General features: G+C 42.2%; 1 protein-coding gene across 2 annotated transcripts; it reads right to left on the bottom strand.

The window, feature by feature from the left end:
* Nucleotides 1-78,689: 78,689 nt before the first annotated feature.
* Nucleotides 78,690-141,250, bottom strand: LOC143964209 (C-type lectin domain family 10 member A-like). 2 transcript variants are annotated; one of them, XM_077473916.1, is made up of 10 exons: nucleotides 141,181-141,250; nucleotides 129,053-129,130; nucleotides 126,518-126,628; nucleotides 104,443-104,481; nucleotides 103,325-103,396; nucleotides 101,166-101,198; nucleotides 97,202-97,276; nucleotides 89,855-90,006; nucleotides 82,163-82,269; nucleotides 78,690-78,972 (listed from the first exon to the last, which is right to left on the bottom strand). In XM_077473916.1, the coding sequence occupies exons 1-10, from the start codon at nucleotides 141,212-141,214 to the stop codon at nucleotides 78,822-78,824; spliced, it is 852 nt and encodes a 283-aa protein (XP_077330042.1). In that variant the 5' UTR covers nucleotides 141,215-141,250; the 3' UTR covers nucleotides 78,690-78,821. The 2 variants fall into 2 exon arrangements, with proteins under 2 accessions (XP_077330042.1, XP_077330043.1); XM_077473917.1 differs by lacking the exon at nucleotides 103,325-103,396.
* Nucleotides 141,251-144,179: the final 2,929 nt, after the last annotated feature.

Genomic DNA, 144,179 nt, shown 5'->3' with positions numbered 1-144,179 from the left:
TGCGGTAAACCTGCAATAATGCACTGTAATATACTGCGGTAAACCTGCAATAATGCACTACAATATACTGCGGTAAACCTGCAATATCTCACTGCAATATACTGCGGTAAACCTGCAATAATGCACTGCAATATACTGCAGTAAACCTGCAATAATGCACTGCAATATACTGCCGTAAACCTGCAATAATGCACTGCAATATACTGCAGTAAACCTGCAATAATGCACTGCAATATACTGCAGTAAACCTGCAATAATGCACTGCAATATACTGCCGTAAACCTGCAATAATGCACTGCAATATACTGCAGTAAACCTGCAATAATGCACTGCAATATACTGCGGTAAACTTGCAAAAATGCACTGTAATATACTGCGGTAAACCTGCAATAATGCACTGCAATATACTGCGGTAAACCTGCAATAATGCACTGCAATATACTGCGGTAAACCTGCAATATCTCACTGCAATATACTGCGGTAAACCTGCAATAATGCACTGCAATATACTGCGGTAAACTTGCAATAATGCACTGTAATATACTGCGGTAAACCTGCAATAATGCACTTCAATATACTGTGGTAAACCTGCAATAATGCACTGCAATAATGCACTGCAATATACTGCGGTAAACCTGCAATAATGCACTGTAATATACTGCGGTAAACCTGCAATAATGCACTACAATATACTGCGGTAAACCTGCAATATCTCACTGCAATATACTGCGGTAAACCTGCAATAATGCACTGCAATATACTGCAGTAAACCTGCAATAATGCACTGCAATATACTGCCGTAAACCTGCAATAATGCACTGCAATATACTGCAGTAAACCTGCAATAATGCACTGCAATATACTGCAGTAAACCTGCAATAATGCACTGCAATATACTGCGGTAAACTTGCAATAATGCACTGTAATATACTGCGGTAAACCTGCAATAATGCACTGTAATATACTGCGGTAAACCTGCAATAATGCACTGCAATATACTGCGGTAAACCTGCAATAATGCACTGCAATATACTGTGGTAAACCTGCAATAATTCACTGCAATAATGCACTGCAATATACTGCGGTAAACCTGCAATAATGCACTGTAATATACTGTGGTAAACCTGCAATAATGCACTGCAATATACTGTGGTAAACCTGCAATAATTCACTGCAATAATGCACTGCAATATACTGCAGTAATCCTGCAATAATGCACTGTAATATACTGCGGTAAACCTGCAATAATACACTGCAATATACTGCGGTAAACCTGCAATATCTCACTGCAATATACTGCGGTAAACCTGCAATAATGCACTGCAATTTACTGCGGTAAACTTGCAATAATGCACTGTAATATACTGCAGTAAACCTGCAATAATGCACTGCTATATACTGTGGTAAACCTGCAATAATGCACTGCAATATACTGCAGTAAACCTGCAATAATGCACTGCAATATACTGCGGTAAACCTGCAATAATGCACTGCAATATACTGCGGTAAACCTGCAATATCTCACTGTAATATACTGCGGTAAACCTGCAATAATGCACTGCAATATACTGCGGTAAACCTGGAATAATGCACTGCAATATACTGCAGTAAACTTGCAATAATGCACTGTAATATACTGTGGTAAACCTGCAATAATTCACTGCAATAATGCACTGCAATATACTGCGGTAAACCTGCAATAATGCACTGTAATATACTGCGGTAAACCTGCAATAATGCACTGCAATATACTGCAGTAAACCTGCAATAATGCACTGCAATATACTGCAGTAAACCTGCAATAATGCACTGCAATATACTGCGGTAAACCTGCAATAATGCACTGCAATATACTGCGGTAAACCTGCAATATCTCACTGTAATATACTGCGGTAAACCTGCAATAATGCACTGCAATATACTGCGGTAAACCTGGAATAATGCACTGCAATATACTGCAGTAAACTTGCAATAATGCACTGTAATATACTGTGGTAAACCTGCAATAATTCACTGCAATAATGCACTGCAATATACTGCGGTAAACCTGCAATAATGCACTGTAATATACTGTGGTAAACCTGCAATAATGCACTGCAATATACTGTGGTAAACCTGCAATAATTCACTGCAATAATGCACTGCAATATACTGCAGTAATCCTGCAATAATGCACTGTAATATACTGCGGTAAACCTGCAATAATGCACTGCAATATACTGCGGTAAACCTGCAATATCTCACTGCAATATACTGCGGTAAATCTGCAATAATGCTCTGAAATATACTGCGGTAAACTTGGAATAATGCACTGTAATATACTGCGGTAAACCTGCAATAATGCACTGCAATATACTGCGGTAAACCTGCAATAATGCACTGCAATATACTGCGGTAAACTTGCAATAATGCACTGTAATATACTGCGGTAAACCTGCAATAATGCACTGCAATATACTGTGGTGAACCTGCAATAATGCACTGCAATAATGCACTGCAATATACTGCGGTAAACCTGCAATAATGCACTGTAATATACTGCGGTAAACCTGCAATAATGCACTGCAATATACTGCGGCAAACCTGCAATATCTCACTGCAATATACTGCGGTAAACCTGCAATAATGCACTGCAATATACTGCAGTAAACTTGCAATAATGCACTGTAATATACTGTGGTAAACCTGCAATAATTCACTGCAATAATGCACTGCAATATACTGCGGTAAACCTGCAATAATGCACTGTAATATACTGTGGTAAACCTGCAATAATGCACTGCAATATACTGTGGTAAACCTGCAATAATTCACTGCAATAATGCACTGCAATATACTGCAGTAATCCTGCAATAATGCACTGTAATATACTGCGGTAAACCTGCAATAATGCACTGCAATATACTGCGGTAAACCTGCAATATCTCACTGCAATATACTGCGGTAAACCTGCAATAATGCACTGCAATTTACTGCGGTAAACTTGCAATAATGCACTGTAATATACTGCGGTAAACCTGCAATAATGCACTGCTATATACTGTGGTAAACCTGCAATAATGCACTGCAATATACTGTGGTAAACCTGCAATAATGCACTACAATATACTGCCGTAAACCTGCAATAATGCACTGCAATATACTGCGGTAAACCTGCAATAATGCACTGCAATATACTGCGGTAAACCTGCAATAATGCACTGCAATATACTGCGGTAAACCTGCAATATCTCACTGCAATATACTGCGGTAAACCTGCAATAATATACTGCAATATACTGTGGTAAACCTGCAATAATGCACTACAATATACTGCGGTAAACCTGCAATAATGCACTGCAATATACTGCCGTAAACCTGCAATAATGCACTGCAATATACTGCCGTAAACCTGCAATAATGCACTGCAATATACTGCCGTAAACCTGCAATAATGCACTGCAATAATGCACTGCAATATACTGCGGTAAACCTGCAATAATGCACTGTAATATACTGCGGTAAACCTGCAATAATGCACTGCAATATACTGCGGTAAACCTGCAATAATGCACTGCAATATACTGTGGTAAACCTGCAATAATGCACTGTAATATACTGCGGTAAACCGGCAATAATGCACTGCAATATACTGCGGTAAACCTGCAATATCTCACAGCAATATACTGCGGTAAACCTGCAATAATGCACTGCAATATACTGTGGTAAACCTGCAATAATGCACTACAATATACTGCCGTAAACCTGCAATAATGCACTGCAATATACTGCCGTAAACCTGCAATAATGCACTGCAATATACTGCCGTAAACCTGCAATAATGCACTGCAATACACTGCAGTAAACCTGCAATAATGCACTGCAATATACTGCCGTAAACCTGCAATAATGCACTGCAATATACTGCGGTAAACTTGCAATAATGCACTGTAATATACTGCGGTAAACCTGCAATAATGCACTTCAATATACTGTGGTAAACCTGCAATAATGCACTGCAATAATGCACTGCAATATACTGCGATAAACCTGCAATAATGCACTGTAATATACTGCGGTAAACCTGCAATAATGCACTGCAATATACTGCGGTAAACCTGCAATATCTCACTGCAATATACTGCGGTAAACCTGCAATAATGCACTGCAATATACTGCAGTAAACCTGCAATAATGCACTGCAATATACTGTGGTAAACCTGCAATAATGCACTGTAATATACTGTGGTAAACCTGCAATAATGCACTGCAATATACTGTGGTAAACCTGCAATAATGCACTGTAATATACTGTGGTAAACCTGCAATAATGCACTGCAATATACTGTGGTAAACCTGCAATAATTCACTGCAATAATGCACTGCAATATACTGCAGTAATCCTGCAATAATGCACTGTAATATACTGCGGTAAACCTGCAATAATGCACTGCAATATACTGCGGTAAACCTGCAATATCTCACTGCAGTATACTGCGGTAAACCTGCAATAATGCACTGCAATATACTGCGGTAAACTTGCAATAATGCACTGTAATATACTGTGGTAAACCTGCAATAATGCACTGTAATATACTGTGGTAAACCTGCAATAATGCACTGCAATATACTGTGGTAAACCTGCAATAATTCACTGCAATAATGCACTGCAATATACTGCAGTAATCCTGCAATAATGCACTGTAATATACTGCGGTAAACCTGCAATAATGCACTGCAATATACTGCGGTAAACCTGCAATATCTCACTGCAGTATACTGCGGTAAACCTGCAATAATGCACTGCAATATACTGCGGTAAACTTGCAATAATGCACTGTAATATACTGCGGTAAACCTGCAATAATGCACTGCAATATACTGTGGTGAACCTGCAATAATGCACTGCAATAATGCACTGCAATATACTGCGGTAAACCTGCAATAATGCACTGTAATATACTGCGGTAAACCTGCAATAATGCACTGCAATATACTGCGGCAAACCTGCAATATCTCACTGCAATATACTGTGGTAAACCTGCAATAATGCACTGCAATAATGCACTGCAATATACTGCGGTAAACCTGCAATAATGCACTGTAATATACTGCGGTAAACCTGCAATAATGCACTACAATATACTGCGGTAAACCTGCAATATCTCACTGCAATATACTGCGGTAAACCTGCAATAATGCACTGCAATATACTGCAGTAAACCTGCAATAATGCACTGCAATATACTGCCGTAAACCTGCAATAATGCACTGCAATATACTGCAGTAAACCTGCAATAATGCACTGCAATATACTGCAGTAAACCTGCAATAATGCACTGCAATATACTGCGGTAAACCTGCAATATCTCACTGCAATATACTGCGGTAAACCTGCAATAATGCACTGCAATATACTGCGGTAAACTTGCAATAATGCACTGTAATATACTGCGGTAAACCTGCAATAATGCACTTCAATATACTGTGGTAAACCTGCAATAATGCACTGCAATAATGCACTGCAATATACTGCGGTAAACCTGCAATAATGCACTGTAATATACTGCGGTAAACCTGCAATAATGCACTACAATATACTGCGGTAAACCTGCAATATCTCACTGCAATATACTGCGGTAAACCTGCAATAATGCACTGCAATATACTGCAGTAAACCTGCAATAATGCACTGCAATATACTGCCGTAAACCTGCAATAATGCACTGCAATATACTGCAGTAAACCTGCAATAATGCACTGCAATATACTGCAGTAAACCTGCAATAATGCACTGCAATATACTGCCGTAAACCTGCAATAATGCACTGCAATATACTGCAGTAAACCTGCAATAATGCACTGCAATATACTGCGGTAAACTTGCAAAAATGCACTGTAATATACTGCGGTAAACCTGCAATAATGCACTGCAATATACTGCGGTAAACCTGCAATAATGCACTGCAATATACTGCGGTAAACCTGCAATATCTCACTGCAATATACTGCGGTAAACCTGCAATAATGCACTGCAATATACTGCGGTAAACTTGCAATAATGCACTGTAATATACTGCGGTAAACCTGCAATAATGCACTTCAATATACTGTGGTAAACCTGCAATAATGCACTGCAATAATGCACTGCAATATACTGCGGTAAACCTGCAATAATGCACTGTAATATACTGCGGTAAACCTGCAATAATGCACTACAATATACTGCGGTAAACCTGCAATATCTCACTGCAATATACTGCGGTAAACCTGCAATAATGCACTGCAATATACTGCAGTAAACCTGCAATAATGCACTGCAATATACTGCCGTAAACCTGCAATAATGCACTGCAATATACTGCAGTAAACCTGCAATAATGCACTGCAATATACTGCAGTAAACCTGCAATAATGCACTGCAATATACTGCGGTAAACTTGCAATAATGCACTGTAATATACTGCGGTAAACCTGCAATAATGCACTGCAATCTACTGCGGTAAACCTGCAATAATGCACTGTAATATACTGCGGTAAACCTGCAATAATGCACTGTAATATACTGCGGTAAACCTGCAATAATGCACTGCAATATACTGCGGTAAACCTGCAATAATGCACTGCAATATACTGTGGTAAACCTGCAATAATTCACTGCAATAATGCACTGCAATATACTGCGGTAAACCTGCAATAATGCACTGTAATATACTGTGGTAAACCTGCAATAATGCACTGCAATATACTGTGGTAAACCTGCAATAATTCACTGCAATAATGCACTGCAATATACTGCAGTAATCCTGCAATAATGCACTGTAATATACTGCGGTAAACCTGCAATAATACACTGCAATATACTGCGGTAAACCTGCAATATCTCACTGCAATATACTGCGGTAAACCTGCAATAATGCACTGCAATTTACTGCGGTAAACTTGCAATAATGCACTGTAATATACTGCAGTAAACCTGCAATAATGCACTGCTATATACTGTGGTAAACCTGCAATAATGCACTGCAATATACTGCAGTAAACCTGCAATAATGCACTGCAATATACTGCGGTAAACCTGCAATAATGCACTGCAATATACTGCGGTAAACCTGCAATATCTCACTGTAATATACTGCGGTAAACCTGCAATAATGCACTGCAATATACTGCGGTAAACCTGGAATAATGCACTGCAATATACTGCAGTAAACTTGCAATAATGCACTGTAATATACTGTGGTAAACCTGCAATAATTCACTGCAATAATGCACTGCAATATACTGCGGTAAACCTGCAATAATGCACTGTAATATACTGCGGTAAACCTGCAATAATGCACTGCAATATACTGCAGTAAACCTGCAATAATGCACTGCAATATACTGCAGTAAACCTGCAATAATGCACTGCAATATACTGCGGTAAACCTGCAATAATGCACTGCAATATACTGCGGTAAACCTGCAATATCTCACTGTAATATACTGCGGTAAACCTGCAATAATGCACTGCAATATACTGCGGTAAACCTGGAATAATGCACTGCAATATACTGCAGTAAACTTGCAATAATGCACTGTAATATACTGTGGTAAACCTGCAATAATTCACTGCAATAATGCACTGCAATATACTGCGGTAAACCTGCAATAATGCACTGTAATATACTGTGGTAAACCTGCAATAATGCACTGCAATATACTGTGGTAAACCTGCAATAATTCACTGCAATAATGCACTGCAATATACTGCAGTAATCCTGCAATAATGCACTGTAATATACTGCGGTAAACCTGCAATAATGCACTGCAATATACTGCGGTAAACCTGCAATATCTCACTGCAATATACTGCGGTAAATCTGCAATAATGCTCTGAAATATACTGCGGTAAACTTGGAATAATGCACTGTAATATACTGCGGTAAACCTGCAATAATGCACTGCAATATACTGCGGTAAACCTGCAATAATGCACTGCAATATACTGCGGTAAACTTGCAATAATGCACTGTAATATACTGCGGTAAACCTGCAATAATGCACTGCAATATACTGTGGTGAACCTGCAATAATGCACTGCAATAATGCACTGCAATATACTGCGGTAAACCTGCAATAATGCACTGTAATATACTGCGGTAAACCTGCAATAATGCACTGCAATATACTGCGGCAAACCTGCAATATCTCACTGCAATATACTGCGGTAAACCTGCAATAATGCACTGCAATATACTGCAGTAAACTTGCAATAATGCACTGTAATATACTGTGGTAAACCTGCAATAATTCACTGCAATAATGCACTGCAATATACTGCGGTAAACCTGCAATAATGCACTGTAATATACTGTGGTAAACCTGCAATAATGCACTGCAATATACTGTGGTAAACCTGCAATAATTCACTGCAATAATGCACTGCAATATACTGCAGTAATCCTGCAATAATGCACTGTAATATACTGCGGTAAACCTGCAATAATGCACTGCAATATACTGCGGTAAACCTGCAATATCTCACTGCAATATACTGCGGTAAACCTGCAATAATGCACTGCAATTTACTGCGGTAAACTTGCAATAATGCACTGTAATATACTGCGGTAAACCTGCAATAATGCACTGCTATATACTGTGGTAAACCTGCAATAATGCACTGCAATATACTGTGGTAAACCTGCAATAATGCACTACAATATACTGCCGTAAACCTGCAATAATGCACTGCAATATACTGCGGTAAACCTGCAATAATGCACTGCAATATACTGCGGTAAACCTGCAATAATGCACTGCAATATACTGCGGTAAACCTGCAATATCTCACTGCAATATACTGCGGTAAACCTGCAATAATATACTGCAATATACTGTGGTAAACCTGCAATAATGCACTACAATATACTGCGGTAAACCTGCAATAATGCACTGCAATATACTGCCGTAAACCTGCAATAATGCACTGCAATATACTGCCGTAAACCTGCAATAATGCACTGCAATATACTGCCGTAAACCTGCAATAATGCACTGCAATAATGCACTGCAATATACTGCGGTAAACCTGCAATAATGCACTGTAATATACTGCGGTAAACCTGCAATAATGCACTGCAATATACTGCGGTAAACCTGCAATAATTCACTGCAATAATGCACTGCAATATACTGCGGTAAACCTGCAATAATGCACTGTAATATACTGTGGTAAACCTGCAATAATGCACTGCAATATACTGTGGTAAACCTGCAATAATTCACTGCAATAATGCACTGCAATATACTGCAGTAATCCTGCAATAATGCACTGTAATATACTGCGGTAAACCTGCAATAATGCACTGCAATATACTGCGGTAAACCTGCAATATCTCACTGCAATATACTGCGGTAAACCTGCAATAATGCACTGCAATTTACTGCGGTAAACTTGCAATAATGCACTGTAATATACTGCGGTAAACCTGCAATAATGCACTGCTATATACTGTGGTAAACCTGCAATAATGCACTGCAATATACTGTGGTAAACCTGCAATAATGCACTACAATATACTGCCGTAAACCTGCAATAATGCACTGCAATATACTGCGGTAAACCTGCAATAATGCACTGCAATATACTGCGGTAAACCTGCAATAATGCACTGCAATATACTGCGGTAAACCTGCAATATCTCACTGCAATATACTGTGGTAAACCTGCAATAATATACTGCAATATACTGTGGTAAACCTGCAATAATGCACTACAATATACTGCGGTAAACCTGCAATAATGCACTGCAATATACTGCCGTAAACCTGCAATAATGCACTGCAATATACTGCCGTAAACCTGCAATAATGCACTGCAATATACTGCCGTAAACCTGCAATAATGCACTGCAATAATGCACTGCAATATACTGCGGTAAACCTGCAATAATGCACTGTAATATACTGCGATAAACCTGCAATAATGCACTGTAATATACTGCGGTAAACCTGCAATAATGCACTGCAATATACTGCGGTAAACCTGCAATATCTCACTGCAATATACTGCGGTAAACCTGCAATAATGCACTGCAATATACTGCAGTAAACCTGCAATAATGCACTGCAATATACTGTGGTAAACCTGCAATAATGCACTGTAATATACTGTGGTAAACCTGCAATAATGCACTGCAATATACTGTGGTAAACCTGCAATAATGCACTGTAATATACTGTGGTAAACCTGCAATAATGCACTGCAATATACTGTGGTAAACCTGCAATAATTCACTGCAATAATGCACTGCAATATACTGCAGTAATCCTGCAATAATGCACTGTAATATACTGCGGTAAACCTGCAATAATGCACTGCAATATACTGCGGTAAACCTGCAATATCTCACTGCAGTATACTGCGGTAAACCTGCAATAATGCACTGCAATATACTGCGGTAAACTTGCAATAATGCACTGTAATATACTGCGGTAAACCTGCAATAATGCACTGCAATATACTGTGGTGAACCTGCAATAATGCACTGCAATAATGCACTGCAATATACTGCGGTAAACCTGCAATAATGCACTGTAATATACTGCGGTAAACCTGCAATAATGCACTGCAATATACTGCGGCAAACCTGCAATATCTCACTGCAATATACTGTGGTAAACCTGCAATAATGCACTGCAATAATGCACTGCAATATACTGCGGTAAACCTGCAATAATGCACTGTAATATACTGCGGTAAACCTGCAATAATGCACTACAATATACTGCAGTAAACCTGCAATATCTCACTGCAATATACTGCGGTAAACCTGCAATAATGCACTGCAATATACTGCAGTAAACCTGCAATAATGCACTGCAATATACTGCCGTAAACCTGCAATAATGCACTGCAATATACTGCAGTAAACCTGCAATAATGCACTGCAATATACTGCAGTAAACCTGCAATAATGCACTGCAATATACTGCGGTAAACCTGCAATATCTCACTGCAATATACTGCGGTAAACCTGCAATAATGCACTGCAATATACTGCGGTAAACTTGCAATAATGCACTGTAATATACTGCGGTAAACCTGCAATAATGCACTTCAATATACTGTGGTAAACCTGCAATAATGCACTGCAATAATGCACTGCAATATACTGCGGTAAACCTGCAATAATGCACTGTAATATACTGCGGTAAACCTGCAATAATGCACTACAATATACTGCGGTAAACCTGCAATATCTCACTGCAATATACTGCGGTAAACCTGCAATAATGCACTGCAATATACTGCAGTAAACCTGCAATAATGCACTGCAATATACTGCCGTAAACCTGCAATAATGCACTGCAATATACTGCAGTAAACCTGCAATAATGCACTGCAATATACTGCAGTAAACCTGCAATAATGCACTGCAATATACTGCCGTAAACCTGCAATAATGCACTGCAATATACTGCAGTAAACCTGCAATAATGCACTGCAATATACTGCGGTAAACTTGCAAAAATGCACTGTAATATACTGCGGTAAACCTGCAATAATGCACTGCAATATACTGCGGTAAACCTGCAATAATGCACTGCAATATACTGCGGTAAACCTGCAATATCTCACTGCAATATACTGCGGTAAACCTGCAATAATGCACTGCAATATACTGCGGTAAACTTGCAATAATGCACTGTAATATACTGCGGTAAACCTGCAATAATGCACTTCAATATACTGTGGTAAACCTGCAATAATGCACTGCAATAATGCACTGCAATATACTGCGGTAAACCTGCAATAATGCACTGTAATATACTGCGGTAAACCTGCAATAATGCACTACAATATACTGCGGTAAACCTGCAATATCTCACTGCAATATACTGCGGTAAACCTGCAATAATGCACTGCAATATACTGCAGTAAACCTGCAATAATGCACTGCAATATACTGCCGTAAACCTGCAATAATGCACTGCAATATACTGTGGTAAACCTGCAATAATTCACTGCAATAATGCACTGCAATATACTGCGGTAAACCTGCAATAATGCACTGTAATATACTGTGGTAAACCTGCAATAATGCACTGCAATATACTGTGGTAAACCTGCAATAATTCACTGCAATAATGCACTGCAATATACTGCAGTAATCCTGCAATAATGCACTGTAATATACTGCGGTAAACCTGCAATAATACACTGCAATATACTGCGGTAAACCTGCAATATCTCACTGCAATATACTGCGGTAAACCTGCAATAATGCACTGCAATTTACTGCGGTAAACTTGCAATAATGCACTGTAATATACTGCAGTAAACCTGCAATAATGCACTGCTATATACTGTGGTAAACCTGCAATAATGCACTGCAATATACTGCAGTAAACCTGCAATAATGCACTGCAATATACTGCGGTAAACCTGCAATAATGCACTGCAATATACTGCGGTAAACCTGCAATATCTCACTGTAATATACTGCGGTAAACCTGCAATAATGCACTGCAATATACTGCGGTAAACCTGGAATAATGCACTGCAATATACTGCAGTAAACTTGCAATAATGCACTGTAATATACTGTGGTAAACCTGCAATAATTCACTGCAATAATGCACTGCAATATACTGCGGTAAACCTGCAATAATGCACTGTAATATACTGCGGTAAACCTGCAATAATGCACTGCAATATACTGCAGTAAACCTGCAATAATGCACTGCAATATACTGCAGTAAACCTGCAATAATGCACTGCAATATACTGCGGTAAACCTGCAATAATGCACTGCAATATACTGCGGTAGACCTGCAATATCTCACTGTAATATACTGCGGTAAACCTGCAATAATGCACTGCAATATACTGCGGTAAACCTGGAATAATGCACTGCAATATACTGCAGTAAACTTGCAATAATGCACTGTAATATACTGTGGTAAACCTGCAATAATTCACTGCAATAATGCACTGCAATATACTGCGGTAAACCTGCAATAATGCACTGTAATATACTGTGGTAAACCTGCAATAATGCACTGCAATATACTGTGGTAAACCTGCAATAATTCACTGCAATAATGCACTGCAATATACTGCAGTAATCCTGCAATAATGCACTGTAATATACTGCGGTAAACCTGCAATAATGCACTGCAATATACTGCGGTAAACCTGCAATATCTCACTGCAATATACTGCGGTAAATCTGCAATAATGCTCTGAAATATACTGCGGTAAACTTGGAATAATGCACTGTAATATACTGCGGTAAACCTGCAATAATGCACTGCAATATACTGCGGTAAACCTGCAATAATGCACTGCAATATACTGCGGTAAACTTGCAATAATGCACTGTAATATACTGCGGTAAACCTGCAATAATGCACTGCAATATACTGTGGTGAACCTGCAATAATGCACTGCAATAATGCACTGCAATATACTGCGGTAAACCTGCAATAATGCACTGTAATATACTGCGGTAAACCTGCAATAATGCACTGCAATATACTGCGGCAAACCTGCAATATCTCACTGCAATATACTGCGGTAAACCTGCAATAATGCACTGCAATATACTGCAGTAAACTTGCAATAATGCACTGTAATATACTGTGGTAAACCTGCAATAATTCACTGCAATAATGCACTGCAATATACTGCGGTAAACCTGCAATAATGCACTGTAATATACTGTGGTAAACCTGCAATAATGCACTGCAATATACTGTGGTAAACCTGCAATAATTCACTGCAATAATGCACTGCAATATACTGCAGTAATCCTGCAATAATGCACTGTAATATACTGCGGTAAACCTGCAATAATGCACTGCAATATACTGCGGTAAACCTGCAATATCTCACTGCAATATACTGCGGTAAACCTGCAATAATGCACTGCAATTTACTGCGGTAAACTTGCAATAATGCACTGTAATATACTGCGGTAAACCTGCAATAATGCACTGCTATATACTGTGGTAAACCTGCAATAATGCACTGCAATATACTGTGGTAAACCTGCAATAATGCACTACAATATACTGCCGTAAACCTGCAATAATGCACTGCAATATACTGCGGTAAACCTGCAATAATGCACTGCAATATACTGCGGTAAACCTGCAATAATGCACTGCAATATACTGCGGTAAACCTGCAATATCTCACTGCAATATACTGCGGTAAACCTGCAATAATATACTGCAATATACTGTGGTAAACCTGCAATAATGCACTACAATATACTGCGGTAAACCTGCAATAATGCACTGCAATATACTGCCGTAAACCTGCAATAATGCACTGCAATATACTGCCGTAAACCTGCAATAATGCACTGCAATATACTGCCGTAAACCTGCAATAATGCACTGCAATAATGCACTGCAATATACTGCGGTAAACCTGCAATAATGCACTGTAATATACTGCGGTAAACCTGCAATAATGCACTGCAATATACTGCGGTAAACCTGCAATAATGCACTGCAATATACTGTGGTAAACCTGCAATAATGCACTGTAATATACTGCGGTAAACCGGCAATAATGCACTGCAATATACTGCGGTAAACCTGCAATATCTCACAGCAATATACTGCGGTAAACCTGCAATAATGCACTGCAATATACTGTGGTAAACCTGCAATAATGCACTACAATATACTGCCGTAAACCTGCAATAATGCACTGCAATATACTGCCGTAAACCTGCAATAATGCACTGCAATATACTGCCGTAAACCTGCAATAATGCACTGCAATACACTGCAGTAAACCTGCAATAATGCACTGCAATATACTGCCGTAAACCTGCAATAATGCACTGCAATATACTGCGGTAAACTTGCAATAATGCACTGTAATATACTGCGGTAAACCTGCAATAATGCACTTCAATATACTGTGGTAAACCTGCAATAATGCACTGCAATAATGCACTGCAATATACTGCGATAAACCTGCAATAATGCACTGTAATATACTGCGGTAAACCTGCAATAATGCACTGCAATATACTGCGGTAAACCTGCAATATCTCACTGCAATATACTGCGGTAAACCTGCAATAATGCACTGCAATATACTGCAGTAAACCTGCAATAATGCACTGCAATATACTGTGGTAAACCTGCAATAATGCACTGTAATATACTGTGGTAAACCTGCAATAATGCACTGCAATATACTGTGGTAAACCTGCAATAATGCACTGTAATATACTGTGGTAAACCTGCAATAATGCACTGCAATATACTGTGGTAAACCTGCAATAATTCACTGCAATAATGCACTGCAATATACTGCAGTAATCCTGCAATAATGCACTGTAATATACTGCGGTAAACCTGCAATAATGCACTGCAATATACTGCGGTAAACCTGCAATATCTCACTGCAGTATACTGCGGTAAACCTGCAATAATGCACTGCAATATACTGCGGTAAACTTGCAATAATGCACTGTAATATACTGTGGTAAACCTGCAATAATGCACTGTAATATACTGTGGTAAACCTGCAATAATGCACTGCAATATACTGTGGTAAACCTGCAATAATTCACTGCAATAATGCACTGCAATATACTGCAGTAATCCTGCAATAATGCACTGTAATATACTGCGGTAAACCTGCAATAATGCACTGCAATATACTGCGGTAAACCTGCAATATCTCACTGCAGTATACTGCGGTAAACCTGCAATAATGCACTGCAATATACTGCGGTAAACTTGCAATAATGCACTGTAATATACTGCGGTAAACCTGCAATAATGCACTGCAATATACTGTGGTGAACCTGCAATAATGCACTGCAATAATGCACTGCAATATACTGCGGTAAACCTGCAATAATGCACTGTAATATACTGCGGTAAACCTGCAATAATGCACTGCAATATACTGCGGCAAACCTGCAATATCTCACTGCAATATACTGTGGTAAACCTGCAATAATGCACTGCAATAATGCACTGCAATATACTGCGGTAAACCTGCAATAATGCACTGTAATATACTGCGGTAAACCTGCAATAATGCACTACAATATACTGCGGTAAACCTGCAATATCTCACTGCAATATACTGCGGTAAACCTGCAATAATGCACTGCAATATACTGCAGTAAACCTGCAATAATGCACTGCAATATACTGCCGTAAACCTGCAATAATGCACTGCAATATACTGCAGTAAACCTGCAATAATGCACTGCAATATACTGCAGTAAACCTGCAATAATGCACTGCAATATACTGCGGTAAACCTGCAATATCTCACTGCAATATACTGCGGTAAACCTGCAATAATGCACTGCAATATACTGCGGTAAACTTGCAATAATGCACTGTAATATACTGCGGTAAACCTGCAATAATGCACTTCAATATACTGTGGTAAACCTGCAATAATGCACTGCAATAATGCACTGCAATATACTGCGGTAAACCTGCAATAATGCACTGTAATATACTGCGGTAAACCTGCAATAATGCACTACAATATACTGCGGTAAACCTGCAATATCTCACTGCAATATACTGCGGTAAACCTGCAATAATGCACTGCAATATACTGCAGTAAACCTGCAATAATGCACTGCAATATACTGCCGTAAACCTGCAATAATGCACTGCAATATACTGCAGTAAACCTGCAATAATGCACTGCAATATACTGCAGTAAACCTGCAATAATGCACTGCAATATACTGCCGTAAACCTGCAATAATGCACTGCAATATACTGCAGTAAACCTGCAATAATGCACTGCAATATACTGCGGTAAACTTGCAAAAATGCACTGTAATATACTGCGGTAAACCTGCAATAATGCACTGCAATATACTGCGGTAAACCTGCAATAATGCACTGCAATATACTGCGGTAAACCTGCAATATCTCACTGCAATATACTGCGGTAAACCTGCAATAATGCACTGCAATATACTGCGGTAAACTTGCAATAATGCACTGTAATATACTGCGGTAAACCTGCAATAATGCACTTCAATATACTGTGGTAAACCTGCAATAATGCACTGCAATAATGCACTGCAATATACTGCGGTAAACCTGCAATAATGCACTGTAATATACTGCGGTAAACCTGCAATAATGCACTACAATATACTGCGGTAAACCTGCAATATCTCACTGCAATATACTGCGGTAAACCTGCAATAATGCACTGCAATATACTGCAGTAAACCTGCAATAATGCACTGCAATATACTGCCGTAAACCTGCAATAATGCACTGCAATATACTGCAGTAAACCTGCAATAATGCACTGCAATATACTGCAGTAAACCTGCAATAATGCACTGCAATATACTGCGGTAAACTTGCAATAATGCACTGTAATATACTGCGGTAAACCTGCAATAATGCACTGCAATCTACTGCGGTAAACCTGCAATAATGCACTGTAATATACTGCGGTAAACCTGCAATAATGCACTGTAATATACTGCGGTAAACCTGCAATAATGCACTGCAATATACTGCGGTAAACCTGCAATAATGCACTGCAATATACTGTGGTAAACCTGCAATAATTCACTGCAATAATGCACTGCAATATACTGCGGTAAACCTGCAATAATGCACTGTAATATACTGTGGTAAACCTGCAATAATGCACTGCAATATACTGTGGTAAACCTGCAATAATTCACTGCAATAATGCACTGCAATATACTGCAGTAATCCTGCAATAATGCACTGTAATATACTGCGGTAAACCTGCAATAATGCACTGCAATATACTGCGGTAAACCTGCAATATCTCACTGCAATATACTGCGGTAAACCTGCAATAATGCACTGCAATTTACTGCGGTAAACTTGCAATAATGCACTGTAATATACTGCGGTAAACCTGCAATAATGCACTGCTATATACTGTGGTAAACCTGCAATAATGCACTGCAATATACTGTGGTAAACCTGCAATAATGCACTACAATATACTGCCGTAAACCTGCAATAATGCACTGCAATATACTGCGGTAAACCTGCAATAATGCACTGCAATATACTGCGGTAAACCTGCAATAATGCACTGCAATATACTGCGGTAAACCTGCAATATCTCACTGCAATATACTGCGGTAAACCTGCAATAATATACTGCAATATACTGTGGTAAACCTGCAATAATGCACTACAATATACTGCGGTAAACCTGCAATAATGCACTGCAATATACTGCCGTAAACCTGCAATAATGCACTGCAATATACTGCCGTAAACCTGCAATAATGCACTGCAATATACTGCCGTAAACCTGCAATAATGCACTGCAATAATGCACTGCAATATACTGCGGTAAACCTGCAATAATGCACTGTAATATACTGCGGTAAACCTGCAATAATGCACTGCAATATACTGCGGTAAACCTGCAATAATGCACTGCAATATACTGCCGTAAACCTGCAATAATGCACTGCAATATACTGCCGTAAACCTGCAATAATGCACTGCAATATACTGCCGTAAACCTGCAATAATGCACTGCAATACACTGCAGTAAACCTGCAATAATGCACTGCAATATACTGCCGTAAACCTGCAATAATGCACTGCAATATACTGCGGTAAACTTGCAATAATGCACTGTAATATACTGCGGTAAACCTGCAATAATGCACTTCAATATACTGTGGTAAACCTGCAATAATGCACTGCAATAATGCACTGCAATATACTGCGATAAACCTGCAATAATGCACTGTAATATACTGCGGTAAACCTGCAATAATGCACTGCAATATACTGCGGTAAACCTGCAATATCTCACTGCAATATACTGCGGTAAACCTGCAATAATGCACTGCAATATACTGCAGTAAACCTGCAATAATGCACTGCAATATACTGTGGTAAACCTGCAATAATGCACTGTAATATACTGTGGTAAACCTGCAATAATGCACTGCAATATACTGTGGTAAACCTGCAATAATGCACTGTAATATACTGTGGTAAACCTGCAATAATGCACTGCAATATACTGTGGTAAACCTGCAATAATTCACTGCAATAATGCACTGCAATATACTGCAGTAATCCTGCAATAATGCACTGTAATATACTGCGGTAAACCTGCAATAATGCACTGCAATATACTGCGGTAAACCTGCAATATCTCACTGCAGTATACTGCGGTAAACCTGCAATAATGCACTGCAATATACTGCGGTAAACTTGCAATAATGCACTGTAATATACTGTGGTAAACCTGCAATAATGCACTGTAATATACTGTGGTAAACCTGCAATAATGCACTGCAATATACTGTGGTAAACCTGCAATAATTCACTGCAATAATGCACTGCAATATACTGCAGTAATCCTGCAATAATGCACTGTAATATACTGCGGTAAACCTGCAATAATGCACTGCAATATACTGCGGTAAACCTGCAATATCTCACTGCAGTATACTGCGGTAAACCTGCAATAATGCACTGCAATATACTGCGGTAAACTTGCAATAATGCACTGTAATATACTGCGGTAAACCTGCAATAATGCACTGCAATATACTGTGGTGAACCTGCAATAATGCACTGCAATAATGCACTGCAATATACTGCGGTAAACCTGCAATAATGCACTGTAATATACTGCGGTAAACCTGCAATAATGCACTGCAATATACTGCGGCAAACCTGCAATATCTCACTGCAATATACTGTGGTAAACCTGCAATAATGCACTGCAATAATGCACTGCAATATACTGCGGTAAACCTGCAATAATGCACTGTAATATACTGCGGTAAACCTGCAATAATGCACTACAATATACTGCGGTAAACCTGCAATATCTCACTGCAATATACTGCGGTAAACCTGCAATAATGCACTGCAATATACTGCAGTAAACCTGCAATAATGCACTGCAATATACTGCCGTAAACCTGCAATAATGCACTGCAATATACTGCAGTAAACCTGCAATAATGCACTGCAATATACTGCAGTAAACCTGCAATAATGCACTGCAATATACTGCGGTAAACCTGCAATATCTCACTGCAATATACTGCGGTAAACCTGCAATAATGCACTGCAATATACTGCGGTAAACTTGCAATAATGCACTGTAATATACTGCGGTAAACCTGCAATAATGCACTTCAATATACTGTGGTAAACCTGCAATAATGCACTGCAATAATGCACTGCAATATACTGCGGTAAACCTGCAATAATGCACTGTAATATACTGCGGTAAACCTGCAATAATGCACTACAATATACTGCGGTAAACCTGCAATATCTCACTGCAATATACTGCGGTAAACCTGCAATAATGCACTGCAATATACTGCAGTAAACCTGCAATAATGCACTGCAATATACTGCCGTAAACCTGCAATAATGCACTGCAATATACTGCAGTAAACCTGCAATAATGCACTGCAATATACTGCAGTAAACCTGCAATAATGCACTGCAATATACTGCCGTAAACCTGCAATAATGCACTGCAATATACTGCAGTAAACCTGCAATAATGCACTGCAATATACTGCGGTAAACTTGCAAAAATGCACTGTAATATACTGCGGTAAACCTGCAATAATGCACTGCAATATACTGCGGTAAACCTGCAATAATGCACTGCAATATACTGCGGTAAACCTGCAATATCTCACTGCAATATACTGCGGTAAACCTGCAATAATGCACTGCAATATACTGCGGTAAACTTGCAATAATGCACTGTAATATACTGCGGTAAACCTGCAATAATGCACTTCAATATACTGTGGTAAACCTGCAATAATGCACTGCAATAATGCACTGCAATATACTGCGGTAAACCTGCAATAATGCACTGTAATATACTGCGGTAAACCTGCAATAATGCACTACAATATACTGCGGTAAACCTGCAATATCTCACTGCAATATACTGCGGTAAACCTGCAATAATGCACTGCAATATACTGCAGTAAACCTGCAATAATGCACTGCAATATACTGCCGTAAACCTGCAATAATGCACTGCAATATACTGCAGTAAACCTGCAATAATGCACTGCAATATACTGCAGTAAACCTGCAATAATGCACTGCAATATACTGCGGTAAACTTGCAATAATGCACTGTAATATACTGCGGTAAACCTGCAATAATGCACTGCAATCTACTGCGGTAAACCTGCAATAATGCACTGTAATATACTGCGGTAAACCTGCAATAATGCACTGTAATATACTGCGGTAAACCTGCAATAATGCACTGCAATATACTGCGGTAAACCTGCAATAATGCACTGCAATATACTGTGGTAAACCTGCAATAATTCACTGCAATAATGCACTGCAATATACTGCGGTAAACCTGCAATAATGCACTGTAATATACTGTGGTAAACCTGCAATAATGCACTGCAATATACTGTGGTAAACCTGCAATAATTCACTGCAATAATGCACTGCAATATACTGCAGTAATCCTGCAATAATGCACTGTAATATACTGCGGTAAACCTGCAATAATACACTGCAATATACTGCGGTAAACCTGCAATATCTCACTGCAATATACTGCGGTAAACCTGCAATAATGCACTGCAATTTACTGCGGTAAACTTGCAATAATGCACTGTAATATACTGCAGTAAACCTGCAATAATGCACTGCTATATACTGTGGTAAACCTGCAATAATGCACTGCAATATACTGCAGTAAACCTGCAATAATGCACTGCAATATACTGCGGTAAACCTGCAATAATGCACTGCAATATACTGCGGTAAACCTGCAATATCTCACTGTAATATACTGCGGTAAACCTGCAATAATGCACTGCAATATACTGCGGTAAACCTGGAATAATGCACTGCAATATACTGCAGTAAACTTGCAATAATGCACTGTAATATACTGTGGTAAACCTGCAATAATTCACTGCAATAATGCACTGCAATATACTGCGGTAAACCTGCAATAATGCACTGTAATATACTGCGGTAAACCTGCAATAATGCACTGCAATATACTGCAGTAAACCTGCAATAATGCACTGCAATATACTGCAGTAAACCTGCAATAATGCACTGCAATATACTGCGGTAAACCTGCAATAATGCACTGCAATATACTGCGGTAAACCTGCAATATCTCACTGTAATATACTGCGGTAAACCTGCAATAATGCACTGCAATATACTGCGGTAAACCTGGAATAATGCACTGCAATATACTGCAGTAAACTTGCAATAATGCACTGTAATATACTGTGGTAAACCTGCAATAATTCACTGCAATAATGCACTGCAATATACTGCGGTAAACCTGCAATAATGCACTGTAATATACTGTGGTAAACCTGCAATAATGCACTGCAATATACTGTGGTAAACCTGCAATAATTCACTGCAATAATGCACTGCAATATACTGCAGTAATCCTGCAATAATGCACTGTAATATACTGCGGTAAACCTGCAATAATGCACTGCAATATACTGCGGTAAACCTGCAATATCTCACTGCAATATACTGCGGTAAATCTGCAATAATGCTCTGAAATATACTGCGGTAAACTTGGAATAATGCACTGTAATATACTGCGGTAAACCTGCAATAATGCACTGCAATATACTGCGGTAAACCTGCAATAATGCACTGCAATATACTGCGGTAAACTTGCAATAATGCACTGTAATATACTGCGGTAAACCTGCAATAATGCACTGCAATATACTGTGGTGAACCTGCAATAATGCACTGCAATAATGCACTGCAATATACTGCGGTAAACCTGCAATAATGCACTGTAATATACTGCGGTAAACCTGCAATAATGCACTGCAATATACTGCGGCAAACCTGCAATATCTCACTGCAATATACTGCGGTAAACCTGCAATAATGCACTGCAATATACTGCAGTAAACTTGCAATAATGCACTGTAATATACTGTGGTAAACCTGCAATAATTCACTGCAATAATGCACTGCAATATACTGCGGTAAACCTGCAATAATGCACTGTAATATACTGTGGTAAACCTGCAATAATGCACTGCAATATACTGTGGTAAACCTGCAATAATTCACTGCAATAATGCACTGCAATATACTGCAGTAATCCTGCAATAATGCACTGTAATATACTGCGGTAAACCTGCAATAATGCACTGCAATATACTGCGGTAAACCTGCAATATCTCACTGCAATATACTGCGGTAAACCTGCAATAATGCACTGCAATTTACTGCGGTAAACTTGCAATAATGCACTGTAATATACTGCGGTAAACCTGCAATAATGCACTGCTATATACTGTGGTAAACCTGCAATAATGCACTGCAATATACTGTGGTAAACCTGCAATAATGCACTACAATATACTGCCGTAAACCTGCAATAATGCACTGCAATATACTGCGGTAAACCTGCAATAATGCACTGCAATATACTGCGGTAAACCTGCAATAATGCACTGCAATATACTGCGGTAAACCTGCAATATCTCACTGCAATATACTGCGGTAAACCTGCAATAATATACTGCAATATACTGTGGTAAACCTGCAATAATGCACTACAATATACTGCGGTAAACCTGCAATAATGCACTGCAATATACTGCCGTAAACCTGCAATAATGCACTGCAATATACTGCCGTAAACCTGCAATAATGCACTGCAATATACTGCCGTAAACCTGCAATAATGCACTGCAATAATGCACTGCAATATACTGCGGTAAACCTGCAATAATGCACTGTAATATACTGCGGTAAACCTGCAATAATGCACTGCAATATACTGCGGTAAACCTGCAATAATTCACTGCAATAATGCACTGCAATATACTGCGGTAAACCTGCAATAATGCACTGTAATATACTGTGGTAAACCTGCAATAATGCACTGCAATATACTGTGGTAAACCTGCAATAATTCACTGCAATAATGCACTGCAATATACTGCAGTAATCCTGCAATAATGCACTGTAATATACTGCGGTAAACCTGCAATAATGCACTGCAATATACTGCGGTAAACCTGCAATATCTCACTGCAATATACTGCGGTAAACCTGCAATAATGCACTGCAATTTACTGCGGTAAACTTGCAATAATGCACTGTAATATACTGCGGTAAACCTGCAATAATGCACTGCTATATACTGTGGTAAACCTGCAATAATGCACTGCAATATACTGTGGTAAACCTGCAATAATGCACTACAATATACTGCCGTAAACCTGCAATAATGCACTGCAATATACTGCGGTAAACCTGCAATAATGCACTGCAATATACTGCGGTAAACCTGCAATAATGCACTGCAATATACTGCGGTAAACCTGCAATATCTCACTGCAATATACTGTGGTAAACCTGCAATAATATACTGCAATATACTGTGGTAAACCTGCAATAATGCACTACAATATACTGCGGTAAACCTGCAATAATGCACTGCAATATACTGCCGTAAACCTGCAATAATGCACTGCAATATACTGCCGTAAACCTGCAATAATGCACTGCAATATACTGCCGTAAACCTGCAATAATGCACTGCAATAATGCACTGCAATATACTGCGGTAAACCTGCAATAATGCACTGTAATATACTGCGATAAACCTGCAATAATGCACTGTAATATACTGCGGTAAACCTGCAATAATGCACTGCAATATACTGCGGTAAACCTGCAATATCTCACTGCAATATACTGCGGTAAACCTGCAATAATGCACTGCAATATACTGCAGTAAACCTGCAATAATGCACTGCAATATACTGTGGTAAACCTGCAATAATGCACTGTAATATACTGTGGTAAACCTGCAATAATGCACTGCAATATACTGTGGTAAACCTGCAATAATGCACTGTAATATACTGTGGTAAACCTGCAATAATGCACTGCAATATACTGTGGTAAACCTGCAATAATTCACTGCAATAATGCACTGCAATATACTGCAGTAATCCTGCAATAATGCACTGTAATATACTGCGGTAAACCTGCAATAATGCACTGCAATATACTGCGGTAAACCTGCAATATCTCACTGCAGTATACTGCGGTAAACCTGCAATAATGCACTGCAATATACTGCGGTAAACTTGCAATAATGCACTGTAATATACTGTGGTAAACCTGCAATAATGCACTGTAATATACTGTGGTAAACCTGCAATAATGCACTGCAATATACTGTGGTAAACCTGCAATAATTCACTGCAATAATGCACTGCAATATACTGCAGTAATCCTGCAATAATGCACTGTAATATACTGCGGTAAACCTGCAATAATGCACTGCAATATACTGCGGTAAACCTGCAATATCTCACTGCAGTATACTGCGGTAAACCTGCAATAATGCACTGCAATATACTGCGGTAAACTTGCAATAATGCACTGTAATATACTGCGGTAAACCTGCAATAATGCACTGCAATATACTGTGGTGAACCTGCAATAATGCACTGCAATAATGCACTGCAATATACTGCGGTAAACCTGCAATAATGCACTGTAATATACTGCGGTAAACCTGCAATAATGCACTGCAATATACTGCGGCAAACCTGCAATATCTCACTGCAATATACTGTGGTAAACCTGCAATAATGCACTGCAATAATGCACTGCAATATACTGCGGTAAACCTGCAATAATGCACTGTAATATACTGCGGTAAACCTGCAATAATGCACTACAATATACTGCGGTAAACCTGCAATATCTCACTGCAATATACTGCGGTAAACCTGCAATAATGCACTGCAATATACTGCAGTAAACCTGCAATAATGCACTGCAATATACTGCCGTAAACCTGCAATAATGCACTGCAATATACTGCAGTAAACCTGCAATAATGCACTGCAATATACTGCAGTAAACCTGCAATAATGCACTGCAATATACTGCGGTAAACCTGCAATATCTCACTGCAATATACTGCGGTAAACCTGCAATAATGCACTGCAATATACTGCGGTAAACTTGCAATAATGCACTGTAATATACTGCGGTAAACCTGCAATAATGCACTTCAATATACTGTGGTAAACCTGCAATAATGCACTGCAATAATGCACTGCAATATACTGCGGTAAACCTGCAATAATGCACTGTAATATACTGCGGTAAACCTGCAATAATGCACTACAATATACTGCGGTAAACCTGCAATATCTCACTGCAATATACTGCGGTAAACCTGCAATAATGCACTGCAATATACTGCAGTAAACCTGCAATAATGCACTGCAATATACTGCCGTAAACCTGCAATAATGCACTGCAATATACTGCAGTAAACCTGCAATAATGCACTGCAATATACTGCAGTAAACCTGCAATAATGCACTGCAATATACTGCCGTAAACCTGCAATAATGCACTGCAATATACTGCAGTAAACCTGCAATAATGCACTGCAATATACTGCGGTAAACTTGCAAAAATGCACTGTAATATACTGCGGTAAACCTGCAATAATGCACTGCAATATACTGCGGTAAACCTGCAATAATGCACTGCAATATACTGCGGTAAACCTGCAATATCTCACTGCAATATACTGCGGTAAACCTGCAATAATGCACTGCAATATACTGCGGTAAACTTGCAATAATGCACTGTAATATACTGCGGTAAACCTGCAATAATGCACTTCAATATACTGTGGTAAACCTGCAATAATGCACTGCAATAATGCACTGCAATATACTGCGGTAAACCTGCAATAATGCACTGTAATATACTGCGGTAAACCTGCAATAATGCACTACAATATACTGCGGTAAACCTGCAATATCTCACTGCAATATACTGCGGTAAACCTGCAATAATGCACTGCAATATACTGCAGTAAACCTGCAATAATGCACTGCAATATACTGCCGTAAACCTGCAATAATGCACTGCAATATACTGCAGTAAACCTGCAATAATGCACTGCAATATACTGCAGTAAACCTGCAATAATGCACTGCAATATACTGCGGTAAACTTGCAATAATGCACTGTAATATACTGCGGTAAACCTGCAATAATGCACTGCAATCTACTGCGGTAAACCTGCAATAATGCACTGTAATATACTGCGGTAAACCTGCAATAATGCACTGTAATATACTGCGGTAAACCTGCAATAATGCACTGCAATATACTGCGGTAAACCTGCAATAATGCACTGCAATATACTGTGGTAAACCTGCAATAATTCACTGCAATAATGCACTGCAATATACTGCGGTAAACCTGCAATAATGCACTGTAATATACTGTGGTAAACCTGCAATAATGCACTGCAATATACTGTGGTAAACCTGCAATAATTCACTGCAATAATGCACTGCAATATACTGCAGTAATCCTGCAATAATGCACTGTAATATACTGCGGTAAACCTGCAATAATACACTGCAATATACTGCGGTAAACCTGCAATATCTCACTGCAATATACTGCGGTAAACCTGCAATAATGCACTGCAATTTACTGCGGTAAACTTGCAATAATGCACTGTAATATACTGCAGTAAACCTGCAATAATGCACTGCTATATACTGTGGTAAACCTGCAATAATGCACTGCAATATACTGCAGTAAACCTGCAATAATGCACTGCAATATACTGCGGTAAACCTGCAATAATGCACTGCAATATACTGCGGTAAACCTGCAATATCTCACTGTAATATACTGCGGTAAACCTGCAATAATGCACTGCAATATACTGCGGTAAACCTGGAATAATGCACTGCAATATACTGCAGTAAACTTGCAATAATGCACTGTAATATACTGTGGTAAACCTGCAATAATTCACTGCAATAATGCACTGCAATATACTGCGGTAAACCTGCAATAATGCACTGTAATATACTGCGGTAAACCTGCAATAATGCACTGCAATATACTGCAGTAAACCTGCAATAATGCACTGCAATATACTGCAGTAAACCTGCAATAATGCACTGCAATATACTGCGGTAAACCTGCAATAATGCACTGCAATATACTGCGGTAGACCTGCAATATCTCACTGTAATATACTGCGGTAAACCTGCAATAATGCACTGCAATATACTGCGGTAAACCTGGAATAATGCACTGCAATATACTGCAGTAAACTTGCAATAATGCACTGTAATATACTGTGGTAAACCTGCAATAATTCACTGCAATAATGCACTGCAATATACTGCGGTAAACCTGCAATAATGCACTGTAATATACTGTGGTAAACCTGCAATAATGCACTGCAATATACTGTGGTAAACCTGCAATAATTCACTGCAATAATGCACTGCAATATACTGCAGTAATCCTGCAATAATGCACTGTAATATACTGCGGTAAACCTGCAATAATGCACTGCAATATACTGCGGTAAACCTGCAATATCTCACTGCAATATACTGCGGTAAATCTGCAATAATGCTCTGAAATATACTGCGGTAAACTTGGAATAATGCACTGTAATATACTGCGGTAAACCTGCAATAATGCACTGCAATATACTGCGGTAAACCTGCAATAATGCACTGCAATATACTGCGGTAAACTTGCAATAATGCACTGTAATATACTGCGGTAAACCTGCAATAATGCACTGCAATATACTGTGGTGAACCTGCAATAATGCACTGCAATAATGCACTGCAATATACTGCGGTAAACCTGCAATAATGCACTGTAATATACTGCGGTAAACCTGCAATAATGCACTGCAATATACTGCGGCAAACCTGCAATATCTCACTGCAATATACTGCGGTAAACCTGCAATAATGCACTGCAATATACTGCAGTAAACTTGCAATAATGCACTGTAATATACTGTGGTAAACCTGCAATAATTCACTGCAATAATGCACTGCAATATACTGCGGTAAACCTGCAATAATGCACTGTAATATACTGTGGTAAACCTGCAATAATGCACTGCAATATACTGTGGTAAACCTGCAATAATTCACTGCAATAATGCACTGCAATATACTGCAGTAATCCTGCAATAATGCACTGTAATATACTGCGGTAAACCTGCAATAATGCACTGCAATATACTGCGGTAAACCTGCAATATCTCACTGCAATATACTGCGGTAAACCTGCAATAATGCACTGCAATTTACTGCGGTAAACTTGCAATAATGCACTGTAATATACTGCGGTAAACCTGCAATAATGCACTGCTATATACTGTGGTAAACCTGCAATAATGCACTGCAATATACTGTGGTAAACCTGCAATAATGCACTACAATATACTGCCGTAAACCTGCAATAATGCACTGCAATATACTGCGGTAAACCTGCAATAATGCACTGCAATATACTGCGGTAAACCTGCAATAATGCACTGCAATATACTGCGGTAAACCTGCAATATCTCACTGCAATATACTGCGGTAAACCTGCAATAATATACTGCAATATACTGTGGTAAACCTGCAATAATGCACTACAATATACTGCGGTAAACCTGCAATAATGCACTGCAATATACTGCCGTAAACCTGCAATAATGCACTGCAATATACTGCCGTAAACCTGCAATAATGCACTGCAATATACTGCCGTAAACCTGCAATAATGCACTGCAATAATGCACTGCAATATACTGCGGTAAACCTGCAATAATGCACTGTAATATACTGCGGTAAACCTGCAATAATGCACTGCAATATACTGCGGTAAACCTGCAATAATGCACTGCAATATACTGTGGTAAACCTGCAATAATGCACTGTAATATACTGCGGTAAACCGGCAATAATGCACTGCAATATACTGCGGTAAACCTGCAATATCTCACAGCAATATACTGCGGTAAACCTGCAATAATGCACTGCAATATACTGTGGTAAACCTGCAATAATGCACTACAATATACTGCCGTAAACCTGCAATAATGCACTGCAATATACTGCCGTAAACCTGCAATAATGCACTGCAATATACTGCCGTAAACCTGCAATAATGCACTGCAATACACTGCAGTAAACCTGCAATAATGCACTGCAATATACTGCCGTAAACCTGCAATAATGCACTGCAATATACTGCGGTAAACTTGCAATAATGCACTGTAATATACTGCGGTAAACCTGCAATAATGCACTTCAATATACTGTGGTAAACCTGCAATAATGCACTGCAATAATGCACTGCAATATACTGCGATAAACCTGCAATAATGCACTGTAATATACTGCGGTAAACCTGCAATAATGCACTGCAATATACTGCGGTAAACCTGCAATATCTCACTGCAATATACTGCGGTAAACCTGCAATAATGCACTGCAATATACTGCAGTAAACCTGCAATAATGCACTGCAATATACTGTGGTAAACCTGCAATAATGCACTGTAATATACTGTGGTAAACCTGCAATAATGCACTGCAATATACTGTGGTAAACCTGCAATAATGCACTGTAATATACTGTGGTAAACCTGCAATAATGCACTGCAATATACTGTGGTAAACCTGCAATAATTCACTGCAATAATGCACTGCAATATACTGCAGTAATCCTGCAATAATGCACTGTAATATACTGCGGTAAACCTGCAATAATGCACTGCAATATACTGCGGTAAACCTGCAATATCTCACTGCAGTATACTGCGGTAAACCTGCAATAATGCACTGCAATATACTGCGGTAAACTTGCAATAATGCACTGTAATATACTGTGGTAAACCTGCAATAATGCACTGTAATATACTGTGGTAAACCTGCAATAATGCACTGCAATATACTGTGGTAAACCTGCAATAATTCACTGCAATAATGCACTGCAATATACTGCAGTAATCCTGCAATAATGCACTGTAATATACTGCGGTAAACCTGCAATAATGCACTGCAATATACTGCGGTAAACCTGCAATATCTCACTGCAGTATACTGCGGTAAACCTGCAATAATGCACTGCAATATACTGCGGTAAACTTGCAATAATGCACTGTAATATACTGCGGTAAACCTGCAATAATGCACTGCAATATACTGTGGTGAACCTGCAATAATGCACTGCAATAATGCACTGCAATATACTGCGGTAAACCTGCAATAATGCACTGTAATATACTGCGGTAAACCTGCAATAATGCACTGCAATATACTGCGGCAAACCTGCAATATCTCACTGCAATATACTGTGGTAAACCTGCAATAATGCACTGCAATAATGCACTGCAATATACTGCGGTAAACCTGCAATAATGCACTGTAATATACTGCGGTAAACCTGCAATAATGCACTACAATATACTGCGGTAAACCTGCAATATCTCACTGCAATATACTGCGGTAAACCTGCAATAATGCACTGCAATATACTGCAGTAAACCTGCAATAATGCACTGCAATATACTGCCGTAAACCTGCAATAATGCACTGCAATATACTGCAGTAAACCTGCAATAATGCACTGCAATATACTGCAGTAAACCTGCAATAATGCACTGCAATATACTGCGGTAAACCTGCAATATCTCACTGCAATATACTGCGGTAAACCTGCAATAATGCACTGCAATATACTGCGGTAAACTTGCAATAATGCACTGTAATATACTGCGGTAAACCTGCAATAATGCACTTCAATATACTGTGGTAAACCTGCAATAATGCACTGCAATAATGCACTGCAATATACTGCGGTAAACCTGCAATAATGCACTGTAATATACTGCGGTAAACCTGCAATAATGCACTACAATATACTGCGGTAAACCTGCAATATCTCACTGCAATATACTGCGGTAAACCTGCAATAATGCACTGCAATATACTGCAGTAAACCTGCAATAATGCACTGCAATATACTGCCGTAAACCTGCAATAATGCACTGCAATATACTGCAGTAAACCTGCAATAATGCACTGCAATATACTGCAGTAAACCTGCAATAATGCACTGCAATATACTGCCGTAAACCTGCAATAATGCACTGCAATATACTGCAGTAAACCTGCAATAATGCACTGCAATATACTGCGGTAAACTTGCAAAAATGCACTGTAATATACTGCGGTAAACCTGCAATAATGCACTGCAATATACTGCGGTAAACCTGCAATAATGCACTGCAATATACTGCGGTAAACCTGCAATATCTCACTGCAATATACTGCGGTAAACCTGCAATAATGCACTGCAATATACTGCGGTAAACTTGCAATAATGCACTGTAATATACTGCGGTAAACCTGCAATAATGCACTTCAATATACTGTGGTAAACCTGCAATAATGCACTGCAATAATGCACTGCAATATACTGCGGTAAACCTGCAATAATGCACTGTAATATACTGCGGTAAACCTGCAATAATGCACTACAATATACTGCGGTAAACCTGCAATATCTCACTGCAATATACTGCGGTAAACCTGCAATAATGCACTGCAATATACTGCAGTAAACCTGCAATAATGCACTGCAATATACTGCCGTAAACCTGCAATAATGCACTGCAATATACTGCAGTAAACCTGCAATAATGCACTGCAATATACTGCAGTAAACCTGCAATAATGCACTGCAATATACTGCGGTAAACTTGCAATAATGCACTGTAATATACTGCGGTAAACCTGCAATAATGCACTGCAATCTACTGCGGTAAACCTGCAATAATGCACTGTAATATACTGCGGTAAACCTGCAATAATGCACTGTAATATACTGCGGTAAACCTGCAATAATGCACTGCAATATACTGCGGTAAACCTGCAATAATGCACTGCAATATACTGTGGTAAACCTGCAATAATTCACTGCAATAATGCACTGCAATATACTGCGGTAAACCTGCAATAATGCACTGTAATATACTGTGGTAAACCTGCAATAATGCACTGCAATATACTGTGGTAAACCTGCAATAATTCACTGCAATAATGCACTGCAATATACTGCAGTAATCCTGCAATAATGCACTGTAATATACTGCGGTAAACCTGCAATAATACACTGCAATATACTGCGGTAAACCTGCAATATCTCACTGCAATATACTGCGGTAAACCTGCAATAATGCACTGCAATTTACTGCGGTAAACTTGCAATAATGCACTGTAATATACTGCAGTAAACCTGCAATAATGCACTGCTATATACTGTGGTAAACCTGCAATAATGCACTGCAATATACTGCAGTAAACCTGCAATAATGCACTGCAATATACTGCGGTAAACCTGCAATAATGCACTGCAATATACTGCGGTAAACCTGCAATATCTCACTGTAATATACTGCGGTAAACCTGCAATAATGCACTGCAATATACTGCGGTAAACCTGGAATAATGCACTGCAATATACTGCAGTAAACTTGCAATAATGCACTGTAATATACTGTGGTAAACCTGCAATAATTCACTGCAATAATGCACTGCAATATACTGCGGTAAACCTGCAATAATGCACTGTAATATACTGCGGTAAACCTGCAATAATGCACTGCAATATACTGCAGTAAACCTGCAATAATGCACTGCAATATACTGCAGTAAACCTGCAATAATGCACTGCAATATACTGCGGTAAACCTGCAATAATGCACTGCAATATACTGCGGTAAACCTGCAATATCTCACTGTAATATACTGCGGTAAACCTGCAATAATGCACTGCAATATACTGCGGTAAACCTGGAATAATGCACTGCAATATACTGCAGTAAACTTGCAATAATGCACTGTAATATACTGTGGTAAACCTGCAATAATTCACTGCAATAATGCACTGCAATATACTGCGGTAAACCTGCAATAATGCACTGTAATATACTGTGGTAAACCTGCAATAATGCACTGCAATATACTGTGGTAAACCTGCAATAATTCACTGCAATAATGCACTGCAATATACTGCAGTAATCCTGCAATAATGCACTGTAATATACTGCGGTAAACCTGCAATAATGCACTGCAATATACTGCGGTAAACCTGCAATATCTCACTGCAATATACTGCGGTAAATCTGCAATAATGCTCTGAAATATACTGCGGTAAACTTGGAATAATGCACTGTAATATACTGCGGTAAACCTGCAATAATGCACTGCAATATACTGCGGTAAACCTGCAATAATGCACTGCAATATACTGCGGTAAACTTGCAATAATGCACTGTAATATACTGCGGTAAACCTGCAATAATGCACTGCAATATACTGTGGTGAACCTGCAATAATGCACTGCAATAATGCACTGCAATATACTGCGGTAAACCTGCAATAATGCACTGTAATATACTGCGGTAAACCTGCAATAATGCACTGCAATATACTGCGGCAAACCTGCAATATCTCACTGCAATATACTGCGGTAAACCTGCAATAATGCACTGCAATATACTGCAGTAAACTTGCAATAATGCACTGTAATATACTGTGGTAAACCTGCAATAATTCACTGCAATAATGCACTGCAATATACTGCGGTAAACCTGCAATAATGCACTGTAATATACTGTGGTAAACCTGCAATAATGCACTGCAATATACTGTGGTAAACCTGCAATAATTCACTGCAATAATGCACTGCAATATACTGCAGTAATCCTGCAATAATGCACTGTAATATACTGCGGTAAACCTGCAATAATGCACTGCAATATACTGCGGTAAACCTGCAATATCTCACTGCAATATACTGCGGTAAACCTGCAATAATGCACTGCAATTTACTGCGGTAAACTTGCAATAATGCACTGTAATATACTGCGGTAAACCTGCAATAATGCACTGCTATATACTGTGGTAAACCTGCAATAATGCACTGCAATATACTGTGGTAAACCTGCAATAATGCACTACAATATACTGCCGTAAACCTGCAATAATGCACTGCAATATACTGCGGTAAACCTGCAATAATGCACTGCAATATACTGCGGTAAACCTGCAATAATGCACTGCAATATACTGCGGTAAACCTGCAATAATGCACTGCAATATACTGCGGTAAACCTGCAATATCTCACTGCAATATACTGCGGTAAACCTGCAATAATATACTGCAATATACTGTGGTAAACCTGCAATAATGCACTACAATATACTGCGGTAAACCTGCAATAATGCACTGCAATATACTGCCGTAAACCTGCAATAATGCACTGCAATATACTGCCGTAAACCTGCAATAATGCACTGCAATATACTGCCGTAAACCTGCAATAATGCACTGCAATAATGCACTGCAATATACTGCGGTAAACCTGCAATAATGCACTGTAATATACTGCGGTAAACCTGCAATAATGCACTGCAATATACTGCGGTAAACCTGCAATAATGCACTGCAATATACTGTGGTAAACCTGCAATAATGCACTGTAATATACTGCGGTAAACCGGCAATAATGCACTGCAATATACTGCGGTAAACCTGCAATATCTCACAGCAATATACTGCGGTAAACCTGCAATAATGCACTGCAATATACTGTGGTAAACCTGCAATAATGCACTACAATATACTGCCGTAAACCTGCAATAATGCACTGCAATATACTGCCGTAAACCTGCAATAATGCACTGCAATATACTGCCGTAAACCTGCAATAATGCACTGCAATACACTGCAGTAAACCTGCAATAATGCACTGCAATATACTGCCGTAAACCTGCAATAATGCACTGCAATATACTGCGGTAAACTTGCAATAATGCACTGTAATATACTGCGGTAAACCTGCAATAATGCACTTCAATATACTGTGGTAAACCTGCAATAATGCACTGCAATAATGCACTGCAATATACTGCGATAAACCTGCAATAATGCACTGTAATATACTGCGGTAAACCTGCAATAATGCACTGCAATATACTGCGGTAAACCTGCAATATCTCACTGCAATATACTGCGGTAAACCTGCAATAATGCACTGCAATATACTGCAGTAAACCTGCAATAATGCACTGCAATATACTGTGGTAAACCTGCAATAATGCACTGTAATATACTGTGGTAAACCTGCAATAATGCACTGCAATATACTGTGGTAAACCTGCAATAATGCACTGTAATATACTGTGGTAAACCTGCAATAATGCACTGCAATATACTGTGGTAAACCTGCAATAATTCACTGCAATAATGCACTGCAATATACTGCAGTAATCCTGCAATAATGCACTGTAATATACTGCGGTAAACCTGCAATAATGCACTGCAATATACTGCGGTAAACCTGCAATATCTCACTGCAGTATACTGCGGTAAACCTGCAATAATGCACTGCAATATACTGCGGTAAACTTGCAATAATGCACTGTAATATACTGTGGTAAACCTGCAATAATGCACTGTAATATACTGTGGTAAACCTGCAATAATGCACTGCAATATACTGTGGTAAACCTGCAATAATTCACTGCAATAATGCACTGCAATATACTGCAGTAATCCTGCAATAATGCACTGTAATATACTGCGGTAAACCTGCAATAATGCACTGCAATATACTGCGGTAAACCTGCAATATCTCACTGCAGTATACTGCGGTAAACCTGCAATAATGCACTGCAATATACTGCGGTAAACTTGCAATAATGCACTGTAATATACTGCGGTAAACCTGCAATAATGCACTGCAATATACTGTGGTGAACCTGCAATAATGCACTGCAATAATGCACTGCAATATACTGCGGTAAACCTGCAATAATGCACTGTAATATACTGCGGTAAACCTGCAATAATGCACTGCAATATACTGCGGCAAACCTGCAATATCTCACTGCAATATACTGTGGTAAACCTGCAATAATGCACTGCAATAATGCACTGCAATATACTGCGGTAAACCTGCAATAATGCACTACAATATACTGCGGTAAACCTGCAATATCTCACTGCAATATACTGCGGTAAACCTGCAATAATGCACTGCAATATACTGCAGTAAACCTGCAATAATGCACTGCAATATACTGCCGTAAACCTGCAATAATGCACTGCAATATACTGCAGTAAACCTGCAATAATGCACTGCAATATACTGCAGTAAACCTGCAATAATGCACTGCAATATACTGCGGTAAACCTGCAATATCTCACTGCAATATACTGCGGTAAACCTGCAATAATGCACTGCAATATACTGCGGTAAACTTGCAATAATGCACTGTAATATACTGCGGTAAACCTGCAATAATGCACTTCAATATACTGTGGTAAACCTGCAATAATGCACTGCAATAATGCACTGCAATATACTGCGGTAAACCTGCAATAATGCACTGTAATATACTGCGGTAAACCTGCAATAATGCACTACAATATACTGCGGTAAACCTGCAATATCTCACTGCAATATACTGCGGTAAACCTGCAATAATGCACTGCAATATACTGCAGTAAACCTGCAATAATGCACTGCAATATACTGCCGTAAACCTGCAATAATGCACTGCAATATACTGCAGTAAACCTGCAATAATGCACTGCAATATACTGCAGTAAACCTGCAATAATGCACTGCAATATACTGCCGTAAACCTGCAATAATGCACTGCAATATACTGCAGTAAACCTGCAATAATGCACTGCAATATACTGCGGTAAACTTGCAAAAATGCACTGTAATATACTGCGGTAAACCTGCAATAATGCACTGCAATATACTGCGGTAAACCTGCAATAATGCACTGCAATATACTGCGGTAAACCTGCAATATCTCACTGCAATATACTGCGGTAAACCTGCAATAATGCACTGCAATATACTGCGGTAAACTTGCAATAATGCACTGTAATATACTGCGGTAAACCTGCAATAATGCACTTCAATATACTGTGGTAAACCTGCAATAATGCACTGCAATAATGCACTGCAATATACTGCGGTAAACCTGCAATAATGCACTGTAATATACTGCGGTAAACCTGCAATAATGCACTACAATATACTGCGGTAAACCTGCAATATCTCACTGCAATATACTGCGGTAAACCTGCAATAATGCACTGCAATATACTGCAGTAAACCTGCAATAATGCACTGCAATATACTGCAGTAAACCTGCAATAATGCACTGCAATATACTGCGGTAAACTTGCAATAATGCACTGTAATATACTGCGGTAAACCTGCAATAATGCACTGCAATCTACTGCGGTAAACCTGCAATAATGCACTGTAATATACTGCGGTAAACCTGCAATAATGCACTGTAATATACTGCGGTAAACCTGCAATAATGCACTGCAATATACTGCGGTAAACCTGCAATAATGCACTGCAATATACTGTGGTAAACCTGCAATAATTCACTGCAATAATGCACTGCAATATACTGCGGTAAACCTGCAATAATGCACTGTAATATACTGTGGTAAACCTGCAATAATGCACTGCAATATACTGTGGTAAACCTGCAATAATTCACTGCAATAATGCACTGCAATATACTGCAGTAATCCTGCAATAATGCACTGTAATATACTGCGGTAAACCTGCAATAATACACTGCAATATACTGCGGTAAACCTGCAATATCTCACTGCAATATACTGCGGTAAACCTGCAATAATGCACTGCAATTTACTGCGGTAAACTTGCAATAATGCACTGTAATATACTGCAGTAAACCTGCAATAATGCACTGCTATATACTGTGGTAAACCTGCAATAATGCACTGCAATATACTGCAGTAAACCTGCAATAATGCACTGCAATATACTGCGGTAAACCTGCAATAATGCACTGCAATATACTGCGGTAAACCTGCAATATCTCACTGTAATATACTGCGGTAAACCTGCAATAATGCACTGCAATATACTGCGGTAAACCTGGAATAATGCACTGCAATATACTGCAGTAAACTTGCAATAATGCACTGTAATATACTGTGGTAAACCTGCAATAATTCACTGCAATAATGCACTGCAATATACTGCGGTAAACCTGCAATAATGCACTGTAATATACTGCGGTAAACCTGCAATAATGCACTGCAATATACTGCAGTAAACCTGCAATAATGCACTGCAATATACTGCAGTAAACCTGCAATAATGCACTGCAATATACTGCGGTAAACCTGCAATAATGCACTGCAATATACTGCGGTAAACCTGCAATATCTCACTGTAATATACTGCGGTAAACCTGCAATAATGCACTGCAATATACTGCGGTAAACCTGGAATAATGCACTGCAATATACTGCAGTAAACTTGCAATAATGCACTGTAATATACTGTGGTAAACCTGCAATAATTCACTGCAATAATGCACTGCAATATACTGCGGTAAACCTGCAATAATGCACTGTAATATACTGTGGTAAACCTGCAATAATGCACTGCAATATACTGTGGTAAACCTGCAATAATTCACTGCAATAATGCACTGCAATATACTGCAGTAATCCTGCAATAATGCACTGTAATATACTGCGGTAAACCTGCAATAATGCACTGCAATATACTGCGGTAAACCTGCAATATCTCACTGCAATATACTGCGGTAAATCTGCAATAATGCTCTGAAATATACTGCGGTAAACTTGGAATAATGCACTGTAATATACTGCGGTAAACCTGCAATAATGCACTGCAATATACTGCGGTAAACCTGCAATAATGCACTGCAATATACTGCGGTAAACTTGCAATAATGCACTGTAATATACTGCGGTAAACCTGCAATAATGCACTGCAATATACTGTGGTGAACCTGCAATAATGCACTGCAATAATGCACTGCAATATACTGCGGTAAACCTGCAATAATGCACTGTAATATACTGCGGTAAACCTGCAATAATGCACTGCAATATACTGCGGCAAACCTGCAATATCTCACTGCAATATACTGCGGTAAACCTGCAATAATGCACTGCAATATACTGCAGTAAACTTGCAATAATGCACTGTAATATACTGTGGTAAACCTGCAATAATTCACTGCAATAATGCACTGCAATATACTGCGGTAAACCTGCAATAATGCACTGTAATATACTGTGGTAAACCTGCAATAATGCACTGCAATATACTGTGGTAAACCTGCAATAATTCACTGCAATAATGCACTGCAATATACTGCAGTAATCCTGCAATAATGCACTGTAATATACTGCGGTAAACCTGCAATAATGCACTGCAATATACTGCGGTAAACCTGCAATATCTCACTGCAATATACTGCGGTAAACCTGCAATAATGCACTGCAATTTACTGCGGTAAACTTGCAATAATGCACTGTAATATACTGCGGTAAACCTGCAATAATGCACTGCTATATACTGTGGTAAACCTGCAATAATGCACTGCAATAATGCACTGCAATATACTGCGGTAAACCTGCAATAATGCACTGTAATATACTGCGGTAAACCTGCAATAATGCACTGCAATATACTGCGGTAAACCTGCAATAATGCACTGCAATATACTGTGGTAAACCTGCAATAATGCACTGTAATATACTGCGGTAAACCGGCAATAATGCACTGCAATATACTGCGGTAAACCTGCAATATCTCACAGCAATATACTGCGGTAAACCTGCAATAATGCACTGCAATATACTGCGGTAAACCTGCAATAATGCACTGCTATATACTGTGGTAAACCTGCAATAATGCACTGCAATATACTGCGGTAAACCTGCAATAATGCACTGTAATATACTGCGGTAAACCTGCAATAATGCACTGCAATATACTGCGGTAAACCTGCAATAATGCACTGTAATATACTGCGGTAAACCGGCAATAATGCACTGCAATATACTGCGGTAAACCTGCAATATCTCACTGCAATATACTGCGGTAAACCTGCAATAATGCACTGCAATATACTGTGGTAAACCTGCAATAATGCACTACAATATACTGCCGTAAACCTGCAATAATGCACTACAATATACTGCCGTAAACCTGCAATAATGCACTGCAATATACTGCGGTAAACCTGCAATAATGCACTGCAATATACTGCGGTAAACCTGCAATATCTCACTGCAATATACTGCGGTAAACCTGCAATAATGCACTGCAATATACTGTGGTAAACCTGCAATAATGCACTACAATATACTGCGGTAAACCTGCAATAATGCACTGCAATATACTGCCGTAAACCTGCAATAATGCACTGCAATATACTGCCGTAAACCTGCAATAATGCACTGCAATATACTGCGGTAAACCTGCAATAATGCACTGCAATAATGCACTGCAATATACTGCGGTAAACCTGCAATAATGCACTGTAATATACTGCGGTAAACCTGCAATAATGCACTGCAATATACTGCGGTAAACCTGCAATAATGCACTGCAATATACTGTGGTAAACCTGCAATAATGCACTGTAATATACTGCGGTAAACCGGCAATAATGCACTGCAATATACTGCCGTAAACCTGCAATAATGCACTGCAATATACTGCGGTAAACTTGCAATAATGCACTGTAATATACTGCGGTAAACCTGCAATAATGCACTTCAATATACTGTGGTAAACCTGCAATAATGCACTGCAATAATGCACTGCAATATACTGCGATAAACCTGCAATAATGCACTGTAATATACTGCGGTAAACCTGCAATAATGCACTGCAATATACTGCGGTAAACCTGCAATATCTCACTGCAATATACTGCGGTAAACCTGCAATAATGCACTGCAATATACTGCAGTAAACCTGCAATAATGCACTGCAATATACTGCGGTAAACCTGCAATAATGCACTGTAATATACTGTGGTAAACCTGCAATAATGCACTGTAATATACTGTGGTAAACCTGCAATAATGCACTGCAATATACTGTGGTAAACCTGCAATAATTCACTGCAATAATGCACTGCAATATACTGCAGTAATCCTGCAATAATGCACTGTAATATACTGCGGTAAACCTGCAATAATGCACTGCAATATACTGCGGTAAACCTGCAATATCTCACTGCAGTATACTGCGGTAAACCTGCAATAATGCACTGCAATATACTGCGGTAAACCTGCAATAATGCACTGCAATATACTGTGGTGAACCTGCAATAATGCACTGCAATAATGCACTGCAATATACTGCGGTAAACCTGCAATAATGCACTGTAATATACTGCGGTAAACCTGCAATAATGCACTGCAATATACTGCGGCAAACCTGCAATAATGCACTGCAATATACTGCAGTAAACCTGCAATAATGCACTGCAATATACTGCAGTAAACCTGCAATAATGCACTGCAATATACTGCGGTAAACTTGCAAAAATGCACTGTAATATACTGCGGTAAACCTGCAATAATGCACTGCAATATACTGCGGTAAACCTGCAATAATGCACTGCAATATACTGCGGTAAACCTGCAATATCTCACTGCAATATACTGCGGTAAACCTGCAATAATGCACTGCAATATACTGCGGTAAACTTGCAATAATGCACTGTAATATACTGCGGTAAACCTGCAATAATGCACTTCAATATACTGTGGTAAACCTGCAATAATGCACTGCAATAATGCACTGCAATATACTGCGGTAAACCTGCAATAATGCACTGTAATATACTGCGGTAAACCTGCAATATCTCACTGCAATATACTGCGGTAAACTTGCAATAATGCACTGTAATATACTGCGGTAAACCTGCAATATCTCACTGCAATATACTGCGGTAAACCTGCAATAATGCACTGTAATATACTGCGGTAAACCTGCAATAATGCACTGCAATATACTGCGGTAAACCTGCAATAATGCACTGCAATATACTGCGGTAAACCTGCAATAATGCACTGCAATATACTGCGGTAAACCTGCAATAATGCACTGCAATATACTGCGGTAAACCTGCAATATCTCACTGCAATATACTGCGGTAAACCTGCAATAATGCACTGCAATATACTGCGGTAAACTTGCAATAATGCACTGTAATATACTGCGGTAAACCTGCAATAATGCACTTCAATATACTGTGGTAAACCTGCAATAATGCACTGCAATAATGCACTGCAATATACTGCGGTAAACCTGCAATAATGCACTGTAATATACTGCGGTAAACCTGCAATAATGCACTACAATATACTGCGGTAAACCTGCAATATCTCACTGCAATATACTGCGGTAAACTTGCAATAATGCACTGTAATATACTGCGGTAAACCTGCAATATCTCACTGCAATATACTGCGGTAAACCTGCAATAATGCACTGTAATATACTGCGGTAAACCTGCAATAATGCACTGCAATATACTGCGGTAAACCTGCAATAATGCACTGCAATATACTGCGGTAAACCTGCAATAATGCACTGTAATATACTGCGGTAAACCGGCAATAATGCACTGCAATATACTGCGGTAAACCTGCAATATCTCACTGCAATATACTGCGGTAAACCTGCAATAATGCACTGCAATATACTGCGGTAAACCTGCAATAATGCACTGCAATATACTGCCGTAAACCTGCAATAATGCACTGCAATATACTGCGGTAAACTTGCAATAATGCACTGTAATATACTGCGGTAAACCTGCAATAATGCACTTCAATATACTGTGGTAAACCTGCAATAATGCACTGCAATAATGCACTGCAATATACTGCGGTAAACCTGCAATAATGCACTGTAATATACTGCGGTAAACCTGCAATAATGCACTGCAATATACTGCGGTAAACCTGCAATATCTCACTGCAATATACTGCGGTAAACCTGCAATAATGCACTGCAATATACTGCGGTAAACTTGCAATAATGCACTGTAATATACTGCGGTAAACCTGCAATAATGCACTGCAATATACTGTGGTGAACCTGCAATAATGCACTGCAATAATGCACTGCAATATACTGCGGTAAACCTGCAATAATGCACTGTAATATACTGCGGTAAACCTGCAATAATGCACTGCAATATACTGCGGCAAACCTGCAATATCTCACTGCAATATACTGCGGTAAACCTGCAATAATGCACTGCAATATACTGCAGTAAACCTGCAATAATGCACTGCAATATACTGCAGTAAACCTGCAATAATGCACTGCAATATACTGCGGTAAACTTGCAAAAATGCACTGTAATATACTGCGGTAAACCTGCAATAATGCACTGCAATATACTGCGGTAAACCTGCAATAATGCACTGCAATATACTGTGGTAAACCTGCAATAATGCACTGCAATAATGCACTGCAATATACTGCGGTAAACCTGCAATAATGCACTGTAATATACTGCGGTAAACCTGCAATAATGCACTGCAATATACTGCGGTAAACCTGCAATATCTCACTGCAATATACTGCGGTAAACCTGCAATAATGCACTGCAATATACTGCGGTAAACTTGCAATAATGCACTGTAATATACTGCGGTAAACCTGCAATAATGCACTGCAATATACTGTGGTGAACCTGCAATAATGCACTGCAATAATGCACTGCAATATACTGCGGTAAACCTGCAATAATGCACTGTAATATACTGCGGTAAACCTGCAATAATGCACTGCAATATACTGCGGCAAACCTGCAATATCTCACTGCAATATACTGCGGTAAACCTGCAATAATGCACTGCAATATACTGCAGTAAACCTGCAATAATGCACTGCAATATACTGCAGTAAACCTGCAATAATGCACTGCAATATACTGCAGTAAACCTGCAATAATGCACTGCAATATACTGCGGTAAACTTGCAAAAATGCACTGTAATATACTGCGGTAAACCTGCAATAATGCACTGCAATATACTGCGGTAAACCTGCAATATCTCACTGTAATATACTGCGGTAAACCTGCAATAATGCACTGCAATATACTGCGGTAAACCTGGAATAATGCACTGCAATATACTGCAGTAAACTTGCAATAATGCACTGTAATATACTGTGGTAAACCTGCAATAATTCACTGCAATAATGCACTGCAATATACTGCGGTAAACCTGCAATAATGCACTGTAATATACTGTGGTAAACCTGCAATAATGCACTGCAATATACTGTGGTAAACCTGCAATAATTCACTGCAATAATGCACTGCAATATACTGCAGTAATCCTGCAATAATGCACTGTAATATACTGCGGTAAACCTGCAATAATGCACTGCAATATACTGCGGTAAACCTGCAATATCTCACTGCAATATACTGCGGTAAATCTGCAATAATGCTCTGAAATATACTGCGGTAAACTTGGAATAATGCACTGTAATATACTGCGGTAAACCTGCAATAATGCACTGCAATATACTGCGGTAAACCTGCAATAATGCACTGCAATATACTGCGGTAAACTTGCAATAATGCACTGTAATATACTGCGGTAAACCTGCAATAATGCACTGCAATATACTGTGGTGAACCTGCAATAATGCACTGCAATAATGCACTGCAATATACTGCGGTAAACCTGCAATAATGCACTGTAATATACTGCGGTAAACCTGCAATAATGCACTGCAATATACTGCGGCAAACCTGCAATATCTCACTGCAATATACTGCGGTAAACCTGCAATAATGCACTGCAATATACTGCAGTAAACTTGCAATAATGCACTGTAATATACTGTGGTAAACCTGCAATAATTCACTGCAATAATGCACTGCAATATACTGCGGTAAACCTGCAATAATGCACTGTAATATACTGTGGTAAACCTGCAATAATGCACTGCAATATACTGTGGTAAACCTGCAATAATTCACTGCAATAATGCACTGCAATATACTGCAGTAATCCTGCAATAATGCACTGTAATATACTGCGGTAAACCTGCAATAATGCACTGCAATATACTGCGGTAAACCTGCAATATCTCACTGCAATATACTGCGGTAAACCTGCAATAATGCACTGCAATTTACTGCGGTAAACTTGCAATAATGCACTGTAATATACTGCGGTAAACCTGCAATAATGCACTGCTATATACTGTGGTAAACCTGCAATAATGCACTGCAATATACTGTGGTAAACCTGCAATAATGCACTACAATATACTGCCGTAAACCTGCAATAATGCACTGCAATATACTGTGGTAAACCTGCAATAATGCACTACAATATACTGCGGTAAACCTGCAATAATGCACTGCAATATACTGCCGTAAACCTGCAATAATGCACTGCAATATACTGCCGTAAACCTGCAATATCTCACTGCAATATACTGTGGTAAACATGCAATAATGCACTGCAATATATTGCGGTAAACTTGCAATAATGCACTGTAATATACTGCGGTAAACCTGCAATAATGCACTGCAATATACTGTGGTAAACCTGCAATAATGCACTGCAATATACTGTGGTAAACCTGCAATAATGCACTGCAATAATGCACTGCAATATACTGCGGTAAACCTGCAATAATGCACTGTAATATACTGCGCTAAACCTGCAATAATGCACTGCAATATACTGTGGTAAACCTGCAATAATGCACTACAATATACTGCGGTAAACCTGCAATAATGCACTGCAATATACTGCCGTAAACCAGCAATAATGCACTGCAATATACTGCCGTAAACCTGCAATAATGCACTGCAATATACTGCCGTAAACCAGCAATAATGCACTACAATATACTGCGGTAAACCTGCAATATCTCACTGCAATATACTGCGGTAAACTTGCAATAATGCACTGTAATATACTGCGGTAAACCTGCAATATCTCACTGCAATATACTGCGGTAAACCTGCAATAATGCACTGTAATATACTGCGGTAAACCTGCAATAATGCACTGCAATATACTGCGGTAAACCTGCAATAATGCACTGCAATATACTGCGGTAAACCTGCAATAATGCACTGTAATATACTGCGGTAAACCGGCAATAATGCACTGCAATATACTGCGGTAAACCTGCAATATCTCACTGCAATATACTGCGGTAAACCTGCAATAATGCACTGCAATATACTGCGGTAAACCTGCAATAATGCACTGCAATATACTGCCGTAAACCTGCAATAATGCACTGCAATATACTGCGGTAAACTTGCAATAATGCACTGTAATATACTGCGGTAAACCTGCAATAATGCACTTCAATATACTGTGGTAAACCTGCAATAATGCACTGCAATAATGCACTGCAATATACTGCGGTAAACCTGCAATAATGCACTGTAATATACTGCGGTAAACCTGCAATAATGCACTGCAATATACTGCGGTAAACCTGCAATATCTCACTGCAATATACTGCGGTAAACCTGCAATAATGCACTGCAATATACTGCGGTAAACTTGCAATAATGCACTGTAATATACTGCGGTAAACCTGCAATAATGCACTGCAATATACTGTGGTGAACCTGCAATAATGCACTGCAATAATGCACTGCAATATACTGCGGTAAACCTGCAATAATGCACTGTAATATACTGCGGTAAACCTGCAATAATGCACTGCAATATACTGCGGCAAACCTGCAATATCTCACTGCAATATACTGCGGTAAACCTGCAATAATGCACTGCAATATACTGCAGTAAACCTGCAATAATGCACTGCAATATACTGCAGTAAACCTGCAATAATGCACTGAAATATACTGCAGTAAACCTGCAATAATGCACTGCAATATACTGCAGTAAACCTGCAATAATGCACTGCAATATACTGCCGTAAACCTGCAATAATGCACTGCAATATACTGCGGTAAACCTGCAATAATGCACTACAATATACTGCCGTAAACCTGCAATAATGCACTGCAATATACTGCGGTAAACCTGCAATAATGCACTGCAATATACTGCGGTAAACCTGCAATAATGCACTGCAATATACTGCGGTAAACCTGCAATATCTCACTGCAATATACTGCGGTAAACCTGCAATAATATACTGCAATATACTGTGGTAAACCTGCAATAATGCACTACAATATACTGCGGTAAACCTGCAATAATGCACTGCAATATACTGCCGTAAACCTGCAATAATGCACTGCAATATACTGCGGTAAACCTGCAATAATGCACTGCAATATACTGCCGTAAACCTGCAATAATGCACTGCAATAATGCACTGCAATATACTGCGGTAAACCTGCAATAATGCACTGTAATATACTGCGGTAAACCTGCAATAATGCACTGCAATATACTGCGGTAAACCTGCAATAATGCACTGCAATATACTGTGGTAAACCTGCAATAATGCACTGTAATATACTGCGGTAAACCTGCAATAATGCACTGCAATATACTGCGGTAAACCTGCAATATCTCACTGCAATATACTGCGGTAAACCTGCAATAATGCACTGCAATATACTGCGGTAAACCTGCAATAATGCACTGCAATATACTGCGGTAAACCTGCAATAATGCACTGTAATATACTGTGGTAAACCTGCAATAATGCACTGTAATATACTGTGGTAAACCTGCAATAATGCACTGCAATATACTGTGGTAAACCTGCAATAATTCACTGCAATAATGCACTGCAATATACTGCAGTAATCCTGCAATAATGCACTGTAATATACTGCGGTAAACCTGCAATAATGCACTGCAATATACTGCGGTAAACCTGCAATATCTCACTGCAGTATACTGCGGTAAACCTGCAATAATGCACTGCAATATACTGCGGTAAACTTGCAATAATGCACTGTAATATACTGCGGTAAACCTGCAATAATGCACTGCAATATACTGTGGTGAACCTGCAATAATGCACTGCAATAATGCACTGCAATATACTGCGGTAAACCTGCAATAATGCACTGTAATATACTGCGGTAAACCTGCAATAATGCACTGCAATATACTGCGGCAAACCTGCAATATCTCACTGCAATATACTGTGGTAAACCTGCAATAATGCACTGCAATAATGCACTGCAATATACTGCGGTAAACCTGCAATAATGCACTGTAATATACTGCGGTAAACCTGCAATAATGCACTACAATATACTGCGGTAAACCTGCAATATCTCACTGCAATATACTGCGGTAAACCTGCAATAATGCACTGCAATATACTGCAGTAAACCTGCAATAATGCACTGCAATATACTGCCGTAAACCTGCAATAATGCACTGCAATATACTGCAGTAAACCTGCAATAATGCACTGCAATATACTGCAGTAAACCTGCAATAATGCACTGCAATATACTGCGGTAAACCTGCAATATCTCACTGCAATATACTGCGGTAAACCTGCAATAATGCACTGCAATATACTGCGGTAAACCTGCAATAATGCACTGCAATATACTGCGGCAAACCTGCAATATCTCACTGCAATATACTGCGGTAAACCTGCAATAATGCACTGCAATATACTGCAGTAAACCTGCAATAATGCACTGCAATATACTGCAGTAAACCTGCAATAATGCACTGCAATATACTGCGGTAAACTTGCAAAAATGCACTGTAATATACTGCGGTAAACCTGCAATAATGCACTGCAATATACTGCGGTAAACCTGCAATAATGCACTGCAATATACTGCGGTAAACCTGCAATATCTCACTGCAATATACTGCGGTAAACCTGCAATAATGCACTGCAATATACTGCGGTAAACTTGCAATAATGCACTGTAATATACTGCGGTAAACCTGCAATAATGCACTTCAATATACTGTGGTAAACCTGCAATAATGCACTGCAATAATGCACTGCAATATACTGCGGTAAACCTGCAATAATGCACTGTAATATACTGCGGTAAACCTGCAATAATGCACTACAATATACTGCGGTAAACCTGCAATATCTCACTGCAATATACTGCGGTAAACCTGCAATAATGCACTGCAATATACTGCAGTAAACCTGCAATAATGCACTGCAATATACTGCCGTAAACCTGCAATAATGCACTGCAATATACTGCAGTAAACCTGCAATAATGCACTGCAATATACTGCAGTAAACCTGCAATAATGCACTGCAATATACTGCCGTAAACCTGCAATAATGCACTGCAATATACTGCAGTAAACCTGCAATAATGCACTGCAATATACTGCGGTAAACTTGCAAAAATGCACTGTAATATACTGCGGTAAACCTGCAATAATGCACTGCAATATACTGCGGTAAACCTGCAATAATGCACTGCAATATACTGCGGTAAACCTGCAATATCTCACTGCAATATACTGCGGTAAACCTGCAATAATGCACTGCAATATACTGCGGTAAACTTGCAATAATGCACTGTAATATACTGCGGTAAACCTGCAATAATGCACTTCAATATACTGTGGTAAACCTGCAATAATGCACTGCAATAATGCACTGCAATATACTGCGGTAAACCTGCAATAATGCACTGTAATATACTGCGGTAAACCTGCAATAATGCACTACAATATACTGCGGTAAACCTGCAATATCTCACTGCAATATACTGCGGTAAACCTGCAATAATGCACTGCAATATACTGCAGTAAACCTGCAATAATGCACTGCAATATACTGCCGTAAACCTGCAATAATGCACTGCAATATACTGCAGTAAACCTGCAATAATGCACTGCAATATACTGCAGTAAACCTGCAATAATGCACTGCAATATACTGCGGTAAACTTGCAATAATGCACTGTAATATACTGCGGTAAACCTGCAATAATGCACTGCAATCTACTGCGGTAAACCTGCAATAATGCACTGTAATATACTGCGGTAAACCTGCAATAATGCACTGTAATATACTGCGGTAAACCTGCAATAATGCACTGCAATATACTGCGGTAAACCTGCAATAATGCACTGCAATATACTGTGGTAAACCTGCAATAATTCACTGCAATAATGCACTGCAATATACTGCGGTAAACCTGCAATAATGCACTGTAATATACTGTGGTAAACCTGCAATAATGCACTGCAATATACTGTGGTAAACCTGCAATAATTCACTGCAATAATGCACTGCAATATACTGCAGTAATCCTGCAATAATGCACTGTAATATACTGCGGTAAACCTGCAATAATACACTGCAATATACTGCGGTAAACCTGCAATATCTCACTGCAATATACTGCGGTAAACCTGCAATAATGCACTGCAATTTACTGCGGTAAACTTGCAATAATGCACTGTAATATACTGCAGTAAACCTGCAATAATGCACTGCTATATACTGTGGTAAACCTGCAATAATGCACTGCAATATACTGCGGTAAACCTGCAATAATGCACTGTAATATACTGCGGTAAACCGGCAATAATGCACTGCAATATACTGCGGTAAACCTGCAATATCTCACTGCAATATACTGCGGTAAACCTGCAATAATGCACTGCAATATACTGCGGTAAACCTGCAATAATGCACTGCAATATACTGCAGTAATCCTGCAATAATGCACTGTAATATACTGCGGTAAACCTGCAATAATACACTGCAATATACTGCGGTAAACCTGCAATATCTCACTGCAATATACTGCGGTAAACCTGCAATAATGCACTGCAATTTACTGCGGTAAACTTGCAATAATGCACTGTAATATACTGCAGTAAACCTGCAATAATGCACTGCTATATACTGTGGTAAACCTGCAATAATGCACTGCAATATACTGCGGTAAACCTGCAATAATGCACTGTAATATACTGCGGTAAACCGGCAATAATGCACTGCAATATACTGCGGTAAACCTGCAATATCTCACTGCAATATACTGCGGTAAACCTGCAATAATGCACTGCAATATACTGTGGTAAACCTGCAATAATGCACTACAATATACTGCCGTAAACCTGCAATAATGCACTACAATATACTGCCGTAAACCTGCAATAATGCACTGCAATATACTGCGGTAAACCTGCAATAATGCACTGCAATATACTGCGGTAAACCTGCAATATCTCACTGCAATATACTGCGGTAAACCTGCAATAATGCACTGCAATATACTGTGGTAAACCTGCAATAATGCACTACAATATACTGCGGTAAACCTGCAATAATGCACTGCAATATACTGCCGTAAACCTGCAATAATGCACTGCAATATACTGCCGTAAACCTGCAATAATTCACTGCAATATACTGCGGTAAACCTGCAATAATGCACTGCAATAATGCACTGCAATATACTGCGGTAAACCTGCAATAATGCACTGTAATATACTGCGGTAAACCTGCAATAATGCACTGCAATATACTGCGGTAAACCTGCAATAATGCACTGCAATATACTGTGGTAAACCTGCAATAATGCACTGTAATATACTGCGGTAAACCGGCAATAATGCACTGCAATATACTGCGGTAAACCTGCAATATCTCACAGCAATATACTGCGGTAAACCTGCAATAATGCACTGCAATATACTGTGGTAAACCTGCAATAATGCACTACAATATACTGCCGTAAACCTGCAATAATGCACTGCAATATACTGCCGTAAACCTGCAATAATGCACTGCAATATACTGCCGTAAACCTGCAATAATGCACTGCAATATACTGCAGTAAACCTGCAATAATGCACTGCAATATACTGCCGTAAACCTGCAATAATGCACTGCAATATACTGCGGTAAACTTGCAATAATGCACTGTAATATACTGCGGTAAACCTGCAATAATGCACTTCAATATACTGTGGTAAACCTGCAATAATGCACTGCAATAATGCACTGCAATATACTGCGATAAACCTGCAATAATGCACTGTAATATACTGCGGTAAACCTGCAATAATGCACTGCAATATACTGCGGTAAACCTGCAATATCTCACTGCAATATACTGCGGTAAACCTGCAATAATGCACTGCAATATACTGCAGTAAACCTGCAATAATGCACTGCAATATACTGCGGTAAACCTGCAATAATGCACTGTAATATACTGTGGTAAACCTGCAATAATGCACTGTAATATACTGTGGTAAACCTGCAATAATGCACTGCAATATACTGTGGTAAACCTGCAATAATTCACTGCAATAATGCACTGCAATATACTGCAGTAATCCTGCAATAATGCACTGTAATATACTGCGGTAAACCTGCAATAATGCACTGCAATATACTGCGGTAAACCTGCAATATCTCACTGCAGTATACTGCGGTAAACCTGCAATAATGCACTGCAATATACTGCGGTAAACCTGCAATAATGCACTGCAATATACTGTGGTGAACCTGCAATAATGCACTGCAATAATGCACTGCAATATACTGCGGTAAACCTGCAATAATGCACTGTAATATACTGCGGTAAACCTGCAATAATGCACTGCAATATACTGCGGCAAACCTGCAATATCTCACTGCAATATACTGCGGTAAACCTGCAATAATGCACTGCAATATACTGCAGTAAACCTGCAATAATGCACTGCAATATACTGCAGTAAACCTGCAATAATGCACTGCAATATACTGCGGTAAACTTGCAAAAATGCACTGTAATATACTGCGGTAAACCTGCAATAATGCACTGCAATATACTGCGGTAAACCTGCAATAATGCACTGCAATATACTGCGGTAAACCTGCAATATCTCACTGCAATATACTGCGGTAAACCTGCAATAATGCACTGCAATATACTGCGGTAAACTTGCAATAATGCACTGTAATATACTGCGGTAAACCTGCAATAATGCACTTCAATATACTGTGGTAAACCTGCAATAATGCACTGCAATAATGCACTGCAATATACTGCGGTAAACCTGCAATAATGCACTGTAATATACTGCGGTAAACCTGCAATAATGCACTACAATATACTGCGGTAAACCTGCAATATCTCACTGCAATATACTGCGGTAAACCTGCAATAATGCACTGCAATATACTGCAGTAAACCTGCAATAATGCACTGCAATATACTGCCGTAAACCTGCAATAATGCACTGCAATATACTGCAGTAAACCTGCAATAATGCACTGCAATATACTGCCGTAAACCTGCAATAATGCACTGCAATATACTGCAGTAAACCTGCAATAATGCACTGCAATATACTGCAGTAAACCTGCAATAATGCACTGCAATATACTGCGGTAAACTTGCAAAAATGCACTGTAATATACTGCGGTAAACCTGCAATAATGCACTGCAATATACTGCGGTAAACCTGCAATAATGCACTGCAATATACTGCGGTAAACCTGCAATATCTCACTGCAATATACTGCGGTAAACCTGCAATAATGCACTGCAATATACTGCGGTAAACTTGCAATAATGCACTGTAATATACTGCGGTAAACCTGCAATAATGCACTGTAATATACTGCGGTAAACCTGCAATAATGCACTACAATATACTGCGGTAAACCTGCAATATCTCACTGCAATATACTGCGGTAAACCTGCAATAATGCACTGCAATATACTGCAGTAAACCTGCAATAATGCACTGCAATATACTGCAGTAAACCTGCAATAATGCACTGCAATATACTGCGGTAAACTTGCAATAATGCACTGTAATATACTGCGGTAAACCTGCAATAATGCACTGCAATCTACTGCGGTAAACCTGAAATAATGCACTGTAATATACTGCGGTAAACCTGCAATAATGCACTGTAATATACTGCGGTAAACCTGCAATAATGCACTGCAATATACTGCGGTAAACCTGCAATAATGCACTGCAATATACTGCGGTAAACCTGCAATATCTCACTGCAATATACTGCGGTAAACCTGCAATAATGCACTGCAATATACTGCAGTAAACTTGCAATAATGCACTGTAATATACTGTGGTAAACCTGCAATAATTCACTGCAATAATGCACTGCAATATACTGCGGTAAACCTGCAATAATGCACTGTAATATACTGTGGTAAACCTGCAATAATGCACTGCAATATACTGTGGTAAACCTGCAATAATGCACTGCAATATACTGCAGTAATCCTGCAATAATGCACTGTAATATACTGCGGTAAACCTGCAATAATGCACTGCAATATACTGCGGTAAACCTGCAATATCTCACTGCAATATACTGCGGTAAATCTGCAATAATGCTCTGAAATATACTGCGGTAAACTTGGAATAATGCACTGTAATATACTGCGGTAAACCTGCAATAATGCACTGCAATATACTGCGGTAAACCTGCAATATCTCACTGCAATATACTGCGGTAAACCTGCAATAATGCACTGCAATTTACTGCGGTAAACTTGCAATAATGCACTGTAATATACTGCGGTAAACCTGCAATAATGCACTGCTATATACTGTGGTAAACCTGCAATAATGCACTGCAATATACTGCGGTAAACCTGCAATAATGCACTGTAATATACTGCGGTAAACCTGCAATAATGCACTTCAATATACTGCGGTAAACCTTCAATAATGCACTGCAATATACTGCGGTAAACCTGCAATATCTCACTGCAATATACTGCGGTAAACCTGCAATAATGCACTGCAATATACTGCGGTAAACTTGCAATAATGCACTGTAATATACTGCGGTAAACCTGCAATAATGCACTGCAATATACTGTGGTAAACCTGCAATAATGCACTGCTATAATGCACTGCAATATACTGCGGTAAACCTGCAATAATGCACTGTAATATACTGCGGTAAACCTGCAATAATGCACTGCAATATACTGCGGTAAACCTGCAATATCTCACTGCAATATACTGCTGTAAACCTGCAATAATGCACTGCAATATACTGCAGTAAACTTGCAATAATGCACTGTAATATACTGCGGTAAACCTGCAATAATGCACTGCAATATACTGTGGTAAACCTGCAATAATGCACTGCAATAATGCACTGCAATATACTGCGGTAAACCTGCAATAATGCACTGTAATATACTGCGGTAAACCTGCAATAATGCACTGCAATATACTGTGGTAAACCTGCAATAACACAATGCAGTATACAGCGGTAAACCTGCAATAACGCAAAGCAATATACTGCAATAAACCTGCAATAACACACTGCATTATACTGTGGTAAACCTGCAATAACACACTGCATTATACTGTGGTAAACCTGCAATAACAGTTGTATGGAAATAGCCGCGCTTGTGGAGGGAAAGCAGGATACGTAGGAAAAAAACTTATGAGGAAGGAAATAAGTGCTGTCGCACAAAAAGAGGATGCACAAGGGTTGCTGTCGCCCTTAGATACACGGGCTTTAATTAAAGTCTGTGCCTTAAGGTTTATATAAATAGTTAATATGGGCTATTGGCGCTACCTCAGATGATTATAATTAAACTGTTAGTGACCCTCACCACTTCGCAAGCCTGAAGTAGATCTATAATATTAATGCAACACCTTCCCTATTGCCTGTATATATATATATATATATATATATATATATATATATATATATATATATATATATATATATATATATATATTGGTAACACCAATAGTGAACACCGATCCGTATGTGTAATAGCCTCTACTAGTGGATGAGAAAATTATATATATAAGGAGAGCCTTAAATCAAGAATTAAACATTATAAAAATAAAAAAAATATAGAAAAAATATATATATATATAAATAGGACCCGGTGTAAAGTGCTATGTAGGTAAAAGTGGTTGGTTCCACTAAAATATAAAAGTATTCCCCTCACAAATAAAAAATAGCAAGTTTCCAAAAAACAACATTAATTATCCTTATTATTAGTGCTTATACATATTACCCCTATGACTACCCCTATGACTCTCAATAAATTGTAATACAGTGCCAAACATATCACAACCAGTGTCAACTAGTGTAAGTTAAACTAATAAGTGCATGAATCATTAACCCACAGATAAGTGATTCCTATGCAGACATCAGCAGAGGGATATATATAAAAAAGAGAAGGGCTTATTCCCCTTTTTTTTTTAGCAGCGTGAAAAGATATATATATATGTGCAATTTATATATATGCTATATACGATATATGCTATATAAGAGCTTCCTATCCACATGAGAAGTATAAAAAAGGAAAAAGGAAAAAGCTGAAAAAATGTTGAAAATAGAACTACATAAATTATCAAGGTAGTCCACAATTGTTTTTCTGATAAATGTCCAGCAATATGCAAAATTCCAGCTCAGGAGAAACAAAGAGGGTGACTTTCGTGATCATATATATTTTTGGTGACTTCTGTGCTCGTTCCCCCTTTTGGGTCCCCACTCACCAGATCCACGCACCCCCTAGGGGGTTACAAGCATGTAGGTTCTACTCCACTGTGCGTCTTGCTGTTGAGGGTTCCACCGATCGGCTGTATCCTCCGTGCTCTGCCACAGATTTTGGTTCGTCGTGCAGAAAACCGATCTACGCCCCCGGTAGTAGTTCCTGTAGATTGTCCCTATGCTTGCAAGGCAAATTTTTCTTCTTCTTGAGTCTGTAAGGAAACTGCTATCAACCGCTCACCCGCTGAAGACCACTCATGGAGGAGGGACACGACACGACGGTGAACGGCAGTATATATAGATATAGAGGATGGGATACACAGCTCAAACTAAGTATTTGAGGATGATACACAGTTAAGCAGGGCAATAACTTCTCCGCAGGATGTGGGAACCTTATAAGAAGACCTAAGAAAAATAATAGGGGGGGGGGCAACTACGTGGCAAATGAGTTTTAATCATTTACGGACCGCCGCACGCCGATATACATCCTAAGTTTTGAAGAGGAATATCATTGTAATGGCAGCAGCTAGCTGCCATAACCCTGGTATGCTCTTCTACGGCCGGCGGTCCGCTTTCCGATAAGAGTGGTCCATGTGGCAGATTCGCCGCAAGATCACTTTTATCAGCAGCAGCAGAGGGGGCCGCCCCCCTCCTGCGGTGCTCTGGTGCCCCTTGGTGGGTATGGAGACAAGTGAGGGGAAGATGGCCCCCACCCATCTCCATGACATTGCAGGGCAGAAGCGACGGCAAAATATCACTTCCGCCAACATCTCTTAAAGGGCAATTTGTTTTGTTTTTTTAATGACAATTGTTTTTTTGATTATTATTGCATCTTAGTGTAAATATGAGATCTGAGGACTTTTTGACCCCCCAGATCTCATATTTAAGAGGTCCTGTCATGATTTTTTTCTATTACAAGGGATGTTTACAGTCCTTGTAATAGGAATAAAGGTGACACCATTTTTTTTTAAACAGTGTAAAAAATAAAAGGTAAAATAAATAAGAAAAATAAATAATTTTTTTTAAACGTGCCCCATTCCACCGAGCTAGCGCGCAGAAGCGAACGCATAGGTGAGTACTGCGCCCGCATATGAAAACGGTGTTCAAACCACACATGTGAGCTATCGCTGCGATCGGTAGAGTGAGAGAAATAATTCTCGTCCCAGACCTTCTCTGTAACTCAGAACATGCAAGCTGTAGAATTTTTTTAAACGTCGCCTATGGATATTTTTAGGGATAAAAGTTTGCCGCCATTTCACGAGTGGGCGCAATTTTGAAGTGTGACATGTATTGTGCTAACTTTACTGTTTTATTTTTTTAATTCAAAAAATTTATTTTTTCCAAAAAATGTGCGCTTGTAAGTCGACTGCGCAAATATGCTGTGACAGAAAGTATTGCAACGACCGCCATTTTATTCTCTAGGGTGTTAGAATTTATTTTTTTATAATTTTTGGGTTTCTAAGTAATTTTCTAAAAAAAAAAATGTTTTTTTAACTTGTAAACAAGACATGTCAAAAAGAGGCTCAGCCCTTAATTGGTTAATGTTGTTGTGAAATGTAAGTTAATGCACTTGGTCTCACTACGGGGAGAACCTCTGGGGCAATCTAGGATGGAAAAGGACCTGGGGGCAGGGGCGGACTGACCATTGGGCCACTCGGGCACTGCCCGAGGGCCCCGAGCCACTAGGGGGCCCCATTAGGGTTGCCAGCCTCAGTAAAACCAGGGACTGTATGCAAAAATCTGTGGTTTTTTTTACATCTGTCTCTGAAATGTCCCTTACCAACATACTTTTGGTCTAAAAATCCCGAGATTATAGCTGCCCCACCTCTCCAGTACCTTCTCAGCCAATAGAAACATGTCTGTGTATACTGTGTGATTGTATACTGTGTGTATACTGTGTGACCCCATAATCTCGGATTGCCTGGGGGCCCCATAATCTCCTATTGCCCAGGGGCCCCATGAGTTGTCAGTCCGCCCCTGCCTGGGGGTCCTAGTGGATGATAGGCTCAGCAATGGCATGCAATGCCAAGCTGCTGCAAGCAAAGCCAACAGAACATTGGCATTAAAAAGGGGATTCATTTCAGAGATAAAATTATAATTCTCCCGCTCTACAAGACTCTGGTCCGGCCGCACCTTCAGCCTCAGCAACTATGTAACATTATTGTATGCAAAGGAAACTGTATACAGAAATATAATTAACATAACTAGGGAACAACCAACATATACAGTACTATATGATAATCCACCTCTAGCCACCCAGATCTATCTCTCCACTCCTCAACTCACCCCCTCGATCTCCTTACAGATCTCCAACTGAATAACATCTCGGTATGGATGTCACACCACTTCCACAAACTCAATCTTTCTAAAACTGAGCTTTTTATATTTCTCCTTCCCGGTCCCCCCCCATGACTTCACCATTAAGATCAACAACACAACCATTGGTCCCTCCACACAAGTCAGGGTCCTGGGTGTAATCCTTGACTCTGACCTCTCCTTCAGCCCCCACATCCAATCACTGGCTAAATCCTGCCGCCTTCACCTCCGCAACATCTCCAGAATTCAACCCTTCCTGACTAAGGACACCACAAAGCAACTTATTCTCTCCTCGATTATTTCATGCCTTGACAACTGCAACTCTCTCCTTAATGGCCGACCCTTACACAGGTTCCTCCCCCCTTCAGTCTATTATGAATGCTGCCGCTAGACTAATACACCTCACTAAATGACCTGTGACTGCTGCCTCTCTCTGCCATTCCCTTCACTGGCTTCCCCTCCCCCACCGTGTAAAATTCAAAATACTAACCACAACATACAAGGCCATCCACAACATCGCCCCCATCTATATCACCAACCTCATCTGCAGCTTTCGCCCAAATCATACTCTCTGCTCCTTCCAGGACCTCCTGCTCTCTGGCTCCCTTGTTACCTCCTCTCATGCTCGCCTTCAAGACTTCTCCAGAACATCTCCCATCCTCTGGAACTCCCTGCCCCAGTATATCAGATCAGCCCCTAACCTATCCACCTTTAGGAGATCCCGGAAAACTCACTTATTCAGGGAAGCCTATCCCACACCCACCTAACAACTGTCCCAGAGCCGTCCCCATCAAATCATTCTCTGCAGCTATTACCTTTTGTACCACCAACCCCTCACTTTAGAATGTAAGCTCTACGAGTCGGGCCCTACTGTCACTTCTGTATTGAACTGAACTGTAATTGTGCTGTCCTCCCGCTACATTGTAAAGCACTGCGTAAACTGTTGGCGCTATATAAGCAGGGCCATCTTTAAGGCAGGGTAAAAGGGGCCCTGTCATTGTGGGGCCCAAAGTAGCTGCCTCATACTTGCCAACTACCCTGGTTTAAATTCCCTCGTTCCTTGAAGTTTTAGTCCTGTTCTGTGTCCCCGATATCTCAGTGTGAAGTGATGGTACTAATGCTGCCCACCTCTGTCCTATTGTTGTGTACAGATGACTCACCTGCAGACCCTGTGTTTACATGTAAATAACTGGCATTCATATGTAAACAATGGCAGCATTCATATGTAAATAGAAGCTGCATTCATATGTAAATAGCAGCTGCATTCATATGTCCACATTTTTTTTCTTGCCCAGGGTCCAATCAATATGAAAGAAGGCCCTGTATATAAGTTGTGTATTATAATAATAATTTGTTGCAACTGGGAGGTAGGCGGTGACGTGATCACACTAGGCAGAGTTTGGCGGAGCCAGGAACGCCGAGATTATTGCCGAGATATGCTGCTTGTGTTCTTCTTAAGGCTGCATTTACACCTCAGCGTAGCGTGTTTGAGCGTTTTTACCGGCGTTTTGTCGCGCGCTTCGTCGCGCGTTTGCATACAGCGTTTTCCGGCGTTTTTTAACTTCAGCGTTTTTTTTTCAGCCAATAGGAAAAATATTCATCTCTTTTTTCATCTGCTTCCTGGGTACTGTACTTGGTTATTGTACTTCCGGTTCAGCATTGTGCTCCCTGCTCCATATCTACTATCTACTGCAAAGATGAGTGATGATGAGATGGCATGTTTTGTGGCAGCATCCGCTGTTGCCACATTTTTTCTGCATGAACGAGAGAGGAGGAAGAAGAGGGCACGCAGATATTGGATCCACCCCGTAATTGCCGATCGGGAAGAGAGAGGGCAATTTTGGGTTATGTACAGTGACCTACGTGACCATGAAGATAAATTTTTGGACTACACCAGGATGTCCATAAAAAGGTTAGTCAAAATAGTTGGATTCATGATGTTTGACATTGTTCCTGTCTTATTTTATAACGTCCACTAATAAACGCCATATTTGTTATTTTTTTTCACAGCTTTGATGAGTTACTGGGTTTACTCAGTAGTCGGTTGCAACGAATGGACACATATTTTCGGAACAGTATACCCCCTGTGGAACGACTAATTATCAAACTGAGGTAATATTTTCATATTTCTATTTAAATTTTTAACCACTTACCACCTCACGCCAATGTATATCGGCAGAATGGCACGGCTGGGCACAAGCACATAGCTGTACATTGCTCAGTGCCCAGCCATGGATCGGGAGTGCCCCGCCGGTGGTGCGTTCCTGACCCGGTCCTGAGCTCTGTGACCGTGGCCGTGGGACCAGCGGACCTGATCGCCGCTGGTGTCCCGCAATCGGGTCACAGAGCTGAAGAACGAGGAGAGATCCGAGTAGACAAACCTCTCCCCGTGCTTCCTACTGTGGCTGTCACCGATCGGAAAGACAATCAGTGACGTCACATGCCAGGCCACACCCACTAAATAAAAAAAAACACATAACGTCATACATAACACCTACACTGCCCCCTAGTGGTTCAAAAATGTGTTAAAAATGTGTTAAAAATGTCCGATGTGTCTGCAAAAATGTCACAATTACAATAAAAATCGCTGATCGCCGCCATTACAGGAAAAAAAAAAAGATAAAAATGCTATAAAACTTCCCCCTATAAAGGACATACATTTTGTTTTGGAGCCAGGTTGCACGACCGTGCAATTGTAGCGACGCAGTGCCGAATCACAAAAAGGGGCCTGGTCCTTTGGCTGCAAATTGGATGAAGAACCTAATATGAATATTTTTTTATATGCATAAAATAAACACCAATCACACATTTTTAAAGCCAATTAAAAACTTTATTTTTTTTATTTAAAATATTACTGAAATATAACTTTTTCTGTTTGTTTGTTCGTTTTGCACATATACAGCTCAACAAAGAAATAGAGCTAACATAGCTCATAACCCAAAAAATAAATAAAAAAATTAGAGGCGAGGGAATGTTTGGGAGGAGTTGACTCCCTCATTAGGTGACATCACCACATTCATTGCATGGCCATATTGTGACCAGGTGGAGGTAGAGGGATTCTCATTTTGCTGCCAATTAGAAGGTGGTGTTGGCAGAGGAAAGTAATTTGAAGGTGGTGGTGTTGGCAGAGGAAGGTAATGAGAGGGTGGTGGTGCTGGCAGATGGGGCGGGGGGTGATTTGCATAGGGACCATAAGATGGCAGAGGCTCTGAGGGCCTATATGTGGGGGTTGGTGGAATAAAAGTCGCAATATAGCGTATGGTACCTGCCAACATGTCTGCCTGGAGTTCTGATGGTACCTTCTCCATCAGACCTTCCAGACATCTTGCAGAAACCTGCACATGAGACCTGTTGCTGTTAATTTTTTCTGACTTAGGCCGCGTACACACAGGCGGACTGTCTGTCCAACTTAGTCCGCTGAAACACATTTCAGCGGACAGTCCGCTCGTGTGTGGGCTTCAGCGGACTTTTTCAGCGGACAGTCTGGCGGACTAAGTCTTTTGGAATGTTGGAAAGACTGTCCGCTGGACTCGCATTTCGGCAGACAATCCGCCCGTGTGTGTGCTAGTCCGCCCTACTTTTGAAATGAGCGGACTTTTCCCGCCCGGAGAAAAGTCCGCTCATTTCGAGCGGGTATCCAGGTAGGCGGGGTCTGTGACGGAGACGTCGCTGACCCCGCCGCCTGGTATGGACTTAAAGGGGAACCCCAACGCCGAAAAAAATCGGTGTGGGGTCCCCCCCAAGTCCACAACAGACCCTTGTCCGAGCACGCTACCCGGCCGGCCAGGAAAGGGGGGGCGAGCGAGCGCCCCCCCCTCCTGAGCCGTACCAGGCCGCGTGCCCTCAACATGGGGGGTGCCTTGGGGAAGGGGGGGCCGCGCAGCCCCCCCACCCCAAAGCACCCTGTCCCCATGTTGATGAGGACAAGGGCCTCTTCCCGACAACCCTGGCCATTGGTTGCACGGGCAGGCAAATGGGCGTACATGTACGTCCCTTTAAATTTGCCGCCCTGCCATCGGGAGCGCGCCACCGGCGGCGCGTTCCCGCGCTGGTCGGGACCCCCGTGAGTCCGGTCGCGGGACCCGTGGACTCGATCGCCGCGGGCATCCCCGCGATCGTCTCACGGAGCGGCCGAATGGAGAAGTGCCGTTGTAAACAACATTTCTCCATTCTGCCTAGCAACTAGTGACGCTGATCTCTGCTCCATGTGATTGGAGCAGAGATCAGTGTTCACTAAATGAAAGCCCAACCCCCCCACAGTTAGTAACACACCCCTAGGAACACTTAACCCCTACACTGCCACCCACTGGTTAACCCCTTCACTGTCAGTGCCATTTACACAGGAATCACTGCATTTATATAGCAGTGATTACTGTATAAATGACAATGGTCCCAAAAATGTGTCAAAAATGTCCGATGGGTCCCCCACAATGTCGCAGTCACAATAAAAATCGCTGATCGCCACCATTACTAATAAAAAAAAATAATAAAAAATTATTAATAAAAATGCTATAAAACTATCCCTATTTTGTAAAAGCTCTATAACTTTTGCGCAAACCAATCAATAATCGCTTATTGCTATTTTTTTTACCAAAAATATGTAGAAGAATACGTATCGGCCTAAACTGAGGGAAAAAACATTTTTTTATATATTTTTGGGGGATATTTATTATAACAAAAAGTAAAAATAAAAAATAATGCGTTTTTTTTCAAAATTGTCGCTCTATTTTTGTTTATAGCGCAAAAAATAAAAGCCGCAGGGGTGATCAAATACCACCAAAAGAAATCTCTATTTGTGGGGAAAAAAGGACGTCAATTTTGTTTGGGAGCCACGTCACACGACCGCGCAATTGTCAGTTAAAGCGACGCAGTGCCGAATCGCAAAAAGTGGTCTGGTCTTTGACCAGCAAATTGGTCTGTTCTGAAAGTGGTTAAGAAGTCATAACCACATGTTAACCCTTACATACTGCATGTGTCACGTTGATGTTATATTTAGAAACATCCAAAAATAAGGTGTTGCCACATACTGCATATTTAGGAACCTAAAATGCCACAATAAAGAGGAAGTGTATGGAGTCCTGTGATGTTCTGTAGATTATTACTGCACAAAAACGTGTCCCTGCTCATGAACAGGATATTTAATCTCAGTAGTTTATGGACTCTGGTTTATAATATATTTTGTTTGCATTACTAATCATCAAAAATATCATTTGAGCGGGACGAGAATCGTTTGTTTATGTGAGGACCATCATTGAAACTGATCAGAGACTGATCATGGTGGAGGATATAGGGGAGAGAGGAAAGGTAAATGGCAATAGAGCACTGGTAGAGAGTGTAACTACACCGGCCATACTCATAGTTGGCAATAGTCCCGAAATGTCCGGGACAGTCACGGATTTTCAAAAGGTGTCCCAACATCAACTTGTCACGTGATGTCACGTCAGGGACGACTGTCGTGCATTCACATAGCAAGCTCTGCTGCTGGATGGGTACCCTGGCAAAGGTGGCAACAAGGTACATAAACGGAAGGCAAGTTCGTAGTCAAGGACACCCAGAGGTTGGCAACGGGCTGGCAGCGAGGTACAGAATCAGGAAGCAGAGCCGTAGTAGAGAATCCAAGCTGAGGTTTGTATAATCAGTAGAGGACAGGCAGGGGAGATCCAAGAGAATGGTCAAGGAAGCCGGGTTTGTCAGGAGCAAGGTAACAGGTCAAACAGCAATCAGGAACTCAGGAACAAGCTGAAGACGATCCAGCACTGGTATCAGGCAGAGACTCTGTTTATATAGGGCACCATGTGCCAGGATTGGCAGGCGCGAATGTGCAAGCGCGAGTGCGCATACACTTTTCGCATGGGTGCGTGAGTGCGGGCACACATTCGTATGGGTATGCGAGTGCACACGTTCCTTTCGGAACTCATTCGCCTCTGTCTGGGACAATGCGCATGCCCATTGGACTTAGTGGAATGGGAATTAGCCACTGCTGCACGGAGACGGGCATTAGCACTGTGAGTCCTCTGACAGTTCCCCAGCCATTTCTATGACCCCGGGTGGCCTAGAGCGACATAATAATTCTCCAGCGAGATTTATAATCTGCCAGTTTTTTTCCCTGGAAAGCAGAAAGTTATGTTTTGTTTCTCATGCTTTGCAGGGTTGAGGAGATCTCTCCATAAAAAGGATCTGTCATGCCTTATTCTTATTACAAGGGATGTTTACATTTCTTGTAATAGGAATAAAAGTAATTAAAAATGTAAAATTAAATAAAGGGAGAGGTTTTTTTTTTTTTTTTTTTAAAGTGCCCGTCCCTCGTGCTTGAATACAGGAGCGAACGCATACCTAGGTTGCGGCCGCATATGTAAACGGCGTTCGCACCACACATATGTGAGGTATCGCTGTGGATGTTAGAGTGAGAGCAATAATTCTAACACTAGACCTCCTCTGTAGCTCGAAACTGGTAACCTGTAAAAATTGTTAAAGCATAGCCTAAGGAGATTCTTAAGTATCGTAGTTTGGTGCCATTCAATAAGCGTGACCTGCTAGGAATCTATTAGCTTGGCACAGGGCCGGCCCTACTCTGGGTCCTGGTGGGTCCGTGGGATCCAGGCGGAACTTTGAGAAGGGTGGCAACAGGGGCACACTTCCCAAGGACCTGAGGCTCCCTCTCTCTATCGTACAGTGTCATCCTTGCATCATGCTTCGCTCCCTAGCATCGCCCCACTCTGCTCCCCAGCAGTAAAAACTTGGGGCAGGGGTGGAGCAGCTTTCCCAGTCCCAGAACAGCACAGGCTTCAATAGCAGGAGCACCCGCTGCCACTGCAGTGCTGCTGATGCCGTATGTTGCATCACATGTTGCACAATACATGTACCTGTGAGCTGAGCTGATCCTCTTGGACATGTCAGTTTTCTTGTCTCTTGGCAGGAGGGGGCTTGTCTCTTTGTAGGAGGGGGCTTGTCTCTTTGTAGGAGGGGGCTTGTCTCTTTGCAGGAGGGGGGTGTCTCTTTGCTGGATTGGGCATGTCTCTTTGTAGGAGGGGGCATGTCTTTTCGCAGGTGGGGGCATGTCTCTTTGCAGGAGGGGGCATGTCTCTTTGCTGGAGGGGGCATGTCTGTTTGCAGGAGGGGGCATGTTTCTTTGCTTGAGGAGGCATGTCTCTTTGCAGGAGGGGGCATGTCTCTTTGCAGGAGGGGCATGTTTATTTGCTTGAGGGGGCATGTCTCTTTTCAGGAGGGGGCATGTCTCTTTGCCTGATTGGGCATGTCTCTTTGCAGGAGGGGGGTTGTCTCTTTGCTGGATTGGGCATGTCTCTTTGCAGAAGGGGGCATGCATAGTTGCCAACTGTCCTGAATTTCCTGGGACATTCCCAGTATTTAGACCTTTTTCCCGGTCTTGCCGTTTCTGTGAAAATCTGCGGGGTTTTTTTGCTGCCGCTAGAGGTCCATGGCTGACACTCATGAATTGTCTCCGCCGGTCGCCATTTTACAGAAGACTAGCTATCATGAGGAGGAAACAAGAGGCGGAACCCAGGCTCTGCCTCTTGGTTCTTCTCTTCTGCCTCCATGAGCTGTTCTTCTGTGTAGCGCAGGGATTTTTGCCTCTTAATATACCATAGGAATAATGTGATATTCTTTGAACAGAGTTTGGCTCCCTCTAGTGTCTTTTCTCTTTGTAATTATGCTGTTAAGATTTTTTTTTTTCGCTTTAGCAATAGCCACGCTTCAATGCATTGTGGGGGATGTAGTGAATGAGGAACTGATTTATGTGTGTAGCTCAGTCTGGGAACTACCTACCCATGATGACCAGTGCACTTACCCACAAGCCCAAGTCACAGAACAGCCTGCTGGCTAAGGATATAAAAGACACAGGCGTGGCATGTTTCCGGCCTCTTGGGACATCACTCAAGACTTGCCTGCAGTGAGGTCTGTGTGTGTGACCGACAGGCTGTGGCCTACAAGGCGCGGAGAGGAATCGTTTGGCCTCCAAGGAGCTCCAGAGTACAGTTAGCTGGACCAGCGTGCAGATGAACCGGAGAGTCCAGAATTTCTGATGTTTTCCCTGCATCACAGCCATAGCAGAGGTGCAGTGTGATGGAGCCAGCTTAGGCCTGACTGAGATACCAGGAGTAGAACTCAACAAGCATCTAGGACCCAGTGTGGTGAGCGGGTACTTGCCCAGATAAATAGAGTGTACAAAGTTACAGAAGGCTGGTGGGATTTGTAGTCCTACAGAAGTATTTTTCATTCAGCCATAGCTCACATGCCAGGAGCCAGCAATACATTACAGCCGCTAGCAAGTTTAAATTTCATTTTTTGCTTTCTAAATGTCATTATTGCTGCAGCATGTTCCAAACATCATAGAGATTCACTACTTTACAGGCAGACTAACGCACAATATTTAAAGGAATTTTTCATTTTTGTAGTTTCACTTTAAGCATAATTAAAATCACTGCTCCTGAAAAAACAATTGTTTTTAAAAAAAATGTATTGGCAAATGTCCTCCAGGGCAGTACCCCTTTTATGGCCTATTACTTGCATAAAAGCCTTCAAAATGGGCACTTTTGATTTTGCCTGTTCGGCTCCCATAGATTTTAATGAGGTTCGCTGTTCAGTTTAGAACACCCAACGGGGGGGGGGGGGGGTGTTCGGCCCATCCCTGCTGAACATTACATCGTTGCATTTGTACTCTTGGACAGTCTATGGGTGCATAGAGTAGGGCCCATGACTCAGTTTGGCCCAAACATTGGCTGTTCGCCTGTTCAATGAACACCCAAATTATCGGGCATTCGACAGTTTGTTTGGCCCGCTGAACGACCACAATGCACTGTCCCACTGCATGGTGCTTTGGAAGCCCTGATTGGCTGAAGCCATGAAAGCTTTGCCCAATCAGGGCACATAGCACTGTGAGAGCCATGATTGGACACAATCATGATGACCAATCATGGCTCATTGTATGGCTCTATAAAAGTATTCTTCCCATAGCAGCCATTTGTAGTGTGATAGCGATGTGGAGAGAGATAGAACAGGGCTCTGTTCAGTGCTATTAGACAGCGTGCTATAGTGTGCTATTCTGATTCTAGTAGTGTAAAGTATTTAGTGTGACTCTTTTGTAAGGGCAGGTTTCCTGCAGTATATTTCAGTGCCTTACCGCGTGTTTACCAAAGTATATTGCAGTGCATTATTGAAGGTTTAACGCAGTATATTGGAGTGCGTTATTGCAGGTTTACCACAATATATTGCAGTGTGTTATTGCAGGTTTACCACAGTATATTGGAGTGTGTTATTGCAGGTTTACTGCAGCATACTGCAGTGTGTTATTGCAGATCTACCACAGTATATTGGAGTGTGTTATTACAGGTTTACTGCAGTATATTACAGTGCGTTATTGCAGGTTTACTGCAGCATATTGCAGTGCGTTATTGCAGGTTTACCGCAGTATAATGCAGTGTGTTATTGCAGGTTTATCACAGTATATTGGAGTGTGTTATTGCAGGTTTACCACAGTATATTGGAGTGTGTTATTACAGGTTTACTGCAGTATATTGCAGTGCGTTATTGCAGGTTTACCACAGTATATTGGAGTGTGTTATTGCAGGTTTACCACAGTATATTGGAGTGTGTTATTACAGGTTTACTGCAGTATATTGCAGTGCGTTATTGCAGGTTTACTGCAGTAGATTGCAGTGCATTATTGCAGGTTTACCACAGTATACTGCATTGTGTTATTGCAGGTTTAATGCAGTATATTGGAATGTGTTATTGCAGGTTTAATGCAGTATATTACAGTGAATTATTGCAGGTTTACCAAAGTATATTGCAGTGCATTATTGCAGGTTTGCCGCAGTATATTACAGTGCATTATTGCAGGTTTACCGCAGTATATTGCAGTGCATTATTGCAGGTTTACCGCAGTATATTGCAGTGAGATATTGCAGGTTTACCACAGTATATTGCAGTGAGTTATTGTAGGTTTATCGCAATATTTCGCAGTGTGCTATTGCAGGTTTACCGCAGTGTATTGCAGTGCGCTATTGCAGGTTTACCACAGTATATTGCAGTGCGCTATTGCAGGTTTACCGCAGTATTTTGCAGTGCGCTATTGCAGGTTTACCGCAGTGTATTGCAGTGTGCTGGTGCAGGTTTACCATAGTATATTGCAGTGCGTTAGTGCATGCTTAACGCAGTATAGACATGGGTTTTCTTTATTTTTTAAGCAATGGCTTGGTGAGCCAGTCTGTATGATGAGGCCACAATGTAGTGCATGGGGAACAAGATTAGAGATTTTTTATTTTTTTTGATACATTCTGGTATCTCTTCTGCAGACTTTGAATAGAAGTAAAAGGTTTGGATAAATTGTAGTTTGGGTGACGGTGGGGCCTTCACACCGTTAACCCTGTAGAGATAGTCTTGATGAAAGCAAGAATTGGCCTTGCTGTCAAAAAATAAAACCTCTCTAAGGCCAGAGCCTACTCTTCCCTGCAGCCTGCCAAATTCTTACTTCCTAAATAGCATACTCTTAGGGCCGGTTCACACAGCGGGCGATGCGAGGCGACACGACTCGCCTCGCCTCGCTCCCGCAAGTCGCCCCCGTTCTGTACAATGGAACCGTTCTGAGAGGAGCGACTCGAGTCGCTCCGACTCAGAAAAAAGGTTCCTGTACTACTTTTGGGCGACCTCGGGGCGACTTGCATTGACTTCTATACAGAAGTCATCTGCAAGTCGCCGCTGAGGTCGCCGCAGGTTGCGGCGAGGCAAGTCGGAGACGCCTCGCCTCGCCTGCTGTGTGAACCGACCCTTAGGAATATAGATATGTAGAATATAGATATATCGTGGCAATTTGGAGAAAACATATAAATAAATAAATATGTATACAAACAGTATATACACTATAGGACAAGACTATAGAACACACCCAATTCACTTTCTTAACTCAGAGGGGAGGTTAATCGTTAATCAAATTATTTGGTTTCCTAATTTGTGTTCGGGATTTGTATTCAGAATTCCGTTTATGTCTTTTTCGAATATACCAATTCTGACTTTTTTTTAAACGTTCAAATCAATACATTTTGAATTGTTCGAATTGAAAACTTTAGATGAAAAATGTTCATCAAATGATTACATTGACTCTTTAGATCACCTTTTGTCTTCACAAAAACAGCATTATTTGTAAATGGTACTCTAATAACACACATAATCTTTGATTTCAGTAATATTACAGTCAGAATTCGACTGGAGTTCGATGTCAAATTAGATTTGAATTCCAGTCCAAATTTCCGAAATTCGGACAAATTTATTTTCGTTATTCTGAACATTCGGTAAAATTAGTTTATTCTGTAAATTCGGGTGTTCGGATATATCCGAACAACGAAAAATTAGTCCGAATATTAATTCTGAACTAAACAAACTGCACATGTCTAGGGAGGTGTTTAGTAGTCCTAATAGAAATACAGCACATGTAGAAAGTGGAAAATAGCAGATATCATATTTCTGGCAGGATCAGCTGGAATTTTTTTAGGCGCTAATTAAACAGATATCACAAAACACTTTCAATGGTGTATTTAACAGACCAAAAAGGAGTAAATAAAAGAATACTATTGGTTACACACCCTAAATGGATACTAAACATAATTTTTTGGGGATTCCTGCCCCCCCCCCCTCAGTATTCATCAATGATCAAATCTACAACCTACCTGGTTTCATCTCCAGATTTTCAGCTCCCCTCATTGCACGCTGCAGACAAAACACAATTCTAGGCGTTGTATGATCTTCACCCTCAATATCTGTTTAGATACTTGCAAAGATAAGGTGTTGCCACATACTGCATTTTTAGGAACTTAAAATGCCACAATAAAGAGGAAGTGTATGGAGTCCTGTGATGTTCTGTAGATTATTACTGCACAAAAATGCGTCCTTGGTCATGAACAGGATATTTAATCTCAGTGGTTTATGGACTCTGATTGGTTTATAATATGTTTGTTTGCATTATTAATCAACAAAAATCAACATTTGAGCTGGACGAGAATCGTTTGTTTATGTGTGGACCATCAATGAAACTGATCAGACACTGATTATGGTGGAGGATGTGGGAGGAGAGAGGAAAGGTAAATTGTCATAGAGCACTGGGAGTGAGTATAACTACACCGGCCATACCCATAGCTGGCAACAGTCCCAAAATGTCCGGGACGCTCACGGATTTTCAAAAGGTGTCCCAACATCACCTTGTCACGGGTTGGGTCCCGAAAATCCAGGTCAGTCACGGACGACTATGGTGCACTCACATCGAAAGCTCTGTGTGCTGCTGGGTCGGTACGCTGCACTCAGAACACATTCGGCACACTGGGGACAGAGATCCTTTCCTCAGTAGCCGATCGTCAGGCTCTATTGGCCCTATGTACATTATGGGAGGTGGAGCTTGCTGAGAGGCTCACGGTGATTGGGCTGGACTTGGGGAGGGAGCGTGGCTGTGCACCTGGACTTCAGGAGCTAGATACGTGCCACTGTCATGTTAACTGATTAAATACATTTGCGCTACAGAATCCTCCCTATCCTCATCTCTTGTGGTGAAGCTGGTATCAATACGTCGTAAAAATATCACTGAATGTTTTTTGGAAATTCGGATGTATCCGAATTTTTAAATACTGCAGGATCCGTTTGGGGCTGGCTCTCCCTGTTCCAACATTACTGCACACCAGTACCCAAAGCAAGGTCCATAAAGACATGGATGGGGGAGTTTGGGGTGGAATAACTTGACTGGCCTGCACCTCAACCCAATAGAACACCTTTGGGAGGAATTTGATCGGAGACTGCAAGCCAGGCCTTCTCATCCGACATCAGTGCTTGACCTCACAAATGCGCTTCTGGAAGAATGGTCAAATATTCCCATAGACACACTGCTAAACCTTGTGGACAGTATTCCCAGCAGAGTTGAAGCTGTTATAGCTGCAAAGGGTGGGCCAACGTAATATTGAACCCTACAGGCTAAGACTGGGATGCCATTAAAGTTCATGCGTGTGTGTAAAGCCTGGTGTCCCAATACTTTTGACAAGATAGCATGTGTGCATGTGTGTGCGTGTGTGTGTGTATATTATGGGGAAATTAATTATTTGATCCCCTGCAGATTTTGTAAGTTTGCCTACCTTTCAAAGAAATGAAGGGTCTACCATTTTTATCATAGGTCTATTTTAAATGATAGAGACAGAATATCAACCAAAAAAAACACATGACTAAAAAAAATGTTATAAATGGAGATGCAGTTCAGTGAGTAAAATAAGTATTTGATCCCCAAGCAAAACATGACTTAGTAGTTGGTGGAGAAACCCTTGTTGACAAGCACAGAGGTCAGACGTTTCTTGTAGTTGGTGACTAGGTTTGCAGACATCTCAGGAGAGATTTTGGTCCACTCTTCTTTACGGATCTTCTCTAAATCCTTAAAGTTTCTTGGCTGCTGCCAAGCCAAAGTTTTGCCGCGTACACACGTATCAGACTATCCGGCGGACTTAGTCTGGCGGACAAACTGCCAGACTGTCCGGCGGACTTTCCAAACGAGCTACCTGCCCACAGGGCTGTCAGCTTCCACATCCCATCGGCAACGTCTGCATCATATGGTGGGACATAATCTAGGGGCAAAAACAGACATGTAGAGCTTTCCAGTTGATGATTCACTGGGTTCTTGCTTCATGAGAATAGACCACTGGTCAGAACTTGCGCAGTAAGCAATTAAGCTGCTGGGCTGCCCTGCATCCAGTGTGCTTTCCAAATGGGCATTCGGTGCTGCTGGAGGTTTTGTGACAGATAAGAGAGCATGTAAGAGACGTCCTGTAAACAAACACACATTGCAATGCAGGCATGGGCACACTAGTGTGCACAAGAAGAAACATGTATTGGCACATGCGGCCTATTTAAAAAAAGCATTTAAAAAAAGCAATGACAATGATCCGTTTCCTGCCTACCTGTGTTTGACCCACCTTTACTTGAACCCACCTCTGGACTTCCGTCTGCCTACCTGTAACCTCGGCTTGTGTTTGACTCTGCTCCTGTCTCATACTCTTGTAACTTGCTGCCCAATTGTGTACCAACCCTGGCTTTTATCCTGTTACTGCTTCAGTCTCACGTTCCTGTACCTGCACCTGCGTTTGGAAAGGTCCTTTCCAAACGCTTTTTGGATAAGGGCTATGATGATCATTTGTTGAAATCTGCCCTTGAGGAAGTTGGGGCCATTAACAGAGATGATCTGTTAAAAGTAAAGGCCAAGACTTCTTCTAATTATCTGTCAGGATCTGTTCCATTTATTACTACCTATTCCGTACAACATGGTAGTATTAAGAAGTTGATTAACAAACATTGGCACTTTTTGAACAATGATCCTGTGTTGAGTACTGTTTTACCAGCTAGGCCCCGGCTAGTGTATAGAGGTGCCCCTTCCCTCACAGACAGGTTGTCACCTAATGTATTAGATCCCCCAGTTTCGAAGAAAGGTTTCTTCGAGAATTTGACTGGGTACTACCAGTGTTGTAGGTGCCTAGTCTGTTCTTTCGGTGGCTGCCCTCAGAGACGGACTCACACTTTTGTCTCTTCTAGCACATTGCGTGCATTCACCATCAAACCTTTCATTACATGTGCAACTGAAGGGGTTGTTTACTTACTCCAGTGCCCGTGTGGGCTACAATACGTGGGGAGAACTAAACAACCTCTTTATGTACGGTTAAACAAACATATTACTAACATTATGAATGGTTTCCCCAAACATTCTGTATCTAGGCACTATCTTGAACATCATAATAAAGATCCGGTCAAAACTTGGGGGATAGATAAATTTAGCCTACCTTGGAGGGGCGGTTCTCTTTTTAGGGGCATATCGAAATTGGACATGTCCTGGATCTATCGATTAAGGTGTTATACTCCCTATAGACGCAACGTAGATGTAGATGTCAATGCATTTATTGACAACTCTTAAAGGTTTTTGACCTTTTTGGTTACTCTGATATTTGGTTTGGTACTGGTAGTCATGATCATCCAAAAGATATGGTTTGTGGGAGGATTTTTAGATTTATGATATCAGATTTAATAAGTTTGTGAACTCATTGTGAGTTGGTCGGTAAAAAACTTTTTTGGTAAATTATTTTTTGTTAATTTTATTTGTACCATGCTATATTTTTTCTTCATTCTTTATATTTATTTCTATTTCAATACATTTTTTATTTTATTTTCTATTTATAATTTTATTTATAGTTATTTTTATTATTTATTTTTATTTTCACTTTTATTTTCACTTTTATTTATTTAATTTTCTATTTTTGTTAGTATATTCTTTATTATTTCATTATAAAGAAAATCTGTCTGGCTTTGTTTCATTTGAGCCAATTCAGATAGTTGTAATTCATCTACAGATGATATTCGTATTTATTTTCAATGTTTGGTAACATTATTTCCAAGGTTTTCTGTCATTTTTGCATAATTTTTATATACATTTTGTATACATATTTTTACCAAGCAGTTTTGACTGTTAATATAATTTTTTTGTTTTTGCCAGTAGTTGTGCCCTTTTCTAATATGGCATCCGCGCTTAGCTGTGTATGCCATGATTAATTCCTGTTGCTCCTTCCAACTCAGAACGAGGCTTGGTTGCAAATGCTGTAATATTTCCTGTTTCCTTTGAATGAGGCTTGGTTTTATTCTTGTGTCTATTTAAACGTGATGCGTCAGCGCATCGCCCACACCCCAGACGACGTCACCGTATGACGAAACGCACGTAGGATGGTCCAGACGTGCTGACGCAATTACGTTGACCCTCTGAGCGAACGGGCGCTCGTATGCCGGCCGGCATTTATGCTGTTTTATTGATACATGTTTGTGAGTATATTTTCGTTTATTTAAATAAATAATTGTCCGCCTGTTTTATGCTATGGGAGGCCTTTTTATTTGTGTTTTTTGAGTCACCATCTAAATTATTACCTGCCTTATGAAAACCTCAGTGATTCCTCCGGAACAAGCTCTGCAATAAGCCTGGGTCAGAATTTGTGCAGTTCGGGTGATCTTATACACTAAGTGAGCGTTTAAACGCCCCAATCTGGTAAGCGTGCATTCTTACTGATGATTCACGGCTTCTGGCTTGGTGAAGGTGGACTGCATGATTTATAGGCATTTTCTTAAAAAGATATCCCTTTCACTATAAGGACTTTAATGGACTTTTTTGGTTGGGTGTAGGTTTATTGGTTCACGTATTTATGCACACTGTTTTTTGCCTTATTTTCTATTTTCTTTCACATATTTGAATAACCTGTCACTGGGATTTTATTTATTTATTTATTATTCAATTTATCACTGTATTTATTTATTTTCTATATATATATATATATATATATATATATATATATATATATATATATATATATATATATATATATATACATATATATATATATTCACTTTATTTATTATATTATATTTGTATATATTTTTTTATTTTTTTATTCACTTATCGGTATCCAATTATGACTGTTTATGAATTTACTTAGATGTATTGCGGCTTATGAATTTGATAATACTAAGTCTTACTTAATTAATTGAACATTATTTGATCGATTTTTTTGTTTCCATATAGTCCATCAGTATTAATAATATCAGTGGGTCACATAGTGTGGGGTAGGGAGCGCAGGTTACTATGCAGAGCTGCACCAGATTTTGTTACTAAAACCTGACCAGTTTTAGTAAATCAACCCTAGGGAGTCTAGGGCGAGCATGTACCTAGTTTGATCATTGTGCCATGCCGCAAAGACAGGGGGACTCCGTGGTGAAAAAAAACATCTATAACTAAGTATTCTTGTTACAATTTCCAATATTAATACATTTGTTATCTTTATCTGTATGTAGATGGGGTGCAGTGTGGTGCCTCGTTATAACACACACACAGTCTTAAATGTGCAATGAAAAGAACTTGTATTGAGACAAAGCAGAGACAGTTCACAATAAACCCGGTGGGAAGACAGCCCAACCAGGAACAGTCACGGGTTCCAACAACGTGTAGAGAGTAGGTTACAGCGAAACTAACAGAACCTGTTAGGAGGAGCAGAGTGTGGCCTGGTCATCTTGTGCCCAAGTGGGAAGATGTCCAGAGAAGTTGCGAGCCCTACACTGTTCCTCCTCACCGGGAACGTTTCCCTGCCGCTAGTTCTGTCCCAACACTATCCACTCTCAAATACGCACCAAACCTGGGAGCCAGGGTCTAAAATAGGCTCTGTCTGACCCATTATGGCTGTTGGAGTAACATGGGGCAACAGCATCCAATCCACATCCCCAGTGACCCAGGAAACCATAGAGGAACCAAGTTCCTCTTGTCTTCCTCTCTAGATGTCACTGCGGACAAGCGCCACCCTCAGAGTTGTCCAAAACTGTTTCCTGTCATTTTCACTCTGACAGTTTTTGGTGAATGGGTAGGGGTACCATTCACATAGGGGGCAGGATTTGGGGGCCCAGACTAGATATTCAATGTAGACTCTATATTCAGTCAGTGCAGTATATATATTACACAGTGTATTGAGGTGGAAGGGGAACCCCCGCGCCAACATTTAAAAAAAATATGTCACCCCCCCCAAATCCACACCAGTCACTTCAGGTCCATTTTCCGGGTCCAGGCCCATGATTGATGGATAGATATCATGGGACACTTTTTTTCTTTATAAAGGAATTGTCCAAAACTTTCTCCTGTCATTTTTACTTATCTGACACTTTTTTGGTGAATGGGTAGGGGTACAATGTACCCCATACCCAATCACATGGGGGGTGGGATCTGGGGACCCCCTTTTTAAAGGAGGCTTCCAGATTCCGATAAGCCCCCTGCCCGCAGACCCCCACAACCACTGGGTAAGGCACTCTCTCGCCCCCCCCCCCATTTTTCTGTAGCCTGCCAGGTTGCGTGTTCGGATAAGTAAGGATCTGGTATGGATATTGGGGGGACCCCACACCATTTTTTTCAAAGATTTTTATGTATATTGCCTGGACCTGACAATACATTACAGCCGAAAGCAATTTTTTTGCACCCTGCCTTTGACCAATCATGGCTCTGTGTGCCGTGATGCAAGCTTTGGCCGATCTGCAGCCGTCAATGACCTCTCGCAGTGCATTATGTGCTCAAATTTCCCATGAATGCCCCATAATGTTTGGAATTTGGCGAACGGGTGAACACCCGATGTTTGGAGTCGAACTTACGTTCGACTCGAACCATGGGCTCATCCCTACTAAATACCTTGGACGGTCTACTTTCCAAAAAGGGGGGTATTATGAAATTATGTGAGATCTAACATTAAAACCACTTGATCTTACCGGATCTAACTAATATCTATTAGTCTAGATGATTGTTGGCCATAAAATGTGATAAAGGGGGGCCAGCTACCCCTCATTAATCACTTAAATCTCTAATTGTGTGAGATCTAACATTAAAACCATTTGATCTTACCGGATCTAACAAATAACTTCCAAAATAGCTAACTGTTTGGTAAATTTTTTGATAAAGGGGAGGCTGATAACGGGTTAGTCCCCCCCCCCCAGCAAATAACTGTTAATATTGCTTCATCTGTGTGAGATCTAATGCAAACAACGGTTGATCTAACCTGATCTAACAAAGATCTAACAAACTGCATAAGATTTTTTCAAACATTTTGAAATGGGGGTGCTAACCTGGCAGAGGTTATCCTGCAGCATTATTTTATACAGTTGTAGATTCTATATGGCCGTAGTATGATGGAGGAGAAGAAAGGGTAGATAGAGATATCAGATGTCCTCTCATGTATTTCAAGGCGAACTGCAGTCTAGTCAAGTAATTTGTAATAAAAACATCTTTGTCATTCTGAAGCTTCTCTCCAACCACTTTGTATATTGTTTTATATACTGTGATTCTGTACTTGCCAAATAAGCTGCACAAAATCTCCCACCACTGAGTCTTTGCTGCAGCCAACTTAACTGTGGGCGGCTGAAGCTGCTGCCTGTCTACTTCCTGGATTTACAAAGACACACAGAGGCACACCTCCAGCTCTGCAGCTCTCATTGGCCCTCGTATGACTCATCCCCACTTCCTTTCTGGCAAACTCTCACTAGAGTAGTAAGAGCGAGAGCATGATGTCATAAGCCTATTCTAATGACCAGACAAGAAACAGGAAGTGGGCTGTATAAGGGATTTAGTGAAAGGAAAAAAAAAATGTTTTGCTATCCAAAGTTAAAACAACAACAAGGGCAGAAGATTTAATAAATGGAAAGTTGAAAAAGTGACTGAAGGTCTGCGTTCAGTCCATATCAGAAGATAATCTTCTTCTCACAGATGTACTTTAATTTTTCAGAACAGGGAGCATCATTCCAGTCATCTCCATTATTTAACTCGGCACAGTCTTCCCCTCCTTCGAACGTATGACCTGTCCAATCATCGGGCTGACTCTTCCCCCAGAACCTGAAGGACAGAAGAGACAATAGTGATTAGACCAGGGCAGGAATTGAGCAGAACTGGGACCTGGGAAATGCTATAGTGTTAGATCTTCAAGGTGTGAGCCCAACTAGAGGGATGATGGATTGCAAGAGAGCTGACCACACGCTACAATGTAATGGTACAATCTACTGAGGTTAGATCAGTGATGGCCAACCCCGTACATACACAGCCCCTAGCTACTGTATGTGATGAGTTCTCCCCCCTCCTCTTTTCCTGACTGAATATGTATAGAGTTCTCTCCTCCAGGTCCTTCCCCATGTGAGAAGTTCTTCCCCTTTACTCCTTTACCTATTGGCCTATGTGAGGAGTAATTTCCCTCATCTCTTTCCCTAATTGGCTATGTGAGGAATAGGGATTAGCCAATGGTTTGGCCCATACCTAGGCCGTTACTAAGAATGCCCAAAATGTGGCATGTTTGGCCCCCTGTTAGACTGGAGCTGAGCATCATCTATGGAAGTGGCATTTCCACCTCTTTTATATATAGTTACAAAGTCGGGTTGAAAAAAAAAAACGCAAGTCCACCTAGTTCAACTAATAAAAAAGAAATACAATCCCATATACACAATCCTGTACCCACAGATGATCCAGAGGAAGGTGAAAAACCCCAGCAGAGCATGATCCAATTTGTTTACAGCAGGGGAAAAAAATCCTTCCTGATCCCCCGAGAGGCAACCAGATATTCCCTGGATCAACTTTACCTATAAATGTCAGTACCCAGTTATATTATGTACATTTAGGAAATAATCCAGGCCTTCTTAAAGCAATCTACTGAGTTGGCCAGAACCACCTCTGCAGGGAGTCTATTCCACATTTTCACAGCTCTTAAGCCCTGTACACACGAGCGGACTTTTCAACATCCAAAGTCCGAAGGAATGATTCCGTCAGACTATTCGATCGTGTGTGGGCTGCAACGGACTTTTGATTCGCAAAAGTCTGACGGACTTTAGAAAATGGAACATGCTTCAAATTTTTCCGACGGAACTCCGCCGGACCCAGTTCCTACCGAAAAATTTGCTCGTGTGTATGCTATTCCGACGGACTAAAACCGACGCTAGGGCAGCTATTGGCTACTGGCTATGAACTTCCTTATTCGAGTCCAGTCGTACGTCTAGATGTAAAGAGTGCCCCCTTGTCCCCTGTGAGGACCTTTAAGTGAATAACTCGATACCAAGTTCACTATATGGACCCCTTATGCATTTGAGCATGGTGATCATATCCACCCTTATGTATTTATACATGGTAGACATGTGCATTCGTTTTCGTCCGAATGCATGTTTGTCCGAATTTCAGGTATTTTCATTATCGTTTTAACAAATGATAACGAAAGTGCAGAATCCGAAAAACGAAAGATCCGACATAAACAAATGCTTTATTTTTGTTTTCGTTGTGACAACAGTTCGATATAGATATTAGATTCGACATGACACTGATAATAACAATCTGTGGCTATCGAACCTGTGGTCGAATGTGCCTAACCTTAGCTCTATTAGTCCAAGATTATTCTACATAGAAAGAAAAGATTCGACAGAGAGAGAAACGATTGCAGTAGGGGGCATAGTGCTCCTTTGCTGGTGTCAGTGTGAGCAAAGTGCCTCATTGGCATTAGTGGGAGGAATAGTGCCCCATCATTGGCTTCAGTGGGAGGAATACTGCCCCATCATTGGCTTCAGTGGGAGGAATAGTGCCCCATCATTGGCGTCAGCGGGAGGAATAGTGCCTCATCATTGGCGTCAGCGGGAGGAATAGTGCCTCATCATTGGCGTCAGCGGGAGGAATAGTGCCTCATCATTGGTGACAGTGGGAGGAATAGTGTACCATCATTGGTGTCAGTGGGAGGAATAGTGCCCCATCATTGGTGTTAGTGAGAGGAATAGTGCCCCATCATTGGTGTTAGTGAGAGGAATAGTGCCCCATCATTGGTATCAGTGGGAGGAATAGTGGCCCATCACTGGTGTTAGTGGGAAGAATAGTGCCTTATCATAAGCGTCAGTTTGAAGAACAGTGCCTCATGATTGCTGTCAGTGGGAGGAATAGTGCCCCATCATTGGTGTCAGTGGGAAGAATAGAGTGGCAGAAACTATGGCCCACAGTTGCTGACAGTGGAGGGGAATAATGCTCCAAAGGCCGGATAAAAGCAAGCAAAGGGGCCTTGTGCAATAATGAGGAGCTGTGTGCCTGATATTTTTCTTTTTTTGCCTGTTTACGCTGTGACCGAAACCCCTGCTGGGTAAGTTTTGGACTTTAGGTTAATCTGTTTTCATAAAAGTGGGTTACTAGGCCCTTAAAACTAGCATGGACTTCACAAAAAAAATGCATCCACCACTGAGTCTAATCACCCCATGTCACAGTATATTATTGTTCTCTGGGTGAAAAAAGTATTGTACAGCACTGGGTGGAGTGAATTAAAGTCTTATGCCACGTACACACGATCGGACATTCCGACAACAAAATCCCATGTTTTTTTTCCCAACGGATGTTGGCTTAAAGTGGAAGTAAACCCATCGATTTAAACAGTTTCAAAAAACGGCATGCCGGGAATGCTAACTGCACATTAGCTGTGCTCTCAACCAAACTGTCAAACCACCCAATGGCTGGTGTCATAACGGATCACATGTGCAGCACCGTGGCAGCTGAAGATTAAACAGAGGCAAAGATGGCAGCTTCCATGGATGAAAACGATAGGGGAGTTTACTTCCACTTTAAACTTGTCTTGCATACACGCGGTCACACAAAGTTGGTTGGAAATTCAGAACGTCAAGAAAGCGGTAACGTACAACACGTACGACAAGCTGGAAAAAATGAAGTTCAATAGCCAGTGTGGCTCTTCTGCTTGATTCCAAGCATGCGTGGCACTTTGTGCATGGGAATTGTGTACAAACATTTGGAATTTATGACAACGGACTTTGTTGTTGGAAAATTTGAGAACCAGCTCTCAAATTTTGTGTGACAGAAATTCTGATGGAAAATGTCCGATGGAGCCTACGCACGGTCGTAATTTCCAACAGCAAGCTCCTATCAAACATTTTCCGTCAAGAAATCCAACCGTGTGTAGGCGGCATTAATGTACTTCAGCTCAAGGATCCATCGGTGTGCCACCTTTTCATTTTGCCAGATCTTAGAAATATGTGAGAAGGATTCTGATATTGTGTCTTACTTTGGAGTTATGTCATAAGGCGTTCCATCCACCCATCTCCAGGTTCCATCAGCATCCGTTAGACCGATCCAAACGTTTTTTTTGTTTGCAATCCCGCGCAGAAAATTCTTAAGAAAGACAAAATATAGAAGTTGTTAGAAGATGAATTAGTATACACACAATGGCTGATTAGGTCACATGACAGTTAGGCTACCAGTATATTTTAGGGGTTGAATAGGAAACTGGGGAACTGGGAGAAAATCCACTAAAATGGTGAGAACACTTCACGCCCCAACACAAATGTAATCTTCCTCCAGAGACACAGACATGGTATGACCCACCTCCAGGCTTGTGACACCACTGAGATCAGCCTTAGAAAATGGACAGCAAAGTCAAGGTTGAAAAATGGAGAAGAGGGGAAATATACGCTAGAAAAGCATAGATTTGACAGTGTGTGGTGATGCAACATAACCCCATGGCATTTACAACTGAGGATCATGCCTAGAAACCAATTTATTCCAAAAAAGGAAACATATTTCCACTGAAAATCCTATTAAAGTAAATTTGCCATAATATAAACACAGGGGTGCAACTGCTGACCTCCTACTAAATATATCAGATTGATGGCTGTTATATTAGCCCACTGGTATCCATAGATGAACCCTTATCCCAGGTCGGTGAATCAAAACACCAAAAGCCAGAGTCAGCATGAGAGCCCGAAAACTCACAATTTTATAGGGAGATGTCAAAAATAACCAACTTCGTGTTTATCGTAAGATAGGTGTTCTTTAGTGCTACTCTATGCCATCTAGCTGTTTCAAAGAATGTGTAAAGCCCCGTACACACGAGTGGACTTTTCAACATCCAAAGTCTGACGGAATGATTCCGGCAGACTATTCGATCGTGTGTGGGCTGCAACGGACTTTTGATTCGCAAAAGTCTGACAGACTTTAGAAATGGAACATGCTTCAAATTTTTCCGCCAGAACTCTGCCGGACCCAGTTCCTACCGAAAAATTTGCTCGTGTGTATGCTATTCCGACGGACTAAAACTGACGCTAGGGCAGCTATTGGCTACTGGCTATGAAGTTTCTTATTCGAGTCCAGTCGTACGTCATCACGTTCGAATTCTGTCGGAGTTTGGTGTGATTGTGTGTGGCCAAGTCCGCTCATTCGGAAAGTCCGTCAGAACTCTGTCAGAACTCCGGCAGAACTCCTTCGAAAGTCTGTCGGACATAAGTCTGGTCGTGTGTACGGGGCATAAGTCATCGAAGCAGAAGCTGAACATTTTTTTTTACGTTTAGAAATATCAACATCCCAGTATGAAAAAAAAAAAGAAAAAGGTTAAAAAGTAGGACTTTGCCCTGATGTTTGGAAACAAAAAAGGAAAATAAACCCCTAAATTCAGCCTAAATAATGTAGCAAGGTCCCAGGCCTCTCTCGGTCTAATGTGAACATCCAGGGCCACAGATAGCTGACATCCTTCTGTATATGGTGGGTGCAAAGCGGTTAGTCATTGGGTGCCAGGCACTTTTTAAATGCAAAAGAGTGTTTATTTCTCTTAAACTTTTTCAGAGGAGAGATAGGGTTAGGGCCAGGACATCCTTAGATAGTTTCAAGATTAATTGGCAGATTCAGAGACTTTAATAGCAGGACAGCCATGCAGAGAAAGGCATCCAGCAAGACGCCACACCTGCATGTGCAGGAATGCCATCTCCTATAACAGTTCCTAACACAAAGTGTAAAAGTCCTTTCACTTCCACTACAATCACTTCTTGTAGTTCTTCAGCCCACTGAACTCCCAGTCTCTCTTACTAGACTAGATGATTCACTGACACTGAATCGCTTGAGCCCCTCCAATCTTCACGGTGGTATCTTCCTCAAGCGCCACTCCCGCCTCTCTGCTGGGTCCCTTGCTTTGCACTCATGGTCATTCACGTTCTCTGAACTTTCGACCGTCAAGAACGTGGTGACGTACAACACTATGACGAGTCAAGTAAATGAAGTTTAATGCTTCCAAGCATGAGTCGAATTGTTTCCGAGCATGCGCAGGAATTTTGCGCATCTGAATTTGTACAGACGATCGGAATTTCCGATCTGAACTTTTTCTGAGAACATGCTCTCAATCTTTTGCTGCCCGAAATTCCGCCAGCAAAAGTCCGATGGAGCATACACACAATCACATTTTCCGACCAAAAGCTCTCATTGGACTTTTGCTGGTGGAATTTCCGATCTTGTGTAAGGGGCATTACCCTCTTTATCTGGCCCATGTATTTTTTTGGCTGTAGTTTCACTTTTTATTTCCTTTTTCAGTGCATTAAATCACCAATAGGCGATCAAAGCCTTCAAAAATTATTTTCATATATCTGCGTTAAGTGGAACTTTATGTAATTCTGCGAACAGGCAGAATTTTTAATGCAGAAGAAACATGCTTTGTCTCCTCTGCCTTAAAATTACCTACCTGACTTTAGAGCTTTTTACCAAATACTACCAAGCGGCCCATCTGGCTCATCTACCTAAATATTGCGCTACTCATGAAATTCCACTCTAGGTAGCATTAGAATCAGTAGACTGTGACCCGCCTCTCGATAGCCAACCTACTGTGGCTTCACTCAGGCGACTGCAAGAAATCAAGGAACCCTATGACATGCCATTTCCTGCAATTATGGGACAACGTTAAAAATATATTTAGATTCCAATTCCCCCACATCCCATTTGGCTATCTCCAAAATCCTGCTTTTTACCCAGCTTGGACCTCACCCTCTTCCTTTCATAAGTGGTCTTCCTTCAACTTCACTGAAGCCTACAAATTCACAACTCCCAATGCCTTCAAGTCATTCCTTACCCTCTGCAAGTTCTACAGAATCCCTAACTCTGAAAGTTTTCCCTACCTCCAACTTAAGAACGTCTTCACCGCTTGCCTGCACACTAATCCCTCCCTTCCTGACCTGACTACTATTGAACGCATCTGTAAAAACGATCTTCACTCTTGAGGTTTAATTTCTATGTTCTATACTCAGTTTTTAGACCCACCCTGCTATTCATCCCTTAAATACATAACAAAATGTGAAGCAGATCTACTGTAGGTCTCTAACTGGAAGCCAAAGCCTTGTCCAACATTTGGCATGTCACCAAATCTGCTTCCCAGAATGTTGTGGCCTCGGAAACAAACCATAAGGTATTAATTCCCTGGTACTTGGTCCCTGCCCGGATAGTCAAATACCTTCCATCCTATGCACTTAACTGCTTCTGTGGTTGTACAGACAAAAGCGCCCATCTCCATATTTGGTGGAATTGCCCAATAGCCCGATCTTTCTGGATTGAATTCTTCCCCATCTTTTCTATCCTTGTTAACAGCACTCTGGAGCCGAAACCGTCCATTGCCTTACTCAATAAAAAAAAAAACCCTGACATAGTTCGACCCCAATTTAAACTACTTCTGCAAGTTACAACTGCTGCAAAGCAAACAACTGCAAAGGCCTGGAAGCCTGCTAATCTCAATACCACAGAAACCAAGAACAGAATCGCTATAGCAATGATACGTGCTAAGGTCGAAGCTGTATTTCTTGACAAGGTTAGAAAATTTGTACGTCTATGGCAACCTTGGGTTGATCATTTCCTTCCTCATAACTTTGACAACTCCCTACTTCTCCCCTAAATCACCTTTTCCCCAGCAATGATCGCTCATAGGTACCGCATTGGCTCCCTCCCCCGCGGCAAACCCCTCCGCATCTCCCCTGCCCTCTCCCTCTTCTTCCTCTCCTCTTTTATTTTCCTCCTTCACTGTTCTTGAACTGATAACTGTCCCCTAAGGGGCTTTCATCCCAGATTAACCTGTTGTATAGAGACTGGACACCACCCACTAACTGTATTCCACCAGACCCTGCAACTCATCTAACTTCGGGACTCCTTGTAATTAGTCCTCACTTACGGAGAGCCTATCCCACATTGTCCCCTACCTGTAGCCTGGCGTTGATTCATTTTGTGATTTCAACCACATTGTCATTCCTGCTGTCTTATTAGAACACTGGGTGACTTTCACTCTCCTCTGTACCCGGAGGACGCCCTCCCTCCCTTTCTTCTGTACCATATGCCCTTTGCTCTTGGTTCTGTATTCTTTAATAAAATATTTGAACAAGAAAAATGATCTACCTGACTGCCTGCCCCTGAGCAGTGAATTGCACACACGCAAATCACTATGGAAATTTGGCAATGCCAAAGCCAACGGAGCTCCTTTTGTTTAATACTTACCTACAACTGTCGGTAATGTTGAGTGCTTGGTTGGGCATGAACATGAGCACATGCACATATTGCAGAATCAAAGCTGTACCTGAAATTACTGTGAATTAGTATTTACATACGGGACTGGATTTTGGTGCCCAATGGTCTATGTTATGTACAGCACAACTAAGAAAAAATGGTTTTCGGCTTCAGTGACTCATGACAAGATCTGCATCTTTATTATCCTATATTTTCACCTGACTTGCCTCCTGGCTCTGTTTGATCCTGATCTCCTGTTGCTGACCTTGGCTTGCGTTCTGACTCCGTCCTCTGCCTGCCTATTTGTATAATTCTATTGCCCATCTGATGTCAAACCCAGCCTGGCAAACTGTCATCTGACCATCCATAGTTACATGTCAGGTTGAAAAAAGACACAAGTCCATCTCGTTTAACCAATAAAGGAAAAAAATCATACAATTCCATATACACAAACCTATACCCACAGTCCAGAGGAAGGCGAAAAACCCAGTAAAGCATGATCCAATTTGCTCCAGCAGGGGGAAAAAAAATCCTTCCTGATCCCCCCAAGAGACAATCGGATATTTTCTGGATCAACTTTACCTATAAATATTAGTATCCAGTTATATTATGTTCATTAGGTAAGAATCCAGGCTTTTTTAAAAGCAATCTACTGAGCTGGCCAGAAACAGCTCTTGAGGAAGTCTATTCCACATTTTCACAGCTCTTACTAAGAAGAACATTTCTGTATTTGGGGATAAAATCCCTTTCCCTTGTTCTCTGTGATGGCCATCTAAATTGACTATACCTACCACAGGCACATGTGCCACTTCTCATCCTGCTACACCTTGTCACAAACTCCAGGGGGTATTAGACAGGAGGTGTAAGGGAAGCCCTGTCATCAGTTTGGTCCCTACCAGGTATATGACAACAGTTAAGTTTCATACAATCGCCATAATTCTTACTGTACTAAACTTATCTTCAATAAAATTGGTTATGGTAATGTTTAAGAACATACCAGTCAATCAGACATCATACACACCTAAGTTACAAGTAGGGATGAGCTTCGTGTTCGAGTCGAACATACGTTCGACTCGAACATCGGCTGTTTGCCCGTTCGGCGAATTCCGAACGTTATGGGCTGTTCGCACCAAATTCGTGTGGCGCTCACGGCCCACAATGCACTGCGATGGCGCAGTGCATTGCTGGCTCATGATTGGCCAAGCATGCACTGTGACCCTGCATGCTTGGCCAATCACAGCGCCGGCAGCGAGGAGAGCCATGAATGGCCACTGGCAGGATGCCTGTGGCCAATCATAGCTCAGGCTGTGTAGTACACGCCCCACACAATATAAGGCCGTCAGCGTGGCGGCCTTGTGTAGTGTGTTGGCATCTGTAGCAGTTAATGGGTGTTCTGTGTACCTTCAACACAGTATACACCGATCGTTATCGGCCGATTTTTCATTCTTGCTCTTCTGTAGTGGTTGTTGTCTGCGTGCCCTGACCGCAGTATACACCGCTATATTCACCTATATATCTAGTGATATATCTATCTTTTATAATAGAGCTTTCAGTCAGTGTTAGGAGATTGTGCGTGCTGTCTGCGTGCTCTGAACGCAGTATACACCGCTATATCCACCTATATAGCTAAATATCTTGCTCGTTTTAAATAGAGCTTTCAGTCAGTGTTAGGAGATTGTGCATGCTGTCTGCGTGCTCTGAACGCAGTATACACCGCTATATCCACCTATATAGCTAAATATCTTGCTCGTTTTAAATAGAGCTTTCAGTCAGTGTTAGGAGATTGTGCATGCTGTCTGCGTGCTCTGAACGCAGTATACACCGCTATATCCACCTATATAGCTAAATATCTTGCTCGTTTTAATTAGAGCTTTCAGTCAGTGTTAGGAGATTGTGCGTGCTGTCTGCGTGCTCTGAAAAAGACGGACGGAAAAACAAATTATACAGGGGTGATAACCCTTCCCTATGTTTTCCAAAAAGCTTAAAAATAGTTTTTTTGACTGGAGCTACACTTTAAAAATGTACCAGTTAAAAATTACAAACCAATTCAACTTAACACAACAAACCTACACAGTCCCTGTCTTGTTTGCACCGCCTGTATACTGCTGTTCTGAGTATATAGGGCCTGGGGGCCACACGTATTTCCTTTTTTTAATATGGGTACGGGGTTCCCCTTAATATGCGTACAAGACCCAAAGGGGCTGGTAATGGGCAGGGAGGGATACCCATGCCATTTTTCTCAATGATTTTCAACCATATTGCAGGAACCAGATATAACATTAAAACCGCAAGCAGCTTTAAATTACGTTATTTCCGTTAAATGTCATTTTGTGCAGGGACTGTTCTAAACACGGGAAACATGTGGCACTTTACAAGCATACTACAGACAACCCCCAGGCACCATATTTAAAGGAATATTTCACTTTTTTTTTCATTTTAATCGTCATTAAAATCAGTGCTCCCGCCAAAACTGCCATTTTTAAAAGTTTTTTTTGCATTGACCCATGTCCCCTGGGGCAGGAGCCAGGTCCCCAAACCCTTTTTAGGACAGTATCTTGCATATTAGCCGTTAAAATTAACACTTTTAATTTTGAACGTTCGAGACTTCAATGGGGTTCTAACGTTCGTACGAATTTGGGGTCCGTTCGAAAGTTCTGGTGCGAACCGAACCGGGGGGTGTTCGGCCCATCCCTAGTTACAAGGTCCAGAAGGTGAATAAGACAAATTTAACTTGGAAAATAGATATACGCATAAGATCTATATCGCATTTAGTGCCTAACAAATTGTAATATCATGTTGCTAAATAATATGATGGTTGTCGAATTGTGAAACCTTATCAGGTGGTAATATAGATGTATTTTTTAAGAATTGGCAATTAGGGACCTTTTGATTTAGTGAGGCCTTTTTTGCAACACCCAACAAGGTAAATAAGAAACATGTCTGTCCCCACAGCCCTGGGCTCCCATCTTTCCATAGAAACTTAAAAGGAGTGTGAAGAGTCATTTATGAGGGTCAGTGACTCTGATATATTGGATTAGACTTATTCTGCAAGATTCTGCACAGAACTAAAGACCAAGTGGACTTTACTTAAAGTAGAAGTAAACCCACCGATTTAAACAGTTAAAAAAAAAGGCATGCCAGGAATGCTAACTGCACATTGGCTGTGCTCTCAGCCAAACTATCAAACCATCCAATGGTTGGTGTCATAACGAATCACATGTGCAGCACCATAGCAGTTGAAGAGTAAACAGAGGCAAAGATGTCAGCTTCCTTGGCTGAAAGCAATAGAATTTACTTCCACTTTAAGGTTTTTTTGTTTTTTACTTTTAAACTTTTTATTGTTCCATATGTCTATTTTTGTAATAGAACATAGTAATTAAATACTGTTGGCAGTGAAGTGACCTGAAAGTGGAACTGTCACAGTAGGAAGTGTCTATCTGTTCAGCATTCATACCATCTCTTCCTTGCTGTTAATGACCACTAGGTGGGCATCCCTGCCCTCACAGTCTTCCTTGGAGTCGATCCATGGTTTTGAGTCTGAAGACAAGGAGTAACAGCTGAGCCCATAGTGTCTCCATCTCTCATTGCATAATGGATTAGAGGAGCCTGAGGGAGCAAGAAAGAGGATTATGTGGGTGATGCTGAATTGTCATGGTTATAGCCGGACAGTTCAGCCAAGATGGTAAAATTATTTAAAAAAAGGAAATCAGGCACAGCAGACAGACACAAATGTTATGGGGATGATGGGGGTATTCTACTATGGGCCAACATCCCTTTATCACTGAAAACTTAAATGGGATTTTAACCACTTCGTATTCGGGCCAATTATGACATGTCACTCCTAAATTTAAAAATCTACTTTTTTGGGCTAGAAAATTACTTAGAACTCCAGGCGGTATTTGTGCAGGATGTATTCAAACTCAATTCTTTAAAAAAAAAAAAATACTTTAATGAATTAAAAAAAATTTTTTTTTTTAATAATGTAAAAGATGATGTTACACTGAGTAAATAGATACATAACATGTCACGGTTTAAAATTACGTCTACCCGTGGAATGGCGGCAAACTACGATGCTTAAAATCCTCCAAAGGCATCGCTTTAAACACCTTTACGGGTTACCAGTTTAGAGTTACAGAGGAGGCCTGGTGCTAGAATTATCATTCTCACTCTAATATTTGCGGCGATACCTGACATGTGTGGTGCAATCACCGTTTACAATGCGGGAGTAAAGAATGTGTTTGCATTTGTGCGTAAGCATGGGGGTCGGGGTGCTTTACATTTTATTTTGTTATTATTATTATTTATTCAAAACATTTTTTACACTTTTCTTTATTAATTTTATTGCTGATCCCTTCTTGTGATGTAAAACGTACAATTACAACTTTGGATGCATTTGTATTCGTTAGGTTCACTAACAGACACATTTGAAAAGAAATTCCAATACCTATAATTTAATAGTTATAATTAAGTTATTATTGGTAAGTTATTATTTCAGATTTTTTAAAATTTTCTAGGTTTTTGGATTTCTGAATTTGCAGATTTACAAATATTCAAATGTATAAATATTCAGAAAAATTTGTTAAACGGGTTTTCGTTAATTCGGATAACTACGAATGAACAAATTTGTTGAAATTTATTAAAAAACAAATTTGAAATGAATTGCACATGTCTAAGATACACATTGTTGCAAGGTGAGTACAAGGGCTTAGACATGTGCAATTTGTTTCAAATTAGTTTTTTTAATGAATTTCAACAAATTTGTTAATTTGGAATTAATCTGAATTAACGAAAACCCGTTTAACAAATTTTTCATAATATTTGTAAATAGGAATATTCGTAAATCTGCAAATTCAGAAATCCGAAAAACCCAAAAATTTCAAAAAATCTAAAATAATAACTTACCAATAATAACTATAACTATAACTATTAAATTATAGGTATTGGAATTTCCTTTCAAATTTGGCTGTTAGCGAACGTAACGAATACAAATTTATCCAAAGTTACGAATTATCCGAAATGACAAATGCCGCATCTAAACAAATGGGACGGAACAAATTAATAATAAATAATAATAAAAAGTGTATTATTATTATTGTTATTTATTGTTATTAACGCGTTACTTTCCATTTGTTTAGATACGGCATTCGTTAGTTCGGATAATTCGTAACTTCGGATAAATTCGCATTTGTTATGTTCTCTAACAGGCAAATTTAAAAGGAAATGACAATACCTATAATTTAATAATTATAGTTACCGTATTCATCGACGTATAACACGTGCCCCAAGTTTAGGAGGGCATTTTAAGGAAAAAAACTTTTAGGTGGGAAGTGTAAGGAAAAAAAATTACTTTAAATGCTCATCAATGCAGCATTATTAGTGTCCATCTGCAGCCTTGTCCATCATTGCAGAATGATCAGTGTCCATTTGCAGCCTTACCCAGTGCCATTTGCTGCCTTTCCCAGTGTCACTTGCAGCCTTGCCCAGTGTCGTTTGCAGCCTTGTCCAGCGTCGTTTTGCAGCCTTGCCCAGCGTCGTTTTGCAGCCTTGCCCAGTGTCATGTGCGGCATGTAAATAGCCTTGCCCATCGCCGTTTGCAGCGTTACCCAATGTCATGTGCGGCATGTAAATAGCCTTGCCCAGCACCCTTTGCAGTCTTGCCCAGTGTCATTTGCAGCATGTAAATAGCCTTGAGCAGCGCTGTTTTCAGCTGTGCCCAGTGTCATTTGCGGCACGTTTAAATTTCCCGCCACAGAGATAGACAGAGCCTGTGCACTCGGCTGTAGTCATCTCGGCTCGTCTCACACACAGTACACTCTGCTCGGTCTTTTTTGGCAGCGCTCGCTCCAGCGACAGCAGGGAGGCAGGACGGCGTGACTGCGAGCGGAGCCTTTTTTGGCGGCACTCTTCTTTTTCGTCGGCGCTCAGTATTTTTCTGCTCACAGACAGTGGGGATCAGCGTATAACATGCTCCCATGATTTCCCCCAGCTTTTTAAGGGGAAAAAAGTGTGTATTATAGACCGATAAATACGGTAAGTTATTATTAGTAAGTTATTATTATTATTTATAATAGCTATTAATAGCCATTATTATTTTAGATTTTTAAAATTTTCGGGTTTTCAGATTTCCGAATTCGCAGATTTACGAATATTCAGATTTTTTTTTTTTAAACAGGTTTTCGTTAATTTGGATAATTCCAAATTTACAAATTTGTCAAAATTCATTAAAAAACTAATTTGAAACGAATTGCACATGTGTAAGATACACCTGTATTTGTTGCAAGGTGAGGATCATCCCACAAAACCCCCCTGATACAGGGTTCCACATATTTTGAGGTGAGATATTTTGGGAAATGTTTTCCGACCCCTTCTTGTGATGTAAAACGTACAATTACAACTTTGGCTAAATATGTATTCGTTAGGTTCACTAACAGACAAATTCGAAAAGAAATTCCAATACCTATAATTTAATAGTTATAATTAAGTTATTATTGGTAAGTTATTATTTCAGATTTTTTAAAATTCATGAGGTTTTTGGATTTCTGAATTTGTGGATTTACAAATATTCAAATTTATAAATATTCTGAAAAATTTGTTAAATGGGTTTTCATTAATTTGTATAATTCCAAATTAACAAATTTGTCAAAATTCATTAAAAAACAAATTTGAAATTAATTGCACATGTCTAAGATACGCCTTGTTGCAAGGTGAGGATCATCCCACACAAACCCCTGATACAGGGTTCCACATATTTTGAGGTGAGATATTTTGGGAAGTGTTTTCCGATCCCTTCTTGTGATGTAAAACGTACAATTACAACTTTGGTCACGAACGAGCCACCATATGCTGTAAGCTCTCGACCAGGCTCCATTAGCCTTATCCTCAAATGACCCCCGCATATTCTCACCCCCAGACCGAATTGGCATTAGGTTTGAGGATAAGGATCCTCTTACCGCCCCACAACATGTCAACCTCTCTTTTTGGCTCCCTCGTCTTTTATTTTTTGATAGCTACTCTGAAACCGTCTATCTCTGATAATTTGTAACCCAAGGTGGCCAAACTACCCTAAGGCCGCGTACACACGGGCGGACTGTTCGCCCAACTTTGTCCGCTGAACTGTGTTTGGGCGGACAGTCCGCTCGTGTGTGGGCTTTCAGCGGACAGTTTCAGCGGACAGTTTGACGGACAAGGTTTTTCGGAAATTCCGTAAAACTGTCCGCTGAAACCTTGTTTCAGCGAACAGTCCGCTCGTGTGTAGGCTTGTTCGTCAAACAAAGTTGCGCGCATGCTCAGAAAGGATTTTCACGCCGAAAGCTATAATGCAGTGTATAGGACGTCGTATTTTTCGTCCCGTCGTACGTGCCGTTCACGTCATCGCGCACGGTTTCAGCAAACTGTTCGTCCGTCGTGTGTGGCCATGTCCGTCCAGGCTAAGTTTGAGCGGACTGTTTGCCGAAACTGTTGGACGGACAAAGTTGGGCGAACAGTCCGCGCGTGTGTACGCGGCCTCAGAAAGTTTGTATGTTCAATTGCTCAGTGCTTTGATTTTGTTTCTGCCAAGAACTCTGATTGTGTTTGTGTAATATTTTTCCAGCATGTTGGAATTTTCTGTACATCTATGCATTTTCCTCAATAAAAATTGTTAAAAAAAAAAAAAAAATTACTACTTTGGATAAACTTGTATTCGTTATGAACACTAACAGACAAATTTGGAAAGAAATTACAATACCTATAATTTAATAGTTATAATTAAGTTATTATTGGTAAGTTATTTCAGATTTTTTAAAATTTTCTAGGTTTTTGGATTTCTGAATTTGCAGATTTACAAATATTCAAATTTATAAATATTCTGAAAAATTTGTTAAATGGGTTTTCGTTAATTCGGATAATTCCGAATTAACAAATTTGTCGAAATTCATTAAAAAACTAATTTGAAACGAATTGCACATGTCTAAGATACACCTTGTTGCAAGGTGAGGATCATCACACACAACCCCCCTGATACAGGGTTCCACGTATTTTGAGGTGAGATATTTTGGGAAATGTTTTCCGATCCCTTCTTGTGATGTAAAATGTACAATTACAACTTTGGATTAATTTGTATTTTTTACGTTCACTAAAAGACAAATTTGAAAAAAATTCCAATACCTATAATTTAATAGTAATAATTAAGTTATTATTGGTAAATTATTATTTCAGATTTCTTAAAATTTTCAGGTTTTCGGATTTCTGAATTTGCATCTTTACAAATATTAAAATTTATAAATATTCTGAAAAATTTGTTAAACGGGTCTTCGTTAATTCGGATAATTCCGAATTAACAAATTTGTCTAAATTCATTAAAAAACGAATTTGAAATGAATTGCACATGTCTAAGATAAACCTTGTTGCAAGGTGAGGATCATCCCAAGCAACCCCCCTGATACAGGGTTCCACAGGGGCGGACTGACAACTCATGGGGCCCCCGGGCAATAGGAGATCATGGGGCCCCCCCTGTGTCCCAGCCACACTGCCCACATTACATACATTGGTCTCTACCCCCTTTAGCTGCAGAGGCAGCAGCTGAGGTTGTACACATGCTGCGGCAGGAATTATACCCCCTGTTGCTTTTGGTGGATGATCATGACCCAATCAAGTGAATAGGGCCACTCTGCAAACACCCAGCAACAATGTGTAATGCACGCAGTAGCATCATGCTAGTGTGAGATCCAAGGGGTTAAAGCAGGTTAACCCCTCCTTATAGCCTGCTTTAGCCACTTGGTCGCTGTACTGGATAAGGTTGCACAACCTTTGCAGAGCAAGCCCCATGCCAAGCGTGACAGAGTGTATAATTTCTGCTGAGGCTGCAACATGTGTAAACCCCTGGACCCCTAGGATGGAAGCAGAGAGGGATCCCTGGGATGGGGGCCAGAGGGGGATCCTTGGGATGGGGACAGAGGGGGATTCCTGGGATGGGGGCAGAGAGCTGCAGACATGATAAAAGACAAGAGATGGTCAGATGCTGCGGACATGATACAGGAGGTGGACAAAGGCTTCAGACATGATACAGGAGGTGGACAGAGGTTGCGGACATACTGCAGGAGGTGGACAGAGGTTGCGGACATACTGCAGGAGGTGGACAGAGGTTGCGGACATACTGCAGGAGGGGGACAGAGGTTGCGGACATACTGCAGGAGGGGGACAGAGGTTGCAGACATACTGCAGGAGGGGGACAGAGGTTGCCGATATACTGCAGGAGGGGGACAGAGGTTGCCGATATACTGCAGGAGGTGGACAGAGGTTGCGGACATACTGCAGGAGGTGGACAGAGGTTGCGGACATATTGCAGGAGGTGGACAGAGGTTGCGGACATACTGCAGGAGGTGGACAGAGGTTGCGGACATACTGCAGGAGGTGGACAGAGGTTGCGGACATACTGCAGGAGGTGGACAGAGGCTGCGGACATACTGCAGGAGGTGGACAGAGGTTGCGGACATACTGCAGAAGGTGGACAGAGGTTGCGGACATACTGCAGGAGGTGGACAGAGGTTGCGGACATATTGCAGGAGGTGGACAGAGGTTGCGGACATACTGCAGGAGGTGGACAGAGGCTGCGGACATACTGCAGGAGGTGGACAGAGGTTGCGGACATACTGCAGGAGGTGGACAGAGGCTGCGGACATACTGCAGGAGGGGGACAGAGGTTGCGGACATACTGCAGGAGGTGGACAGAGGTTGCGGACATACTGCAGGAGGGGGACAGAGGCTGCGGACATACTGCAGGAGGTGGACAGAGGTTGCGGACATACTGCAGGAGGGGGACAGAGGCTGCAGACATACTGCAGGAGGGGGACAGAGGTTGCGGACATACTGCAGGAGGGGGACAGAGGTTGCGGACATACTGCAGGAGGGGGACAGAGGTTGCGGACATACTGCAGGAGGGGGACAGAGGTTGAAGACATGATAGTGTCCTCCTCACAGTAGCCTCCTCCTCTGTCCACCATCACTACTTCTCCACATGATCAGTGTGCTGTGTCCTCCTCCTGTGCCCCTTTCACCTCTCCACTGGTCAGGGCAGCACAGTGCTTCTCTGACCTGTGGAGAGGTGAAAGGGGCACAGGAGGAAGACACAGCACTGATGATGTGGAGAAGTAATATGATAGTTGACAGAACACATTAGTCTCTGTCCCTCCCCTGCATGCCACAGCTTCACCCTCCGCCACCTCCGGGCTCCCAGCGATGTCCTCCGCTCTCACTCACAGAGTTTACCCACAGTTTTACTCTTCTCTTCCCTCCTCAGTACTCACCCCTGCTCAGCTCCTCTGCCAGTGTCCCGATCACCTATTCGAAAATGGCGCCGGGAGGCGCCATTACGTTACTGCGCATGCGCCGCCCAGCCGAGCGCGTACGAACTTTCCTGAGCCCGGTCGGCTTTGGAACAGCGCATGCGCTATTCCATGGTCGGCTCGCGGCCATCTTTTTTGCGGGCACCGATGCCCATAATAGATTTTAATGGCCAGCTCCAAAAAGGGGTTAACTCTACGGGCGGTTGCAAACACCGTGGGGCCCCCTGCTGGACACCGGGCCCTCGGTCCGCGCCCGACTGCCCTAATGGTCAGTCCGCCCCTGGGGTTCCACATATTTTGAGGTGAGATATTTCGGGAAATGTTTTCTGATCCCTTCTTGTGATGTAAAACATACAATTACAACTATAAAAAAAATTGATGTTTTTATCTTTCATTGGACTTACATAGGTGCGGCCATCAGTAGATGTACTGTGGATCCTTGGAGAATTTTTGGATGAAATAATTTATGATAAACTTACTATTCATTTTCTGGAGCTCTTCTGCCACTTTCCCCAAAAATCCCAAAATCCTCTGAATGTCGCTGGAAAAAGAAGCTGAAATACACAGAATGTCAGGAGAGAGCTGGCCTCCTTTTATACCGGAGGTCTCCAAACTACAGACCACTGCAAGATTTTATCTGGCTCGCAGCTCGGGGTTAGCGGTCCCTAACATTCCTACAGTCTTCATTTCTCCACATCTGGACCCCAGTGCAGGTTCCTTCGGCTGTGCTGTCAGTATACCATCATTGGTTGTCAGGGCTGCCGGTATCCTACCAACCTATCAAATCCTTCGCCCAGCATTTACAGGAGGACCATTGTTCTTCCATCCAGACCTTTCAGGCACCCAGCCACCCTGTAAGTGTGTGAGGTAAGGGTGGACTCTGTAAGAGACCCTGATGTCAATGGGGACTTTTTATAAAGGCAATACTCTGATGGGGACTCTGATGTAGAGGGGACTCTTATGGGACTATAATGTAAAAAAGGATTATAAAGGAGATTTTTTGATAACCAGAAACATGTAAAATGATAAACATATTATACTTACCTCGTCTGTGTTATGGTTTTGCACAGAGCAGCCCCGATCCTTTTCTTCTCCGGTCCCCTGCTGACGATCCTTGCTATGGTGGCAGCCGAGCCGCTGCTCTGTGTGTCCAGTCAGACACCGAGCCGCGACCTGGCCCTTCCCCCCCTGTCTCCTCCTATTTATTTCTATTCACAATTTGTCCTTTGTAGTGCTGGCTGCTTTCCATTTGGGATATTAGGGCAGTATTTTTTCTTTATTTATTCACTGGATTTGATCGACAGCAGTGGGAGCCAATGGCGACCACTGCTGTCTCAGCCAATGAGGGAGAGTCCCCGGACAGCAGAGGCTCTCTTGCAACATCACTGGATCGAGATGTGGCTCAAGTAAGTATTAGGAGTGCTGGGGGGGGGGGGGGGGGGGCTGCTGCACTCAGAAGTATTTTTTTTAATCTTATTGCATAGAATATACCTTCTGCCTTTAGAACCACTTTAAGACTCTGATGTGGACCCTGATGTGAGGAGGGACTCTTTTGTAGGTGAGACCCTGATGGGAACCCTGATGTTAAGGGTGACTCTTATGGGGACTCTGCTGTAAGGGAAGACTCTCATAGGAACTCTAATATAGGGGTGACTCTTATCAGAACTCTGATGTAAGAGGAGACTCTGATAAGATCTAGATGTAATGGGGGACTCTGATGGGACCCGGATGTAAAGAAGGACTCCAGTGAGGAACCTGATGTAAGGACATACTCTGATGTAAGTGTGGATATTGATGGGGACCCAGATGTAGGTGAGACTCTGATGGAAGTGATGGTGAGGAGCCTGATGTAAGGGGGGCATCTATGGAAACTCTGGTGTAAGGGAAGGATCTGATGGGTATTCTAATGTAAGGGGGTATTCTGATGTAACTCTGGTGTAAGGGGATATTTTGATGGGTATTCTAATGTAAGGAAAACTCTGATGTAACGGGAAGTTTGATGTAAGGGGGACTCTGATGGGACCCCAATATAATGGGGATATTGTGAAGGATGGGGGACTCTGATGTAAAGGAGACTATAATGGGAATTACGATGTAAGGGGAAACTCTGATGTAAGGGTGGACTTTGTTGAAGACTCTGATGAGGACCCTGATAGGCTCAAGCTTATTTATATTTCTTTGCTTTGTTTTACTTATACTGAATAGTGGATCAAGTTCAAAATATATTCATCTAAATTGTAATCATTCATAAAACTGACTTTTTTTGGCCTGAAAATATTTGTAAAATATACAATGTGACCCTCATATAGAAAAGTTTGGAGACCTCTGCTTTATTCACACAGGTACTTGTGGGATCTATCTAACTTCTTGCTAATGTCCAGCTAACCACCTGCCTCCTGGACCCTGCTCCCTTGCAAATGCATTCTCCCAAACTCTCTAAAACATGCATTAGTCACCCTCATACTTAAAAAGCCCTCACTGGACCCCACCAATCTTAACAACGTAAGCCCCATCTCCTTACTCCCTGACCACCTTACTGTCCACCTCACTGAGAATAACCTTCTTGATCCCCTTCAGTCTGGATATCGCCCTCAACACTCCACAGAAACTGCCCTTCTAAAACTATCAAACAATCTACTAACTGCCAAAACCAATGGACACTATTCTGTACTCCTACTCCTGGACCTTTCTACTGCCTTTGAATCGGTTAACAACCACCTTCTCCTGAAAAAAAGTCCATGCCTTTGGTTTCAGTGATTGTACCCTTCGCTGGTTCTCTTCCTACTTATCCATCTGCACCTTTAGCATTACTTAAATTCGACTTCCTACTCTCATCTTCTTTTCTCTGTTGGGGTTCTCCCAATGTCCTGTTCTTGGACCTCTCCTATTCTCGATCTATATCATCTCTACACCAACGACATCCAAATTCATCTCTCTACCCCTCAGCTCATTCCCTGTCATCATGTATCACTAATTTACTAACAGTCATATGAGCCTGGATGTCACACCACTTCCTCAAACTCAATCTATCCAAAATCGAGCTCACCATTTTTCCTCCCCCTCGTGCCCCATCCCCTGATCTCTGCCAAGATCGATGGCACAACTATCATCCCATTTCCCGATGCCAAGGTGTAATCCTGGACTCTGATCTATCCTTTAGGCCCCCACGTCCAATCACTGTCCAAATCTTGCTGTCTCAACCTCTGCAACATCTCCAAAATATGCCCCTTTGTAACCAATGACACCACAAAGCTTCTAATTTACTCCCTGGTCATCTCTCGCCTCAACTACTACAACTCCCTTCATACTGGATTACCTTTACATGGGCTATCCCTCCTTCAGTCCATGATTGCTGCTGCCAGGCTCATCCACCTTACCAACCGCTTTGTGTCTGCTACCCCTCTCTATCAATCCCTCCACTGGCTTCTGCTCACCCAACAAATTAAATTCAAAATACTAACAACAATCTACAAAGCCATCCACAACTTGGCCCCCAGCTACATCACTAGCTTAGCCTCAAAATACCAAACTAAGCATTCTCTTTTTTCCTCCCAAGACCTCCAGCTCTCTAGCTACCTCATCACCTTCTCCCTTGCTCACCTCCAGGATTTCACCAGAGCCTCTCCCATCCTATGGAACTCCCTACCCCAATCTGTCCAATTATCTCCCACTCTGCCTTTAGACGATCCCAGAAAATACTCCTTATGCTGCGTACACACGGTCGAACTGTTTGACGTACTTAGTCCGTTGAAACACATTTCAGCGGACAATCCGCTCGTGTGTGGGCTTCAGCTGACTTTTTCAGCGTGCAGTCCGGAGTACTAAGAATTTCGGTTTTTCCAAAAATCTTTCCGTCGTACTTTGGTTTCAGCGGACAATACGGTCGTCATTATGCTAGTTCGATGGACTAAGAATGGCGCATGCCCAGAAAGGATTTACACGGCGGAAGGGTGCTTTGCTGTGTCTTGGACTTCCTATTTCTAGTCCCGTCGTACGTGCTGTACACGTCATCGCGCAAGCTTTCGATGGACTGTTTGTGTATCCGTGTGTGGTCAAGTCCGTTCAGTGGAAACTACGACGGATTGTCCGTCGGATTGTATGACGGACTAAGTACGCCATACAATCCGCTCGTGTGTACGCGGCATTAGAGAGGCCTATGCCATCCACACCTAACAACTGTACTTTTATTTTCTCCATCTGATCATCCCCCACAGTTATTACCTTTTTGTATCACTTGACCCTCTCTCCTAGATTTTAACCTCTAACGAGCCTGGCCCTCTGATTCCTCCTGTATTGAATTGTACTGTAACTGTACTGTTTTCCCTAACATTGTAAATATCTGTGCAAACTGTTGGCACTATATAAATCCTGAATAATAATAATAATAATAATCTATTGTATCTATCTATCTATTCTAAAATACATTGAGCAGTACATAATTACCAGTGACTTGATCTGTTAAATTCACGTTGGAATCTGACAATGAGAGGAAAACCAACATCAATTAGTAGATTTATTCTTATACACACCTCTGTACTCTACATACATTCAAGACACACCCACTCACACTTCCAGTTCGGGCGCCACATTGGGAGGAGTTCGGAATGGTGGCTCCAGGAGTGTCAATTAACAAAACCGGCTCGCCACAGCCCACGGATGGCAACCAACCCCGCCACCACCTCTGCACCATCCCTGTGACTGGCGGTGATAGACAGGTTTGTGCTGTGCGCTTCCTCCACTACAGCCACATCCACCCTCCCAGGTCTCTCCCCACCAGACACACATGGGGGCAATATGGCGAATGCTGTGGAAATGTCAATCGAGTCAGTCCCCACACAGCCTTTACCAGCAGCCCCTCCTATCCCTGAAGAGCAATATGCAGGGTCGGCACAGGCAGTAGCATCCCTTCTTTTGCCCACAACCACAGTTGTAGTTGACAGGGCAATCGCTTCTGGCATCACACAGCTCAGGAAAAAACTAGGAGACCATGCCAAGGGTCTATCTGAGCTAGAGCATTTCCTATCTGACCTGGAAGATAAGGTGCAGAGCTCTCATGCCACTGAATGGCAGTCAAGTTAAACACAGCAGTATATCCTAGACAAATTGGATGATCTTGAGAATCGGGCCAGACGTAACAACCTGAGGGTCATAGGGCTTCCCGAATCCTTTAACTCTGACTCCCTGCAAGACATGTGCGCCTCGTGCATCCTGAGTGCATTGGGAATCACCACACCCTGCATAGTGAAAAGAGCACATCGCCCTGTAATAGTCTGCTATCTGAACTACACTGACAGAGTCAACATCTTGAAATCATTCTGCAACTCAAAATCCCTTCAACTTGATGGCTACAAGCTTCTCCTCTTTGCGGACTATTCACAAGAAGTGTTTACCACCCAGAAGAAGCAACGCACTATCTGCAGGCCTATCTCCACATTCCTATGGATGCTTCTTTTACACCAGCTCCTCATCGCATAGTGGAACCCAGAGATCAGCGCAGCCTGAGGAAAGATCCTCCTAAGAAGCTCTGACTCTCCAACTTCTCAGGTCATAGAAGATCTTGCTGACCTTATTCACTGATGTGTGCCACTTACATCCTCAGTCCTCCATGAACAACTCACTACATTATGTTTTCCTTGCTAGCCCCTGGCAGTTGCTCTCCTAGCTTCACTGTTAATGTTTTTTTCTCATTTCTAGGTTCTATTCATTGGGCACGTACAACCTTATCGTGGGATAGATGCCTGGCCCAGTTCAGTGTTAATTCAGGGTCTCCATTAACCCTCTTCTCTCTCATCCGGGTACACCCGGAGAGTGATCCGCTTCACAATCAAGGGCAAAGACCATCGAACCCCAGTAACGCTGTTCACTAGTGTGTATAGTACATGTGGAAAAAAGTGAAGTCCTGGCTTCACTGGGTATGTACCTTTTTGTTTACACTACAGGACCCCGTTGGGTCATTCTCCACCCTAAACCCTCTTCTTCAAGATTCAAGCACCCTCTGACAGGCTCTAGATACCTAAATAGTCCCTCAGTAGTGAGACATGTGCAGCTCCCCATCTAGCTTTTAGGATCTATAAATCTGCTAGATAGGCCTCCCTCACACAAAGTCATGCTATAAAAGTTATCTCCTGGAATGTCAAGGGTCTACGCTCTCCCCACCAGCGTATGGCGATTCTCTGCCACCTTAAACATCCCAAAGCAGATATCGTGATACTCCAGGAGACACACTTGGCAGTAGTAGACTTCGCCAGATCAACATGTTCAAATATATTAGGGGACACAAGAGGAACTGTAATGTCAGACACATGTTAGGACTCATGAACCACCCACTGCAGAGGACTGAAGAGGACCCATCATATGATGGACCTGCAATATCAGCTTTTGGGTGTGTGTGAGGGGAGAGGAAGGATTAGGTGTTTGTGTTCCAGCTATCATCTATATTGTTTCCTTTAGATATGTATACATAGCCAGTAGAAGACTGACCTTTTTTGCCATAAAAATGCACCTAATGCTTTGTAATATTTACGGTGCATTCTATTTACATACTGTGGCGAAAGGTGGTTTGATAGGTAAGTGTTCCAGTGATTGGAATAAGATAATCTTACTGGTTGCTGTCTGGACTTTTTCCAGGTAACTCACAGATGCTCGAATGCTCTGAACATCACTGGAAAGAGAACCTGTAATGATAACAATGGTGGTTCATCTCAGATTACTGTGGATCTACACCCCAATACACCCACAGAACATTAAACAAAACAATACATAAGAGGGTACCACCAGTCCTCCTATACAGGGCTCAGGCCAACAAGGGGGCGCCCAGGCAGCTGAATGAATTGGATGTGGGCAGGGAGGGTGATTGGAAAGGGAGGGGGGCAATTACTGGAACCAGTCCCCTGTAACACTCTTTCTTGAGCAGCTTAAGGCTGGCTTCTTCTCCTCTCCCTTCCGCCAGATTTTAGCTGTTTCAAAGAAAGTCATACAGGGGATCAGTTCCAGTAATTCCTCATCATCCTCCCTGTGCACCATATCTTTCCCTCTGCTGCCCAGGCTCCCCTGTGTGCCCCCGGCAGTGCCTCCGGCTTTCCTCCTCTCCTGCCCACAGGCAGCAACTAGCACACAATAGGATCCTTCAGGATGGAGAGTGGGGGAAGGGTCCGGTAAATTTGTCACATTTACCAGTCCCTTCCTTTCCTGAATGAACACAATGAGCGATCGGTACCAATCACTCATTGTGTTCAATCGTAATTGAAGCATAGTAGTCTGTGTTTATTTGTGGGGGCCGTCAGGTTGGCTATTACAGATCCACAATGTTTTGAAATAACAAAAATCACTTGTTTTACAGTATAACATTGGCTTTCCCACCCTACTCTGAGACTATATACCTCCTTTTGTTGAAGGTACATCAGATCACCTTATGGTCCTGGATGACAGTGTGGATCTCATTCCTTATGTCATGCCCTTGCCTTACCACATATGCTACAAGATGGTTTACTAGATAGTGAAAGGTTGTGATATGCAGTTATATAGCCTCGGTCCTCCCTAAGGATCACCCACTCTCTATTGTGGGACAATAGAAGAGGGCTAATAGAACGGTATAATTTTTTTATGTTAAAGGGATAATCCCTGAGACCCCGCCAAGTGTTTCACAGAGCCTGAGGAAGTGAAATATATGGAACCCACAAAATGCATTGTGACATCACCATAGAGATCATTATGTACTCACCATTCCTCATCTGTGACATTTTCTCGCTAACACTTTTATCTGAGGAGAAAATAGAAAACTATGTCAGATAAGGTTCTTTGATGTTGGAGAACTCACATGACCAGTTTAAAAACATAAAGATATGGTCCCCAGATTGCACAGACGTGGTCTGGGTGTTGTCGATCTTCACAATGGTCATTATAAGGCCCCATTGAATCACATTTAATCTTTTTGGAATTTTGAAGTTGACCTGTCATAGCCTAATGGTAGGTGCACCATTCTGAGTAATATGTCAGTGTAACCCCTCCAGGTATTTATATCCTCTTACAGATAACTCAAAACTTCCCCTGATAATTTCCTCATCAGCTTCTCTGTCCAGAAAGACAGCGCCATCTTTGTTCAGACATCATCCATGGTCACCATCTATGTCTTGGACTAACTAAGATGCCGGCTCAAAGATGTCACATGTCTGCCTCTAATTAGTCAAAGTCATGAACTGGAGCTCAAAGGCGGAGACTCTAAAATAATTATACTGCTGCTGTATATTATAAGTTAGGAATTTATTCATGGAGACTTATGCCGCGTACACATGACCGGACTTTTTGACAGCAAAGGTCCGACGGAACGAGTCCATCGAAACTTTGCTTGCCAAAAATCCTGTGGACTTTAGAAATAGAACATGTTTTAAATTTTTCCACCAGAACTCCGCTGGACCGAGAAATCCGTTTGTGTGTATACTAGTCCTACGGACAAAAACCGACGCTAGGGCAGCTATTGGCTACTGGCTATGAACTTCCTTATTCTAGTCCGGTCGTACGTCATCACATTCAAATCCGTCGGACTTTGGTGTGATTGAGTGTGGCCAAGTCCGTTCATTCAGAAAGTCCATCAGAACTCCGCCGAAAGTCCGTTGGAAAGACCGTCGGACCTAGTCCCTCGAAAAGTCCAGTCATTTGTACGCGGCATTACACTTCATATCTTTGTATTCATATCACTGCCAAGTCTGTACATCCTACATACCCGACAGCAGGGGGCAGTACTGCTGATAAGGAAGTATAGCCAGCCCTCCTGTACTGGGTCCAGGCCTCATCAGTTCAAAAGGGGGGTCCGGGCACGTGCTGAGCAGGAGGTCCATCAGTACTGCCTTATTGTCAACACTAGTGATTTTTGTGCAGTGCTGCCGGCTTCTACTTTTCTTTTCTTCCTCCGGCTGCACTACAGGAGGATCAGTTTTAGTATCTGCGCCCCTTCCCCCTGTTGTCTGGGACTGCTATGTACCCCTTTCCCCCACAGTGCTGCAGTTTCCCTCCTATTCCCAGTGTTATTTCAAGACGTTGAGTGGGGGGGGGGGGTGTTCACCATCCTGAATGAAGACAGTGAGTGATTTGTACCGATTGCTCACTTCCAGGTAGGTACAGATATTGCTTCCGTGCTACTATACACTTGAATGGGTCTTGTTGGATGGAGGTATAATTTCTGATTTGCCTGAAAAGCATAGCATTGCTGGTGTTGCAGTTTAGCAAAAGTATAATTTGATATTTTTGGAGGGGCCCTGTCAGGTAGGTATTACGGGGCCTGTAATTTCTGGCAGAAGCCCTGGCAGGGGGTATCACACACATTCAGGTGGCTTCCACACAATCCCTGGTACCAGCCCCCCACCCTGCACGAGAGCCCACTCTGGGCTCCACTGACATGGCGAGTGCCAGCAGATGAGGAGAGGGGGAAGAGTGGACACGCTTCCCCTTCTTGCTGTGACCCAGAAAGTGATGTGTATGACATCACTTCCTGGTCTTCTGTCACTTTCCCCCCGACTAGCATAGCCAGAAAGGGATGTATTGCAATGTGACCTGCATTTCGATACATTCAGTGAAGCCCAGAGGAGACATTGGGGGTCTTTTAGACGCTGCATGTCTCATTAAAGAGAACCTGTCACCTAAAAATCATCACAGCTTATGCTATTGACAAGAGGTCATTGGCATATGCTGCTGATTTAAATTCCCTTTCCGCAATTTTAAAGCCATGGATGGAAATGTCTTGGTTGACTAAATGGATAAAGAGTTCAAATGAAACGATGAATAGTAATGGGGAGAGGGGGCAACCCTGTCTGGTACAATTAAAAATTTTTATGACATTGGAAAAAGTACCGTTAAGTTTGATTTTTGCCATTGGGGATGTGTAGAGAGTAGTGATGGATGAACTTCCGACTGGTACATTTTGCGAACGTGGACCGCGAACGCGGCCGATAGTTTGCGAACCGTAACGTTTGCGGCGGGCCCCATTGACTTCAATGGGAGGCGAACTTTGCAAACCTACAGGTCAAATTTGCAGCCACAACATAATTACTAGCTGTGCAAACATAGTCCCACCACATGGCCAATGACATAACACATGTATGAGGTGAATCTGGGATCTACAACTACAAGCATTCTTTTTTTATATGTGAAATTGTGACAATTCAGGACTGTGGAGCACATGAAGGCAATGGAGGAGAGGGAAGGTCAGGCAAAGAAGAGGGTGCAGGAGATGATCACCAGCAGCGTGACATACAGCAATGACACCTGCACTGTGATAGAGTGATCTGACACCAGCACCGTGATAGAGAGCACTGACATCAGCAGCGTGACATACAGCAATGACACCTGCACTGTGATAGAGTGATCTGACACCAGCACCGTGATAGAGAGCACTGACATCAGCAGCGTGATATACAGCACTGACACCAGCACCGTGATATACAGCACTGACACCAGCACCGTGATATACAGCACTGACATCAGCAGCGTGATAGAGTGATCTGACACCAGCACCGTGATATACAGCACTGACACCTGCACCGTAAGCAGCCCCAGGAGGAAGTCAGCATAGCACAGGGATGGTGGGAGCCCCTCATAATGAGCATAGCACAGGGATGGTGGGAGCCCCTCAATATGCACAGCAGAGGTACAGCCGCAGGAGGAAGTCAGCACAGCACAGGGATGGTGGGAGCCCCTCATAATAAGCAGACCCAGGAGGAAGTCAGCAGAACACAGGGATGGTGGGAGCCCCTCATATTAAGCAGCCCCAGGAGGATGTCAGGATAGCACAGGGATGGTGGGAGCCCCTCATAATAAGCAGCCCCAGGAGGAAGTCAGCACAGCACAGGAATGGTGGGAGCCCCTCATAATGAGCATAGCACAGGGATGGTGGGAGCCCCTCATAATATGCACAGCAGAGGTACAGCCCCAGGAGGAAGTCAGCACAGCACAGGGATGGTGGGAGCCCCTCATAATGAGCATGGCACAGGGATGGTGGGAGCCCCTCATAATATGCACAGCAGAGGTACAGCGCCAGGAGGAAGTCAGCACAGCACAGGGATGGTGGGAGCCCCTCATAATAAGCAGCCCCAGGAGGATGTCAGCACAGCACAGGGATGGTGGGAGCCCCTCATAATAAGCAGCCCCAGTAGAAATATGACACTGCTCAACCTCTTCAAAGAGGAGGGTACGGGCATATAGTACGGTGTGCTTTTTTTGGACAAGGAAGTGAGCCAAATGAAGAAAGAAGGTCTGTGTGCTCGATTAAAAAAATCGTTTATAGACATATACATGGTCTACTGGTCACATGTGTTGAATTCCTCCGAGATCCATGCCTCATTTTTAGAAATGTGAGGTAGTTAACACTGTCTTGAGCTAGGTGAGTACGCTTATCGGCCACAATCCCCCCGCTGCGCTGAACGACAGGACACTGGACGAGGGGCAAGCCAACAGTTCAATTGCAAATTGGGCAAGCTCTGGCCAGAGGTCAAGCCTGCCCACCCAGTAGTCCAGGGGTCCATCACTCCTCAGAGCATCCCCATCGTCCGTTAACCCGATGTAGTCGGACACCTGACGGTCTAGGCGTTCCCTGATGCTGGATCCGGATGACACCTGTTGATGGGTCGGCTGAAAGAATGACCTCATATCAGAAGTCACCAACACATCTTCAAACTGGCCTCTTCTTGCAGGCGCTGTTGGATTGGTCCCCGCAACTCCTTCTCTGTGAGTGGGAATTCCTCCTCTGCCAGCGCACGAAAAAGCAGAATGCAGAATTTCTCGAAGCAAAGCCTGGAAGTGCTCCATTCTGACAGTCCTCTGTGATGGCGGTAACATTTCCGCAATTTTGTGTTTGTACCGGGGGTCTAAGTACGTTGCCACCCAGTACTGGTCCTTGACCCTTATGCTTTTTATACGGGGGTCCCTATTAAAACACTGGAGCATGAAGGCCCCCATTTGCACTAAACTGGAAGTGGTGTGGTAGCCTGGCTCCTGCTCATCATCCAGGATAATTTCGTCCTCTTCATTCTCCTCTCCCCATCCACGCACAACAACAGGGATCCCAGAAAGGTTTAAAGCATGCTCTTCTTGCTCCTCCTAATCCGCCCCGGTACCATCCTCCTCTGACTCCTCTTCAGACTCCTGTTGTTCACTTGTCTCAGATAGAGTAGCCCCCCCCCCGGGAATTCATCCAGCATTGCGACTTCCTCATCTTCCCGCTCCTGCTCCTCCACAGCTTGATCAATGACACGACGCAATGCACACTTCATAAAGAAGGCATAAGGTACCATGTCACTGATGGCGCCATGGCTGCGACTGACCAGTTTTGTGATCTCCTCAAATGGCCGCAGAAGTCTGCATGCGTCGCGCATGAGCAGCCACTGGCGCGGTGAAAAAAAACCCAGCTCCCCAGAACGTGTTCTGCCGCAGAGTTCATACAGGTAGACGTTAACTGCACGTTTCTGCTGGAGCAGCCTATCAAGCATATAGAAGGTTGAGTTCCATCGCGTCAGGCAATCGCAAATAAGACGTCTGACTGGCAGATTGTGTCGCCACTGAATGTCAGCAAGGCGAGCCATGGCCGTGTAAGATCTTCTGAAATGGGCCGAGATTTTCCTTGCCTGCCGCAAGATGTCCTGGACCCCAGAGTATTTGACAACGAATCGCTGCACGACCAAGTTTAAGACGTGTGCCATGCATGGCACGTGCGTAATTTTGCCCTGCTTCAATGCGCTAAGCAGATTGGCACCATTGTCACACACCACTTTACCAACTGTCAAATTGAGCGGTGTTAGCCACTGATCTGCCTGTGAACGCAAAGCTGAAAGGAGTGCCGGGCCAGTGTGGCTCTTGGCTTCCGGGCACAACAGACGCAGCACGGCATGGCAACGTCTCACCTGGCATGTCGAATAGGTTCTGGGGAGCTTGGGCAGCGCAGCGGAAGAGACGCTAGTAGCGGAAAAGGAGGAGTCAGCCGAGGAGGAGAGGGAGGAGGATGGAGTAGGAGGAGGAGGAGGAGAAGAGCCAGGCCTGGATGCAATCCGTGGCGGTAAAACCAAATCTACACGGGTGCCACGGGTTACATGCTTGACGGCCATCAGAAGGTTCACCCAGTGGGCAGTAAAAGTGATATACCTTCCCTGCCCGTGTTTGCTAGACCACGTGTCTGTGGTCAGATGTATCTTGGCACTGACACTGTGTGCCAGAGATGGCCGCCGGATCGGGTCTATTTATAAGTTAGGGGGAATGTCCAAGTGTCCATGTGCTGTAATGTCTCAATTGGCTGTCCTGTACCCCATGATTCTTTTACACAGTAAACATGGAAGTCCGCCGAACGAACAGCGGCAATAGTCCGCCGATCGGGCGGACCGCGAAAGGCCGAAATTTGCTGCAAAACGACCGCCGGGTGAACCGTTCGGCCATCCCTAGTAGAGAGTGGAGATACAGGACATCATTTTGTTTGGAAGGCTTACATGTTTGCAAGTTGATCTTTAGTAGAAGGGATCTTAGGCGGGTTGCTAATATTTTGGCGAGAAGCTTTATATCAATGTCCAATAATGAGATTGGTCTGTAACTTGAACAATCCTTGGGGTCTTTGTCTTCGGGATAACTGTAATATGTGCTTGTAGAAATGATTCAGAAATTTGTTGATTTAACTATTTAAGTAAAGTTTACGAGGAGAGGGGTTTTTAAATTTTCAGTGAATAATTTGGAATACTAGGAGGTCAGGCCTTCCGGTCCCGGACTCTTCCCTGGTTAAGGTTCTTTAATTGCCTGTAAAAGTTTAACTTCTTGTATCGGGAGATCTGATTTCTCCATTTTCTCTAGTTGTAGTGTTGGGAGGGTACTTTGTTTTAAAAATTCCCTGATGATATGGCTCCTATCTCCAAGTAGTTTGTTCAGTTTGTGAATTGATGGAAGGTCATAAAGTTTAGAGTAGTAATCAGGAAATTGCGCTGCTATTTTATCTGTTGAATATTCTAAGGTCTCTGTTCTCAAACGTATGCAGTGTATGTTTTCGAATGATTTGGAGTCTTTTAGGGCTCTGGCTAAATATTTTCTGCTCTTGTTGCCATGTTTGTAGTAGAGATGTTTTTTGAGGAACAGCAAATGTCTAGATTTGTTCTCTAATATTATTATTATTATACAGGTTTATATAGTGCCAACAGTTTGCTCAGCGCTTTACAACATGAGGGCAGACATTACAGTTACATTACAATTTGGTACAAGAGGAATCAAAGGCCCGGCTCATTAGAGCTTAAATCTAAAAATATGGATTAATATGGATTGTAGTTCTTTCCTGGCATTCAATCGTTTAGATTCTATAACCACTGAAAGGTTTTGTTTATGTAGTTTCTTTAAACGACATATAGTGGTAGGGAGAGTTAGGATTTTTTGATTGGATTTTTTTTTAACCACTTCAGCCCCGGACCAATTGTCAGCTTAAGGACCAGAGGTCTTTTTACAATTTCGCACTGCACTGCTTTAACTGGTAATAGCGCGGTCATGCAATGTTGTACCCAAACGAAATTTGCGTCCTTTTCTTCCCACAAATAGAGTTTTCTTTTGATGGTATTTTATTGCCTCTGCGATTTTTATTTTTTGCGATATAAATGGAAAAAGACTGAAAATTTCAAGAAAAAAATATATTTTCTACTTTTTGTTATAAGAAAAATCGAATAAACTCAATTTTAGTCATACATTTAGGGGTAAATCTATTCAGCCACATGTCTTTAGTAAAAAAAATGTCAATAAGCGTATATTTATTGGTTTGCGCAAAAGTTATAGTGTCTACAAACTAGAGTACATTTTCTGGAATTTACACAGCTTTTAATTTATGACTGCCTATCTCATTTCTTGAGGTGCTAAATGGCAGGGCAGTACAAACCCCCCAAAATGACCCCATTTTGGAAAGTAGACACCCCAAGGAAATTGCTGAGGGGCATGTTGAGCCCATTGAATATTTTTTTTTGTCCCAAGTGATTGAATAATGACACAAAAAAAGTTTACAAAAAGTTGTCACTAAATGATATATTGCTCACACATGCCATAGTTATATGTGGAATTGCACCCCAAAATATATTCTGCTGCTTCTCCTGAGTATGGGGATACCACATATGTGGGACTTTTTGGGAGTCTAGCCGCGTACGGCACCCCGAAAACCAATCACTTCCTTCAGGATTTCTAAGGGTGCAAATTTTTGATTTCACTCCTCACTACCTATCACAGTTTCGAAGGCCATAAAATGCCAAAATAGCACAACCCCCCCCCCAAATGACCCCATTTTGGAAAGTAGACACCCCAAGCTATTTACTGAGAGGCATGTTGAGTCCATGAAATATTTTATATTTTGCCACAAATTGCAGGAATATTACAATTTTTTTTTTTGCACAAAATTGTCACTAAATGATATATTGCTCACACATGCTATGGGCATAAGTGGAATTACACCCCAAAATAAATTATGATGCTTCTCCCGAGTACGGGGATACCACATGTGGGAGACTTTTTGGGAGCCTAGCCACGTACAGGACCCCGAAAACCAAGCACTGCCTTTAAGAATTTAAATATAAAACGCTACCAAAAAAACTGTTAAGCCCCGTACACACGAGCAGACTTTTCAACATCCAAAGTCTGACGGAATGATTCCGGCAGACTATTCGATCATGTATGGGCTGCAACGGACTTTTGATTCGCAAAAGTCTGACAGACTTTAGAAATGGAACATGCTTCAAATTTTTCCGCCAGAACTCTGCCGGACCCAGTTCCTACCGAAAAATTTGCTCATGTGTATGCTATTCCGACGGACTAAAACCGACGCTAGGGCAGCTATTGGCTACTGGCTATGAACTTCCTTATTCGAGTCCAGTCGTACGTCATCACGTTAGAATCCGTCGGAGTTTGGTGTGATTGTGTGTGGCCAATCCGCTCATTCGGAAAGTCCGTCAGAACTCTGTCAGAACTCCGGCAGAACTCCTTCGAAAGTCTGTCGGACATAAGTCTGGTCGTGTGTACGTGGCATTAGCGATCACAGGGATCAGGCCTGACTCTGCAAACGCTGCAGTTATGTGTTTAGTGTTTTGTAAGTGACAGTGATCGATCGATACTGCACTTGGGTGGGCTGGGCGGAGGGGCAAAACGCAGGTGCTAGCAGGTATCTGGGCTGATCCCGCTAACAATGCGTTTTTTTGGAACCCTAAACTGCTGGGGACGCTAGTATAGATTTGATCAGATCAGATATTGATCTGTTCAGATTCTATACCACTACAGGAGGTTTATGCTTTGCGCGTGGGTGTTAGCGGCAGACCCTATCTGACCCTAAAACCTAATTGATATCACCCGCCGGGGTGATCAGGGGGTTAAACCTTTATTGGGTAATAAATGGTGGGTCACCCGTAACACTTATACGTGGTGAAAGGCAATCGGGGGGTTAAAATCTTTATTAGGTAGTATATGGGGGTCCCTGGTGCTATATAAAAACCTGACGGGGTACCTAAATAACTAACCGGCTAACCAGCGTCACCAGTGGCACTTATACGGTGATCGTTGGTGAAAGGGTTAACTAGGGGCAATCAGGGGGTTAAAACCATTATTGGGTAATATATCGGGGTATCTAGCGCTATAAAAATCTGACGGTGAACCTAAAAAAATAACTAGCTACTTAGCGGCACCAGTGACACTAATGCAGCGATCAGAAAAACTATCGCTTAGTGACACTGGCAAAAGGGGATGAAAGGGTTAACTCTAGGGGTAATCAGGGGGTTAAACCTTTATTGGGGGTTAGGGGGCTACCCTGGACCTAACACTAACTGCCCTGACAGTTTTTACTGTCACAACTGACACTGAATGCAGTGATCAGTAAATAAATGATCACTGCAATCAGTGACACTGTGACTGGGGGTGGGGGTCGGGGGGAATCGGGGGGCGATCGGGGGGGATTTGTGTGCCTATGTGTACCTACATGTCAGTGTAGTGTTGGTGCACTTACTTTCACTGTTCTCCTCGCAGTCCGGTCAAAAAGACCACCCCAAGGAGAATGACATCACTTCCTCCCTGCCTGTGTTTACTATACACAGCGGGGGAAGCTTCTCATTCGCCAGGAGCGATCGATAGGGGATGGCCAGAAACCAACGGCCATCCCCTCATCCCGGATCGCTCCTGCAGCGAAATGGACCGCCGCATACAGCGGGAGGGGGGTCGGATCCCCCAACCGCTGGAAAGCAAGCACGTACATGTATGTGCTTGCGCCTGTCGGTGCCATTGCGCTGATGTACATTGCCATGCGGCGGTCCTTAAGTGGTTAAGCCGTGCACCCCATTTAATAAATTCACCTCTTATCACACATTTATGTACTTCCCAGGTTATGAGTGGATTCCACAATCTGATTGAGTACATCTGGTTTTAGGAGTAAGGAGGGATTTCATCTCCAATCACAGGCTCTAGTTTGGTTGTCAGGTTGGGAAAAGGTTATGGCGATGGGGGCATGAACAGAAACGAATTGAAACCCTATTTTGGCTTCTGTCAACAAAGCAAGGTCCCTTTGTGTTATAAAGATGTAGTCTATTCTGGGCTTGAATATTTTTCTTGTTGAATAAAATGTGAAATCTTTCTCTGAGGGATTTAGAAGTGTCCACTAACTTTAAAGAGCTCAACATGGATTTAATATGTTTAAGTGTTCTATATGCAATTGAAGTTTGACTGTTAGCCCTTGTACACACGGTCGGACATTCCGACAACCAAATCTGACCAACCAAGTCCGAAACTGTTGCATACACACAGTCGGACAAAGTTGTCGGAAAATCTGATCGTTCAGAACGTGATGACGTTTTTTCGTTACGACTGGACTATGTTCAGGCTAGTAGCCAATAGCTTTGGTCTAGGAATTTGATCTGAGAATGCGTGGCACTTTGTCAGATCGGAATTCTCTACACATGATCGGACAAGGTCCGATCGGATCATGTTGTCGGAAAGTTTTATAGCCAAGCTGGAAAACTTGGTCCGTCGGATATTCCAATGGAAACAGTCCGATGGAGCCCACACGCGGTCGGATTATCCGACAACGCGGTCCGATCTGACATTTTCCGTCGGAATGTCCGACCTTGTGTACAAGGGCTAAGAGGTGTCTTGGAGAGGGTTTAGAGGGATATTGAAGTCTCAAAGGAGTATCACCATACCAGCTGAGAACCACTTCACTTCATCTATAACCCTCTGCCAAAAAGAAACATGTGTTTTATTAGGGAGATACATGTTCGTCAATTGGCCATTCAAAGTCCCCTTTATGAAGAAGGAATCTACTTTCCTAAAAGAGAAGGGTTAAAGTGATAAGCAGAGCCGATGATGAACAACAATAGGCCTATTGTGTCAATTAGTCGATTTACAGTGGTAGGTAAGACGGAGTCTGCTACAGTGACTGTAAATAAGTCTTGTGGCCAAAGGTAAAGTGTAGAATTCCATATGAAGTGGTGATTCAGGTATTATCTTTTGGTCTAGATGATCTTGATCTCAGAGTGGTGGTAAGGTAGCTGTGGTTGGAGTATTTATGATACAGTAAAACCTTGGATTGCGAGCATAATTTGTTCCAGACACATGCTTGTAATCCAAAGCACTTGTATATCAAAGCGAAGTTCCCCATAAGAAATAGAAACTCAAATGATTTGTTCCACAACAATTTATTCATAAGTCCTTCAGTTTAAAGTCCATATTAAAAAAGATTATAGCAATTATAACAGCCTCCACAAAGGGATTAGAAGCAACAATCCATCAGGAGCTACGGAGTATAAAAGAGAAGAGAGGGTGCCTCTAAGTGTAGCAATGTGGCTACATTTAATGAAGGTACAACATTTAGAAACTCACATGGTTGATGATTAAAACAGGCACATCTAAGTATGCGGGCATCTGGGGTAAAGCTGTCCACATAGACCGTCCTCCACACCGCCATCTCTCACCACTGTCAGTCTGCAATCGTGACCGGGAAGACTACCCTGCAGTAGAGAGATTGAACCGCTTGTGGAGCATAGCGTGGAAGGGCCAACGTCGATGGTGGTGAGGACTGTCTATGTGGACAGCTTTACCCCAGATACCTGCATACTTAGATGTGCCTTTTTTAATCATCAACCATGTGAGTTGCGAAAAGGTTGTACCTTCATTAAATGTAACCATATTGCTACACTTAGAGGCGATTCTGTTCTGTTTTATACTCAGTTGTGACATGACACTACTTGTATATCAAGTCATCGCTTGTATATCAAGTCAAAATGTATTTAAAAATGTTGGTCGTCTTGCAAAACACTCTCAAACCAAGTTTTACTGTATTTTCCTATCTTATGTGGGGTGCTTGTTGGAGATACAGCAGGTGCCATTGGTGTTCCACTTATTTGTATTGGTAATTTAAATTCCTGATACCAGTCAGGTAAATCCACTTGTGGGAGGCCTACGTTTTCGCATAAATCATGCAGTTCGTGAGGAAGTCTCAGATGGTGTTGTTTACCATTAGAGGTTTCTTGGAGGGTGAAGGGGAAAGCCCTGAGCTCTTCTGTTGCTTAATGTGATGGAGGAGGAATCTTGAAAAAAGCTTAATTGAGTCTCCATTGAGAACAATTAGATCATTTTGTCTGGCTTTATTTAAAATGTCTTCTTTTAGTATGAAATTGGAGAGGCAACAGATTATATCTCTAGGTGGTGCATCATGTGGGCCTTTGGGTCATAGAGCTCTATGAGCCCTTTCAAAGACAATTTAAGTGTTATGCCGCGTACACACCATCGGAATTCTCGTCGGAAAAAGTTCTGATGGTTTACCCGACGGAATTCTGAGGGAATTCGGCTCAAGCTGTCTTGCCTACACACGGTCACATCAAATTCCGATCGTTTATAGCGCGGTGACGTACAACATATACGACGGGACTAGAAAAAGGAAGTTCAATAGCCAGTAGCCAATAGCTTCTGTCTCGTAGTTGAATCTGAGCATGCGTGATTTTTGGCTTGTCGGAATTGCATACACACTATCGGAATTACCGATAGAAAGTTTTTCCGTCGGGAAAATTGAGAACATGCTATCAATTTTTGGCTGGCGGAAATTCGGACAGCTAAATTCCGATGGAGCATACACACGTCGCATCTTCTGATGAAAAGCTCTCATCTGTCTTTTTATGGCCGGAATTCCGATTGTGCGTACGCGGCATTAGTGTCCCTTCCCAGCACATTGTTAAAGATTTTTTGTAATTCTGGTTTAATCTGCTCTTGTGTTATGTTCTCTGATATTTCCCTGATTTGTACATTGTTCCTTCTTCCCCTATTGTCCAGATCCTCAAGGTGTCTATTTATATTGATAAGGTGTATAGAGTGTGTCTCAGAAAATGCTTAAAGTTTGCTGATAGCTTTGTCTCATTTTTCCTGCTCTTTCCTGTGAGGATAGCTGCTTAGACATGTTTCTGATCTCAGATTTTAAGTCAGTTATGGCAGACGTCAGCAGCAATCTCCATCATGTCTGCAAGTGTCAGCGGTGCATCGACATGCAAGGAATCTCTTACCCATTCCTCAGAAGCCGCTATTGATCCCTCATTGCTGTCATCATCGTTGCGGGACAACGCCATCTTGTCAGTCAGGGAGCTGCTCCTTATAGCTGACCGCGGCTTGATCATATCGGGGATGTGATGCCCGGAAGTCGCTTCTGAGGGTCTCTTCTGTTTGGAGTCGCCCTTGTAATTTTGCCCATCTCCAGGAAGAAAGACTGTCTTTATGGCCGTGGAGCCTTTTGGAACCTAGCTGCCATCCGCGTCAAGCCACAATCCCCCCTCCCCCCCATATTTATATCTTTCATTTAAGAATATTAAAAAATGTTTTCCTTGTAAGGTGGTACCTGCCCTGATCAAGCAAACATAGGCAGGGACGGCAATGCAAACTTGCCACTACATTAGGCAAAAAAGAAATCCTAGGTCTCAACACAACCCTGTCTAAAGTCAGAAATGGTTCTTTGCAAAATAAGGACAAAAGTTTGGAGACACAACTTATACAGTACAGACCAAAAGTTTGGACACACCTTCTCATTTAAAGAGTTTTCTTTATTTTCATGACTATGAAAATTGTAGATTCACACTGAAGGCATCAAAACTATGAATTAACACATGTGGAATTATATACTGAACAAAAAAGTGTGAAACAACTGAAAATATGTCTTATATTCTAGGGTCTTCAAATCAGCACATAGGAATGCTAATCTCTGGTAATTAATGCACAAAATTAATCTAAGATGGTACCCGACACCCTACCGCCTATCCACATTTTACCCTCATACGTCCAACCTTTGCTGGAGAAATTGTAGACAAGTAGGCACACGATTCCATGGATTCCATCTTCTATGGTCATGTAAATCTTTTGCCAAATTTTGGCCTCATATTTTTTCACCTAATATCCAAAATCACTGCTATACCATTGCAAATATCCCCTGGATAGGCCTTGTTGAATTTAGATAAAGAACTAATCCCCAACCCCGTGAAAAAATGTAGTGGTCAACGTTCTATTAGCTGCCAGACTAGCACTGGTAAGACATTGGAGGTCTCCCTTGGTCTGTGCAGTAGAGGAAGTGGTAAATATAGTTCAACAGTATTATTCATATGAGCAAATGTATGCACTAGCATCAAATTCTCTAACAGTTGCAATTGACATATTGAGCCCTTGGGTAGAATGGTACAACAAATAAAATATCAAGTAGTTTGATCAAACCATACATAATGACATGATTTCAATCATAAGTGGTAACCTCTGACCCATACTATTTGTTTTATTTTCTTCTCAGTTGTGTTAGGCCTCATGCACACGAGACGCAGTTAAACGCGCGTTCAGATGCAGTTGGACAGTTTTTTCAACTGCACCTGAACTCATTCAATGTTATCCTATGTGTCCATGCACACAGTCTCGTTTTTTTCCGTTTATATGCAGTTGCGTTTAATCTCGTTTTTCCAGAAGCAAAAAAATGCGTTCAGAAACAAAAATTTCTGCGTTTCAGACGCAAAACGCGGCTAAACGCGGCTAAACGCAGCTAAACGCGGCACCCGCGTTTAGCCGCGTTTGCGTTTATATGCGTTTTTAAAGGTGACCTTTTTTTTTACATTAAAAATCTCAAAAATGATTGCAAATGATGAAAAACCATTAGAAAAATATTTTAAACAATTGCAATTGCAAGTGGACAATCCACAACTTGTGGCAAGTGACGTGGCAAGTGGACAATCCACAACTTGTGGCAAGTGACATGGCAGGTGGAAAGTGATGTGGCAAGTGGACAATCCACAACTTGTGGCAAGTGACGTGGCAGGTGAAGTGGCAAGTGACGTGGAAAGTGGACAATCCACAACTTGTGGCAAGTGACGTGGCAAGTGACCTGGCAGGTGACGCGGCAAGTGACTTGGCAGGTGACGTGGCAAGTGGAAAATCAACAACTTGTGGCAGGTGACTGGCATGTGACGTGGCAAGTGGACAATCCATAACTTGTGGCAGGTGACGTGGCAAGTGACGTGGCAAGTGGACAATCCACTTGTGGCAGGGGACGTGGCAAGTGACGTGGCAAGTGGACAATCCACTTGTGGCAGGTGATGTGGCAAGTGACGTGGCGAGTGGACAATCCACAACTTGTGGCAGGTGATGTGGCAAGTGATGTGGCAAGTGGACAATCCACTTGTGGCAGGTGACGTGGCAGGGGACGTGGCAAGGGACGTGGCAAGTGGACAATCCACAACTTGTGGCAGGTGATGTGGCTGGTGACGTGGCAAGTGGACAATCCACATCTTGTGGCAGGTGACGTGGCAGGTGACGTGGAAAGTGGTGTGGCAAGTGGACAATCCACAACTTGTGGCAGGTGATGTGGCTGGTGACGTGGTAAGTGGACAATCCACAACTTGTGGCAGATGGCATGGCAGGTGACGTGGAAAGTGGACAATCCACATCTTGTGGCAAGTGACGTGGCAGGTGATGTGGCAAGTGACGTGGCAAGTGGACAATCCACAACTTGTGGCAGGTGACGTGGCAGGTGATGTGGCAAGTGATGTGGCAGGTGATGTGACAAGTAGACAATCCACATCTTGTGGCAAGTGACGTGGCAGGTGACGTGGCAAGTGACGTGGCAGGTGACGTGGCAAGTGACATGGCAAGTGGACAATCCACATCTCGTGGCAAGTGACGTGGCAGGTGATGTGGCAAGTGACGTGGCAAGTGGACAATCCACAACTTGTGGCAGGTGACGTGGCAGGTGATGTGGCAAGTGACGTGGCAGCTGACGTGGCAAGTGACATGGCAAGTGGACAATCCAAAACTTGTGGCAGGTGACGTGGCAAGTGACGTGGCAGGTGACGTGGCAGGTGACGTGGCAAGTGGACAATCCACAGCTTGTGGCAAGTGACGTGGCAAGTGGACAATCCACAACTTGTGGCAGGTGACGTGGCAGGTGACGTGGCAAGTGAACAATCCACAACTTGTGGCAGGTGACGTGGCAAGTGACGTGGCAGGTGATGTGGCAAGTGACGCGGCAAGTAGACAATCCACAACTTGTGGCAGGTGATGTGGCAAGTGACGTGGCAGGTGATGTGGCAAGTCACGTGGCAAGTGGACAATCCACAACTTGTGGCAGGTGATGTGGCTGGTGACGTGGCAAGTGGACAATCCACAGCTTGTGGCAGGTGGCATGGCAGATGACGTGGAAAGTGGACAATCCACATCTCGTGGCAAGTGACGTGGCAGCTGACGTGGCAAGTGACGTGGCAAGTGGACAATCCAAAACTTGTGGCAGGTGACGTGGCAAGTGACGTGGCAGGTGACGTGGCAAGTGATGTGGCAAGTGGACAATCCACAGCTTGTGGCAAGTGGACAATCCACAGCTTGTGGCAGGTGGCATGGCAGATGACGTGGAAAGTGGACAATCCACATCTCGTGGCAAGTGACGTGGCAGCTGACGTGGCAAGTGACGTGGCAAGTGGACAATCCAAAACTTGTGGCAGGTGACGTGGCAAGTGACGTGGCAGGTGACGTGGCAAGTGATGTGGCAAGTGGACAATCCACAGCTTGTGGCAAGTGACGTGGCAAGTGGACAATCCACAACTTGTGGCAGGTGACGTGGCAAGTGACGTGGCAGGTGACGTGGCAAGTGATGTGGCAAGTGGACAATCCACAGCTTGTGGCAAGTGACGTGGCAAGTGGACAATCCACAACTTGTGGCAGGTGACGTGGCAAGTGAACAATCCACAACTTGTGGCAGGTGACGTGGCAAGTGACGTGGCAGGTGATGTGGCAAGTGACGCGGCAAGTATACAATCCACAACTTGCGGCAGGTGATGTGGCAAGTGACGTTGCAGGTGATGTGGCAAGTCACGTGTCAAGTGGACAATCCACAACTTGTGGCAGGTGATGTGGCTGGTGACGTGGCAAGTGGACAATCCACAGCTTGTGGCAGGTGGCATGGCAGATGACGTGGAAAGTGGACAATCCACATCTCGTGGCAAGTGACGTGGCAGGTGATGTGGCAAGTGACGTGGCAAGTGGACAATCCACAATTTGTGGCAGGTGACGTGGCAGGTGATGTGGCAAGTGGACAATCCCCAACTTGTGGCAAGTGACGTGGCAAGTGGACAATCCACAACTTGTGGCAGGTGCCGTGGCAAGTGACACGGCAAATGCAAGTGTACAACTGCTCTCTATGCTGCTGCTGCTCACTCTGATCAAAATAGCAGAAATAGTTAAAAAAAATGCTTTGAGAGCTTGGGGAGGGTCTACATGATGTTATCTTTATAAACGCGTTTAAACGCAAACGCGGCTAAACGCGTCTAAACGCGGCATGCAAACGCGGCAAAACGCGCGTTTCTAAACGCGCGTTTCAGCTTTTTTTAACAGAGGTTTTATCTGCGTCTCGTGTGCATGAGGCCTTAGTCTCGTTTTTCCAGAAGCAAAAAAATGCGTTCAGAAACAAAAATTTCCACGTTTCAGACGCAAAACGCGGCAAAACGCGGCAAAACGCGGTAAAACGCGGCAAAACGCCGCTACCGCGTTTAGCCGCGTTTGCGTTTATATGCGTTTTTAAAGGTGACCTTTTTTTTTACATTAAAAATCTCAAAAATGATTGCAAATGATGAAAAACCATTAGAAAAATATTTTAAACAATTGCAATTGCAAGTGGACAATCCACAACTTGTGGCAAGTGACATGGCAGGTGGCAAGTGACGTGGCAAGTGGACAATCCACAACTTGTGGCAAGTGACATGGCAGGTGGCAAGTGATGTGGCAAGTGGACAATCCACAACTTGTGGCAAGTGACGTGGCAGGTGAAGTGGCAAGTGACGTGGAAAGTGGACAATCCACAACTTGCGGCAGGTGACGTGGCAAGTGACCTGGCAGGTGACGCGGCAAGTGACCTGGCAGGTGACGTGGCAAGTGGAAAATCAACAACTTGTGGCAGGTGACGTGGCATGTGACGTGGCAAGTGGACAATCCATAACTTGTGGCAGGTGACGTGGCAAGTGACGTGGCAAGTGGACAATCCACTTGTGGCAGGGGACGTGGCAAGTGACGTGGCAAGTGGACAATCCACTTGTGGCAGGGGATGTGGCAAGTGACGTGGCGAGTGGACAATCCACAACTTGTGTCAGGTGACGTGGCAAGTGGACAATCCACAACTTGTGGCAGGTGATGTGGCAAGTGATGTGGCAAGTGGACAATCCACTTGTGGCAGGTGACGTGGCAGGGGACGTAGCAAGGGACGTGGCAAGTGGACAATCCACAACTTGTGGCAGGTGATGTGGCAAGTGATGTGGCAAGTGGACAATCCACTTGTGGCAGGTGACGTGGCAGGGGACGTGGCAAGGGACGTGGCAAGTGGACAATCCACAACTTGTGGCAGGTGACGTGGCAGGTGATGTGGCAAGTGATGTGGCAGGTGATGTGACAAGTGGAAAATCCACATCTTGTGGCAAGTGACGTGGCAGCTGATGTGGCAAGTGACGTGACAAGTGGACAATCCAAAACTTGTGGCAGGTGACGTGGCAAGTGACGTGGCAGGTGACATGGCAAGTGACGTGGCAAGTGGACAATCCACATCTCGTGGCAAGTGACGTGGCAGGTGATGTGGCAAGTGACGTGGCAAGTGGACAATCCACAACTTGTGGCAGGTGACGTGGCAGGTGATGTGGCAACTGATGTGGCAGGTGATGTGACAAGTGGACAATTCACATCTTGTGGCAAGTGACGTGGCAGCTGACGTGGCAAGTGACGTGGCAAGTGGACAATCCAAAACTTGTGACAGGTGACGTGGCAAGTGGACAATCCACAGCTTGTGGCAAGTAACATGGCAGGTGGCAAGTGATGTGGAAAGTGGACAATCCACAACTTGTGACAGGTGACGTGGCAAGTGATGTGGCAGGTGATGTGGCAAGTCACGTGGCAAGTGGAAATCCACAACTTGTGGCAGGTGATGTGGCTGGTGACGTGGCAAGTGGACAATCCAAAACTTGTGGCAGGTGGCATGGCAGGTGACATGGAAAGTGGACAATCCACATCTTGTGTCAAGTGACGTGGCAGATGATGTGGCAAGTGACGTGGCAAGTGGACAATCCACAACTTGTGGCAGGTGATGTGGCATGTGACGTGGCAGGTGATGTGGACAATCCCTAACTTGTGGCAGGTGACGTGGCAAGTGACGTGGCAAGTGGACAATCCAAAACTTGTGGCAGGTGACGTGGCAGGTGACGTGGCAAGTGGACAATCCACTTGTGGCAGGTGACGTGGCAGGGGACGTGGCAAGGGACGTGGCAAGTGGACAATCCACAACTTGTGCCAGGTGATGTGGCAAGTGGACAATCCACTTGTGGCAGGTGACGTGGCAGGGGACGTGGCAAGGGACGTGGCAAGTGGACAATCCACAACTTGTGGCAGGTGACGTGGCAAGTGGACAATCCACAACTTGTGGCAGGTGACGTGGCAAGTGACGTGGCAGGTGATGTGGCAAGTCACGTGGCAAGTAGACAATCCACAACTTGTGGCAGGTGATGTGGCAAGTCACGTGGCAGGTGATGTGGCAAGTCACGTGGCAAGTGGACAATCCACAACTTGTGGCAGGTGATGTGGCTGGTGACGTGGCAAGTGGACAATCCACAACTTGTGGCAGGTGGCATGGCAGGTGACATGGAAAGTGGACAATCCACATCTTGTGGCAAGTGACGTGGCAGGTGATGTGGCAAGTGACGTGGCAAGTGGACAATCCACAACTTGTGGCAGGTGATGTGGCAAGTGACGTGGCAGGTGATGTGGACAATCCCCAACTTGTGGCAGGTGACGTGGCAAGTGACGTGGCAAGTGGACAATCCACAACTTGTGGCAGGTGACGTGGCAGGTGACGTGGCAAGTGGACAATCCACAACTTGTGGCAGGTGACGTGGCAAGTGACGTGGCAGGTGATGTGGCAAGTGACGTGGCAAGTAGACAATCCACAACTTGTGGCAGGTGATGTGGCAAGTGACGTGGCAGGTGATGGGGCAAGTCACGTGGCAAGTGGACAATCCACAACTTGTGGCAGGTGATGTGGCTGGTGACGTGGCAAGTGGACAATCCACAGCTTGTGGCAGGTGGCATGGCAGATGACGTGGAAAGTGGACAATCCACATCTCGTGGCAAGTGACGTGGCAGGTGATGTGGCAAGTGACGTGGCAAGTGGACAATCCACAACTTGTGGCAGGTGATGTGGCAAGTGACGTGGCAAGTGGACAATCCAAAACTTGTGGCAGGTGACGTGGCAAGTGACGTGGCAGGTGATGTGGCAAGTCACGTGGCAAGTGGACAATCCACAACTTGTGGCAGGTGACGTGGCAAGTGACGTGGCAGGTGATGTGGCAAGTGACGTGGCAAGTAGACAATCCACAACTTGTGGCAGGTGATGTGGCAAGTGACGTGGCAGGTGATGTGGCAAGTGACGTGGCAAGTGGACAATCCACAACTTGTGGCAGGTGATGTGGCAAGTGACGTGGCAGGTGATGTGGACAATCCCCAACTTGTGGCAGGTGACGTGGCAAGTGACGTGGCAAGTGGACAATCCACAACTTGTGGCAGGTGACGTGGCAGGTGACGTGGCAAGTGGACAATCCACAACTTGTGGCAGGTGACGTGGCAAGTGACGTGGCAGGTGATGTGGCAAGTGACGTGGCAAGTAGACAATCCACAACTTGTGGCAGGTGATGTGGCAAGTGACGTGGCAGGTGATGTGGCAAGTCACGTGGCAAGTGGACAATCCACAACTTGTGGCAGGTGATGTGGCTGGTGACGTGGCAAGTGGACAATCCACAGCTTGTGGCAGGTGGCATGGCAGATGACGTGGAAAGTGGACAATCCACATCTCGTGGCAAGTGACGTGGCAGGTGATGTGGCAAGTGACGTGGCAAGTGGACAATCCACAACTTGTGGCAGGTGATGTGGCAAGTGGACAATCCCCAACTTGTGGCAAGTGACGTGGCAAGTGACGTGGCAAGTGGACAATCCAAAACTTGTGGCAGGTGACGTGGCAAGTGACGTGGCAGGTGATGTGGCAAGTCACGTGGCAAGTGGACAATCCACAACTTGTGGCAGGTGACGTGGCAAGTGACGTGGCAGGTGATGTGGCAAGTGACGTGGCAAGTAGACAATCCACAACTTGTGGCAGGTGATGTGGCAAGTAACGTGGCAGGTGATGTGGCAAGTCACGTGGCAAGTGGACAATCCACAACTTGTGGCAGGTGATGTGGCTGGTGACATGGCAAGTGGACAATCCACAGCTTGTGGCAGGTGGCATGGCAGATGACGTGGAAAGTGGACAATCCACATCTCGTGGCAAGTGACGTGGCAGGTGATGTGGCAAGTGACGTGGCAAGTGGACAATCCACAACTTGTGGCAGGTGATGTGGCAAGTGGACAATCCCCAACTTGTGGCAAGTGACGTGGCAAGTGACGTGGCAAGTGGACAATCCAAAACTTGTGGCAGGTGACGTGGCAGGTGATGTGGCAAGTCACGTGGCAAGTAGACAATCCACAACTTGTGGCAGGTGACGTGGCAGTTGGACAATCCACAACTTGTGGCAGATGACATGGCAAGTGACGTGGCAGGTGATGTGGCAAGTCACGTGGCAAGTGGACAATCCACAACTTGTGGCAGGTGCCGTGGCAAGTGACACGCTAAATACAAGTACACTGCAGCTCTCACAGCTGCTGCTACTCACTCTGGTCTCACAAAATTGCTGAAATAGTTAATTTTTGAGCTGGGGAGGGTCTATGATGTTAGCTTAACTAAATGCTTCTAGACGCAAACGCGGTAAAACGCGGTAAAACGCCGCTAAATCGCGGTAAAAATCGCGGCAAAACGTGCGTTTCTAAACGCCGGTTTCAACATGTGTCCAGCAGCGTTTGCATCTGCGTCTCGTGTGCATGAAGCCTTACTTGTTACGTTTTCATGCATTTTCCCTTTATTAAAAGTATATTATGCAACTTGTAAGGTTCTCCAGGTGCAGGCTTGCGCCTCTCAGTGTGGACACCTGGGAACCTATCTTTTATATTGATATACCAACGTTTCTATACATTTTTTAATGCAAACTTTCATTAAAAATGTGTTGAATTAAGGGAAAAAAATAGCCAATTTCTCACTCAGCATTTACAGATTTACATTTTTTATATTTGAATTTATATAATTTGTTAGTGATGTTAGTGATGAGCTGGACACCGCAGATACTGATTAAGGGGTAAGTCCATGAACGCAATCAAAGTTCAGATGCCAAATCCAAACCCCAATATCCCAATATAATCGAGATACTCACAGGAAACGAACAGGAAAGTCGTGAGGGTGACCAAAGTAATGAAGGCCAACATTAGGAGGATCCCCAGGATCAGCATCACCCGGTACTGTGTATTCTTGGCAGCCAGAATCTCTACAGACAGAGAGGATAGTGAATAATCCTGCGTGTATCAGCCGGTATAAAATCCTTCAGAATTCTTATCTCACATAAAGACATTTAATATTCATCCCGGATCATCTGTGTGCTCGTTCCCTACATACAAATCTGTAATCTTCTACTATACCTGTTGTAAAGGACTAGCGTCAAATATAGAGCTTAAAGAACACCGCCACTCGCTGTTTCTTCTTTTTAAGGGCTTTGTTTGCCCATTTTTATTAAAAGCAAGCTCAGCAAACAAACATTGGTTTCCCTCACAGGGGATTCAGCATTCCTTTTTCCATCAACAAAACAACATTTAGCCTAGTTGGCTCTCACTTGTAGCACAGCTGCTCTGGCCTTACATGCCAGGCCCTTGTCTGTCTCCTATAGACTATTTCACCGACCAAATTGGTGCACACAGCTATCAGCCTCTGTCTGCACTGTCTCCCCCGTGGAGCCCTCCTGACTCCAATCACACTTCCTATATTCCGGGGTGGAGCCCAGAACCATGGTCAGGTTACTACTAAAAGCCCAGCACACACCTAACCAATCAGTATGCTGGCTGTTCTCAAGGACCTCCAGACTTTCTAGTCTGCCAGGTGTATTAGGAAAGAGACCGTAGATATGGCATCTCTATCCTATACCACAAAATAGTTATAAAGTGTAGAACACATAGGAGTATAAAATATGGTATGTAAATCCAGACACGGCTTCAACTCAACCACTCATCAGGAGCAAGCACGTGATAATGATCTGAAACAAAATAGATAATTGTCCAATAGTTGACATATAGCAGAAGAAATTATATACATATTGGGATGGGACCAGTCCCATAGTAGTACTTAAAAACAGTTCTAATGTGTATAAGAGGCATGGTAAGGCAATGGATATTGGGGGCCCACCATTAATGATAATTCCTCATCCTTATTGTCAATATGAGACACTCCATTACTATGGAAGTTTTTATAATTGTTATTATTGTTGTTGTTTACACCGTTCTCAACAGTGGCTAATTTGGCTAATATAGCCAAATGAGAGCGTAGATTCTGGTTCACACAGTACTACTGTATGTCTACTACATGTCCTACTACCGTATGGCTATTACATGCCCTACTACTGTATGTCTACTACATGTCCTACTACTGTATGTCTGCTACATGTCCTACTACTATATGTCTACTACATGACCTACTACTGTATGTCTACTACATGTCCTACTATTGTATGTCTACTACATGCCCTACTATCATATGTCAACTACATGTCCAACTACTGTATGCCTAATACATTTCCTACTACTGTATGTCTAATACATGTGTAGCACTAACCCCCGAAGGAGCTGCTGGTTATTTTTGGGCTTACCGTTACCTTCCATTCCCTTTGTTGCACATCTAGGGGATGTTCCGTGGTAGATGGCCCAGTAATGCGAGACTGACAACAGATCCACTTGAATGGATTTTATTTGCAAAACTCAGTCAATTGAACAGTCTTTTAACTTGGGATCAGAGGGTTGGGAAGGAAGTTCAAGTCAAAGCCCAAAAATGTTAAAAAACTTGCTTACTTTGACTGCATCCACAGAATAGCCATTCGCAGCTGGATGAACACTCAAGTTGGACAGTCCCTCTCTCACAAGGCCTAGCAGCCAACAAGGTACTTACTCAGGAACAAAGTCTTTGTCACAGAGGTTGTTTTAGAATACGTAGGGAAACTAAGCTGTAGAACACTTGTAGGATACCTGGATCTTTCAGCCCACTTGGAGATATCCACAAGACCGGATTCTCTCATTACTTCAGCCCTTCCAGGCTCTTGTTAAGAAAACCAACCCGTACATGGTGTTCTTCTAATGAGTCCTCCCCTGGAATGCTTGAAGTACAATGGGTATCTCCCAAACCGTAGACTGTACCCAACCACCTCGGAATCCTCCTTTAGTTTCCTTGCCTCGGGCTAGCCAGCCCAGAGACATTAAAGTCGGGTGGATCCGCACCCCAGGCCATAGCATTCCTGGGGGCTGGTCAGGAGGACCAGGACCATATAATCAGCACATCATACTGGACCGGAACCCCGAACCATGTGTCGTCCTCATCTTAAATACCTTCTCCCAGAGGGCACAGCGAGAGGGCCACTCCCACTGACCTGGCTCCAAAAGAGAGTAACTTAAGCACCTGACCAGACTATAGTTCTATGCCTGCCACAAGAGACAGTGCCCCCCCGTGGCCAGGCTGAACACCTCACAGTCCAGTCAGACTGATGCTGAAATCCAATTTAGACAATTATACCGAAACCAAACTGCAGTTTAGGCAAAGTTTAACTTTGAAAAACCCATAGCGCGTGCTCTGCAGGAGCCGCTGCTACACATGTCTTACTATTGTATGTCTAAAAAATATTGTCTTACACTGTATGAAAAAAATAATAACTTACCTTTGTCTGTTGCATTCCTCATCCTTCGTAAATCAAGACCGCTCATATTGGCATACGTATTTTCTTCATACAATCTCCCTAAAGAGGAACATAGACCTTAATATAGATATTGTGGATTCCGTGGAGGATATTCAGGTAATGTAATTCAGATATAATGAAGCTGTGTGAGATCAATGGATACTCTCCACTTACCTCCACTCTCCACTCTATTTTACAGCTAAAAGGTGGAGCTTTTCTAATATATGATATTGCTGATGTTTGTGACTTATCAGGAATTTATTCATGAAGAATTGTAAAAGTTACTGACTGGTCCACCTTCTGATATCTCCAATCATAAATAATGTGATATATTAAAATGTATAACATATAATTAAGCATTTTAAGCATTTAGCAAAACATTGGGGTCATTAGTGTGACGGAACTGCTTGGCACCTCCCGATTAGGTGCTTCCTTCCACCAAAGAGTGGCTCCTGCCCTCTGAACCGCTCTGAGCAAACCGAGAGCCAATAACAGCCCCTTTTACCCCTAACATTATACACACACTGGATGTGAGATAAACTCCAAAGGTTTTTATACACTTGAAAAGCAGGTCAGTCACCACATAAACAATAAAACCAAATATTTACCCAAAACATCACACAATGGTTTAGATAATGACGTGGAGCCGAGCACATTATCGTATGAAAAGAAAACTGTATACAGGAATATAATTAACATAACTAAGGAACAACCAACATATACTATAGGCCAGTGATGGCGAACCTTGGCACCCCAGATGTTTTGGAACTACATTTCCCATGATGCTCCTGCACTCTGCAGTGTAGTTGAGCATTATGGGAAATGTAGTTCCAAAACATCTGGGCTGCCAAGGTTTGCCATCACTGCTATAGGCTAATCCAGCGTTTCTCAACTGCAGTCCTCAAGGCACCCCAACAGATCATGTTTTCAGGATTTCCATTATTTTGCACAGGTGATTTGATACGTTTCACTGCCTTAGTAATTACCACAGGTGTTGAAATTCTTTAGGAAATCCTGAAAACCTGACCTGTTGGGGCGCTTTGAGGACTGGAGTTGAGAAACACTGTGCTAATCCACATCTAGCAACTAATAGCTGACAGTGATTTAACCTTTTGCCGACCAGCTGCTGCAGTTATACTTGGGTCCAGCATCACACAACCGTGCAATTGTCAGCTAAATTAACGCAGTGCCTATCGCAAAAAATGGCCTGGTCAGGAAGTGGGTAAATCCTTCCAGTCCTTAAGTGGTTAATTAACCCGTAAACTTATCAACATAAACCCATAACACCTCACAATAGTTTGCTAACAAGTTAAAGTGTTCACTAGATTAATCTCTTCTACAAGAGATAATCAGACAGACAAACCATAGAACAATGGAAAAGACCTACTGGAAAATAAAACACATAACAAACAGCGATCTTAGACTATCCAGCAACAGTAATTCAGAAGACCCAGGTCTGTCCAAATCTCATTAACCAGCTTTATTTTCACATACATCTTTTCACTAAGTTGGCAGAGACCATCATGGCTTTCTTGACTGTTATTTGTAGTAATGTTGGAGGCGTATGTGCGGAGTACCTGAAGATGGATACTTAGCCTGGGAGCTCCATCCCGCTCTGGCTGCCCAGCGCTCCCTGTAACCAGTGGTATCCTCCAGCACACACCTCCTCTGCTGCCTGATGGTGGGGACTATCTCCCATCCCTCTAAATGTCAGTGGTGACAGCCCGTCTGGATTTACGGGCTCAATTCTTGCCGAGATTTCCAAAATGGTGGAGGCTCAGCAACTCCACAAGGCAGCTCCAGCCGGGGACATCTTTCGGGCCCCCAGCAGTCGATCTTAACAGCAGGAACACCTGTGTGTACCACCTACATGGGACCCACCTCCCCAGCATCCATGGAGTCCCTCATTGAACAGACAATAGATTATCTTCTATTAACCCCTATGAATTCTCCTCCCCCCCCCCCCCCCACAGCCTGGGGTCCTGACACAAGCTTCTGGTGTCCACCCATCACAGCATTTAGACACAACATTTATTTTTACCAAATTTGCTGAAATGCTAGACCGTGACTTATGTCACACGGCAATCAAAATTACATCTGACATAAAATTCTGATATTCAGAATTTTGGTTCTCGCATGGAAGCTATCAGTCCAAACTGGATGCCACTGTCGCTAGAGCCAACCAAAACACAGTCCTTATCCAAGATCTATGCAATCAACTTGAGACTGCCCTAGCTAATATTGATGACCTTGAAAACAGGTCCAGGAGGTATAATTTCAGAATCTGGGGTCTGATAGAAACCGTTACTGATATTCCTGATGCTGTGTGTTCTCTTATTAAGGAACTTATCCTGGACATTCGACCATACCTGCATGAACTTGATCAAGCCCATGGGGCCCCCATTTTTATGTGGTCAATGAAGAGAGCCTGTTTACCCCCCAACTCTAGCTACTGGGTCATCCTATCCAGATCTTCACCGAAATCTCCCCCCTCCACAATCCAGAGGAGACGGTCACTTAAACCACTGCTTTCAATGCTGGGGCAGAGGGACATCAAGTACAGGTGGCTCTTCCCCTCCAGCCTTAAATTTGAGTTTAAAAATAAACCATGCGGATCCTCTTCCTTCTCTGAGGGTGAAAACCTACTGCTGAGGCTGGGCATTATCTCCAAGGGGTCACCGTCATCCTCAACTGGTTCCTCCTCTGGTGCTGCAAAACACCAGTCCCCTTCTAGCCCTCTTACCCCTGTATGGCAAAAACCCAAGACCAATAAAGAAGGACAAACCCTGGATTCCTTTGAAGCATAGATTATCTATACCTTCTTCACTTAGGGTCATAACCCTATTTTTGTTCTCCCTACAGTGGAACTTGGACACAGTCTTTTTTCGGATTCTTGTTACTATGTTCAACAATTTTTTCCAACTTATTTTTCATTGCTCCTTCATACAGATCTACTACCCTGTCCAGATTGGGTAGTTCTACTCAGTGCTTGACTCAGCTGGAGCTGGTCGGACAAGCCCACTGTTAACTCATTTTGCTATCTTGATATGTGGACTGTTTGTGGGGACTTACCTATTCGCTACTCCTATTGCTTTATTAACATTCGCCTGTCCCCTTTTGCCCAGATCTGCCCAGATACCCCCTATATGTCCGTTTTGTTACTTTCCTCTTAAGAGTGCTTCTTGAAACTTTGGACTCCCAGTTTACTGAGTGACAAGCTGATTTAATTTACAGGACACTTTTACTGAGTGACAAGCTGATTTCATTTACAGGACATTACGTCCCCCCCCTTTCCCCACGGCCCCCCAGTATCCCCTTCTCCCCTCATTTCCTCTACCCTTTCCCTCTTTCCTTCCGGTAACCCCTTAATCATCCCACCCAGGCCATATGATTAGTGTTGGATGTGCAGAAATTACTTGTGATGCCCCCATTCTTTGTGCTTCTAACCTGTTTATTCCATAGGGGAGTGCTGCGGCTGGAACAGTACGCATGCACCTCTTCCCGTCTCAGAGACGTGGTTATTGCTTCTTCTCCTGGTCAGGAATTCACCCTCTGTATTAGAGGAGGGACTTTTTTTGGTATCTGAAGGTGTGGTGGGCCAGGTCTCATCCCAACATTTGTGCTCTGATATGTCTTCTCTTCACTCCTTTTCTTTACTTTCTCTTTCATACTAACTTTCCTTTATTTCTAGTGATCTGTGTGGCCTTGTCCGATCTCTGGTCCACAGATTGAGATAGTCCACACCAGTTGCTTTAACTCTGTCTCAAGATCTTCTGATTGTTCTGGATAAGTGATGATATTTCATTGGCAGTTGCTCCCTAAATTGCTCCTGTCCATGGCTAGTCCCACCTCACTGAACCCCTCCTTGCATGTCGTATCTCACAACACGCAAGGACTAAACTCCCCAGAAAAAAAATTCCGCCAGAACATTTTTCAATATTACAAAACCAAAATATTTATATTATTTTCCTTCAGGAAACTCATTTTCTTCTAAAGTACAATCCTTCATTCATCCATCCCAAGTTCCCTACCTTTTACCTGGCAAACGCGGAGCATAAAACCAAGGGGGTGGCAATAATTTTCTTGCATAATTGTAAATTTGTATTTCACTCTGAATATAAGGACCCAGAAGGTAGATTTTCACTTGTTAAGGGTCTTATAGAGAACCAACATTACTCTTTCATATCAGTTTTCATATCAGTTTACGTGCCTAATCAGGGTCAGGCCTGGTTCTTTATCTCTATTCCGATCCCTGGGCTCCCCAGTTGAGGGCATAGTTATCTATGGTCAGGACATCGAATACAGCTTTCGACATGGGGTTAGACAAATCCTGCCCTCTGGGTGGGGGTCTTATCTGCTCATCCAAACAGAGCCTCTCCACTGCTAGACAGATTTACCAACAGGGACTAGTTGATGTCTGAGTGAAGTTAACCCGACTATGCAGGACTGTACTCACTACTCCAGCCCACATACTGTAATTCCTTTGCTAGGATTGACCATATTTTCATTTCAACTGTGCACACCCCGTTGGTAACAAAGTCTTTCATTAGGAACTCTGTTTGGTTGGACCACTCTTTGGTGTTCCTGATAATCCAACGGCCCTTCGCTCCAACTGGAGGTGATGGCTGGAAGCTGAATCCTTCCATCCTTAGTAACCCCATACACGCTCTAGAGATTGAAAAAGCTATGCAGGGCAGCCCACAAAGCCACCATCAGGGGCAAGATTATCCAGATATCGTTGTGTTTGTGAAAAACACAAAAAGAAGATATCGTAAAAATAAAGCAAGACTTTCTATACTTGAGTAAACAACATAAGCGCAATCCCAAATTTGTAGCAATGGATTGATTAGATGCGGCGTGTATGGCTCTAAATCTAGCTCTTACTTCCAAAGCATAAAAGAGCCTACGATGAAGTGCGGCTTGTTTCTACTTTCAGAAGGATAAAACAGATTCCAAGTTTGGCTGCTAGATTGACCCCTAAACCATGGTTTCACATTTTTCCTAAAATCAAGATTGCAGGAGGTAGTCTCTCATAACCCTCAACACATTATTGAAGCCTTCCACGCATTTTATAAGAAACTATTCAGCACTGCCTTAGACTCTTTTCTGGACTTGATCCGGGTCCCTAAAGCTGAGGACTGGCACTGAGACAGACTTGAAACATCGATCTCTGCTCAAGAAGTCAATATTTCTCTGCCACCCTGCCCCCAAGTTAGAAAGGTCATTAAACTGTTGCATTTTATCTCTGTAATCCCCAAACCAGGTAAAGACCTGAGCTCAGTTGCTAACTACCGACCCATATCTCTGATAAATAATGATCTAAAGATTCTGACAAAGATCCTTGCTGACTGCATCTCCTCATTTATTGGCCTTTATATACACAAGGACCAAGTAGGTTTTATTCTGAGTAGGCAAGGCCCTGACCAAATCAGGAGAGCGATTGATATCGTCTATCATTTGAGATCTACCTGGGATGGAGGACCCTCCCAAGAAGGCTTCCTCCTCTCTTTAGATCTACAGAAAGCCTTTGATTCGGTCTCTTGGCCCTACCTTTCTACGATCTTACAATGATGAGTATTCAGTCAAAGCTTTCTTAATGTGATAGGGGCTCTTTATTCAAATTCTGAAGCAAAAATGCAGCTACAGGGATACTACTCAGATTCTTTCCCAATCTTTAAGGGCATGAGATAGGGATGTCCTTTGTCCCCCCTAATTTTTGCCATAGCCGTCAAAACGTTAGATATTGCAATCAGAGAACACCCAGACATTCACAGGGTTCAGTGTGGGACATAAATGAACAAATGCTCTCTTTTTGCAGATGATATCATTTTATTCCTCACTGCCCCTCTCACCTCTCTCCCCAATGTACCCTATTAGATGACTTCAGCACGATTTTGGACCTTCGAGTAAACTTTTGAAAATCCATAGCATTGAATATAACAGTGTCGATATGTTTAGTTACGCATCTAAAAGGAATATTTTAAGTTCCTTTATCTCTTTAGATCCCTAACCATGCCAATTGTCAAAGATCATTTTCTGGTGCTTCCAGTCAAAATTAATTAAATGTATCAAATAATTGTCTCGGATTGGCATCCTTTATCACATCTCTTTCGTAACCCCCTCTTCCCTTCCAGGTTTAGAAATTAAAAACCTTCAAATGGTGGCTGGACAAAGGGTTGTACAGAATTGGACATTTTATTAAGTCCACGGGGCCCACTTACCTTCGCATATTGTGTTAGTAAATTAGATATGCCACTATCTGAAAAGTTTTGGTTCTGCCAAATTTTTAATTTCCTCCATAAATTATGGTCATCAAAACTGGATCCGCTGAGTATTACCAACTACGAGTTCTGGTGTGGACAAGTCATGGAGCAGAGGGGGGGGGGGGGATTTCAGTGATCTACAAGTCATTGGCCATGGCCCATACAAAATTCCTCTACATGCTAGAATGGGAGAGGGATCTTGGTCAGGAATAGGATCTGGAAGACTGGAATAGAGCCTCTGCCTGTGCTTACCATGGAATATTAATCACAGCTCCGGTAGAGGCAAAAAGTGAAAGTCTTGATGAGATGGTATCTTGTCCCTGTCCAATTTAGCTAAATTATATCCTTCATCTTTACCTCTCTGCTACCAGAACTGTCAAATGATAGGTTCAATGATGCATATATGTGGGATTCCCCTAGGATTAGGGGAATCTGGAATAAGATCTTCCAACTGATTCATAAAATCATGGGCATACCAGTACATAAATCCCCTCAGATTGCATTATTGAATTTAAGTCAGGTCTGCCAGGAGATTCCAGCCGTCACTCCGGTTTCCTGACCGGTAGTCTTGTTATCCCAGTATCAGGTGGAGGGACGGTGGAGATACTGCAGTCAGTATTAGGAGACCAGCCTAACTGTTTTACCTACCTGAGCCCTGTAATTTACAGCGACGAGGACGCACTGTTCCTCTGCCTGGAGTTCTCAGCACTTGATTGGATAGATTGATAGCAGCGCAGCCATTGGCTCCCGCTGCTGCCAAACTAATCCAATAACGCTGGGCGGGGCTGAGTCATACATTCAGCGGCTATGGACGCCGAATGCTGGACTCAGGAACGTGTCTGCAAGGTAACCCCCCAGGAGAGTGCTTCTCCTAGGGGGTTATCTGATGTGGGGAGGAGCCCAAAGAGCCGCAGAGGGACCCCAGAAGTCGTGTTCAGGGCCACTCTGTGCAAAACACTGCACAGTGGAGGTAAGTCAGTATAACATGTTTGTTATTTAAAAAAGAAAAATATTTGAAGCTTTACAATCACTTTAAGGGAAGATTCCTGGTGGCTCATGCAATAGGTACTGTCCAAAGAACCCCCAGGTCCCCGACACGTTGTGACAATTTTCCAGTTAGCTCCGCCTCTAAATGTACCTATCCTCTTATTATGTTTATTCTTACTGGGGTAAAATTAACCATAGCTCAGGCTTGGAAACAGCCCCATGTTTCTTTATACATGTCAAAAAGGAAAATCTCCTGGATTATGGCGCAGGAGACAATGGTAAGCATCCTTATGGATACTTCTGAAAAACTTGAAGTTATCTGGGAATCCTGGGCCTGATATATGCAGATACCTCTTTTGCCTTGAGGCTGGCCTTTTCTCATGGGGTCGGGTGTGGTCCATTCGATCAATATTCTTTTTCTCTTATTCTTTCTTCTCTCTGCTTCCCAACTATCTCTTCTTTCTATCTTTCTTGTTGGCTTTTCCTTTTTTTCTTCCACTGTTCTCTTAATTGAAACTCAGCTCTGGGAGCCTTACTGTCCCTGGTTTGTTGAAGCCCTTGTTGCAGTTATAACTGGGACCCAAGAACTGTATGTACTCTTTGCTCTTTGGTTCTACATATAGCCTAGAAACACCATATCTAAATATATGTACAGACCACTCTACTTTTAAGAAATGCTGTTGTTCCAGGCAGCATGCTTCAGCTGGGGGAACATGACTGCCAGTTTCTTGTTCTTCTGTGGCACCCCATCTCTCTAGGCTCACGTTACTCCCTTCCTCAACCTGTGAACCATCATATGAATCACATCCTACAGCAGCATATAACCGACACTGTGGTCAAATAATTCTGGGGAATCCTCAGTGCATGATGGTGGGACTAGGAAAGGAGTGACTGTGGACAAGGAGCAGGTGGAATAGGCTGCTTTGGCAACTGCGTTGGGAGGCAAACTACTCGGAGCCTGGGTGACAGAGGATTAGGAGGATGAGGATGGCTTTTGTTATGGCTTTTGTTATGCATTCCACCAACTCTTCTGCATGTTGTGGCTCAATAACACGGCCAGCAGCAGCATAACAGACAACCGTGCCCCATGGCCACCTGCAGAGGATGCACCGTGTCCACGCGTCTGCCTCTCCTTGGTAGCCTTCCAGATATGATGTATTTTTTGTTTTGCACACCACACTACACTGTAATATATACTGTGTACACTGCCTGAAGTGTATTAGAAAGTTTACAATGGCTGCACTGTATTGTATACTGTATACACAACCAGAAGTGTAGTAGAAACTGTACACACTGTATTAGATACTGTGTACACTGCCTGCACTGTATTAGCAACTGTACAATGGCTGCACTGTATTGTACACTGCCTGAAGTGTATTAGAAACAGTAAACCATGGAATGCACTGTAGGTATAGGCTACACTGAATGCAGAGTATAAATATATATACTAGACTGTGTATATATATTAATACACCGCCTGATGTCTACACACTGTATTAGATACTGTGTAGACTGCCTGCACTTTATTAGCAACTGTACAATGGCTGCAATGTATTGTATAAGGTGTACACCACCAGAAGTGTAGTAGAAACAGTACACTACCGAATGCACTGTAGCACTGGATGCAGAGTATATATATATATATATATATATATATATATATATATATATATATATTAATACACTGCATGCACTGACTGAATATAGAGTATAGAGTAGACACTAAATATATAGTCTAGGCTAAATGCAGAGTGTGTGTATATATATACATATATCTGTCCGCAACAACAGCACTACACGGGGCCGCCGTGTAAGCAGCCTTATATAGTGTGGGGCGTGAACATAGTCCCCCTGAGCCATGATTGGCCAAAGGCACCAATTTGGACTTTTTCACTTAGGGGTGTACTCACTTTTGTTGCCAGCGGTTTAGACATTAATGGCTGTGTGTTGAGTTATTTTGAGGGGACGGCAAATTTACACTGTTGTACAAGCTGTACACTCACTACTTTACATTGTAGCAAAGTGTCATTTCTTCAGTGTTGGCACAAAAAATGTGAGGGGTGTACTCACTTTTGTGACATTTATATACACATATAGTATATATACTATACGACAATGCTGTAGAACACCCCCAACACCACCCTCCTAACTTAGAGGGGAGGTGTTCAGTAGTCCTAAAAGAACTAAAGCACAGGTAAAAAGTAGAAGATAGCAGGTATCAACTGACTAGATTCCTGACCAATTGAAATTTCTTGGCACTAATTAAACAGATATCACAAAACAATGGTGATGAAAAAGACCACAAAAGGAGGGAATAAAATAATCCTATCGGTTACACATCCTATAAGGATACTAAACATTATTTATTTCAGCTCCCCTCTTTGCACGCTGTGGTCAAACACGATTCTGTGCATTGCATGATCTTCACCCTCAATATCTGTTGATGTTATCTTCAGAGACTTCAGTAAATAAGGTGTTGCCACATACTGCATTTTTAAGAACGTAAAATGCCACAATAAAGAGGAAGTGTATGGAGTTCTGTGATAGTTTGTAGATTCTTACTGCATAAAAACACGTGCCCGCTCATGAACAGGATATTTAATCTCAGTGGTTTATGGACTCTGATTGAGTTCTAATATACTTGTTTGCATTACTAATCACCTGTAGCACCCTGGAGTTTAGTCAGGGAGCTCCTCACGAATTTACTTGCCAAGAGTAGTTATCTTGGTTGATTGATAGAGATCTATTGAGTTCTCCCTAAGCCTTGTTGCACTTTTCTCTTCTACCACTAGGTGGTCAGGTACCAGGTGGTTCTAGATATGAGAAGGGCAATTCAAGGTCAGGTTATGGGTATGTGGATGTCCCAGCCCATGGGCAGGGGTTTTCTTTAATCCCTTGGCCTGCTGGGAGAGCCTATATATTCGGGCGAGGTCAGGTAATCTGTGTTCTGTGCCATCCAGACTGCCACCTGGGTGGACGCGTGTCGTCTAGCTTGGGCTGCGAGTCCGGAGATTGGGCTTATCCTAGGGGCATTTGGTTGCCAGGCTGTGTGAGGGCCTATCCAGAAGTAAGAGGGCAGTACAGGGTTGGGACTGCAGCTTGCAGTCCAACCAAAAGTGGCAGTTCTGACGGCCGGAGAACCTGTCAGTGGTCGGAGGTAGAAGGGAAGCTGTCGATACGAAGGGACCAGTCACCTTTACCAAGGACCACAGTGAGTAACTGAAGAAAGTACCTGAATCATACTCTCACCGAAAGGGCATGGTGGAGAATCTGGAAACTTCAGGTGGTGATCAAGTCAGGGACCCAACCAGTGGAGGAGATGCTTGCAGAGCAACCTTGTGTGTCAAGCCAGGGCCCAAGGCGGTCAGCAGGGGTGAATCTTGAGAAGTACCTGGAGTGCGAAGCTAGGGACCCAGTAGAGAATTGGGGGTGACGCTTGAGGGGATACCACCGCTAACCTTGGAGGAGCTCAAGCAATTCATAGTCAGTGAATCAGTGGGTATAGTAAGAGACCAGGAGCTCGACATTGAAGAACTACAAGTAACATCTCTAGTGGGGCTGAAAGAACTGAGTTAGAAACTATTAAAAGACTGTTACCAGAGGAGACAGCAACCCTGCCCATGTAGAAGTGGTGCCTTGCAGGAATGCTGGGGACTCTCCCTGTACTGCTGTCCTCCTATTGAAGTCTCGGACTCTGCCTATTGAAATTGCAACTACTTAAGGGTGTCCTGGCCCCAACCCTCTTTCCCCTACAAAATATAAAAGGACTGTTAAAAGAAATAAAACCTATTTTGCATTACAGAAGTGTCTGGCGCCAAATGACTTTTACCTCCTTTGCGCCCACTTTTGTTGCCATCGGTTTAGACATTAATGGCTGCGTGTTGAGTTAATTTGAGGGGACGGCAAATTTACACTGTTATACAAGCTGTACACTCACTACTTTACATTGTAGACAAGTGTCATTTCTAGATAGAAGAAAATATTTATAAAAATGTGAGGGGTGTACTCACTTTTGTGAGATACTGTGTGTATGTATATATATATATATATATATATATATATATATATCTATATCTATATATATATCTATATCTATCTATATATATATATATATATATATATATATATATATATATATATATATATATATATATATATATATATATACCTATACATATACATACATATATATATATGAAAAACATGAATATATTTATTTCACGTTTGCTGCAGTATATTGGAGTGCGTTATTGCAGGTTTACCGCAGTATATTTCAGTGCGTTATTGTAGGTTTAACACAGTATAGACATGGGCTGAACGACCCCCGTTTCGGTTTGCGGCAGAACTTTCGAACATCGAAAAAGTTCTAAACAGGATACTGAACCCCATTAAAGTCTATATATATATATAATGTTTGGGGGTTCTGAGTAATTTTCTAAAAAAGATACATTTTTACACATAGGAGGGAAATGCCAGAATTGACCTGGGTGGGAAATAGTTAAAAAAATAGTGTCCTGTGCATAAATAACAATGTGCAATAAAAGTGGCAACATTGTAAATAAATGAACTAATTCAATAAATGAATAGCTATGTACAGCCCTGCCATCCCCTCCCACCAGCCATGTCCTTCCAGCATTGCATAGAGAAGCACAGATACCCAGTGATGATATCACTGAGTCTAAAATAAGGAGTGTAATGAGAAGAGAAAAGGCAAAATATAAGCAAATTAAATGTCACATTTACCAGATAAAACTAAGAATTAAACTGAAACCAAAACTCCCAACTTCCTCCCAGTCTCAGGTGACATATCATGTGATGTGGGTACTGGTCCCAGTACAATGATTATTATATGTAGATTACCTGACATCATCTCAATCTCTTTGTTCCTCTTCATTGCTCTCCGTTGATAAGTGTGCTCTGTGCTGTTCACTATATGAGAACCGGAAATGTTTTCTGTTAAGAGAGATTTCCTCATACTGACCATCTCCGCTTCTCCAACCACAAACCAGAGCGGGAAGAAACATAACAGACAGGAAGTAACATTTCACCAAGAAAAAATAAACATGTTGCCAGCCCTAAAGGATTTCATTAATGGGTCATTTCACCCAAAATTAGACTTTATTATAGGTGTAGCCTGGCTGGCTTCTTTTATGTCTTCAGTTCTCCATCGATGAGATCTCCCAGTCAAAATCTCCGGCTCTTTTCATCCACCTTTGTATGTTTCAGTTACATTACTGGACAATATATAGTTTGTAGACTAGGACAGTCTGTGGGTACATAGAGTTGTGTGAATGGTTCGGCCCAAGCATGAGTTTGGGCCGAACATTGGCTATTTGCCCGTTCAAAGAACACCCAAATTATCAGGGAGGTTGACAGTTTGTTTCAGCCCCCTGAATGACCACCACGCACTGCGCCACTGCACAGTGCATTGGAAGTCCTGATTGGCTGAAGCCATGAAAGCTTTGCACTGTCAGAGCCATGATTGGACACTGTCACGATGACTCTATCCACTCATGGCTCAGTATTGCTCTTAGTCCCACCCCGCACTATAAAAGTATTGTTTCCACAGTGGCCATTTGTAGTGTGATATTGGTGTGGAGAGAGATAGAACAGGACTCTGTTCAGTGCTACTAGACAGTTAGTGGGCTAGAGTGAGCTAATCTGATTCTATTGTCAGTGTAAAGTATCAGTTTAGTGTGACTCTAGGGATAGTTCAGTGTGAGTGTAGTGCGACCATTCATTTTTACTTCAGTGTCAGTTTATTTTGTCAGCACAGGTTTTTCCAATGCATTGCTGCACATTTACCGCAGCATATTCCAGTGCATTGCTGCTTCTTTACCGCAGTATATTTCAGTGCGTTAATGTGCGTTTACCGCAGTATATTGCAGTGCATTGCTGCACGTTTACTGCAGTATATTTCACTGCGTTAGCACGCATTTACCGCAATATATTGCAGTACGTTGCTGCATGTTTACTGCAGTATATTTCAGTGTGTTAATGCACGTTTACTGCAGTATATTTCACTGTGTTAGCACGCGTTTACCGCATTATTTTGCAGTATGTTGCTGCATGTTTACCGCAGTATATTTCAGTGCATTAGTGCACGTTTACTGCAGTATATTGCAGTGCGTTGCTGTATGTTTACCGCAGTATATTGCAGTGCGTTAGTGCACATTTACCGCAGTATATTGCAGTGTCTTATTGCACATTTAACACAGTATGGGTATGGGCTGAACGACCCCTGGTTCGGTTTGTGGCAGAACTTTCGAACTTTGAAAAAGTTCAGAATAGAATAATGAACCCCATTGAAGTCTATGGAACCTGAACTGAAAAAAATCAAAAGTGCCCATTTTGAAGGCTTATATGCAAGTATTGGGCATACAATGGTTATGAGGGTCCAGGTACTGCCCTGGGGGACATGTATCAATGAACACAAAGTTTGCAAAAAACATCATTTTGAAATGAGCAGTGATTTGGTTTAAAGTGAAACCACAAAAATGAGAAATATCAATAAAAATGAAAAATTGCTTTAAATATAGTGTCTGGGGAGTCCCCTTATGCTGCCTGTAAAGTGGCACATCTGTACCATGTATAGAACCTGCTGCAGCAATAATGACATTTATAAAGCAAAAAAAATGCCAATCCCTGCCAGCTTTCTTTTACAGACAATGGCTTGGGGAGCCAGTTTGTATGATGAGACCACAATGTAGTGCACTCTAGACAAGATTAGAGATTTCTTCGTTAGAGTCCGGTGTCTCTTTCACTGACTTGGGATAGAAGTAACAGGTAGGGGAAACATGGATGTGTTGGTGGTGCCTTCACACAGTAATCCTATAGAGGTACTCTTGATTAGGGATGAGCTGAACACCCCCCGGTTTGGTTCGCACCAAAACAGGCGAAAATCAAAAAATTTGTTCGAACACGCGAACACCGTTAAAGTCTATGGGACACAAACGTGAAAAATCAAAAGTGCTAATTGTAAGGGTTAATATGCAAGTTATTTTCATAAAAAGTGTTTGGGGATCCGGGTCGCTATTTTTTAATTTATAGCGCAAAAAATAAAAAACCGCAGAGGCGATCAAATACCACCAAAAGAAATCTCTATTTGTGGGAAAAAATGTTGCTATAATAAATATCCCCCAAAAATATATAAAAAAAACTATTTTTTTTCCTCAGTTTAGGCCGATATGTATTTTTCTACATATTTTTGGTAAAAAATTTTTTGCAATAAGCGTTTATTGATTGGTTTGCGCAAAAGTTATAGCGTCTACAAAATAGGGCATAGATTTATAGCATTTTTATTATTTATTTTTTTACTGGTAATGGCTACGTAATGTACTAGTAATGACGCAATTTTTATCATGACTGCAACTTTATGGTGGACACATCGGACAGTTTTGACACATTTTTTGGAACCATTGGCATTAATACAGCTATCAGTGCGATTAAAAATGAATTGATTACTGTAAAAATGTCACTGGCAGTGGAGGGGTTGACACTAGGGGTAGCGGTGAAGGGGTTAACTGTGTTCCCTGGGAGGTGATTCTAACTGAAGAGGGAGGGACTAACGACAGGAAGTGACGAATCGTGGGTCAGAACAGAACACAGAAGTGTGTGTTTACATACACTCGCCTCTGTTCTGTGTCTCCTGGTCACGATCGCTCGTGGCCGGCGGTCAGCGTGACCGTGGGCCACAAGCATCAGCACCCCCGCTGTGCAGTGGGCGCACGCGCACGAGCTCCTGCTGTCCGTTCCCCACGAGATCACGTACAGTAACGTAGTTTCACGCAGGGGAGCCAACTTAGCAATAAAACTGCTGTGGCTGGTCCGGAAGCGGTTACGTTTTTATTTATTTTTTT

Source organism: Lithobates pipiens, unplaced genomic scaffold, assembly GCF_037356315.1.
Source record: "Lithobates pipiens isolate NorthernLeopardFrog02 unplaced genomic scaffold, aLitPip1_a1.2 Scaffold_8, whole genome shotgun sequence".
NCBI lineage: Eukaryota > Metazoa > Chordata > Amphibia > Anura > Ranidae > Lithobates > Lithobates pipiens.
The sequence above is the reverse complement of the archived record's forward strand: the minus strand, read 5'-3'. Positions and strand labels throughout refer to the sequence as shown.

What these genes read in the sequence shown, in the direction of transcription:
- LOC143964209 (XM_077473916.1), bottom strand. Translation starts at nt 141,214, where the DNA reads ATGAAGAGGAACAAAGAGATTGAGATGATGTCAG. An exon ending in AGAGATTGAGATGATGTCAG is followed by an intron (nt 129,131 to 141,180) that starts GTAATCTACATA and finishes GTTCCTCTTTAG; the next exon opens with GGAGATTGTATGAAGAAAAT. An exon ending in AAAAGTCCAGACAGCAACCA is followed by an intron (nt 101,199 to 103,324) that starts GTAAGATTATCT and finishes TCTCATTGTCAG; the next exon opens with ATTCCAACGTGAATTTAACA.